The 122,470-nt window shown below is 41.5% G+C and overlaps 3 protein-coding genes across 3 annotated transcripts in view; all 3 read right to left on the reverse strand.

Annotated features, from left to right (window-relative positions):
- TBKBP1 (TBK1 binding protein 1) overlaps positions 1-19,076 on the reverse strand; it is a 53,877-nt gene extending 34,801 nt beyond the window's left edge. The window contains exons 1-3 of the mRNA XM_075177019.1: positions 18,290-19,076; positions 10,529-10,624; positions 6,595-6,699 (exon numbers count right to left, since the gene is read on the reverse strand). Coding sequence (XP_075033120.1) covers positions 6,595-6,699; positions 10,529-10,624; positions 18,290-18,523 — 435 coding nt within the window. The 5' untranslated portion in view covers positions 18,524-19,076. The remainder of the gene's footprint in view (positions 1-6,594; positions 6,700-10,528; positions 10,625-18,289) is intronic.
- Positions 19,077-48,833: 29,757 nt separating this feature from the next.
- Positions 48,834-67,675, reverse strand: KPNB1 (karyopherin subunit beta 1). Its single transcript, XM_075177021.1, has 22 exons — positions 67,532-67,675; positions 67,334-67,392; positions 63,491-63,673; positions 63,208-63,408; positions 62,957-63,109; positions 61,827-61,886; positions 61,652-61,741; positions 61,467-61,577; positions 59,996-60,097; positions 59,456-59,680; positions 58,503-58,694; positions 58,160-58,290; positions 57,696-57,843; positions 57,536-57,607; positions 56,825-56,969; positions 56,340-56,422; positions 55,813-55,920; positions 55,535-55,678; positions 55,200-55,305; positions 51,969-52,083; positions 51,267-51,428; positions 48,834-51,183 (listed from the first exon to the last, which is right to left on the reverse strand). Coding segments are annotated over exons 1-22 (2,631 nt in total). The 5' UTR covers positions 67,572-67,675; the 3' UTR covers positions 48,834-51,182.
- A 5,726-nt stretch (positions 67,676-73,401) lies between these two features.
- On the reverse strand, positions 73,402-111,769 carry NPEPPS (aminopeptidase puromycin sensitive). Its single transcript, XM_075177022.1, has 23 exons — positions 111,420-111,769; positions 102,789-102,873; positions 93,089-93,166; positions 92,437-92,558; positions 90,025-90,132; positions 88,286-88,486; positions 88,108-88,204; positions 87,986-88,019; positions 87,460-87,574; positions 85,965-86,129; positions 85,754-85,858; positions 85,197-85,257; positions 84,994-85,103; positions 84,774-84,837; positions 84,348-84,484; positions 83,904-84,038; positions 83,572-83,791; positions 83,238-83,380; positions 83,101-83,157; positions 82,799-82,906; positions 81,169-81,324; positions 81,030-81,077; positions 73,402-74,544 (listed from the first exon to the last, which is right to left on the reverse strand). Exons 1-23 carry the CDS (start codon positions 111,540-111,542, stop codon positions 74,392-74,394), a joined length of 2,625 nt encoding a protein of 874 aa, XP_075033123.1. The 5' UTR covers positions 111,543-111,769; the 3' UTR covers positions 73,402-74,391.
- Between the last annotated feature and the right edge of the window lie 10,701 nt (positions 111,770-122,470).

The following is a 122,470-nucleotide window of genomic DNA, read 5'->3' on the forward strand; positions in this document are numbered from 1 at the left end:
TCTGTTCTTCTGACTTCCTGAAATTTGGGAGCCTCTGGGAGAGTAGGCATTGGGGATGTAAATCTATATTTCAATGCAGTTATCAGGCATGTGAGATTGTTGAATTACATACTTTAATAGGTCATTAAACCGAAAATACACGTTCATCCAATACGAAATGGTAACTTGTAAGTTTCACAAACACATTCCACCAAAACTTACATTTCCTACAGGTTAAAGGAGCATAGCCTATTAAACTGAAGCATAATCAATTTAGCTTAGAGCGTGCCGGGGCATTTCATGGTCCTTGCCTGTGTAGATTGGGGGAGTGACCAGCTTGTTATACTAATTGTATGTAAAAGTTCCTATGCATTGACAGAACTTGAGGTGTTTGCTATTATATTTACATCTTCCATGCAGTTGAATGCAAGCCATTGTCCTCTGTTATCAGCAGTTACAAATACTATACATTTGATGGCTATACATTCATTTGGTCAACATTCAGAAAATCGTCAACATTAGGTCAACAATTTAAATGTCGACAGTATTATCAGGCCGACAATTCACATGGTCATAAGTATTATTTGGTCGACAATTCACATGGACGACGGTATTATTAGGTCGACAATTCACATGGTCAAAAGTATTATTAGGTTGAAAATCAGGTTAGGATTGCCGTATCCTGTGTAAACGGCAGCACTTCCCAAGCATCAGCCAAGTAATAGCACCCAAGTTCAGTGCCTTGGTACAAGAAGCCAGAGCTAGTTTTATTTATCAGCGTAAAAATAAACAAAACATAAACCCTACCCTGTCCGGCTGTAACTAATATAATAAGGAATTACGTCTAAAAAGTCCCACACACACAAAATAACAGATCTTACAGCATCAATAGCAGTGTCTTTCAGCAGACCTCTGACCTGTTCCCCAGGCAGTGAGAGACTGAGGCAACGGCCTCACAGCCTTTTAACAACACCTCATAGGTACAATTCATAATTAGCCAGCAAGTATCTGGCAAGTTAGTAAACTCGAAATGGGCCTAATGAATTGAGCCCGCCTTTCTCGCTCCATTCATAACTCCAGGGACTCTAGACCAGCTCTTCCTGCAGGCCTAAAACAATCTTTTGGAAGCTCTTTCCCAAACACAAGCAATCTCCCTGGGGTTTAAATTACTTAGGACAGAAACCTGGGACTTATATACATATATATGTCCAGGGTTGGACTGGGCCACCGGGGGACGTTCAGTGAGGAGCGCCGTAGACAGGATCCGGGAAGAAGAGAAGAAGGAAGAGAAGAAAGAAGCCGATAGAAACGGTAAGTGAAGGAACGGAAGCAAGGGGGGAGTAGAGTGAAGGGGGAGCATATCAGCAGAGTGAAGGGGGAGCATGGCATCAGAGTGAAGGGGGAGCATGGCATCAGAGTGAAGGGGGAGCATAGCATCAGAGTGAAGGGGGAGCATAGCATCAGAGTGAAGGGAAAGCATAGCATTAGAGTGTAGGGGGAGCATGGCATCAGAGTGAAGGGGGAGCATATCAGCAGAGGGAAGGGGGAGCATAGCATCAGAGTGAAGGGGGAGCATAGCATCAGAGTGAAGGGGAAGCATAGCATCAGAGTGAAGGGGGAGCATAGCATCAGAGTGAAGGGGGAGCATGGCAGCAGAGTGAAGGGGGAGCATGGCATCAGAGTGAAGGGGAAGCATAGCATTAGAGTGAAGGGGAAGCATGGCAGCAGAGTGAAGGGGGAGCATGGCACCAGAGTGAAGGGGGAGCATGGCATCAGAGTGAAGGGGGGGCATGGCAGCAGAATGGAGGGGGAGCATGGCAGCAGAGTGAAGGGGGAGCATGGCATCAGAGTGAAGGGGGAGCATGGCAGCAGAATGAAGGGGAAGCATGGCAGCAGAGTGAAGGGGGAGCATGGCAGCAGAGTGAAGGGGGAGCATGGCATCAGAGTGAAGGGGGGGCATGGCAGCAGAATGAAGAGGGAGCATGGCAGCAGAGTGAAGGGGGAGCATGGCATCAGAGTGAAGGGGGGGCATGGCAGCAGAATGAAGAGGGAGCATGGCAGCAGAGTGAAGGGGGAGCATGGCAGAGAGTGAAAAGAGCCACAGCAGTATGGCAGAGTGTGAAGGGGGCCAGAGCAGCATGGCAGAGTGTGAAGAGGGAGGCCAAAGCATCATGGCACAGGGTGATGAAGGGGGGCAAAAGCAGCATGGAGGCTGCAGTGTGATCATAAGGAGGCACAGCATGGTGATGAAGGGGCACAGCGGGCTTGTGGCAATGCAATGTGTGTGGTAGGTGGTGGCTAAATAATGGGTGCTATTTTGTTTGTAGGGTGATGGTGGGGCAATTTAATTTTATAGTGGGGACTATTCATTTAAGATGGGTGGTTTGGGGGCTATTAATTGAATGTGGGGCTCAGTTTGAGGAGCAAGAGGTCTATTTATTAAATGTGAATATGAATTATTTAATGGCAGTGACGGTTGCGGGAAATAGGTATATTTATTATGCGTAAATACGATTCATTTATTGCAGGGGCTGTCTGGAGGGAGGGAAATAGGTTTATTAAATGGGAATACTATTACTTTAATGTTGGGGCTGGAGGAAGGCCTAAATATTAATTGTGGGTCCTATTGATTTAACGCTGGGGCTGGTTGTAATTTTCTAAATGTACCCATTATTTTTTCCAATTAGAGCCCCCCAACATTCCAGGATCCAGACAAGCCGCAACTAAAGAAACCAGCAGCCACAGGTGGTAAAAGTGACAAGAACAGGTAGAACAGTCTCTCAAATGTTCTGAGTCTAGTGCAGGCTTGGCTAACCTGTGGCACTCCAGGTGTTGTGAAACTACAAGTCCCAGCATACCCTTCCAGCAATAAGCTGCTATATATTGGCAAAGCATGCTGGGGCTTGTAGTTTCACAACACCTGGAGTGCCACAGGTTAGCCAAGCCTGGTCTAGTGGGACAATCCCGATTTTTGGTGACTGTTCTGCCCAATCTAAGGGGCAGGGCAAGACTGTATACTCTTTATATACACACTGCATTCTTTATATACTACACTATGGTGCTAGCTGTGCTTCGTGGGCTGACCACTCCCCCTCAAGTGTCTGCTCCCGCCTCTATGATGGTTGGCCACACCCCCTCTGGTGGGCCCCTAGCGTTGCAGTCCCCGGAGGGCCCTTCATGCCCCAGTCCGACACTGTATATGCCATCAACAATTTACCCAGTGCTGGTGTCACAATTGTCTACATTTCAATTGTCAACCTAATAATACTGTTGATGCCATTATTGTTGACTTTCCAACCCTGCCTATTTTATGGTGTCGACCATGTAACTGTTGAACATATGTATCACACCCTTACAAACAGAAAGAGGCTAGCTGCTGTGTTTTGCAACAAATGTACCAGGGCTATTTATTAAATAAACCAATCTGTAATTTACATTGATTTTAGGACTTGCAACATATCCGCCAAAGCTATTAATGATTTGATGCTACAGATAATGTACTTTTTCTCTTTCTTAGTAAATAACATCCACTGGCTGAAAAAAACTACACTTACAGATTCATCCTAAATATCTTATAAATCTGAGGATAACGTTAGTATAAGTTTCTCAAATGTTGACATATTATTGTCAATGTTATTAATAGTTCTATTATATAACACAATGGGGCATATTCAATTCCGATCCCGATCCGCGGGCTGCGTACGAAAATCCGCGTTATTGCGGTACCGTATTACTGGCAGTACTGCGCATTTTCCGCGGTAACGCGCGTTACCGTGGATCGGATCGGAATTGAATATGCCCCAATATGTCTAGGAAAATTAGTGACCCTTATACCAACATAGAGAACATAGAAAACTTCCTCATTTTCACAGCAAATTAACATTATTTTCTTACATTTGCAGCTATTCTTCACACCACTGCTAGCTTCCCACCTTCTTTTCAAACAATCCTTATGACCTTGTTTCCTGTTGTGCGCTATCTTCCTTATGATCTGTTTGTACCTTTCTGCCCTTCTCCCACACTCCGAATTCCTTGCTTTAAAGCCGAGCTATCGCTTTGCTCATACACACCTATTTTAGTCTCACACAATCATTTTCCTCCCACACATTTCCTATCTCAGTGCTTTCTTGTTTATCCATCATCTATCCACACACCATCCCCACAATCACCTTCTCCTTCTTTTTTACAAACATACACTGTCTATCTGACATACAAATGAAATATTCACTCTTTTCTATCGCTCAGCTCTCTTTATGTTTGTTCATTCACATAAAGCCCTGCACCAGAGGAACTTACAATCTAATTTTGATACCACATGTAAGATTAGGGGCTAGATTTACTAAAGTGCGGGTTTGAAAAAGTGGAGGTGTTGCCTATAGCAACCAATCAGATTCTAGTTATCATTTATCTATTACTTTCTACAAAATGACAGCTAGAATCTGATTGTTGATATAGGCAACATCTCCACTTTTTCAAACCCGCAGTTTAGTAAATATACCCCTAGGACTTTTTAAGGACACTTTTAGGACTGTTGCTTGAACTAGGGCTTGGCTTATATTAAATCTAGTGTTAAAATTTGGGGGAGATTTAGGACATTTATTGTCAGTTTAAGAGACAATTCATGTTAACGTTGAGGTTAGTAGTCATATTTTTATTCAACCCTCAGACTTCTAACCTTAAATGCCTCTTTAATAAATGTGTTTCTCTTCTTAACCCTCCTGCATCAATCCAACTACCATCAATGCCCAATATTTTTATCTCCAATTCAAGTGCGAGATATGATCAGACATGAAATGATATAGCCTCTACCTCAACCAACAACCTGCTCAATCCCTTCCCTGCATCCTCTGGTACCTGCTCTACTCACAAATGAAGGTTAAGTATCTACTCTCTTTTTATCTTTCTACTCTACTACCTGTCCACTTGAACCTATACCCTCACAAATCATTCAATCCCAGTCTTCTGTGCTCATCCCAGCCTTTGATGAGATATGTGCGTATTTCCAGAATGAGCACGTATCTCTCAAAAGACACTGCAAAAACTTTAATTCAAGCACTCATTGTCTCCAGCATTGACGACTGCAACTCCCTTTATACTGGTCTTCCCCGAACCAGACTTTCCCTACTATAACCTATGGTGAATTCAGTAGCTAGGCTATTTTTCCATGTAAAACATTCTTCGTCTGCTGCTCTGTCGGTTCCTATATCGGTTGCCTGCTTTTTACTGAGTCCAATGTAAAACACTTCTACTAATATAGAAGGCCATAAACAATACTGCATCAACATCCATCTAGTTACTTCACCCGCTGCACCCCTTCTGTGGAATGCCCTCTGTTGCACAAGACTTTACTCCTGCCTCCAATACAACAAAACGTCACCTGAAAACTAAACGCGTCAGGCAAGTTTATGAGATTCTCAAACTATCCTCCTAACCTCCATTCTATCAGTGTGCCAACTAAAATCTAGTTAAGCCCAGGTGCACCGGTTCTGTCTGTGCGTGTGAGTATGTCTTATTTTATGATGCTAATATAACATTAATAGTTTTGGGTCCAGCAAATAAACCTTCATGTTATGTCACACAGTAGTGGCCCAGTTCAAATTATGCCACATAGTAGTACACTCAATTCATATTATGCCACAGTAGTGTCCTCAATTTGTATTATGCCATATTGTTCCCACAATTCATATCATGCCTCATAATTATACCCCCAATTCATATGCCACACAGTAATGCTCCCAATTCATTTTATGCCACACAAGTGCCCCCAATTCAAATTGTGCCACAGTAATGCCCCTAGTTCATATTATGCCCCCAGTTCATATTATTCCCCACATAAGTGGCCCCAATACACATTATGCCCAAATAACTGCCCTCAATTAACATTATGCCCAAATATGTTCCCCCAATTAATATTACATCACATTAGCCAGCTGTATGTGTAAATCACCTCTCACTCACACAATTCATCAGTTCCGCAACGGCACCAGGGAGGTACTCCTGCACATGCACAGCAGTTCAATTTCTGCGATCTTCTCTTGAAAGTGAAAGTGGCTCCAGCATGCCAGACTACACAGCGCTGCATGCCATGCCTGGCACATGTGCCCTGGGTTGCCGACCCCTGCTATAGATTGTAAACTCTTACCCCTTTGTCGGTTAAGAACCAGTCTCGTTTTATTGCTATGGTTCTTCCCAATTGTAAAGTGCTACTGAATATGTTGGCGCTACATAAATAAATGGTAATACGGCAGTGTGCAGTGAATATCTGAATATTTTAAACTGACCTATTCTAACAATACAGTGAATTTCAGCCTCCTATGTTATTTAGGCTAAAACTCACATTAAACTTCAAAATCTAAGAGCTAGCGTTCATCCCCCTTGAAAAAAATTCCATTTGCCGCCCACACAGACATAGTCCCTCTGTATTTGTCTTACACACTCACCATCCCCCTCTCCCTTCTTATACAGTTGTGATGTCCTTACTCCTCTCCTCCCATGACATCTCCTTCCTTTACGCTTCTACAGACAAAACTCACTATTGTCAAATTTCCTCTCTTGGACATTGGAACCTTCCTCTGTACCCACGTACTATCAGCTGATGCAATGTTGAGCACTTACCATTTCACTTAACTCCTCATGCAGCTCACTCCTCTCTGCACACATTTTTTCACATGCCCGCACCATCTCTCCCAATTGCTCTTCTTTTTCTTGGCTGTTTTGAAGCTATAGAGAGGAAATATAGTTAATATACTGACATATGTCTGCCATATTTCGCTCTGGTGTGTCCTGAATGGATTGCACATGAAACACAATGATAGAGATGTGATTAGTTTTTGTTCATTCTCACTGGCAAATGTGAAAACCGAGTGTGCAGTATAAATGCATGCAACATGATTCGACTTTTTGCATATTTCATACAGTGGACCCGTCACCTACACGAAGTGGAATCAACTATTTTGTAGGCTGAACCAAAACTCAACCTATCAATTCGTCATTGTGGCATTGTGAATGAGCTGATAGACTGTACTCAAAAAATATCTCCGACAACTGAATTTATGTTTTGGGACACTGCATGAAAATGAAAACCAAAGACTACTAAACCAATATTTACTAAACTGTGGGTCTGAAAAAGTGGACATGTTGCTTACATCAACCAATCAGATTCTAGATATTATTTTGTAGAATATACTAAACAAATGATAGCTAGAATTTGATTGGTTGCTATAGGCAACATCTCCACTTTTCAAACTCGCAGTTTAATAAATATACCCCCAGGTGTTTTGAAAGGTAGGGACAGGGCTCTTGCAAATAAACGTTAAACCCATCTGGCTCATGCTATCACCCAAATAATAGTTCACTATATGATTTTAAAATAGATATTCAATCCCGCCAGATGGGATACATCCAAGGATACTAAAAGAGCTAAAAGTGGTGCTGGTAACACCATTAACAGAATTATTAAACTAGTCACTAGCTACAGGAGTAATTCTAGAGGACTGGAAAAGAGCAAATGTATCCCCACTGCACAAAAGTGGAAGCAAGGAAGAGGCGAGCAACTACAGACCAGTGAGCCTTACATCAGTAGTAGGGAAACTGATGGAAACACTCTTATAAGAAAGAGTTATAGAATATCTAAAATCCATTAACTTACAGGATCCCAAACAGCATGGATTTACTAGGGGGGGGGGGGGGGGAGAGAGCATGTAAATGACTGGGTAACTAAAGTAATAGATCAATGAGGTGCCCTAGATGTAGCTTATGTAGATTTTAGTAAGGCTTATGACACTGTCCCACATCCAAGACTGTTAAATAAACACGAAGCTTGGGAGTGGATTCTAAGATGGTTGAATGAATAAGATCTTGGTTGCAGGATAGCAAACTGCAAACAGTTGTAGTAAATGGAGTGCTTTCACAGGAGGGAAAGGTTACCAGTGGAGTGCCCCAGAGATCTCTACTTGGACCAGTGCTTTTTAATATCTTTATTGGCAACATTGCAAATGATATTGAAGGGAAAGTATGCCTTTTTGCAGATGTCACAAAGATATGCAACAAGGTAGACACACCAGGAGGGGTAAAACAAATGATTGATGATCTAGGTAGACTAGAGGAATGGTCAAAAGTATGGCAACTACAGTTTAATGCCAAAAATGCAAAATCATGCACTTAGCTATCAAAAACCCAAAAGCTAAATATAGTATTAACAGCAATATTTCAGGTAACTTAAATGCAGGTAAGCAATGTAACAAAGCAACGAGATTAGCAAGTCAGATGCTTGGTTGCATAGGGAGAAGAATCAGGAGCAGAAAGAAAGAAGTAATAATGTCACTGTATAGGTCATTGGTACGCCCTCATCTAGAATACTGTGTTCGGTTCTGGAGGCCATATCTCAGAAGGATATAAATACATTAGAGACTGTACAAAGAAGGGCAACTAGAATGGTGCATGGCCTACAGCACAAAACTTACCCGGAAAGACTAAAAACCTTAATAGGTAAATTTTGGAGACGAGAAGGGAAAGTGGGGATATGATAGAGACTTTCAAATATTTAAAGGGTTTTAATAAGATACAGGAGGGAAACATTCTTCAAAGTAAGAGAAATATTAGAACATGAGGACATGCACTGAAACTGGAGGGAAGTGGGCTCAGAGGAAATTTGAGGAAAAATTACTTTACTGGAAGGATAGTAGATAAGTGGAATAACCTCCCATCAGAGGTGGTAGAGGCTAGTACTATAGAGCATTTTAAACATGCTTGGGATATACATAAGGATATCCTTAAAAGAAATAGGGATTAAATAGGGTTGGAGGTTACCATAGGTTAAAAAAATGGGCTAAGTAGTTATTTTTGTTTTAGTTGTGAGTTGTGGGCCAAGTAGTTCTTATCTGCCATCACATTCTATGTTTAAGGCTAGGGGTCTGTTGTTCTGTGCTGAAAAATAGACAGCACTTTTGTCCCAACTGTTAGAAGTGCTGAGGGATGAGGGGAGCTGGTTTATTTATAGGTGAGTTGTTGGGGGTGGCCTAATGCTTCCGACATGGTCAGCACATATTGTCCTAGTATGCCCATGGGCAAAGTCAGGAGTTATGGCCTTGATTCCTTGGATCAGCAGCCCAGGCTAATGGGGCCAAGTAAGTGGGGAGCAGTGCACTCATTTACACCTGGAGCAATCCATTCCCAATAAGTACATCCAATGAGAATCCTTTCCCGGGAAAGCCAAGCCTGATACCAGGAAACCAATGTGTGGGAATTGCATTACATATAAAAACCCTAAGGGTTTTCAGTTGAAATTTTGGAGTGGGCAGATGATCAGCAGCCAATTACCCCAGAGTGGCTCATCTGTCCATTAAATATGTTCCCAGGCACCTGCAATACCCTCTTTCCTTTCCAGCCCAATGAAGTATCAGTCCATGATTTACAATTATACCTTATGTCCTGATTTTCTGTTTTAAAAAACAAACAAACCATGACCCTTAAAGAAGAACTCCAGGCAGATAAACCCCATTCCCCTGCAATAGTAGAAGCACTCCCACAGTTACACTGGATACATCCGCTGATGCATGTAGATGTTGCTTCTCCATACATGACAGCCTTTACAGTTTTGAGTCCAGTTATATCGATGCTTGGATTGGACTTGCCACAGTGAGTATGTCCCAAACAGCAGACGTTGTTTGCACAGGACTCCATGATTATACTAGTTGGGCAGAAGGGGATTATCATTAAAAGTACAAGTGACACCAGGAAGCCTGAGTAATTTACTAACTTGTACTACATTGATGTCTGATGGGTTAGTGTACATTTCACTTGGTTAGTAAACAACCCCAACTGTCTATCTGATCCTGGATGCTTGTATGTGTGCACCAACACAAGAAAAATAAACGGCAGGTCCATTCCTATTGTAAGGGGAGATCCTCATCTTAGGCCACACAGTCCAGGAAGTATATTTATTAAACTGAGGGTTTGAAAAAGTGGAGATGTTGCCTATAGCAACCAATCAGATTCTAGCTGTCATTTTTGTAGATTTTACTATATGCATGATACCTAGAATCTGATTGGTTGCTATAGGCAACATCTCCACTTTTTCAAACCCACAGTTTAGTAAATATATCTACAGGGGTATCTTGAATAATTTCCCTAGTAACAACGGGAGATGGAACTCCCCTGATAATCAGTAACAATAAGTATATATACACTCCTTTGTACATTTCATGTGTTGATATATAAATAGTGTACAGTACTGTGAATCACAGGAATCAAGGTGCAGTCACTGAGTATCATTATTATATTGCTTGTTGCTGCCATGTTGTTATAGTTTCCTCCTGAGAATCACCCTTAGGAGAGAGTAACAGAGGTGGGTGTACGGTGCCATTTTCTGCAGGGTGTCATTATTACTATAAGTAGTTACTCTTGGCAGGAGTGTGGGGGTGGAATGTCATTTTATATATACATGAGTCACCAGGGGAGTGGTGCCAGCAGAAATATATACATATACACAGTGTGAGGATAGGTGGGTGGGAGCTGGGCCAAGCGCTGGTGAATACAGTTCCCCACTCACATCATGTTGGGAGGTCTCCGTCTGCAGTAGAGAATCTTCCTTCGAATCATATGGTGAAAAGTTCTGCTCATCCCCAAATTCCGAGATAATAGGATACTGAGGACAGGTAGCAAAACATCAGTTATCTGTAATATTGAACATCTTATCTATTTTCTAAAATAACATAATTCATCATCCCATCTATTTTGATTTTTCATTTCTATACCATAGTTTATAATACAATGCCCTGCATCAATCTGCTGCCTTAAGGTATAAAAACATCAGGTTTACAAGATGTATGAAACTTTTTTTTAACTTTGGCATAAAAAATGTATTCACATCATGCACTTTTTTTTGTGCAAATGGACCATTTAAACAAATACATGGATTACAGCACATTACTACCAATATAATGCAAACAATAAATTATTCAAATGTGACACAGGAAATAAAGAGAACCCTGATGTCTCCTTAGTCTTATGATTTAGTTAGCACAAAATACTGTACATTAAAGATTCTTTGATAAGAGAAATTAAAATGTTGCAATTACTTAAACCTTTCTCTGCTGGGCATCCAGGCAAAAGTTGCACCTTACGATCTCATTCAGTCTTGCGCTGTCGGTTTTGCCAGGAATAACTCCTTTTTATTTGAATCTACCCAAGTGAATTTTATTGTTTTTTTGGAACAGATAAGACTTTTGTTTGGTACCATAGTTGAGAAATGTATTTTTAATTTATGGACATTATATGTAAAAAAAAAATATAATAAAATAGATTCTACATTGGTAGCAGGTAAACAGTTAAAGTTATTGGCCCAAAAATGATAGTAGGTAGGACTTTGTAGTGATATTTTTACTTCCTTGCACCATGCAAATTTCCATCTGGTCTAACATTTCTGTAAAACTGGGACCAGAACAATTAGCCAGTGGCAGTTCTGAAAAGCAGGATTGTGCCTATTTATTCACAAGACTGTGAAATTTATGCAAAGTAAATGCACTGCAATGTGGTTGGTATATGACCTTCCTTATCTGTCCAGCTTGCTGATTTACATACGAGTTTGGTTACTCCTCTATCTTCCATCATGATGTTTAATGAATAAGGTTAATAATGTATTTTAATGGAATTTGTAATAATCCACTACAATAAAAAATAACTTAAAAAGCCAGAAGAAAAGAAAGTGTGAATTATATGTCATATACATAAAAAGATGTAGTGTGCTGTGCATTTGGGCAATGTTGCCTAAAACATAAAGACATTTCCTAAGACAAATATTCTTTTAGGAACATATCTTTAAAACCTGCAACTGTCCCAGCAACTGCCTATTTGTAAAGGTTGCTAAGATGTACAAGAAGGTAAATGACGTTAAATCATTTTATAGAGACAGAAAACATAACACTTGATAGAGAAGAGGTAGGCAAACTGTGCCTAACTATGAGTCCCAGTAGCATTCCCTGCCAGAGGCAAACTACAAGGCACTCTGGGACTTCTAGTTCCCCAAAGCAGGGAAGCCACATAAGTTAAGGGATAAAATAGCCACATCAAAGTACAGTCATAGACACATGAATATGATAGGAGAACGTACATTTTGTAGAACAGCTATGAAAACATAGGGGGGCATTTATGTAGAATAATTACAGAATGTGCTTCCTATGGGCCTCATTTGAAGCCTATTTACTAATAGCCAGATTTCCCTCCATGAAGTATCATTCCTTATAGCAATGATAAGGGATAATACAATGCTGACATTTATTTAAAACTCATCCCAGGATAGCGCTTGTGATAGAAGGCTGTCCTGGCGATGACTTCCCTTTATTAACTACTCAGGGTTCTGACCCAGAGTCAGGGCCGGATTAACCCGAGGTCATCCAGGGGGCTCTTGAAAGTGCTCAACAGCATTTTTGATCGGTGTGGGGGCGCCCCCGGCACGGTCAGTGCTGCTGAGCCTGTCACTGTAGTCCTTCTCCGGCGCCCAGTAATCTCCTTACCGAGGAGATCTTGTGAGAGTGAGATGAGTTTCACTCTCACAAGATCTCCTCAGTAATACCGCTTTCAAACTGCCACCCCGGCAATATCCCGGGTTTTTCAAGCCGGGTTTTTGCCGGGGCTTGGAGCGTCCCAGCTCAGAAACACCATTCATACTGCACCTCGGACCCGGGAATTTCCCGGGTTGACCCCATTCATACTGCACAAGTCTGTGCCCTGGCAATTTGTGGGAGTCATCACCAGAGCAGTTTTCATTGGCTGAAAAATGGTGATGTCATTGAAAGGTGACTGTTTTTTTTTTCTTCCACGGGCTCCCACCGATGACATCATCCTCCAGAGACAGGTAGACAGCCAATCAGCTTGTTTTCTGTGCAACCCGGGTTGAAAAACCCGGGTTGCACCATTCATAGTGCAGGCAACCCGGGTCGACCCGGGAATTACCCCTCGATAAATCCCGGGTTGAAGACCCGGGTTTTTAGACCCGGGATTTTTGACTTGTACCATTCATACTGCACCAAGACCCAGGTCGTTTGAGCTCGCCCCGGCAAAAACCCGGGATTTTGGTGCAGTATGAATGGGGTATTAGTAGATTACAGCACCGCGGATGGACTACAGTTGCAGGAGAACAGAGATGTAAGCATCTGGGGGGAGGAAGGGGCTAACAGGGGAATGGAGGCCCCCTTAGCTCAGGGGCATCCATTCCCTTAATCCGGCCCTGCCCAAAGTCATTATTGTGCTTGCACGACCTCAATATATCTCCTACATTAGGCTTTTGTTAGATAGATATATTACTTTAAAATGCCTAAACCATGCGGAAAAAAGCCATTTTGGCATGGTTTATAGCTTAATAAATAGGCCCCTTAGAGTGAGGAGTAGATCCAGCAAGAAGGTACATCTTGCACCTTGGCAAATGTTGTGAAACAGAGGGGGCAAATTTAAAATGTGTTGACACAGGTTTGCAGTTGGGACTTGATGCATCCTAGCTCAAATCTAAACTGCAATGTAAAACACTGCCCAGTGTTTGTGTGCTACATGTAAAATCAGGCATGAAACAATGACATTTGCAGCCCCTGCATTGCCACATGATTTGCACCATCCCTCTGGATTTGCTCCTAGATCTAAATGAGGTTTTAGCACCTCTGCCTGTGCATTAGGTTTCATTAATGTCCCCCATATACATGATACATTTACTTTGCTTATACTGAGCTAATGTACAGAAGTTACACACACAGTTATTACTGAATATCCCTTTTCACGTCATATTACAAAAGCACAGAGGAAGGAGCACAGGAAAAGAAGGAATGTCAGATATGTGAATGTGTGTGTGGAATATGTGAATGTCATGGGAGGGTTATAAAATTAAAAAAAGTGAATATATGCAAAGGAAATGCAGATTACTTAACTACTACCCAGATAATGGGTTACTTTTGATATTATGATTAATGTTATGTTATTTTTGGTGTAATACTCAAAATCACTATATATCATTGTGTAATAATAATATATGTATAATCAAACATAGTTGCCAACTGTCCTTAATTTAGAGGGACAAACCTAGGTTATAAAGATTTGTCTCTGAATACTTTTGTCCTTTAATTGTAACTATTTTTAAGTATTGATGAATTGTACAGGAACATTCTGAATGCAAAGTTCACTATCTATTCATGTTATTTTGGCTTTATAAGTTCATCATAGATAGCTCCCGTGTTAGGCTAAGTTTTGCACTACATGGCAGTCCCCGTAATTTTCAGTGGGGACCGCGGTTTGGGACAATTTAACGAGCTATGAAAAGCTTCGCTTTTTCGAGCTTGATCCTGAAGATGGTGCTAACTATGCAATCCTGTAGGGAGAGCATCGCAGGAGTGGCATCTTTGAATTCCTCTCTGGCAGCGTTTCTGCTCTCCCCTCCATTAACGAACGAACATGACTCTGTACATGTGTGACGTAAAGTCGTGCATGTGCATTCGATTCCGGAGTTATTGCTAAAATAACGTCATCACCAGGACAGCCTCTTATCAGATGCTCTGTGGCGGGATGATTCTTTTAATAAATTTACGCATATTATCATCCCTTAGTAATAAGATATGATAATTAACAGGAGGGAAATGCAGCCATTCATAATAGGCCCCTTAATGCGTTAGCAAGGGCAAGAGTGTTATAACTATCTGTATATGTGTGTGTGTATATATATATATATATATATATATATATATATATATATATATACTGTATATTAGCCACAGAATTAAAACCACCTGCCTAATATGGTATAGGTCCCCCTCGTGCCGCAAAAACAGCTATGACCTGTCGAGGCATGGACTCCACAAGATCTTTGAAGGTGTCCTGTGATGTCTGGCGCCAAGATGTTAGCAATAGATCTTTTAAGTTCTGTAAGTTGCTGGGTGGGGCCTCCAAGACTCGGCCTTGTTTTTCCAGCACATTCCACAGACGCTCGATCAGATTTAGATCTGGGAATTTGGGAGCTAAGTCAACACCTTGAACTCTTTGTCATGTTCCTCAAACCATTCGTAAACAATTTTTGCAGTGTGGTAGGGCACATTATCCTGTTGAAAGAGGCCACTGACACTGCCCTTGTGAAAGTCGCTCAGATCCTTACGCTTGCCCATTCGTCCTGCTTCTAACACATCAACTTCAAGAACTGACTGTTAACTTGCTGCCCAATATATCCCACCCCTTGACAGGTGCCCCATTGTAACAAGATAATAAATGTTATTCACTTCACTTGTCATAATGTTGTGACTGATCTGTGTGTATGTATATATATATATATATGTATGTGTGTATATATATATATATATATATATATATATATATACCTGCTCGATACTGTCCACCTAATGATATATCTGCCATGTCTCTATTATGACTGTGTTCCCTCATCCTATAGCTGCCTTGCAGCTCTCACTGTTCTGTTTCATCAACCCTCATTCTATAATTGTCCTGTATCTATAGCATCCTTATTAAATCGCCCTATTACATCACGCTCATTCTATAAGAATGTTGTATTTATCACTGCCCTGTTACATCACCCTCATTCTATAAGAGTCTTGTATCTATCACTGTCCTATTACATTACTCTCGTTCTATAAGTGTCCTGTATCTATCGCTGCCCTATTACATCTCCCTCATTCTATAAGAGTCCTGTATCTACCATTGCCCTATTACATCAGCCTCATTCTATAAGAATGTTGTATTCATCACTGCCCTGTTACATCACCCTCATTCTATAAGTGTCCTGTATCTACCACTGCCCTATTACATCACTCTCACACTTTAAATATCCTGTATCTATCTATAAGTGCTCTATTACATCTCAACTTACCCTGTCCTATCACTAACCTGTATGTGCTAGTGCACATCACATTACACTTTATCCTATCATTGATCTGTAACTGCTGTATGTACCTACTACTGCTCCATTACATGAACCTTTAACCAATTACTGTCCTTCCTGTATCTACCAGTGCTCTACTACATGACTTTCATCCTATCATTGACCTGTATTTACCGCTGTTTTATTAGATGACCCTTCATTATATCACTAACCTGCATTTATCACTCCTCTATTACATGACCCTTCATTATATCGCTAACCTGCATTTACCACTGCTGTATTACATGACCCTTCATCATATTCCTGACATAACTCTACCAGTGCTCTATTACATGACTTTCATCCTATTACTGACCTGTATCTACCAGTACTCCGTTACATCAGTGTTCTCCCCAGAAAAATTTGCCAGTCGAGTGGCATTAAGAAGTATCCAGTTGGGGGCAGTTGTAATACTTCGCAATAATATTAACAATTTTTGAAGGTTATTGCCCACACTTGTCAGGACTGTTCAGACTGGTGGTCAGTGGTCTAACACACACTGCTGGCTGTAGTGCTCACATAGTGCTTGTTCTAAAAGGAGAAACAATGGTTTACTCTATTATAATATGACTCTGGAAATAGGTGCTGGGGAGAACACTGTACAGAATTCTTCATCTTATCACAGACCTGTATCTCCCAGTGCTCTGTTACATGACCCTTCATCCTATCACTGACCTGCATTTACCACTGCTCAGTAACATGACCCTTCATCATATTCCTGACATAAATATGCCAGTGCTCTATAACATGACTTTCATCCTCTCAATGACCTGTATTTACCAGTGCTCTATTACATGATTTTTCATCCTATCACTGATCCATATCTACCAGTTCTCTACTATGTAACCCTAAATCCCATCACTGAACTGTGTCTACCAGTACTTTATTACAGGACCCATCATCCTATCGCTGATCTGTATTGACTAGTGCTCTATTACATGACCATTCATTCTATCACTGATCTGTATCTACTAATGCTCTATTACATGCCCATTCATCCTATCACTGAACTATATCTACCAGTGCTCTATTACATGACCCTTCATCCTATCACTGATCTGTATCGACTAGTGCTCTATTACATGACCATTCATCCTATCACTGATCTGTAGCTACCAGTGTTCTATTACATGAACATTCCCCCATTCACTGAACTGTATCTACCAGTGCTCTATTACATGACCATTCATCCTATCACTGATCTGTAGCTACCAGTGTTCTATTACATGAACATTCACCCATGCACTGAACTGTATCTACCAGTGCTCTATTACATGACCATTCATCCCATCACTGAACTGTATCTACCAGTGCTCTATTACATGACCATCCATCCTATAACTGAACTGTATCTACCAGTGCTCTATTACATGACCATTTGTCCTATAACTGATCTGTATCTACCATTGTTCTATTACATGACCATTCATCCTATAACTGACCTGTATTTATCAGTGCTGTATAATATGATCCTTCATACCATCACGACTAGTATCTACAACTGAGCTATTATACAATGATCTGTATCTACCAGTATCTACCAGTACTCTAGTGGTAGATACACTATTACATGACCCTTCAGCCTATCATTGCCTTCAGTGTACTACTACACCACAACATGACTCTTCACCCTATCACTATATTTGCCAGTGCTCTAAGACATGACCCTTCATCCTATCATTGCCAGTATTCCAGTACCTGTTCATGGCCTGTATTAATTCACTACATTATCACTAAACCTTTAACTGTAATGTGTCTTTAACTGCTGTGCTACGTAACCCATCTTACAATATTCACATCTTTATCATTGCCACTTCTGTATTACATGACCCCTCGTCCTACAACAGTCCTGTTTTTATAACCGATTTACTGAAGGGTAACCTTTTTCAGACACATTCTATAACAGTCATGAATCTTTCTGTGACCTATTACATGGCCTCTCATCCTATAACTGTACATCTATAACCAATGTATTACATGACCCTTCTATATCCATCACTGACTTGTTCAATATCACCCATCATATAACGACTACCTTTTATCTATCAGCTATTTATTATATATATGATCCTCAAGTTAGAGTTGTTCTGTATCTATATCTGATTATATAAAGCCTCACTTTATGTCTGTCCTGTGTCATATTTCTGTTATACATCTATCATAATAATCACTTAACATCATAACTGTCTTATTACATGACCCCTGATTTGTTAACCTAGTGTCTATCACTGATATATTGATTGGCCCTTCAATTCGTAACTATTCAATATCTAAATTTAACTTATGACATTACTTTTATCAGTGGTTTGGACCTATTATGTTTGTGATAGCTATTCTGTCTTCCTGTAACATCTCCTGTCTCTGTATACCTGTATTAGCGGTTTCTGGGAATCCATATGGGCTCACCTTGATCTCATAGACTTTGAGTTTTCTGCGCAACGTTGCATTCTCTCTCTCCAGGGCACTCAGGCGCTCCTTGATGTCACCATAGGCAGTTATCAAGGCAAAATGTGAAGCTGAGCACATGTCTCCTGACTGGTCAGTATTGGGACTGTCCACCCAGTCCTCCTCCTCCTCTTCCTCTTGTGCCAATGTCTCCTGTGCAATGATGCTGATGTCATCACCAAACACTGAGTCCATTGCCAGGTGCAGCGGGAGGAGCCAAGTGGCGTGGATCCCTCTGCACTCGGCGCCCTGTGAGGATGGCAGTGTTCCTCTGGGCTTATCCCAAAAACAAGGGGTGTCCACTGTAGCAGGAAGTTAAGGACAGTGATGTTTAGGGATCTTGGAAACAGCAGATGTTCACAACAACTTCTGTGCATACACTTGAAAAAGCAACATATCCTAGAAAGCTTTAATTATCTGCCAAATAGCCAGGGGGTCAATTCCTCTGTGGTGCCTTATTGCAAATGTAAAAGCCGGGGGCCTGTTGTAGACTTGAGAAGAGACGTGGAAGGATGTAGAGGAAAATATGTTATGCACATTGTATGCAATACTCTCTCTCCACTTTCACCAATATCCAGGAAGCTGAGCTGTCTAGTCGTACTGGTCCATCTGGCTTGTTATGGTAAGGTCTGGCTGGTATTGTCCTGCTGTATCACCATGCTCCCTCCTCCTCTTCCCAGAGCCCTCCTCTTTTCCTCTTCATTCAGTCTGCATGCCCCGTGACACAATGACATCAGTTCCTCTGAATCACTGGCTCAGGGATTGTGGAAGACAGTGTGCAGCCAACTCTGGGATACAAGGAGCTCACCGAGATGATGTTATGCTGCATCCCAGCTTACTAAATGCATGTGATGTTGGCTGTTAAAAATGCACAGCTCCAGCTGAATCAAAGCTAATGCATGCTATCTGTCACTCATGTATGCAAGATTTATGCAATTACCATTTTCAACTTGCATCTCTGCATGTAGAGCTGTATAGATCACACAGGGAATAATGTTGGGGAGGTGATGTCAGACTGACGCTGCCCATCATGCACCTCTACTCTCACAAAGTGTGAATTAACACATTCAACTCTCATGGTGCAAACAGCTGTTTACGAACATAGTCTGATGAGTGTTTCATATATTTATGCATATTATGTCATAGTTCTGTACAGTTAGCTTATGTTTGCAGTCTTCTATATTCTTGGAATCAATATACCAATGATTTTGTGTTTACACGTTAAAACCTCGTTGATAACTGCATAGGAAAAGTGCTGCAGAGTATGCTGGTGCTATATAAATAAATGTTAATAATAAAATTTCTAATAATAGCTGTAAATATCCAATGTACATATTTTTGCTGCAGTCTTGTTGTTTGCATTACAAACTGCAGAATCTTGCTTGTGACATCATTAGCTAATTTTGTGCAGATAAACCCATTTTATTTTACTGGGAAGTGTAATTTGCAAACTGAAATGGTGTCTTCAGTGTGGGTGTAATACTGAGTGGGGGATGTACTGGTCCATGGGAGGAGGTGGGTTTATTGGGATTGACTGTGGGTGCCAGAGCATGCAAGAACTTGTGGTTCCCTAAGTGGCAGCATGCCCTAGCAGCCATGGGTATGCTGGTGCTTGTAGTACTACAGGCACCAGCATGCCCAAACTGTTAATGACAGCCTGGACTTGCTGGGACCTGTAGTGCACCAACACAAAATGGTGTTTTTATTATACGAATATATTTTATTACCGCAAACCAACTGCGCAGTGGTGTGAGAAGAGGCCTAATGTTTTCAGCAAAGGATATGGTACTCCTAGGGGTTGTCCCTTTTTTTTTGTGGACCCCTTCTCCTGTGCTGATCAGTCTGGGGCTGGTTGTCATTATAAGAGGGGGGGAATCCACGCTGTGGGTCCCCCTGCTATTATGCCACCAGCCTAGTGCTGGTTCTAGTAAAATCGGGGGAGATCCCACACTTCTTGTCTTCTCGATTTTGCTAGTACCAGCCTAGGCTGGCAGCACAGGGGTTAATCTGTTGGTGTGTGTGTGTGTGTGTGGGGGGGGGGGGGGGGTTGGGTTCACCCTGTGCTTTTTAAATTATTTATTTACTATAAGGTTAATGTGGTTGGGCGAAGGGGCTGAGGCTTGGAGTTAATGTTTGTGTTATTTTTGAAAAAATATTAACTCATTTGTGCCAGAGCCGCCGGTAACCGCCTGTATTGCACTTTAAATGTTGATATTGTGACTGCCAACATTACTACTTTCAACAGTCACAATGTCAACATTTTAAACATGTCGGCAAATAAATCTATTGACAGTCTAACTGTTGACATTTTGGTGTTGACAGTCTGACTGATGACAGATTCACCGTCAGAAATATGACTACATTCCGTACATAAGGCATAATAGGTAAGGTATATAACAAGTGACGTAAGGAACATGCAGGAGGCAAAATACAAGGATGCACAGTACAACACAGTGGGAGCAGACAAGACAGGAAGAGGGAGGGAACAACTCATGTGGGCTGACAATCTAAAGAGGAGGGGCGAGGCTGAGATAAGAGGAGGGAGACATGGAGTGAGAATGGGAGCATAGGGATGCTGGGCCAGCAAGGATGGAGTTAGGTGGAGGACTGGTAGGCTTTCATGAACAGATGGAGTTTTAAGGATCATTAAAACATTGGAGTCTGTTAGTGAGTCCTATTGGATGTGGAGTGGCATGGGAGAAGGTGGGAGTACTGTGTGATTATCTGTGATTGAGATCAAAGATGTAGTGGCAGGGGACTGGCTGAGGGCTTTGTAGATGAGGGTTTAATATTGGATTCTGTAAGGAACGGGGAGCCAGGGAAGAGCTGGAAGGTTAAGCAGAATGACAGAAAAGGAAACTCAGTCTTGGTGAGGTTTGGAATTGAAGTGGGGAGTCATGGGCAACAGAGAGGTCAGATAGATGGAGGTTGCAGATCATGATAGAGGGGATAAGAGTTTTGATAGCACCATGGGTAAGGAAGGGAAAGGGACTGAACGTGGGGAGTGAAGGGAAAAATAAAGTTAAAGATGACACCCAGGCAGTGAAGAGCATAGTATTGTCCATGGAAAGAGACATGTGGGGAGGTAGAGACAACCCCTAGGGGTACCATATCCTTTGCTGAAAACATTAGGCCTCTTCTCACACCACTGCGCGGTTGGTTTGGGGTAATAAAACATACTTGTATAATAAAGGTCCATAGATAGAGAAGATAATGAGGAGATAGCAGGGAGACAGATGGACACAGCTCTGTCCATGGACTATAAATTCAGTCTGATGGGAATTTACAAATGCAGTGCGGATTGGTGAAACAAAAGCGGAACACAAAGTTTGTTTCACGGGCCTCTCTGTAAAACTGCCTGATCTGCAGCAGAACACAATTTGTGTGAAATTTTGCTGTGATTTTGCTCTCAAGCAGATTTTATTAGAAGGTTGCTCTGTGTGTTGCACAATCTGTATTCTGACTTACAATAAACTCAGTTTGAGCTGCAGGCTCTGCATCCATGTGGCTCGTATCTTCTAAATATCTTATTTAATTAAAACATAGCCTGTCCCATTACTGTGCTAGAGGTAGTAAGAGATCTTGGAGGATCGAAAATCCTTCCACTTTCGGTACATGTAGCCATACTGTATTATAGAAGACAGAAGTCTGATTAGGACCGAAGGAGGTTAAACGCCAAGTGCCTGAGTCATTAAGGAGAGCAAAGCATCAAAATTGAGTAACTTTACACCTGGGCAAAACCAAGTGGCATTGGAGGGGGGGGGATTTAAAATGTGGGAACAGATTTATAGTTGGAGTAGAGCATGTCCTAGATCAACTGTAAATTTCATTGTAAAAATAAAGCTATCAAGTATTTGTGCCTTACATGAAAAAACAGCCAGTATTTAACTTATGTGCAAAATAATAAACTCATTTGCACCCCTTGCATTGTAACATGGTTTGTCCCAGAGAACATTTACACCTTTTTTTGCCTTACTTTTCTTAATGACTCAGGCCTCGAGGCTGTGACTGTACTGCACTAATTAAGAGAGGGGAGGAGGATAAGGTTAGGGGAAGATAAAAGGGAACGGGTTAGGTAGATCAGGTGTGAAACAGAGGGGGGGCAGGTTACGAGGGAGCCGATGGAAGAAAGGAAGGAGTAGTAGTACGGATGGCAAGAGGAGATTAGTGGGAGTTAAATTAAGGGAATCCAGAAGTGTAGAGTGGAATTGTTTTCACAATTACCACCCACCCACGCCACAAATGGGTGTATGTTGTATTGTATGCTAAAATGTGTTTTATTAGCAGTAGAGAGACAAGGTAGAAAAGCACTGCAGTCAACGCCCATGGGGGGCGCAAGTGGTGGCCATGGGGATACCCCCTTTGAAAGTACGGCTGTAATGCTCGAAACCACCCTTATGGAGGGTCTGGTAAAAGCAAAGATAAAGGTCAGGTGGGATCCCCAGGATAGGAGGCGCCAAGGAGCATTGAGGGCTCCTATTATTGGTTGTGATAATTATGTTTATGCTTGGAGCTGATGGATGCACTGCTATTTCTCTTTCCACCGACTTACGCTACAGATGGGTTATAAGATGTATTATATGTTAACATGTGTTTTATTTGCAGACAAGGCATAGCAAGGCAGAAAAGCACTGCAGTTAGCAGCCATGGGGGGCGCAAGTGGTGGCCATGGGGATACCCCCCTTTGAAAGTGCATCTGTAATGCTCGATACCACTCTTATGGGTGGTCTTGTGAGCACCAGGGGGCATTTAGGGCCCCCTCTTATTGGTTGTGATAATTACGGTTATGGCTGGAGTTGATGGATGCACTGCTTTTTCTTTGCCACCTTTCAAAAGATTGATTGTAAAATAAAACTGTGACCTCTTTTTTCGACAAACAAATCTCATGCCTTTATTTCAAGGAAAAGGGGGTGGGTAGAAGGAAAGGGAGGGCATCAGCTACTAGGCAGTTTAATAGTTGTGTCACATATTGTGTGTAACAATATTTAAAATTAAATTTTATGATTGTGAATCAAAAGTAGAGTCTTCCTTTGCACCTGTGTGCAATTGTTTCTGGTTGTGAGGCATCCATGTGTAAAGAGGAGGAAGTGAAGTGAGAGGGATGGGTGGGAGTGGTGGAGCAAAGAGAGTCTTGTGGCATTCACCATGCAGTCACTGATCCCATCTGTGTCATAGCAGATCAACAGTAAAAACTTAAAGAACTAAAATGTAACAGTTCAGCCATAAAGAAAAAAGATAGAGCAGTGATGAGGCCCTCTAGTCATGGTGCAATACCACTGTACCCTGATAATGGCAGCCCTGCTTGCACATATAATATATTCATTAATAAATATATTGCTTACTTAACCTCCCATGGATATGTGATACAATCTGTAGCATACACTGACATCACGCCATGTACCCAATTGTGCAATCCCCATACACTAATGTCGAAGTCAGCAAATTGGATAAAGTAATTTCAATTAATATCTAGCAAACTTGGTTGTCTTTGTCCGAAAATATGGGTAGAGCACGCTACGGCCTGGAAGGGCGTATCCAGCCGCAATACGTGGCAATAATAGTTTTTACACTTTTGATATACATTCGCACAAACACATTTGTAATTAGTACACAATAATTGTAGTTGCAACACAGTTATTTATGTCGAAATATAGTAGTATTTATGTGTAATATTATAAGTTATATGCATGTTAGTAAAACATATGGTTCAGGTTAAAGGAAAGGTGTCATGTCTGGTATTATTTTAATCCCCTATTCATCAGCAGCTGTCCGGTTCATTCGGCGAAGAGATCGCACATTGCATACTCGAGTTATTGATGTTAGGGAATAAACCTTTAATGTGATACTAACTATAAATTGCTAATGGACTAGTTGAAACTGGAGTCTTGGCGGGAAGATCGGAGCACATCCCCTGGAGAGATGACCCCCTCCTTTGGATTCTTTAGTTTGAACTAGCCTATGATCTGCAACCCCCTGGACCTTCCTGAAGCCTGGACCAATAGAAGCAAGCCACACCATCTGCATTGTTTTACTGTATTTCTGTCTGCATATAAGCAGGAGCTTTTCATCTAGTGTTCAGTCATCTTGACCACAGACTTCAGACCTGAATGACTGTTCACTGGATCCAGAGCGCCTGCGATAAGTAACGGCTGTACTTATTATTATTTCGCTTGAATTATTCTGCTACTTTTTGAGAATAAATATTTGTGCGTTGGAAACACAAATCGAGATTCGACAATCATTATTGGATAGCGACAAAATGTGTATAACAATTTGGGGGTTCGCGCGGAGGTTACGTTACCGGACGATACGCTAGACCAGCGGATTTTGGTTCCCCAACAAAGGGTGGAGACATGTCATATACGGGTAAGAACGCAATGTGTTCAAAACCTGATTTTTACTCTGTGTTGTGAAACCGAATGTCCGTTTTGCATAATCTGAAGGAGCGCTAACTTGAATCTAGGGACAAAAGAGAAAACTGGTTCTTTTTATTGTCATATTGCTTTTTAATATATTGTGTTGCTTAGCGTATGTGAACTTCCGGTAGATTTGCCACGTGTTTAAACAATCGTTTTGATAGTTGTTATATACGCATAATATAATCACTTGTGAAAGCCTCTGAAACCTTATTACTATTGTTGGGAACTTTGAATTTTCTGCGCAGAAAAGATGTATGTTGTGTGATTTTGTGACTTCAATACACTAAAGTTTGATCTATTGTTGAATAGAGTGTCAGTTGCTGTCTGACGAGGCAGATATACCGAAGGTGAAAACAAAGCAGATTTTTGCCAAGCGCGCCCAATAGATCGCATGGTTTACCGATAATTAGTGTTAGTAAGCGGTGCGATCTGACCACACGGTAAGGACAACCGTGATTGTGAATTGGGAGAGCAGCTTGGAGGAATTATATTGGAAAGGCAGGTTGATTGTATCGACTTTGCGCTACCAGTGATAATAAACTCAACAGATTTGGTGGTAGAGCCAGGGTATCGAGGAGCTGATAGCCCTGTGGCCCATAGTGATATTTCTGTGTTAGGGGTCCTCGTCTGGTGCGAGAGGAAGTGAGTGGACACGACTTGAGGAAATACGTCCACGGCCATTAGAGATCTCTAGCGATAGATTGTTTGTAGCAAAGGGTTGAAAGTGTTTGCGGAAGAGACAGAGTACTGCGGTATTGTCTGTGGTCCGCATAGATATTGGTATTGTTCAACATGGGTGCTAAGCAGACGCTAGAGATGGCCGAGGTACTGCCTAAGGAAGGGCCTATTGGTTCAGCGAGGTTTCTTATGTGTAAGAAATATGGTGCATACGCAACGGCGTTTTGCGACACGTGGGTCAAGATGACCAAGGATTGTGTTAGGCCTTTCCCAACAATAGGAAGTTTTAATTCAGAGGTACTAAATAATGTAAAAGATAAAGTGTGGTTGATTTAGTCAACGAAAGTGAGAAATAAACATAATGATTGTTTGAAATTGTGGCAAATGGAAGGCAACACGTGGCAGAGCAGCGAGTGCACAGTGGAAGTAGGCGTGGCGAAAAGCGCGCGCACTATGGAAATAGCCGTTGAGAAGCGTGAACTCAGCGCAAGCGCGCCCCCGCCAACCTATGTGGCGGGAGGAGTAAGTACAGCCGTTATTAAAAATGAAAAAAAGGAATTTGCTAAGTTATATCCTGTTTTAAGTCAGTTTAAAACAAGTGTTTCTGAAGAAGAGGATGAACCCACTGTAATTTCAGCCAGGAGGGATATCATCCAAGGTACTGAAGTAGTTACTTCTGTAGTTAATCCTGAAGATAGTGAACCGGTGGGTACGTATCCAGTTCGCACAATATCAGTTCCCAATGGTAAGGCAGATAAGGATGGTGTAGTTCCTTTAAGAAATGTTACAATGCATTGTCCTTGGACTAGATCAGAATTACGTTCCATTATGACTGAATTCCCAGATCCTAGAAAAGAGTTGGCTAAGTGTCAGAAGTTTGTTAAAGACTTAGGAAATGCACACGAACCAACCAATAAGGATTGGCGTGTAGTGTTGAGGGCATATCTTCCTCCCAATACTAACATACAAAAATTTATTAAAGATTGTTTGTTGGAGGGAGACGAAACCTTGACAGATGAGGTTAATCAAGAGAATATAGAACAAATTGTCACACATTTAGCCATCTATTTTCCAGTAGTAGTAAATTGGAGTAAAATTTGCACCATTAAACAGAAAGATAGTGAAACAGCATCAGATCACTTCACTAGAGCTATAGCAGCTATAACACGGTTCACTGGGATATCAAACATAGGTGAGGATCCACATCACAGGGAGGTAGCTGTAGGGGTATTAATGGATGGTCTTAGGGAAAATTAAAAGACGAGGGTACAAACCTCATTACCCAAATGGAGAGGCATCACAGTAGATTCTCTTAGGGCAGGGGTAGGCAACCTGCGGCTCTCCAGGTGTTTGTGAAACTACAAGTCCCAGCATGCTTTGCCAGTAGATAACCAGCAGATAGGTGGCAAGGCATGCTGGGATTTGTAGTTTCACAACACCTGGAGAGCCACAGGTTCCCTACCCCTGTCTTAGGGAATCTGCTGTGGAGCATGACAAAAATATTTTTAGAAAAAAGGAAGAGAAGAGTGATAGGTTGATGACGGTAAGTATACAGGCTCTAGAGGGAATGCATACACGACCACCAGCATACAACCCACATAACAAGCAACATAAAATAATCAGGTGTTTCAAATGTAACGAAGAAGGACATTTCATGAAAGATTGTAAAAAGGAAAGACTCAATACACATAGGGGTGGGTCACGTAGATATCCTCCAAGGAGGAATTCACATAGACTAGAAGACTCACACCTACCCGCGCATGTAATAGCAGCAAATGCTGCGCGGGAAAGCGATAGTCAGCGCTAGGGGTCAGGTCATACCTGTAGTCTACAGCCAGTGAGGTTAACTGAGAGTCTGAGAGAAGAACCAACAATGATAGTTGACATAGCTGGTAGGAAACAAACTTTTCTTGTAGATACAGGGGCGGCCAGATCTGTGATAACCTCTCCTTTCAATCTACAGGTAACTAGTAAAACTATTCCAGCTATGGGGTAATAGGAAGAGTGTTACATTATCCTTTAACTAAACCCACAGAAGTTACTATCGGGCCTCTGCATACCAAGCATTTGTTTCTCTTGGCTGCAGCAGCTCCTACTAACTTGCTAGGAAGAGACTTGTTATGTAAAATGGGATGTGTCATATACTGTACCCCTGATGGTGTATTCCTAGATATACCAGAGAAGGTTGCGCATGAGGTACAGGATATATTAGACACCCCTCAAAGGTTAATGTTGCGTTCTACTGTTATAGAACAAAGTCCATCTCAAGTAAAGGGGATGTTGCTGGAAATACCGGGGTCCCTATGGACCAGAGATGGACTGGACACTGGATTGATGGCAAATGTAGCTCCTGTGATGATAAATCTAAAAAGTGGTAGGATAGCTCCAAAAATCCCACAGTATCCATTAAAACCGGAGGTGGAAATAGGGGTATATCCTGTTATTGAGAGGCTGTTGCAACAAGGGATTTTAATTCATACATCCAGCACAGCAAATAGTCCCATTTTCCCCGTGAAGAAGAGTGGGGGGAGGGGCTATAGATTAGTCCAGGACTTAAGGGGAATTAATAAAGTTGTTGAGAGCCAATTCCCCGTAGTGCCCAATCCAGCTGTCATCCTCATGCAGATTCCACCGTCTGCTAGTCATTTTACTGTCATTGATCTATGTTCTGCTTTCTTCTCAGTCCCTTTTCACCCTGACTGCCAATACCTATTTGCATTCTCCTACAGGGGGGTGCAATATACATGGACCAGACTTCCCCAGGGGTTCATTGACAGTCCCAGTATTTTCTCCCAAGCCTTACATGACTGTTTACAATCCTTCCAACCTAGCAATGGGTCTGTTCTAATTCAATATGTGGACGATTTGTTGTTGTGCTCTGATTCTTTTATGTCATGTTTACATGATACTAAATTGTTGTTGCTCCATCTCTCTTGAAAACAGGATACAAGGTGGCAAAGGACAAGTTACAGCCATGTCAGACTAGGGTCAAATACTTAGGACACTGTCTCACCCAGGGGCTAAGACACTTGACGACGGACAGAATTGAGGCCATACAACACATGGCTCTGCCGCAGAGCCAGAAGCAAATTCGTACCTTTTTGGAGATGTGTGGATACTGTAGATCCTGGATCCCAGGTTTTTCTATTCTGGCATTACCACTGCAGGAGCTAGTCTCATCCTCAAAACCAGAACGTGTTGTACACACAGAGAAGTCAGAGCAAGTGTTCTTTAATCTTAAAGATAGTCTGACTAGAGCGCCTGCATTGAGAATACCCGATTATGAAAAGCCTTTTGAGCTATACTTTACAGAAGCTGATGGTTGTGCAGCAGGTGTCCTCACACAGAAACATGGTGACGCTAGCAGACCGGTAGCATACTACAGTGCACAATTGGACACTGTGGCAAGATCACTCCCAACATGTCTCAGAAGTGTAGCAGCAACTGCTCTTCTGGTAAGTAAGAGCGAGGACATAGTATTAGGACATGATTCAACTATCTATACACCCCATGCTGTATCAGCTCTGTTAAATTCAGCTCAAACCAGACATGTCTCTTCAGCTAGATTCACAAAATGTGAACTAGCTCTGATGGCACCCTCAAACATCACCATCAAACGATGTAGCACCTTAAATCCAGCTACATACCTTCCATATGTGTCTCAAGAGACACAAAGGGTGGGTGAGGAGACCCTGGTTGATGATGAGTTTGGCAAGACTACTGATACGCATGATTGTATGGAATACCTGAACCAGACCTTTACTGCCAGGCCCGACATACGTGACACCCCCTTAGAAAATGTAGATGTTACGTTTTATACAGACGGGAGTTGTCATAGACAGACAGAGACAGGAGAGCTATGTACTGGTTATGCTGTTGTAGATGATCAGGATGTTGTAGAAGCTAGACTCCTTGGCCCACCACACTCAGCCCAGGTGGCTGAACTAGTAGCATTAAGAAGAGCGTGTGAGTTGTCAAAGGGCAAATCAGCCAATATATATACGGACTCTAGGTACGTCTTTGGGGTAGTGCACGATTTTGGGGCCCTTTGGGCGTGTTAGAAACTTTACGACAGCAGCAGGCACGCCAGTGGCACACTCACAACACATAAAAGGACTTTTGACAGCGATACAGTTACCCAGGACAGTAGCTGTCATAAAATGTAAAGCCCATACCTCTGAAGAAGACCCGGGGGTAAATGTATCATACCCCGGTTTTTTCAACTCGCGGGAGATCAGCGTCTTCGCAGCTTAAATTTAAAGCGGCGCTGCCTTGTAAAGGGAACCTTCCCTTTACAAGGCACACACACACACATATATATATATATATATATATATATATACACACACACACACACACACACACACACACTCATCCCCTCTCTACTGCAACGTAAGAGGGGATGAGGAGCTCAATGGTGAGATGGGAGGAAGTTCAATGAGTAGTAGAAAGGAGGCCCCTGGAGGAGAAAGCTGTGCCCAAGGAGACACCCAAACAGCACCCACGGCTGGAATGTAAACCTCTTTATTAAAAGAGTTTTACATTAACATTAAGTAATTATTTTGGCCAACAACTCATACAGAAATTGGATCTTTTCCAGTTCATGAAATGCTGTGATAAGGAGTACCACTGTGCTTTTATATTATGCTGTACAAGCATCCAGGCAAGGGGCTGAGGGTGCTCTTAGATATGTGATGGCTAGGGAGGTTTCATCAATTGTGACGTCCGAATTAAGGAGTTCCAGTTAGACGGGAGTTAAATGGAGTAGTGCAAGTACTGGTCTGTTGAGGTAGTGATCGATTGGGTGTTCTGTGATGGGTCTGCCATATTAATAAGCAAAGCATAGAAAACTCCTCAGCAGGATTTGGTTGAACACTAACTGATCTTGCTTATTGTTTTAAAAGAACTTACTCTAGAGGGTTTGTTAGTTTAGTAACAAAGAGCATGTCCATCTTATCTCCCACTGCAACCATTTTAGGATTTAACTGCTTTTTCAGACCAAATTACATTAGTTGCCACATAAGGGAGGCAGTTTTGCAGAATAGTTTATTATTGGGCTATTGTGTTTGGAGTGAGAGCTAAAATTGGGGTATCCAGTTGTGCCACATTTTCCCTGGTGCACTTTTTCTGGGCAGATGTGAAACTTATCAGGCTTTTTAATGCAAAGTATTTTTAAAGGTACACATGGGTGGTAAATTAGGGGTGTAGTGCAAACAGATTGTCTCAATAATTTGGACGCCAGACCATCTCTACATTATACACTCTTCTTCACTCAAGCATTCTTAATTGGTTGCAGCAATAAAGTAAATATGTACAGTTCACGTATACATCTCCTCCTGCACAGTTCTTAATGGTATCTCAAGGTGTTAATGAGACATTTTCCACATCCAGGGGATCTGCACTCATTTTGCAGTCCTGACACAATCTATATGTATGCTCAACTGCTCTCACCCCACCTCGGCAGGGCTGATACCTCACTTGTTTGGGACTCTGATACTTCCTCTCGAGTGTACTCTCAGCCCTGCTCACCCCTCCTGTGTGGGTGTAACTTTCCCTTGGGCTCTGGTACTTTCTTCACTATGTACTCTCAGCCCGTCTACCCACAATGCTTCCTCTCTGTAGAAGCCCTCCGTCGCCTAAGGGCTCTTCCATGCTCTCAGGGACTTTTTCTTAATATGGGTGCTCTCCCCCTAATGTGGTTCCCCCACTCGTATTAAAGGGACAGTAGAGTTTGTTTGCACATGGCAGCCACTGCACAGCTGCTCTCAAGTAATGCCAGGCCCCCAGCTGTCACATCACCTCTCCTGTCTCTTGCGCCACACACACTCTTTTTAATTTTCTTCTGTTGATTACTTTCAACTCCTCTCCAATTCTTCCAACAACCCGTCCTCCTTCCTCTCACTCTCTAGCAGGCTTGGTAGACTAGCTCTCATCACAGACCCCTTGGCTACACCCTTTGCACCTTGACACCTAATTCACGCACTCTGGTGACCCCTGCCTGCAGTCACTGGGGCAGTGGGGGCGTTAAACCATTTATTTTGTAAATCTATAGTTACTTGTTAAACCAGTAAGTGCACAATGTATCAGTTATGGACACCTGAAGTTCAGCAATTAAGGGTAAAGCATTATAAAATGCAGTAATTACAATCAATCATTGAACAACTGTTGAATAAACTTGGTATCCTGATCAAGGAAAGGAGATTGTATGCAGGTGTGAACGATATATAAAGGTAGGTCTTCCACTTCCATCTCAGTGGATACTGTTCTGCAGTCAAGCAAGTTTCGTCTGTTAGACGAGCCAGCATAGGGGACATCCCACAGTACAAGACGAGATAAAGGCTCTTTACCTTGTTCGTAGATGTGAGCTGCCAGTATTGTGTCATCTCTGGCAACTGAGAGTTGAAACGGAAATCCCTATCTATATTTAATGTTGTGGTTTCTGTGATTTAGTGATAGGGAGTAGCTCTCATTTTTATTGTGGTGGGAGCTAGATTGGCAAATATAGTTGTAGATTAGTTTCTTGGAAATGGATGAGCTGTGTATTTCTAGTGGTGACCATGTTTATTTTGTGTGTATTAATGAAACTGAATTATGATGTCCCTGTGGGGCTGATCCATGGGCATCTTAAGTCTGAAAGCACAGTGGGCCTGGTCCAGCTGAAGGTTTTCAATGGGGGAGTCTGGAAGTATTGTTTGAAAAAGGCTTCCAAATAACCAGAATGGACTGCTGCATCAATCGCCTCTGTGACATGTTTCTTTAAAGTTTTATTTTTGCAAAGTCACATAAACAAAACATTACGATTGACAGGGTGAATACACAACTTGAAGGTAACGGAATACCACCCCGGCTCTATAACCAGCGCAGAACCTGGAAATCACCAAGTCAACCAAATATTAAGATATAAGGAAAATGAGTGACCCAAAGTTTTCATAGAAAAAGAGAGAAGGTAAAGTAAAAAAAAAAAAAAGGGAGGAAGTAGAAGGAATAAGTGAAAAAGAGATCCAATATAGATAAAAGTCAGAGCTCTGGAGGAAAAGGAAGAAATAGCACTGATTTCTGTAAAGGGTGGGCACGCCTGAAAGAAGGATAACCATGGGTCCCAGACCCTGGTGAAGGTTCTCGAGGAATTGCCAATAATACTGGTCATATATTCCATCCTTTGGGTCTGCCAGACTCTATTTATTTTGGACTGCGTGGAAGGAGGGGATTGTAATTGCCAGTCTGCCGCTATTGGGCAAGTAGCGGTCGAGAAAATGTGCTCAATGAATTTATTCTGATAACGGGATGCCGAGGGAGCTCCCAGGGAAAGGAGGACAAATTTAGGTTGCAGGGGAATATGCACCTGAAGACTTGAGTGGATCAAGGTTTTGAGCTCAACCCAGAAACTTGACAGCTTTGGACATGTCCACCATATATGGAAGAACATGCCCTCATGGGAGAACCCTCGTCAAAACCGATCAGACAAGTCAGGAAAGATTCGACGGAGGTGCGAAGGCACAATGGTATAGTATGATATAAATATTCTCTTTAATTCTAACACAGATAGAACTAGAGGCAGCATTCTCATATATCTCAGACCATTCCTCATCCAACAAATCTTCACCAAGGTCTCGCTCCCAGGCCAATTCGTGGGGGCCTCTAAAATTCGGGGTTGAAGAAGCAAGTTCTTAGTAGAGTATAGAAATTAGACCTTTTGTTGAGGATTAGCTTAGGCAGTTAAGAGATTAAAAGGTAGAGAGGGGGCGAGATGAAAGGCGGCCTTTGACAACACTATGAAAATGACGTAGTTGTAGAAACTAGTGAAAGTGCTTTGAGTGAACATGAAGATGTGACTGGATGTCAGAGTTGGGCGGAGAGCTAGTATCTTCGGAAGTCAGGAATCCCCAGGCCTCCTCCCCACAGGGATTTCTGAAGAACCTTAAGTCGAATTTGGGGCCGTCTACGCGACCAAACAAATGTATTAACATGAAAGTAGAGGAATTTAAACACGTAGGGTGGGATACGAATAGGAAGGAATAAAGCAGTCTAGGGAGAATATTCATTTTAATGGCATTAATGCGGCCAATCCAAGAGATGTAAAGTTGAGACCAAGCTATGAGGTCTGACTTTATTTGGTCAAGGAGGCAGGGAATTTACCTTGGAAAAGATGCCGGTAATGTTTGGTAATAAAATAAGAACACCCAAATATTTAATTTTATGGAGATCCCACTGAAATGGAAAGGAGCGCTCCAGTAATATCTTGTCTGCGTCAGGAACATTAAAGTCCAATATCTCTGTCTTATCCGGGTTGACCTTATAGCCCGAAAAATAGCCATATAGATGTAACTCAGTTAGGGGAGGAGGCACCGAAGTACTGGGATAAGTAATGGACAACAAAACATCGTCCAAATAAAGCGCAATCTTATGAATAGAGGGGCCCACCTGTATACTAGATATCTCACAGTTGTCCCGAGTCCTAGCGACCAGTAGCTTAATAACGAGAGCAAATATAAGCGGGGAGAAGGGGCACCCTTGGTGAGTGCCATTCATAATTGAAAACAACGTCAAACCATTAGCAGAAACAGTGGCCAAAAGGGTAATGATAGAGTGCTAAAATACCTGCCAGAACCCCATTGCTCGAAGTACTCCCTCCATAAATGACCAGGAGATGCGGTCGAACGCCTTTTCAGCGTTGAGCGCCTTGTGGAGGGAAGGGAGATTATGATTGTATGAATTAGGTCAATCTTTCTAGTATTATCAGGGGCTTGACGCCCTGGAATAAAACCCACCTAATCAGAATGCATGAGGGCAGGGAGGAACGGGTTCAACCTAGAGGCCAATATCTTTGCAAATATTTTCAGGGCATTGTTAAGTAACAAAATAGGTCTATTACTGGCACAAAGAGAACAAACTTTTTATAGTACTGGGGGGGTTGAGGCCATCTGGACCCGGAGACAAAGAGGATTTCTATGACTTAACTGCCGCCAAAACCTCAGACAGAACAATGTCCACATTCAGCAAAGACTGCTGTGCCAGGGTAACTTTAGGAAGGGGTGTAGATGAAAGGTAATCAGTCAAGGAGGGGATCAGGGGGTCCCAACGAGGGGGAGGAGCCTCAAGGTTGTAGAGAGAAGAATAAAAGTCCCTAAATTCACTAAACTATCTTTGCTGGGTCATACATGATATCGGCTGAGGGATACCGACATATTTTATCGATATGATGCAGGGCTAATTTTTTTCTGGAGTTTTCTAGCTAAAAGAGAGTCGGCTTTATCATAATAACGCTGTTGAAGTTTCTGCATAGTGATGGCCGCTCCTTGTGGAGGGAAGGGAGATTATGATTGTATTAATTAGGTCAATCTTTCTAGTATTATCAGGGGCTTGACGCCCTGGAATAAAACCCACCTAATCAGAATGCATGAGGGCAGGGAGAAACGGGTTCAACCTAGAGGCCAATATCTTTGCAAATATTTTCAGGGCATTGTTAAGTAACAAAATAGGTCTATTACTGGCACAAAGAGAATGGTCTTTCCCCGGTTTGGGACTAACAATTATGTTAGCCCTAGTTGTAGCGGAATCAAAGGAAGCCTCCTTTGTTAAAGAATTTTGTCAGATGAGTGCCGAGGCCTGGAACAAACTTTTTATAGTACTGGGGGGTTGAGGCCATCTGGACCCGGAGACAAAGAGGATTTCTATGACTTAACTGCCGCCAAAACCTCAGACAGAACAATGTCCACATTCAGCAAAGACTGCTGTGCCAGGGTAACTTTAGGAAGGGGTGTAGATGAAAGGTAATCAGTCAAGGAGGGGATCAGGGGGTCCCGACGAGGGGGAGGAGCCTCAAGGTTGTAGAGAGAAGAATAAAAGTCCCTAAATTCACTAAACTATCTTTGCTGGGTCATACATGATATCGGCTGAGGGATACCGACATGTTTTATCGATATGATGCAGGGCTAATTTTTTTCTGGAGTTTTCTAGCTAAAAGAGAGTCGGCTTTATCATAATAACGCTGTTGAAGTTTCTGCATAGTGATGGCCGCTCTTTGGGAAAGAAAGGTATTTAGTTGACCCTTCAATGAGGCAATCTTGGGACGCAGGGTCAGGGTGTGATGGAATTGGTGTTGGGTAAGGAGTGAAGCTAGTCTAAGTTCCAAAGAGGATATTTCTGCTGCTGCTTTTTTACGGACAGCCACTGACTAATCAATTGACCTTGTAGAGTAGCTTTGAGAGCCTCCCAAACAATTCCTGGGCTTAGATCAGGGGTTCAATTATCTAAAAAGTAATCAATAATGAAGGTCTTATGAGTCCTATGAGTCTATTAAGTAACAGCTAATCATCTAAATCAGGCCTGTCCAACCTGCGGCCCTCCAGATGTTGTGAAACTACAAGTCCCAGCATTCCTTTCCAGCTATCAACAGGTTGTCTACTGGCAAAGCATGCTGGGGCTTGTAGTTTCACAACACCTGGAGGGCCGCAGGTTGGACAGGCCTGATCTAAATGACATCTACTACGTTGAGGGGGCAGTTTAAGGAGAAATACGCCAGAGTGGTCAGTCCAGGAGAGAGGGGATATGTCTGCCTGAATCACATGATGAGTAAGTGTATGCGAAACAAGTAACATTTATGTGTGTGTATAGTTGGTGAGGGATGAAAAAGTGGGTATAATTAGATTGAAGTGGTTTTGGGTCTAGGTTAGCTTCGTGTTTTGGGTTTGGTTTTATGCTAAAAATCACATAATTTTGCTGTTTTTTTTGTTCTACAATATTAACCTCAATAACACTAAATTTCATTTGCAGTCAATTTAGACCACCTCACAGATCACAATATTATTTTCATACACTTTCAAATACTGCAGCGACCTGGTTGGATGCTAAGCGACAGAGCAATGACACAAACACATGGCAGTTCCTAGCACATCTAGAACACATTGGCACACAGCATTGGCATAAAATTAAAATGGGGGTCCGCCTTACCTCCCACCCCTCGCTATGTTGGATCTTAAAAGAAATTCAAAATTCGCGACATCTGACAACGTCTTGCCTCGTTTTCAATTTCAATGGCGCGCGACGGTACCGAGCTGGCTCAGTTCGGTACTCAGATCCCATAAATTTGGGTGTGTTCGGTTCTTGAGGAACCGAGCCTGAGCAGCTCTAGGTATAATCCCTGGCATCCGCATTGCAGAGCCTCCATGAGTCATATAGACGATGGTGTGAAAGAAGTGTGGACAAGCAGGTGGAATCTGGGGAGAGAGAGGAGCCCCGCCGGGAGGAGGAAGGAGGAGACCTGTTGAGAACCGGATCGAGGGTGACATTAAAGTCACCACCAATGATATGACCCTGCGCCAATTTCTCAATATGTTTAAAGATTTTGGTAAAATAAAAAAAAGGCTTTTGTCTCTGGTTCGAGGCATAGACTGAAACCAGAGTGACAGTGGCAGAGCAGTGCGTGCTGTTCACCAACGGATAGCAGCCTTCCGAATTTGCATAGGTCTTTGAATGAAGAAAGGGGACTTTACTACAAAATAAAATAGCAACACCCCGTTTCTTGCAATCCGTCGATCCAAAGAATGTCTGGGAAAACTGCTTACCCTGAAGTTGTGTATGAACTCCCGTAAGATGAGTTTCTTGAAGAAATACGATATCTGTTTCTCTCCTACAGTCACCCAAAAGAATTGTACATTTGTGAGGGGAGTTGAGGTCATTCATATTGACGGAGAATATCTTCAAAGCCATGGCAGCAGTGAGGAGCCGATCTCCAGTGATAACACTAGACATTTATTAAAGGGACATAACCAGTTAATTCGTCGATGAAACAGAAGTTTAAAGATCAAGTAAAAAGATGGATCAAAATCACTACAGTAGGAAGGGGGAAAGAAATAAACAAAGAAGCAGCCCGATTGGACAAAAACCCTGAATGAAAGGAATCCTGTGAGGATTACGAGGCAATATCAAAATTCCAAAACACATTAAAGTTTAACAATGTCTGAGGGTGCATGGGGAGGTGGGCCTAGGTCTTGTACAGCGTTAGGAGCCGTCACAACCCGAGGAGACCCAAAGAAGAGGCTTATTACATAGAAATGTAATTCTAGCTGCAGAACAGTGTGCAGAGGATATATAACATGTATATTGACCACTGAAAACAATTGAAAGGGGGGAGGGAAGGGAAGAGGAGAGGACCAGGATAAGGTAGAGGGGGAAGAGAGAGATATAGGGTACCCTAGCCCATTAAGACAATGTAGGAAGGGAAGACTATGAGGGTTTAGATGACCGAGCATCAGCTGGACCAATACACAATAATATAGGGTGCCCTGCGGACAACAATTGTACTCCGTGACAGAGCAGTGTATTATGACAAGCAAATATTTTAGTTAGACATATAGGAACTTTTCATTAAAGGGTATAGAGGAGGAGGAGGGGTAATGGGGACAAGGGAGAGGGAAGGGGAGAAGATATTACCTCTCCAGACCAATGGTTCAACATGCAACATAGTGCAAACAGAGCAACAAGACATCAAATAGTACCATTGGTTACAAGAGGGTTAAAAGTTGTAAAGGCTTGAATGCTAAACAAATCTCACAACCAAATGAACATTTTTTCAAAGAAGAAATTTAAAAAATTTTTTTTTTTTTTTGCCAAACCGAGTAATGAATTTGAAACTTTAAGGAAACTAAAGAAACCTTAGATTAGCAAGGAGGGCAATAAGATCCAACTGGTGTTGACAATCCACCTGAAAAGCAAATAAAGAGAAAAACTTGCACTAGTATAGACATATCAGGTAGGATCTGCATCCCAAAGACGTCGTCTAGAGGACCAGGACCATTCTCACTGAGGGAGCATCAAGTGCTGGGCCTGAGGAGGCGTCGTGTGAGGAATTGATAATTCGGGAAGGATGCCCAGCTTGGCCAAAAGACTCTGACCTTGATCCAATGTTTTGGCAAAGTGTGAGAAGTTGGCAGCAGAGACTTGAAGTTGGAATGGGAAACACCAGTGCTATCATATATTGTGCAGGCGGAGAATCTTAGGTACTGGCTGAAGCTCCCTCCATTTTTGTATCATAGAAGGAGCAAAGTCCTGAAATAACTGAATGTCCATGTTGTGAAATGAGACCACGGGTTGGTCCATAGTAGCAGTGAGGATGCGGTCTCTGGTTCGAAAATAATGTAAACGAACAATGATGTCATGGAGAGGTTGCCCGCTAACAGGCTTAGCTCTCAGGGCACGATGAGCCCGGTCCATAAGACAGTCAGCTTCAGAGGTGTCCGGAAGAAGGTGGAGGAAGAGGGCCTTGAGGAAAGTTTGGAGATCCGCCATGCCGATTTCTTCAGACACATTTCTGATGCTGATATTATTACAGCGGGAACGATTTTCAGAATCCTCTTGTCTTTCTTTCAGAGTTTCAACTTTGTCACGGAGACGGGAGAGTTCCTTGTCAATAACACAGTTGGAACGGCAGATAGCATCAGTTTTTTTTATTACAGGGCATACGTCCTGTTGCCCAGCGTATTCAACTCTGTTTTGAACTCGTTGCCCACTTTTGTCAGCTCCTGATAGAAAGTCGTCTTCACCCATTCCAGGAGGCTAGCCATTACCGATTGAATCTGATGGTCTAGCTCAACTTCAGAAGACGAGGAGCCCAGTGCCCCCTGGCGGTCAGATTGGGGGGAGGAGAGTTTAGCTTTTGATCCGAAGAAATTTGCTGATGTTCCCGTAGTCACTTTCTTTGGTTTGGTCGACATGATTAGGACTGACTAGTAGTTGGAAGAAGCAAGGAGGGTAGGATAAGGTGAGGAAGGAAAAGATGGGAGATCGCACACTGATCTCAGCTTAGGTGAAAGGGGTCTTACCCAGGGAGGGTAAGCATAGTAAAATTCCCATAATAGCCCAAAGTTGTTTCAGATCACGTGAAGAGATGGTGTCAAGCAGTAGACAATCGCCAGTAGAAATGGAGAGCGTTTTGCACATATTGAATTGGACTCAAAGAATCCAGTTTCAGCACTGGTCTCCTCCAAATATTACTGTGACCACTGCACTGTCAGCTCCCAGGTGGTGAGAAGGGGGAGTGCAAGGGCTCTTTGATCCCAATAATAACTCCAGTGTGGTTGGTGAGAGTATATACATGGAGGGTGCCAATTTAACAGTCAGACCGCTCAGCTGGAAGCAATGTTTCATAGATCCACCTCTCCATTAAGGGCCCACGGTGTCCTGAGCAGAGACGCCGACCAGAAGTTGGGTGCCACGTACCGAAAGTGAGGAGAAAGAGGTGCCAACAGAACTGGAGACCGCAGCAGTGCCGGCAATGTGAGGCCCCGGACTGCGAGTGCATCTGACAGGTCGCCGAGCTTCCCCAGGTCCAGGTAAGGCTTTGTGGCCGATTCGATTTAGTCCCTCTTGAGGATGTGGAACACCCGGATCACTGTGGGGCCCGCAAGGAGCTACTGTACGAGGAGGGGGCCAGACATGGTCCGCAGAAAATCGCTGAAGTGGAGGGGGCCCGTATGAGATAGTTCTTGGCTGATTCTTCTCTCGATGGGGTCTCTGCAGATCTGTATAGGGGGCCCCAGGGTAGGTGGTCAAGATAGGCCTCACTCTTCATCGGTTAATTGGGCGGTCTGTGCCTCGTTTGACGGGAATCTGAGGGTCTCCTCATGTGCCTGGGACATTCAGTCCCACTTTCTAGCAAGTTCTGCCAAGATCAGCGGCAGTTATTTAGGGAGATAAGAGCAGTTTAAGCTCTGCTTCGTGTGTACCTCCTGATATGGTGTCCAAGCCACGCCCCCGACATGTTTAATTCTTAAGTTGTTGTAGAGTACTCTATTTTCCAAATCTTCCAACTTATCCCTCACCCAGTCCATGGCCGAGCATCACAATATCAATTCTTGGGTCTGCTACATCCTGAAACTGGTAGAACTCATCCAACTTGGCCTCTAGTTTCAGTGCCATTATCTATATTATCTGCCACCAATTCAGATTTGAAATCAGCAGTGGTTGAGGGGAGATCCAACAGAGATATGGATTTAATAACCAGAAGCAGATATAAAACAGTAGCTTCATAGTTGAAGGTAGGTTTTTATATGCTCCAGGTTCAGTGGTTGGTGGGCTACACAGTACAGGGCAGTGCCGTATCAGACCAAGGTCAATGAAGTATTTAAAAGAAACAGAGGAAGCTATGTTTGGAAATTTCAAATTTTTGATACTTCAAATACAGCCAGACTGATTAAAAACACTCTACATGTTTTTAATACACTAATTTTACCAGCTTTAAAGGCTGTTTAATAAACAGACTGTAGTCCCTGGCGGTAAGAAGCGGTCACCATAAACTGTAGTCGACAAGAGTGTGGTCTGCAGCATCTGAGAATGGGAGAAGGCTTTGTGGCCAAATTCTATGATTGCTCTGAGAGAAGGACATCTAAGGGGAGCTTGACTGAATCAGTTCTTTTGGTGTCTCTGGAGATAAGGAAGGACCAAATCCCAGTCAGTACCAGATGAGACTAAATGCTGGGGGAGCTTGTCGACATCTATTCAGTTGGAATATCTGATGTGGATCAGAGGCTGATGCTCGATGGGAATCTGATTGCCCTGACAACACCACTGCGTTCTTAATCACTGGTAACTCCTCATACTGGATAACATTTTATGTGCCAGAGGGTCACAGATTGTTCAGTGTAGTTTTGAGGCTGGATACAGCTTTCTGATATGCAGTGTCACAACAGCTTAGGTTATCTAGAGGAAATGGCCTACACCTTCTCTTCCAAGAGGATGATCTGGCTATTACCGTATATACTCGAGTATAAGTCAACCCGAATATAAGCCGAGGTACCTAATTTTACCACAAAAAACTGGTAAAACTTATTGACTCGAGTATAAGCCTAGGGTGGGAAATGCAGCAGCAGCTACTGGTAATTTTTTTAGATTTATTCATTATTATGTTTTTAATTTACATCTGTATATGCATTTTTATATCATGTGTGTTTTTCAGTTTAATGCTATTTTGTCATTTTGATGTATGCTTTCACCCCCTATGTACATTGTTGTGGAAAATAAGAATATGTATACACATAAAATACAAATAAATTATTAAGTGTGTAAGTTGTGAAATTTGCAAATCTATTACTTGCAGTTTGGTGGGGTTGTCAGTTGTCAGGACTTGAGTTCCAGGGTCACTCTCACACGTTTGCAACCACTATTAGAAAATATTTTGCACTCAACTGTTTAGCATCAGGAAAAGAAATCCCATACACTCTCTGTAGTGTTTCCTGTGTAGGATCCCCCCTCCAAAAGGCTGACGAGTTCTGTTATGAGATGTGATGTGATGAGGCTAGTGATCAGATTAGCGTGTCACAAGTAGGATCTAATTTGTCATTTCAACGTTTCTAAGCACAATCTAAGAGCAGCTTCCTTACCGCTTGTCGTCAAAGCTCTACAGCCGAGTTTAAAGAGTTCTGGCTACAGCCTTTTCCTTCCCCGCAGTGGAACGCATGTGCGTTCCACCAACAGGAAGTTCGGCATTTGGAACGCAAGTTTGCGTTCCAAATGCAAAACTTCCTGTCAGTGGAACGCACATGCGTTCCACTACGGAACTTAACAACTGAGGGACCGGACACCAGGTAAGTTCACCCGTGTATAAGCCGAGGGGGCCTTTTTCAGCATACAAAAATGTGCTGAAAAACTCGGCTTATACACGGGTATATACGGTAATATATTTTACACTTACTAATAATTCCCCAATATGAGTGTCCTCAACACCCCATTGAGGGGAGAACCACTGCTATAGAAACTAACATTGTGGATCTCCATACCATTGGAGGTGGTCTATGCAGGAGCTGGACTGCTAAAGTAAGCATCTGCATACCACATGATGTACAGCTAATGCAGGGACAGAGAAGATACCTGGTGTGAAGCGCTGGGAGATTACTACTCCACACAAATACTGGTCTCTAATGATTGTAAGAAATTTACACCGATCATCCACATAATCAAAACTACTGACAAGTGAATAACATTGATTATCTTGTTACAATGCAACCTGGCAAAGGGTGGGATATATTAGGCAGCAACTGAACTGTCAGTTCTTGGAATGGATGTTTTAGAAGCAGGAAACATGGGCAAAAGTAAGGATCTAAGTAACTTTGACAAGGGCCAAATCCCATAGAAAAAGTACTGTAGTACAAATTGCTGAAAAAGTTAATGCAAGTATGATAGAAAAATGTAAGAACACACAGGGCAATGCAGCTTGCTGCGTAGCCACAAACCAGTCAGAGTGCCCATGTTGCCACCTGTACACCGCCAAAAGTACCTACAATGGGCATGTGAGCCACAGAACTGGACCATGGAGCAATGGAAGAAGGGGGCTTGGTCTGATGAATCACATTTTGTTTTACACCATGTGGCCGCTTAGGTACGGATGCATCATTTATCTGGGGGAAGAGATGACACCAGGATGCACTATGGAAAAAAGGCAAGCTGGTGGAGCCAGTGTGATGCTCTGGGCAATGTTCAGCTGGGAAACCTTAGGCCCTGGCATTTCTGGGGATATTACTTGGATACGTACCACCTACCTTAAGCACTGTTGCAGAAGAAGTACTGCCCTTCAAGTCTAATAAATGTAACTCAAAATAACTTCAGTTTTGTATATTAAGCTCATATTGCAGGTTACAAAGCCCTGTACTATTTTTTTTTCTTCAAAGCAATAGACCAAGAATTCAACAACTTTCTCCATGGGTCTCGAATTTGGTCTTAAACTAGACCTATGGTCACAGCCTCTGCATACGCAACAAGGTAAGTTTGAAATATAAACCTTTAAAAACAAACAAACCGCAGCGCTCTCTAGTCTGGCACACCGACCGGCTGTCAATGCTTCACATCGCCGACACTGAACTGCTTCGCATACGCAGCAGTTCCCTACTGGCTCCATTGCGGAAGGGATCGCACCTGTGTCCGCAAGAGGTAAGTCGAACACAATCACAGGTGGATAGTGCGGTATCAAATTAATTGGGGGCACTTATGTGAGGCATAATTGTCGCATAAAATGAACTGGGGCACAACTATGTCATATTAACTGGGGCTCTACTAGGAGTCATATGATTTGTGGGCACAACTATGAGGCATAAGCCAAATTGGGGGCTCTGCTGTGTGGCATAAGAATTGCCTGTACTAAATTAGGGCAGAATATGAACTGGGGGCACGACTATTCTGTGGCATAACTTGAACAAATATATAAACACACTATATGGACAAAAGTATTTGGCCACACCTGTTAATTATTGAATTGAGGCATTTCAATCAGACCCATTGCCAGAGGTGTATAAAATCAAGCACCTAGCCATGCCAGTCTCCATTTGCAAACATTTGTGATACAAAATGGGTCTTTCTGAAGAGCTCAGCGACATAAAAGGATGGTACTGTGATAGAATGCCACTTTTGCAATAAGTTTGTTCATTAAATTTGATCCCTGCTGGAAATTCCATGGTCAACTGCAAAAGATATTAGAAAGTGGAGGCGTTTAGGAACAATAGCAACTCAGCCACAAAGCGAAAGACTACGTAAAATTACAGAGCAAGGTCAACGACTGCCAAGGTGCATAAAAGTTGGCAACGCTCTGCATTCCATAGCTGAAGAGTTCCAAACTTTTTGCGCTTACATTAATGCCAGTGGAACTGTGTAGCAGGAGCTTAATGGAATGGGTTTCCATGGCTGAGCCGCTGCATGCAAGCCTCACATCACCCAGACAAATGACAAGCAACAGCTGGAGTGGTGTAAAACAAATGGACACTGGACTGTGGAGTAGTGGAAACATGTTCTGTGCAGTGACGAATCACGCTTCTATTTGGCAGTCAGATGGACGACTCTGGGTTTGGTGGATACCGGGAGAATATCACCTGCCTGACAACATTATGCCAACTGTGAAGTTTGGTGGAAGGATAAATGGTATGGGGCTATTTTACAGGGTTTGAGAAAGGCCCCTTATCTCCAGTGAAGGGCAATCTTAATGCTTCAGGATACCAAGTCATTTTGCACAATGCTTCTAACTTTGTGGCAAGTTTGTGGAAGGGCTTGGACCTTTTCTATTCCAACATGACTATGGCCCAGTGCACAAAGCAATGACTATAAAGACATGGTTTGACAATTTTGGTGTGGAAGAACTTGACTGGCCCACACAGGGCCCTGATCTCAACCCCATCAAGACACCTTTGGGATGAACTTAGAGGAGATGCCGACTCACACTCTCTTTTCAACATCAGTGCTTGACCTCAATGCTTTACAGAATGAATGGGGAGAAATTCCCACAGAAACACTCCAACATCTTGTGGAAAACCTTTGAAGAGCAGAAACTGTTATTACTGCAAAAGGGGGACTGACTCCATATTAAAGTATATGTATTTGAATACACCATTAAAGTCGCTGTTGGTGCAATAGTCAAGCATCAAAATAGTGTGTACGTGTACACACACTTTACTAGATTTTAGCCGGCACACTCACAGAAATAGGTTGCCAACCACTGCTGTAGACCCTCATGACGCAAGGCTCCGACAGGATTTTGTGCACAATTGAGTTCCTCTCCAAAATGCTCATTAGAAGATAAAAAATTAAAGACTTTTTTTTTCCCTCTGGTCCCTTATTAAGCAAAAGTGAGATACAATTAATGATGATGTACCCTCTCATGAACAGAGAAAGGACAATAAACTTCACTTTCATAATATTTATTTAATGCAAAAGAAAAGGAGAAATAAAAGCTTCTAAATAAACCTTGTGCAAGTGGGTGAAGTGTTATTGCAAAAGTCTATTTGGAAGGAATTGCTTCCAATATACAAATTAAAGCTAATTCAACCAGAACTACAGCAACTTCTTGGGCAGAACTGGTATGAGTTTCACTAAATTTCAGGAATGGCAACCTAATCATCACTGTGTGTGTCATCCAAACATCATACGTTTTAGTCACTTCTCCACTGGACTACAGCAATGTAGACATATCTCTGACATATATGTAAGCTAGATCCCACATGTCTGCACTGGAGCACATTAAGGAAAATGTATACTCAAATTTTAATTTTCTTAAATTTAATGACCGCACAATATATTGCCTCACAAGAATAAAGCAAAACAAACACCAACATTTGAGCATGATTGTGGCATCTACTGAGTGTGAGCTGTATCTTTACACTAAGGGATAGCCTGATCAGGGGTGCATTGATGGGATCTTTAACCAATGGGGGAAAAAAACCACTTCCAATTTCCCTACTATGTGGTGGAGTAACAACCAACATGTCTGTGCTGCCTCCACGTGTATGGGAATAAAAAAATTCAGCTTAGTATATTCTACATTTATGTAACCTTTAATAACCTGCTTAATAGCAAAATGTTCATACTGTAATATGCAAGTTAGGGATTTGAGGGGGGCAGCACATAACAAAAATATTTTTGGCATCACCAGCGCCAAAGAAGCTACAAGGGATTGTTGATGTTCTCCAGCTGACACTGTGCCTTCCCATTTATTTTCTTGGATGTGAATACATAGTGCTGTACTTTCTCATGGGGGTAGAAATGGAGATTGCCTCAGTTTCCTCCGTCAACCCAAGAACATATATTTTTGTTTCCCCTATATGAAATGTGTATGCAAATACTGCCAGAGAACCGGTGCTCTTTAATACCTCTTTCCATTCCTTATAACAATTCTTGCCAACATTTCACTCTATTTTTTCTCTCTATTGGGTGCCTATGTGGACAGCAAAAACCTGCAAATTCTATGTGGAAGTCTAGAATCTGACACTACCACAATCCATAGGACCACATTATTTGGATTAAAAAAAAAACAAAAACAAAACCTGTGCTCAACCTCAGCACTTAAAATCCAGACTCACTGTCCAGAACATATCCACAGATACGATTTCACAAAATGCATAGATCTGCTCCTATGTAGGACATATACCCAATACAGTGACCCCACCCACTACGCAGTAGAGGCATCAGTTTTGTAGGCCAACTGTAGCCCATCAAGGCACTGGAAACCAATACTGGATAAATATTATTCCACAAGAGCTCAGGGATATCATAGATGCCCATTTTTTTTAAACAACAGAGCAGATACTATCATAAATTCCTAAAATTAGATGTTTTAAGTTGTCCCCCAACTCAGAGATCCTGATATTCTAACCACAGGGTTTTACTCTATTTCTAGGTCAAGGATGACAAATGAAAGTTGTAGGTTTTGGCATACTTAAAAAACAAAGGTGTTCTTATTTTGTATGAACTGCTTGGGGAATATGTTGTAGGACCCCAATTTTGCATTCTTCTCAATTCTGTACTTGGTTATAAAACAGTAGCTAAAATACCCTTCCCCTTAAACTTGCAACGCATGCAAACAGCAATTTTACAGGGTTGGGAAACCTACAAATACTCACTGGGCCAAGTAGTAAGTACAGAGAGCAGTGTAGGAACCCAGCTGATATGAGGCATACAAGAAGAGTATTAACATTTTGGGGGAATTCAATCCGTCCCCCAAATTTGCACAGCGTTAAAACTATTACCATTATTACAGTCGTTTTAACCCGGCTTTCTGCTCGCAGCTCAGGGAGCTGAGCAAAAAGCCAGCGTTAAAACTACTGTAATAACGGTAATAAAGTGCATTACCGTAATAATAGTAATACACAGGCCGCATTACATTTACCCGTAATGTGGCCAATTGAATTCCCTTTAACGTCAACCGAAACATTTTTTTATCTGTCCTTTAAAACACCCAAAGTTAATAGATAAAAGGAATCTTACAAGTGGCTATCAGAACATATTAGTGTGCATCCATTTAAGCATGGCTCCAGCCAATGCATTTTTAGAGTAACTACCCCCACACAGAAAGACACAGGTTGTCTCACACTTTTCTTATTCATAGATAGCAAATGTTGAAAGTTTCTGGAGCTTCCGCACTTCAAATTGCCTTTTCAGTGTAGTGACTCTTTAAAAAGGAAGTTATTTTGGAAACCAAGTTTAACAACTGACGATTTAAAAAGTGTGGAAAACATGCTATTTTTTTTTTAACATTAGTTCCACACCAAACTGAAGTGGACTATCCTGCCTCACTGAGCTAAGTGTCAGTGTGTGGAAAGGACTCACAAATACACAGCCTTTGGCTTCTTTCAGATAGCTAATGCTGTAGGATATGTATGGGTGGTTAGGTAAATGCACCAGCACATATTTAAAGATTATAATTGGGAAAAAAAAAAAAAAAAGAAGATAGGCCAGTAGGTGATGAATATTTAAACGCACATCCTCTACATTATACTTGATATTGTTTTGTAGTGAGTGGTATAGGTTTTACCATCTTTAGACACCATGTCAGTTTGTATATACCAACCTATATAAATGGATCTGGCTTTAGTGTTCTCCCCAGCACCTATTTCCCAGGTGCTCTACCCAGCTCCTGGGGCCCTATTATAATATAATAAACCATTGTTTCTCCTCTAAGAACAGGCACTGTGTGAGCACTACAGCCGTGAGTGAGTGAGTGAGTGAGTGAGTGAGTGAGTGAGTGAGTGTGTGTGTGTGTGTGTGTGTGTGTGACCCCTGACCATCAGTCTGACCTGCCCTAGCAGGTGTGGGCAACATACCTCCAACATTTTTCAATATTATTGGAAAGTAATACACTGCCCCCACCCAACTACTTCTTAATGCCACCCAGCTGGCAAGACTTCAGGGGGGGACGACGACGACACTGCTTTATCTCTAAAACACATTACTTTAGATTTTTGGCTCCCTTTTGCCAACAAGGCCTTACGAGTAAGACTCAGATGTGTATGTTACCCAGAGAGCAGTTGTCATACTGAACAGATGCATATAAAATAAAGCAACATATTAGTAAAATTGTGCAGGAAGCTTAACTGAACATACTGGAGTAAGTAATATTAGGAGTTTATCTATATGACTAGTTATGTTTTAGTGGCCCTTTAAATAACCATTTCACATAAATGCCATGTACATAAGGATGTCAGCTGTATTGGGCAGAACAATTCAGTTTTAGCCACTTAATATATAGTACTTCGGTCATAATGATCACTGGTTTAAATCAAACTAATAAAGTAAAGCTTTTATATGTATAGATGTATCTAGACCAAAAAAAAAAAACTTCAACTGGTTCGATACACCATAGCAGACTCATTGTACAAAACAGAATTGGCCAATGAGTGGGTACACCCACTGAGTCATGTGTGTTCTCGGATTGATGTCACTGGATCCCAGAGAATCAATAGGATGCATTCTCGAGAGTATTGGTTCAGACCATAAAAAGGTCTACCTCAACTGTGATTGTGGGACTTTGATGTAATGTGAAGATTAATATGCAAGGAGATCTTGCTTAGTTTACATGCAGCTAAAATACATTTGCCAGCAGTTTAACTAGGAAAGATCTAAGTCATACTAAGACGCAGTCAGAGACACACACACACAGGTTTCATTTCCACCACTGTGTCATTGTTTATTCTCCTTGCAGTCTACAAATGGCACAGCCTAGAAAGGAAGCATGAAGGAAAACTTAGCGAAGTCTTCCATACTCTCCCCATGCCCTCTGACAAAGGGGAAAGTTAACACTGCAGCCAGGGCTGCCCAGTCCCCAATAAGGTAAACGAAGTCTGATATACAATGACTGCCATCAGACCATATTATGCAAGCTTCTATTAGGGATCTTCATACCAGCACTTGAAAACCCCCAAATGAGTCTCTACCTTCTAAGACAAACATTGCATAGGACAGGTGCAGGTAGGGCCGCAAGACGGATTTCCGAAAGATCAAATGACAGATTTATACGCCTCTTCCACTTTCTCAGATAAGTACTGCTCCAGTACATCACACACAAAAGTGTTTACACATTGCCAACTTTTGTAGTAATGCACTTGGATGTCAGGGACACACACAGTCACACCTCTTTAAAACCCTGCTTTTGAACAGTTACAGGAGAGGCAGTTCACTGGAATTCCCCATTGTACCAGGTGGATTACCCCAAAAATCAATGCATAGAGAAATAAATGATACGTCTGATAAAGTTGTATGTGCACCAGAGGAGGACATATGTTATAGACTGGCCTATTATGGCTGCCATTTGAAACCTGGGCTTGGGGCATAGGGGAGAATGAATGTAAGAAGGGCTCAGCAAAAACCCTTTCCATAATCAAAACAAGAACACAAGATGGAGGGCAAGGGGATGTTTGACACCATTTTATTATAATATTTAACTGCAGTGAAAAAATAGAACCTTGTACAAGTGCCATGGTCCAACGTACATCCAGTCCGTATCTATAATAGAATTTTTTTTTTAATTTTTCTTTGAACTTTTTTTTTTTTAATCAGTTTTCATTTTATTTTTAAGTGCAGGAATATTGAATATCACATTAGACTCAGAAATAAAAGTTAGCATTTCATGCTCTGTAGCATTGCATCACTTTTAGTTCATCAAAAGAGTACCTATTGCTTAAACACTATGGAGACGGCCATTTTCTGAGCCAAGCTGAATCAGAACGCAGCCCATCAATTCACTAGAAACTTATGCCATCACTGAGGCATCACTTCCTAATGAGTCAAGATTGTATTGTCCAGAATATTGGTTTAGCCAACAAAATGGCAACATCCAGTGTAAGCAATCGGTATTTTAAATATTGACGATTAAATCATTTCACTGCTGGGGAGGGTGTGGGGAGGGACTAGATACAAACCACAGGAAGAACACAATATGTGTAGTAGCGGAGCACCATAGGCCCTACCCCCACCTGCAGGAACTGGTCAATTCACATTCTGAATGTTTAGGAATTAAATTCTTTGGCACGTTTGAGGGCTGTTTCTTTTCAAAGATAATGCGGGGCTGAGAGGCACAAACCCCCTCAATACCCAGAACTCTTATATTTTTATATGGATGGGGGGGTGCTTTCCATGTTCCTTGGGCTGTATTCCTTACCTTAAATTTATTTTCTCAATTTTAAACAGTTCCCTGCTCTCCCCGTCCAGATTAACAAAAGTTAAACGCCACAGGCTGCAGTTCCCTTACTACAGGACTAGAGAATATCCAAGCCAGTGTTTCCCTTAACAAATTCCCTGCCAGAAGTGTCTGCTAAGCTGCACTAGGCTTCTGGAAAGGAAACTGTTAAAAAAAATAATTAAATAACCTAGAGAAACAACCTTAATTTTGTAATCTAGAATCCTTGTTACGCATCTGATAAACGGTTACTCCTTCAGGTGTGTCAAGAAGCATGTATAACATTGAACACCTTCTCCTCAGAATAAACTGTAAAATGAAGTTCTGACTGTAGACACTGCTATACCGTCGCACTCACACCACACTCGCTCTGAGAATCCTTCCGCTCGGGTCCCCCTGCCCTAAAAAAAGATGGGTTGTGCAGCAACTGACACTGTGGGCTGCTTTTTCTTATTGGGGGGAATTAGGAAAAAAAAAAAAAAAGGCCAGATGTAACAAAGTTAAAAATAAAAAGGTACACCAGTCACTCCTGCTCTGCCCTGGCCACAAGGCAGTGAAAGCAGACAATTAGTGAAGGCCCACAGGTCCTTGCTTCTTTCAGCTGATGGGCGGACAATATTACAGCTCTCACCCCTTTCTCCCAGGAAGTCTGCTCCTCTCACAGCGCTGCTGTGGTCACGTTATCCATGTAGTATGTTTGAAGCCTCACTCAATCACTCGCTCACTCAAACATTCAGTACCCCGCTCATACGTCTCACTTCCGGGATATATATTTTTTATTTTCAAGAAGGTTGGAGATTTCCAGTGGGTTATCGGCATCACCCAGCCGTTGTGGTCTGAAAACAAGAATAGACTGTGGTCAAAGCAGAATTTAAAAGGCCAGGTCATCGTCAGTATTTGAGCCACACATTCTGCTTACCAGGCTTGATTTTTAAGCTTCCTCAGTTCCTTGGTGGCCCAGGTAGAAAGTGTTTTTGTCTTATTTGTCTTTGATCGTCTGCCCTCTGTCAACAATTCGTGGATCATTGGGCGAGTTTCCACCAACTTAACAACATCCTTCCCAAATGCTGTGCAGAGATCTCTGTTGAAACAAGACAAAGCAATAGCTTATGTCTATAGCTACAGTAAAGATCCTAGCTACCGAGCAAATCCTGCAAACTACTCAACTTCATACACACATCTATAGAGTAACAGACATGAAGACCTGCCTTTAGATTAGGCTAAGGCTAGTAAAGTTGGTAACAGCTTCTCATCAACCATCTCTTAATTTCAATAAAATCAGCTCAGCAGCTGAATGCTGGGCAGGAAAACGGTTTCAGGCATGTAACCTAATGACCTTAATTATAATGCAAAAGCAGTGATCGACAGGCAAGTGCCATAAGCACTTTCATTTCTGAAATTAGTGCCCCTCTTAGACACCTCAGAACAGCACTTTAAATAAAAAATAAAGTACTCAGCCCATGAGCTTAATTGGAATTATGCAGCAAAAGTTGTTTTTATTGGGTAACTGTCATACAGGTTTCTAAAGTTTTTTTTTAAAAAAGAAACAATGATCAGCAAGAACACAGGACAAAATTCTGACAGACATGAATAGGTAATTAAATTGCTCAACCTGACTCACCCGATAAGACCAGCACAACAGGCCACTACATTATCCGTATGATCCTCATCTCCAGCAATGTGATCAATGAATGACAGGATGAACTCCACACGTGGCTGCACAAGCATCACATCAGCTATGGAAGAGAATACAGTCAATACTACGGACTATTCCTTCACGTTATGTGGACAATTAACACATGCACATTACACTCAAAGTCCGAACTTTGACAGTGTTAACAAGGGATCTTTAGAAACAAATCTATTGAACTTGTAAAACATGTTTACCTGGTCAAATATATGCCTGCTAAATTAGAGGTAGTCCATCTAGCAATCTGCTTGGTCACAGGCCATTAACAGAGGACCAATAGTCAAGTTTGAGCCCTGACGTCTAAAAAGACAAGAATCTTCCACATTGGAAGATTTTAGACAAATTTAGACACTACTTTATGTTGAATGGAGGCTTTGTTCATAACACATCCCTGTCTTCCTGAAAAAATATATATGGAGATCTGCAAGAGAGCCAGAGACTTCTCGCTGTGGAAAATGCCATGAAAAAAATTGTTTTCAAGTTAGAAACTGAAATTCCACTAAATCCAAAGGTTCAAGAGGTTCTATGGCCAAGAGACTCCTGGTGCCGCACTGGTGATTGAGGTACGCCAATGCCATGTCCGACTACGTACACTGCCTTTCCCTGCAAGCATTCCGCACTGATCAGAGTGCAGAACTCCGCTCTCGCAGTTCCAATACATTGAGTCCAAAGGCCCTGAAAACACAACCCCAAAAGCTGGCATCCCAGATTGAGAATGGCCAAACATGGCAGAGATTGTCCTTCTGCAGCCACCAGAGAAGCAACTGACGCTATCAAGGGGATAGACAGAACACCTGACTGGAAAGGTTCATGTGAGATGTTCCATTTCTAGGGGAATGTCCAGTTGAAACTCCCTTGCATGAAACTGTGAAAACTCGATGGCATCAAAAGTAGATACCATCTTGCCCAGGAACCTTCATGCAAAATTGTACAGAAGTATGTTTGGCAGCCAACTGAAATCTTACCATCAAGGCCTGAATCTTGTCTGGCTGCAGACACCCACTATCTGCAGGTCTCAAAGAAAACCCAAAAAGGTCGTCCGTTGGAAGTCAAATTGGACTTCTTGAGGTTGAGGATCCAACTGTGGGACTCCCGAGTCTGTGCCGTAATCTGGACACAAGGAGTTCCGTAGGGAACTCCTGCCTTCAGAAGATCTTCTAGGTAAGGGATGATCGTAACCCCCTTCGGCCGAAACAGTGCAGCCAAGACTTTCGTGAAGACCTGTGGAGGCATGGCCAGACCAAAAAGTAAGAACCTAGAACTGGCAATGGTCCAATTGAACAGCAAATATGAGGAGGGATTGATAACCTGCCCAGATGGGAACATGCAGATAGGTATTCTTGATGCCTCAAGGCACCATGAATTCTCCCACTCCATGCTGTGGAATCACCGACCTAAAGGACGCCATTTTGAATCTGGGCACCCTCAGCTGGGTGTTCAAAGATGAGATTCAGAATCAGCCTGAACAGTCAGGTTTTGGAATGAGAAATAGGAGCACCAAGCCTTTTTGAGATACTTCCACCGGAACATCAGAAATAAAATCAGGGAGTGGATGGCTTCTCACAGAGAGTGATTTTGTCTGACATGATGGAAGCACCGCGGAAAAAGAAACGCCTGGGAGGATACCTGAGGAGATCGATCGATCATGTACCACTGTTCCATACCCAGGAATCCATGGTAGATTGAAATCACTGATCCCAGAATAGAAGATGACGAGCTCCCATTGAAATCACTGATCCCAGAATAGAAGATGACGAGCTCCCACCACAGCAGACCTTAAGAGCGCAGAATGCCCATCTTGTTGACTGCTTGTCTGCCGACCTAGCTGTTGGACACCAAGCAGGCCACAATGCAAAACCACAGACTGACTTCTGGACTACTGACCCAGGAGACCTGCCAGAGAAGTAAAAGGAATGAAACCTGGACATCTTGGGTTTAGGTGCATTAACAGGAAGGAAAGTACTTTTACCGCCTGTTGCCTAATAATGGTGTCAAGCTCTGACCCAAACAAAAAACACCCCCAGAGAAAGGGAGGGCTTCCAGAACCCTTTTAGACTCATCAGTCTATCGGGACTTAAACCAGAGACTGCAGAGCCAAGACCGCAGAGGCAGAGATCTGTGCCCCACCTCCCCACAAATAGTCCATAGTCTCAATCTGTTCCATCACAGGAGGCAGTTCAGAAACCGGTCTCCCAGCCAACAAACCTTTCAAAAGCTGTTTCGACCAGCATTCCTCAGCTATATTCACCCAAAACATGAAAACAGACTTAAGGACGGTGGTGACCGTAAGGTTGAAGGCATCTTCAAGAGTCATCGTGCTGGAAAGAGTGATTGTAGTGACCTTAGCCAACTGAACAGGAGCATGTACCCGTGAAGGTGCTTCCCATTTAGCGAGAACCTCTATAGGAAGTGGATAACAGGACTGCAGCTGACTGGAAACCTGGAACTTCCAATTCAGTAATGACTAACAGATCCTCTACCTGTGAGAAAATTGGAAAGATGAAGGAACTCTGCCTCCTGAATATCCAGCTGGTGCACAGCCCCCAAAAATGCAGTGATCTGAAGGACAAGCCCCTCAAAAAAGAAATTCCACATCCCAGTAACTTACAGAAAAGAAGGGACAGAAAAGGGGAGCTTGAGCTCCAAAATGGCTGCTATTGCTTAGGGATGCTGAGAACAGCCTACTACAAATGTGGCTGGCTCCCCAGAGGTGTCCTGCAATAGGTGCAGCACCTATCCCCCACTCCAAGCAGTGCAGACATCCGCGCTGTCAAATCATTGCTGTCAGTTGCAGCCATTGCTCTACTGAATGTGGCTCAGTTAACATAGGAGGCCAAGACGCAAATTAAAAGACTAAAACAGGGGCTGTCTAGCAGTAATTAAAACTGGGGCCTAACAAGAAGGGGGATATAGGAGAAGGAGCTAGGTCTAGGTATAAAAACTTTAAGTGCCCATACAGCTATAGCCTCTATACTATTTCCCCCCAATGTTTGTGTCCCCAATGTAATATAGGAGAAAAAAATATTTTGCAAACACTAGGGCCTGTATGTCTATGCCCCATTAAAGCTATAGGAGAAATTTAAAAACAAACAGGGTAAGGGGGGTGGAAGATTGCTACAGTTTTAGCTTTGGTCAGGTGCAGTATTGTTTAGTACTACTTACGGTGTACATTCTCTTGGTCTCCTTTGAGTCCTTGGATAATGCCTGTGTATGCCTCCAAACAACCCTCACGCAGCTCATTCAGATAATCCACCATATCATAGTCTGTCTAAAGTGGGAGGTGGACAAGATAACATTTAGAACACACCAGGGCAACATGAAGCTCAAGTATTAAAGATAGTTTTATGTTAAAATATAAGTCTATTGAAAATGTAAAGATTTACATGGCCTTGCCCATCCCAATGCAAAAGGACACTTAAATATGACACCCGATTGGCAACATGGGTAAAGGTCACCTTATGTCCTCAACCATCTGATCAAAAGATTCAGGTACTTGCCTTGTCCACCTGAGCCTGAGAAGCTTGCTGCAAAGTGTTCAGTACAACATCTAAGTATTTCTTAAACTCCCCTCCGATAGCCAAAGCAATGTCTCCAAACACAGACAAGATCTGTGGTTTGACAGAGCGGTGAACATTTTCATTCTGTGAAGGACAGAAAAAGTAGTTTAGAACATTAGAAATTAATTATCCATTAAGTTATTAACGTGAACACAATTAAACAAAATTGTTTATATTACCTCAACAAAATGCTATAAAAGCTAAAAGTGGTTTCTCACCCCCAGGTTCTCTAGTAGAAGCTGCATCATCTCATCACAGAACAACAAAATGTTTGACTGCAGAGCTCGACACAGGTCTCCCACGAGCCCTACAGCAGCCAGACATACCTATAAATGGATAACAGGATATGAAGCAACACATGGCTGGCCATGTACACAATGACTCTTGCACAGCACAAATAAGACCAACTGGACAATCTGCTCGGTACCACTGGCACTGACATTCTCCGTACACTTTCTTAATCTTGTTTTCTTTGCTATGTCTTTGAATAAGTTTCTTCCTTTCTTTAGGATGCAACTTAACCCTTATTGTTACCACCAATTTAGCCCCTATATTCATTACCCCCAAAATTTATTCTGACAGAACTGTTAACTGCTTGGTGAGGAGCGTGTGAAGTTAATGAATTAGGTTTAAGTTTAATTTAGTAGTTCTACCCTCCAGTGCTGACTGCTTAAAACACCCAGATATCTGCACTGGTAAGAGGCCTACAGAGAACATAAGGCATGAAGCAGTCGCAATATCTCACCTGATACTCTGCATAGTTTTTGAGTCCAATGGCTAGAAAAGGTTTAAACGCCTCCATGTATTTCAGAAATTCTGCTCCAAGCACTGTAAGACAATTTAAAGAACCACCATCAAAACCGTGTTTAACTGATATTTAGGTTTAAGCATACCAATTTATTGTGTGGCTAAAAGTTGCACAAGAGCAAACATTTTATTGTTGTGTTCTAGACTTAACCATTATACAATAGGAGTGTTATCACCAATCAGGGCCGGATTAAGGGAATGGAGGCCCCTGGGCTAAGGGGGCCTCCATTCCCCCATGATCCGAGCTAAAGTCTGAACAAGCTCATATGCTAGTGCCCACGTGCAAAGTGATATGCACAGTTTCAAAGTGCACCTTTCCTGTTCAAGTAGCTAGAATATGAAGTCCTCTCTAATGCCAGAAGAACACAAAAGGCATGCACACCCTCTCCACTCAAGATTCAACCTGAAAACCACCAATCTCACCTTCAACCAAAGTGCTCACTGCCATGAGGGCATCTTCCTGCACCCCTCCAGAACCAGCTGTGCTCTGGAACATGCGCAGCAAAGAGGCCATCACCACATCAGAGATCTGTAGGGCATCCTGGGGCTGCACCTTGCGGAGCACGTTCTTGGAAGAGAAGGAGAAATAAGTGCAGGAACGCGAAGCAAGCATCTATTGAAAAACTATTACCATTGTCTAGTTAAATGCAATATACTTCACATAAAAACCACTAGGGCTAAATGGCTGTCAATTAGCCCACTAAGAGTCAACAAGTACAAATATTTGTATACTCTATGGGCGTTGCACATGAACAATACTTTGAGTTTTGAGCCATTAGCATGGTTGTATTAAGCCAGACGTTTAGCCAAATCGTGATACCTATTGTCAGACATGTATTCTTACATATCTATATCCAAATAAGCAACATATACAGTGGCTCCCATAGGTAACAAGTTACAGCACTGGTTAATGAAAAAAGTCAGAAGTGTACAACGCTAAATATACAGCCATTTTAGAACATTAGGACTGCTCCTAAATTCCCAAACATGTCTTCAGAAAGTCATAATCAACACAGTAGGTTCTGTGTGGTGCATGAACTAGTCATCCTCAGACATTTTGGCATGACCCCAACCACCAATATTTCCACTAAGCTCCGTGGTGATGTCACCATGAGTGTAATCAAGGACACTTACTTGGAGAGTAGCACAGAGAAGGGACTGCAGATCATTAAATTGTATCCTATCTGATGTGCTCTGTATGTGGGACTGTGGAGAGAAATGGAGAGGTGGAATACATAACATGATGCTGGCTCCAAACAGTAACGTCTCACGCAGCAGATGCTCCAACTCCTACCTCCATCTGAAGCACTTGCTGCAGCCTCTCCATTATCACTAGAGTGGTTTTCTGCACAGCCGGGTAGCAGTCCTTGGCACTGTTCTTGACAATTTCCATTAGGGCTTCGTAGGCAGCACTCCGTAGGTTGTTCTGGTGTCCATCAGGTCTGAGTAATGGAGGGAAAACCAGGCTGCTCATTTGTTGCTTCCAAAGTCTATCTACTGTCAACATTAACCCTGGTGCAGCCAAAACATGCCAACTTCATTAACAAAGTGTTTATAATTTGCCTTCAGAGAGTCACATTCAACACAGTATGAATTCTGTGTGGTGCATGAACAGATCATCATTTTTAGACACAGAAAACACAAGATTATTAACTAGCAGCTATATGAATTGTCTTGTAACCTACCATAAAAAGACTAAAGCTTGTAATCTAATCTTTTCAAAAACTGTATAACAATACTTGTAACAGTTTTGCTCACCTATCAGTGGTCTCCAGCAACTTCTGCACAATCACCTCAAATGAGCTAGACAAGCAGTAAGACGCTGGCTCCTCCTGGTCATCGGTTACATCTGCAGCTTCATAAGCAGCCTCAGCCAAACTGGAGAGGGCCTTGAACACAAGTAGATGGAGAAATAAGCCTATTGCCTGAATATACCATAGCGACATACAAAGATACAAGGGAGTTTAGGACTACTACATTTGGCACTCAAAAGCACAATAGTAACAATATCAAGATGAAGCCAACATGGTTTCCTGTCCTACTTATGTCAAGCTTTATATACATATGCTACGATTACTTAAATCATCAATTGCTTGTTTACCCAGCACACATTCGATGCCACTCTAGGCTCTGCCCCCAAGCCCTCAATGAGGCACTGCAGTAGAGGAACGAGGTACACATCATTGATTGCCGCCTCTGGTAGAAGCTCACATATCCGGCCAACAGTCCAGGCAGTAGTGTCCCTCACAACCACGCTGGGATCCTTCATCAGCTCAATCAGAGTGGGCATTGCCTGTGGCAAAGAAAAAGTACAAAAACCATTAAATGAACAGTAAAACTGATTTAATGGATCTCTTAGGTCCCTTCCCCTCTCTTTCCTCCTTTTCCTTCCATTCGGTTTCATAATCTCTTTCTCTTCTCTCAACTCTTTTATGTAATACTAATGTTTAACATACAGGGGCATTTGCCCATGCAAATGCAAAACACTAATAGTTGCATACAATTTAACGCTACTATGAATATCATCTATCGTGGTCTTGATTTCCATGTACTTTGATAAATGTCATCACATGTGACTGCCCTTGTTCTTTACGATTGTATTTTCTGAAATTGTATTCAATAAAGATACTGTATAAAAAGAAACCCCCCCCCAAAAAAAAACCTGAATGTTGCCTACTCCCAAACCCATCATCCATGGCCACAGTCACCTAAGACCTAAGGGAGTAGAGAAGTACAGACTTAGCTGGCTTGGGCAGAGCCACCTTTTTCTTGTTCCAATCCATCATTGTTTATAGCCCAATGTAACCATAATTATACTTACTCATAGGATGCTAATTCTGTATAAACACATAATTCCCATTTTGAAACAAACCAGCTGGCAACACTTCCAGGTGGTCCAAGAGAAAAAGGATTACATTTAATCTCGGACCCTGCTGCTTTGATGTCTTCAGAAAGTCATAATCAACACAGTATTTTCTGTGTGGTGCATGAACTGGTCATCCACAGACATCGCAGTAAAAGCTAAAGAAATAAGGTACACTGCCAGCCTCTCACCTGGATAACTAGTGGCTTCAGCTGGCAGGCTTCTGGCCCCTCAAGGATACAGCCAAAAGCCATGACAGCAGCATCCCTGTAGCGCCAGTCTGGGTTCTTAATGTGTTCTTTGATGAATGGCAACACATGGGGAACTATGTCATCTTCACAGCAGGTAGCGAGCAGCATGAGGCACACTCCAGCAGCCTTGCAAGGGTTCCAGTCATCATCGTCGTCATTCTCATCCTGGCGGTAGAAATAAATTGAGTAGACCAGATACAGAGATTGGAAGATTTCATAGAGCCTGTCTGTGCTCATGTGACAGGAACTCTCTTAATTTGTCTGCATGCAGCAGTTCATACAGTGTTGTGTTAATATAACTAGACTAAAGAGGAACCAGCTTCAAAAGAGCCTTTATCGACATCCAGCAAGCTTGGCATACCACTGGTGTATAAATGCTACAGAAAAAGTAAAAACACGTGAACATGAATTTAATTTCTAGTCCCTTGCTTCTTGCTCTTTTTAGAGCACACCATCTTGACCATAATTACTTTTCCTCACCTGTTTTGTAAGGGTCTGTGTCAATATGGGAACAAGGTACTGCAAAGCTCCCTTGGCATAGAACTTGCTGGTATGTTCTGGAGGTCTTCCCTGTTCAGCTGCCTGAAAAGAGAGTGAATCAATTTGAGATTACATTTAAAATTTTCAATCTGTTACTTACCAGACACAACTGGGGTACTAAGAAGACTGGCTATTTATTCTCTCTTATCAGAGTAGGCAACAGTTATCACCCAATATACAGTGACATTCTCATTTACTCTCTTTAAAACGCAAATCTATTCTGAACAAGCTGACCTCTATTCCAAGAGGTATATAATGCAGACAGTCTGACTATTTTATCTACAGTATATTGCCAACTTGGGTCAAAACCCTTCTGCTCACCAATGTCTTCAGAAAATCATAATCAACAGACAGTTATCTGCGTGGTGCATGAACTTGTCATCCTCAGACATAGCAGAAAAGGGTATAGCCAAAGTGGAAATTTCCATATACAAAACAAAGCATTACACTGACATTTAAACATTTACATTTAGAGGAAAATTGCCAAAACGTACACAATACTGACAGTGCAATTATGCAAGCCCATAGACGTTATTAGTTATTTTAAAGACAAAGTGAGGTTTACTATAACACAAGCTGTAATACCTTCACTTACAAGAAGACATTTTACAGGTTCTCAGCCATTACCCACTGACTGTTTACAAACGGATTCTAGAATTAGTTATATTGCCTACAGGAGGGCAAGCACTCATTCATGCGACAACCTCCAGAATTTTACCCTGAATAACAACTGTGCTGTCGTTAATGGTGAAAAGGTTTTCTGAAATGAAAAGCACCACCCACAACCCAAATTGCTTTACAGGAAGTTAAAGCATATATTAACAGCACAGCATAATGTCCCATGAATGGATTTGATAAATATAAATAGCCAATCACCAGTGACATTATAAAGAAGATTTACAAGCAAAAACACATTGAAATTAGATTCATTTTACATCCTTTGGGGACACTGCACCATGGATGATAGAGCCTAGTTTAGGACAATGGCACTTTAAGCTCTCATCTAAATCCCCTCTATGTATGGAACATTTTAGAGTGAGGACAGGATGCTTTTCTTGCTGGGCTGCTGTGACAGTCTGCTCTTACCACCACTGCAGTGGTCACTGGAAGTGGACTGCCTCACTGGGCTGTGTGATCTGGAGAGGGCTGTTCCAGATGCTTCCTCTGGAGGGATACACTGTCACTAATGCCACAGACAATGACAGAGGACCCTGCACATATACTACACCACTAAATGCAGCAGTGCCAGACCACAAACTGGAGGATTAGCTCACAGCTGCTTCCACTAAATGAAGCAAGTTACAGCTTAAAAAACAATTACAATGTGACTATCAGCTGGTGTAACACTTATCCCACAGTAACAGGGTACAAATCTTGGAAAAGCTCTATCCTCAAACAGCGGTAATGTTACCTCAGATGCTTCAATTGCCAGGTCCATCTCCTCATCACAAACGTTGGACCAGAATTCAATTCCCTGTAGAGCAACCTCATCTATTTCATTCTTCATTGCTTCCACAGTGATCTGCAAAACACCGGATACATCACAAAAGGCTTTACACATGACAGCTATTCCGCCATCCAGTGCCAGATACTTACAGCAAACAGTGCAGGACCCATATATGTTTCCATATACTGATAGTACAAGGACATGATCTTCACCAGGTTCTGTAGGGCAGCCACTCGTACCTGTAGAGGAAGACATGGACCGTCATTGTGTGAGGATAATCTAGTGGGACTGCCAACTGCTGCAGGAACACTTCAAATAACTCACCCTAGTATCAGGACACTGTGTTGCTTCACAGACCACTTGCATAATGTAGTGCCTTTCAGACTAGTGGGAGAATAGAAAGAATGTTATAAGAGACATTGATCAAGAGACATTCCAATCAATAGATTAATTGGATGGTTTTATTTAGGTTTTTTTTTAACAAACCCAATATAAAATATTCAGTGCAAATGTTCTATTACGGCCCAAACAAAGATAACGAAGTTAAACATAGAATCTACAAAACTAAACATGTAAAAATTTCAGGGGTCTATCAAAACTGAATACATACAATATAGTAGGATTGTGGAGGAAGGCTTATTTTCTTACGCACAGACTTCCTTTTTTTAGTACGCCAAAGCTGGCACCAGTTTCTCACTTACATAGCAAATAAGACAGAAAGTACATTACAAAACTATCAAACCTCCTTCAGTTTCTTCTCTGTCTCTATTGTAAAATTAGGTCAACATTTGGACCTTTCACTTTTTGATATACGCTGATTGTTTTATCTCCTGAATATACATAAGTCTACTATAACTTAAGGAGTCATTGATTGATGTTCAATGTTGACCTTTCCAAAAAATCTTTAACAAAAAAAATGCTGAAAACTTGCCTTTGGACAAGGGTTAAATAAAAACGAATACACTATTTGAACAGACAGTGTTTTAAGCACTCATAAGCATTCCTCTTTTCAAGCTGAAAAAAATATAAAAAGGCATGTGTGTTTCAGAAGCTAGAAAAGCAACCACGTGAACCCACACTTAAAAATTGCTTTATATATTTCTTTATTAGCAAGTAGTATATTTTTCCAGATGTTTCCATATACAAGATTGAATATGAGTACATCCTTCAGCAGCTGGTAGCATCAGTGAAAAGTGCTGATTTAGGAGGTGAATTCAACAGCGAGGCACATAAAACAGACAGTATGACCATATTAAATCCATCAGACCAGTTCTGTTCAGAGAACAATAGCTGGTTCAAGAGCAGAGAGACTGCAAGCTGCTAGCTCAGCAATTCCACACATTCTCAGTGGCCCAATCATACCATGGAACTTCAGCCCACAGAGAGCAAAATTGCCAATAGATGAGAATGGAGCACCGATGTCACAGAGCATGTACACAAAACTGACAGCTCACCTCTTTGTCAAAGTTAGATTTGGTGAACTCCAGAGAGTTGAGCAGAGCATTTGTGGCTGCTAATCTGACATTGTTACTTGGCTCTTCTTTTCTCATACCCTGGATGATAGCAGTCAGGATTTCATTGGATTTATGTTGTAGTTGTTCAGGATCCTAAGACACAAAAAGGAAACAAAAGGCAACATCCTTTACAGCACCTGAAAATAGTCAGACCAAGTTTTTGTGATCTCTTTAGTAAAATGATTACTCACAATGTCCTGGCAGATGTACCCAATGGCTTCCAACGTAGATTCCTTCATATGCTCTGTACTGTTTGGGTCGGTCACATTGGCAACTAGCTGTGGGATTAGCTGAGGCCATTGGTTGACTGGAATTTCCGCACATGCTATGCCTGCAACGCATTGTGACGCTGAACTAGGCCTGTAGCTCTCTGTGCCTAATGTTCGCAGGACCTGAGAACAGAAAGCACAGTGTTACACTTTTCAGCTTTTAACGTACCTGGACATTTTATCCTAATTAATGCACAGAACTTACCAAGGACTTTATTTCCCTGCGGACATGAGCATCTATTCCCAGCCAGCGCTGTTGGTACTGTGCCTTCACATCTGGGTCTTTTGAGGTCAGAGAGTTTTTAATCTGCAAACCGGATGCAACTCTTGCCACCTGACTGTTCGCAGGATTTGCAAGTACTTTCGAGAGCTCCAGCAGGAATGTTGCCTAGACAAAGTGAAATGTTTACGTAAACATGTTGTATAGTCAAACAAAAAAACCCGTTAACCCAAACTCCTTCCAGTACCATTGCTGCATACCTAAAATACTAAGTATCAGGGTCCAGTCTTGTATACAGTACTAATGACTAAGCCTTTATAAATAAGCCACTTTTGGCAATACCAGCATGCAAGTCTGTGGTATGATTGGAACATGCTGTAATCACTTCATTTTCCAAAGTTTGACATCTTCAAAATAGAGCTATATTGTTAATACCAGTAAGCAAGGCTTACGATGGCTGCTGCAGCAAATCAAGTGTCACTGCTTCTAATATTGCCCTCTACAGGACAACATACATAAGGATTTCCAAAAGGATTTCCAAAAGCAGCAGACATTAAACTATACCTTCTGCCATGTGTCAATGATTTGGGGAACCCATTACTTGCCTCATAAGACATGATGGGAATTCTGAGTGCTGCAGAATGATTGTCAGACTAAATAAATATGCTCCTCCACACATACCATATTACAATTAATGCATATGCACATAGGTATAAGTTTGATGCCTCTGTATATTGCAACTGTATGGTAGTGATGAGCCTTACATTGGTCAGTAGAAACATGTAACCAATCAAGACATGCATTTACACTGAAAAAACAGTACCCGTTACATCAAGCTGTCATTTTAGGGTGAGTTGTAAGTCACAAGTTTAAAAAAATAAATAAAAAAAAATTAAATGAAAATGTTAAGTCCACCAAAACTGCAACAAATGTCAGGGCAATTCTGAAGTTATATGGACCCTGTTGCTTGATAAACCCTTTACTATTTAAAGTATAACTACTGCCTCTAAGCACACTTCTACACACACACTTAAGGATACATTACTTACTATAGTAGCACAGAGTGAGATGTTATACATGACAGGCCCTCCTTTCATGTGCCCCTCTGCTTTATTATATTTTACAATTTTCACAAAAAATTGAACATATCTAGTCGCTCTTGTAAATGTAAAGACCAAGTTTTGAACTCAACTGCCTCCAAGCTTACTTCTATGAACTCATTAAAAATGTAAAGTGATCATGTCATATCAACTTGCAACCTAGAAAATCAAAACTTAATTTTATGAAGGCAGCTCTATATATAATTACAGGCTTTGGAGATTTAGCAATGAAGATGGTCCATTATTGTTGTACAGCCAAGTACAGTGGACAAGTCAGCAGAATGTGATCAGAGATATAAAACTAGCAACACACTTGTGGGATGTTTCTTTCCAGTTACTTCCGGGTGGGTGGGAGAGATTCAATTCAGAGCAATGTAACGCAGGACATCACCTCAGCTATTACATATGGTAAGGAATCTCCACTTATTTTTATGCACACCTCTATGGGGAGCAAGGAAAAGATGGTGGCTATTTCAGGGTGAACTTCACATCCATGTGTCTCTGCAGATTGTTCCAGATACATTGCGCCAAATTGAATCTGTCTTAAGTTTTAGAGCCATATAGGAATAATAGGCTTATGGAAAGATGTATGCTGCTCATAGCTTTTGCTACCAAACTTACAGGTGATACTGTAAAGTTATTAATAAATGCAATAATTTGATAACCAAAATGCTTTCTTACTTTTCAAAAAGAAGCCAGACAGGAGAAAGCCTTCTGTATGGTGTTGCTAATATGGTCAATTGATCCAAGTGAGTGATTAGGAGTGTAGACTAACATAAGGCAATGCCAAGTGAGCAACTATGAAAGAATGTTCTGATGAAATTGTTACGTTTAGAGCATGTTCACATTTCAGACAGAAGTGTACAGCATGTACATTCTGCCTTGAAATGTGTGTGTGTGTGTGTGTGTGTGTGTGGTGTACACACATTCTGCATGTGTGTGTGTGCACCACATAGAGTACTGAAAATAGTTTGAGTATCAGGATCACTGATTCTATAGTGTTCTCCCCAGCACCTGTTTCCCAGGTGCTCAACCCAGCTGTTTTTTATTTGCCGTTCAGTTCTTGGAACCCAACAGTCATATTAGAATAGCAATCATTGTTTTTCCTATTATAACAGCCACTATGTGAGCACCACAGCCAACCGTGTGTTAGACCACTGACCACCAGTTTGCCCAGTCACAGCAGGTGTAGGCAATAACCTACAACATTTTTGCAAAGTATTAAAACTGCCCCCAACCAGCTACTTAATGCCATCCGGCCTGCAAAATTTTCTGGGGTGAACACTGTTCTACTATACAAGTGCCTCTTCCATTCACACCATAATACACATTAATTTGAAGTTTACATCCCCTGTATGTTGCGGCTGAACGTGCAATAACGTATTAGCTGACTGTGAGACACTTACACTGGTATGAGAGAGGGATACAGCTACGTTCTTTATCTATAGTGTGCCCAATGCCTTTCATCACAGGAACAAAACTACAACAAAGGGCAACATGCTTCTACACAGCCTTTAGTCTGATTGTTTTGCTCACTCCAACATTCAAAACATATTACATGGAATGCACCATCCCCATGAATGTTGTGACACTAACAATTAACCATCCCTCCATGGGCTATAGAGCAGCCTTTTACAACGCCATAACCACATTGGACAAGGGCCTTCAAAACACAATAACCGATATACGTTATTGTGTCAACATTCTCAGTTGTTAGTCACAGACACCTTAACTGCTCATTTATCCAGATATCCTCATGTTGAAAAACCCTGAGACAGACAAGTCATGTGGCATGCCCACACTGATTAACAATTCAATAACAGCTGATGCTTTCACACCATCATCTAAAGTTCAGCAGTCCCTATACAAATCAGTAAACTAGCCCTGCAAACATGCCCACTAAGAAGAAAACAAAAAACCCTGTTTGTTTCACAAAGGATTAACACTATGCTGAATAGGTTATGACAAGGGTAATCCATAGAGCAGTAACTAAATAAACCTCGCCACAGATCACACTGAAACAATGTAGTCATCCTCTAGATAGAGAAAATTGGTTTGGTATATCTTATACATTGACAGTCTACTTTAGACAGTATTTTAATGACTGGTCATGCCAAGGATCAAACCCATGTCTACACTGAATACCTTCACTATATATCACATATGCATCTATAGAATACGTATAAATTAGCACACGGAATAGCTGATTTATAGCATATTTGATGGATAAGTTATACGGAGTAGCCCCTTAATACCCCACTCCACATGGTATCCGACACATAATATGGACAGCTAAAGAATACATAGAGAAGACACGCACATACTGAGTAGTTCTTCTATGGACACTATACACACACTGATCCTACATGAGGTCTAGTGCCCTGCACTGAGTACTAGGCCGCTAGTCAACCTAACTTGTTGGGCCGCCGCCCCCTGCACCGCTCCCTGAGCCTCGCCTTCCTATTGGCCTTCAGCCACCCGGCTCGAAGTCTCCTCGCCACCACATTGGCTGACAGCTCATGGCGGGCAGGTTAGGCTGAGCGTGTATTGGCGGTTACAGGAGGCCCAAGCAGGGTCCTTTCCTAGCACACCACAGCCGGCAACCCGGCACGCTGCCCGAGCGCTCTTAACTACCCCACCTTGCTGCGTGTATTACTGCCCCGGAACCCAACCTCCACCAGCCCGTACAAGGAAGTCCCAGCCTCACACAAGGTCTCCGGTCTCTCACCTGGTTCTCGACGGCCGCCTGCTCCAAGAACTTCTGTGCCGCCTCCAACTCATTGCGGTCTATGGGAGAAGAAGAACGTGTCAGGTCAAATACCCTGCCCTAAACCCAGGCCCTGCCTGCTGTCACAACCGTTATCAGACCCTCTGCGCTTCCCATCCACCCGCTGCCACCCAGCCTTCCAACTCCCCTCTTCCCTACCCGGAGAGATGGTCTTCTCGAGGATGGTGATGAGCTCCATGCGGGCGGTGCCGGGTCACTGCTCGGGCGGTGCCGGGCGGGCTGCCGGAGGGAGGGAGCGTGGCGCGGAGGGATCCAGGCGCGCAGTTACAAGAGAGGCGGAGCTTCGGCGCGCACTAATATTTGCCGGATCTTACTCGAAGCAGAGAGCGCTGATTGGCAGCAGAGACGGTGAGGCGCCAGTCATTGTCGCTATGGATGATGGGAAGGGAGGGCGTGGCCCAGGCGGATGAGACTGAAGGCGGGGCCTACGTGGGGTCATACAACATGTGCGATTTATATGGGAGCAGTCAGCGAGCAGCGCCCCTGTCGCTGCGTGGACGTGAGTGCTGCCCGGCATTGTATACCAGCGTTTGCACCAATATGAGCCTCACTGAGGAGTGCAGGGACCATGGAGGAAGAGGCAGGCAGAGTGATACTACTGAGAGCAGGGATTCTAAATTCACTGCAGCACTACAAATCTCAGCGTGCCCTCCCAGCCTCAGTATATGCTGAGACCTGTAGTTCTACAACAGCTTGTGGTCTGCATCGCCTTTTTTATTCAATAACCCTCACTCGAGTGCTGTTAATTAGTATATTGTCCAAATCCACCGTTCAGTGAGTGGAATGAAATCTGAAGATAGATGTTCGTATAATACACTGGTGTTCCTAATGGAAGTGATGTAATGAGAACTGTTCATGAGTACAAATAAGGCCACTTTCAGGAGTATTACAGGGGCTTACTTTGCCTTTCACCACAAGTTCTATAAGCTTTGTATATGGATGATATGAAAATGTCACTTATCTAGAAAATAAACATATATATCTAGATTTTTCTCCAAAACACCGTGCCATGCAGACAATCTATTGCAATAAATATGGCAGAGCTGATTGTGCAACAGATTTGTCATTTGTTCATAAACCCATTCAGAATTTCATTGGGTGCAGAGGGGACAGGGAAGGTTTTGTGTAAAAGTGCATACACACTGCAGAATTGGAACGAAATTGAAATTGTTCCATCGTTGGAACGAGATTTTCAGTTGTTTGAAAATCTCGATCAACGGTTTCATGTTCTTTGTAATGATAATCGTTCATCGTCCTAGGGTACACACTACTGTGATATCGGGCCAGTTGGTCGTTTAGCATCTGATTGGCCCGATAATCTACTGAAAACACTAGTGCGTACCCAGCCTAAGGGGTAGATTAAATTGCCAGCATTCTGTACTACATTAACATGCACATTATTACTGTTGGTACAGTAATTTCAACATTGATTTTTGCTCACTGCTGTGAGCCGCATGCAAAAATCTGCGTTAAAATTACTGTACTAACGTTAATGATGTGCGCCCTGCGTTGTTCTAACCAACAATGCAGGGAATTGAATCTGCCCCTAAATCTCTTCTGACCTATAGATATTACATATTCAGGTTGAACATTTCTCTGTATGATGTACTAATAAACCAGAACAGTCCAGGTGGTGGCTCCCTAGTGCTTTTCTGTTACCCAGTTTGTTCACATTCTATTTTGTACATCCCTGATTGTAGCAAATATAAACAGGGCTGACTATATTAAAGTTGTCAGTGCAGGATAATACAAGAGTTGTGCTGCTACAATTACAGATCATCTTGACCTTTAGATGCGAACGTAAATCTATTCTTAGTAGAATTAAAGCAGATGGGTTTTATTACCACCTTTTCACAAGAGAGCGAGTGTAAGCTCAAACGATCTAGGCCGTGCTGGTCATTCACTTGCACTACCACTTTATATAATATTTGTATCATAAGGAATTACTGCTAATAGAATTATCTCTGAAATTAACGTTAGTCTCAATACCTGCAGCATAAATTATTTGGTTTAGTGATTTCTTTAAAACAGTTAGTTTGTATAGTGTGATATTTTTTTTTACTTCAATTACATTTCTTCTTGCATGTGTTTATTATATGCATTTACAATACCTTATTAAATATCTTGCATAAAAACATGCATCAGCCTAGCCATTTGTTCCAGTAATGCAGGAATACCTTTTTTTTAATGTCACATTCATCTTCTTTGGTGACCACCCCTATCAATGCTGGGGAAGTGCTATGAAACTGAATCAAGCATTTTGGTAGTGTAAAAAGAAAGGACCACTGACGTGGTTTCTTAAAACTAATAAAAAAAAAAAAAAAATAAACAAAACCTTTTCTTTCTGCTTTTTGGAAATGGTCAACTAGACATCTTTTTTTACAAAAAGTTAAATCTACCCTTGTTAATTGTACTTCATCTAAAATAATGTTTTTAATGTGCTGTTATTAAAACATACTTAAAATTATCTGGTTACCAGCACTCCAACAGACAGCCTACAGTAGTTCAAAGATGAATATTGCAAATCCAGCTGATGTAATGTGTTTCTGAAGTTGTCAGTGATTTCACTTACTTCCTTTTATGTCAATCTCCAATCCCAGGTTTCCTATCAAGCTCCAAAAGTTGTTGGAGTGCATGAGTGACTATTGCTTTGTAAATGCTGTTGTATGTATGCACTAGTGGTATTGTGTTATTGGTCTTACACTCCTAAAAGGAATGCAAATTAAACTTTGCATATATTCTAAAAAGCCAACCTTATGGATTATAGATTACACACTCATTGCTAAAATGCATTGTTATGTATTACATGTGGAATGACATATAATAAGAGCTGTTTGCTACATAGTGAAAGCTTTTATAGGGTATGGAAAATCCCAATAAAAACCTGCATGTCTTTCATAAAATGGACAGTTTCTACCAAAAACCATAAAGTAAAATCCTTTGCATAAACGCTCCGCCCCCTACCTGCACTGCACTCAAGTGATGTTCAATTAAAGCAGTTTGCTATTGAACGATAGTTGTTTAATAGGATACATCAATGCAAAAATCTCAATAAAAAAAGTGCTTGTGGTTCATTTAAAGACTCCTTTCTCCCAGATCTCCTAAACCCCATTTATTATCAATCCTACCACCTACCTAAGTGACATGATGTGGAATGACAGCTGTTTACTATGGAACAGCAAGCCAAAAGTCTAAATAGGAATATGCATGTGTTCCAAAAGGACTTCTCCCTCACCTCCTTGTTCCTCAATCTACCCCACTCTTACACACTGAAAAGCCATCTGGCGAAGACCCCCCTTAACCCTGGCAGTGTTTGAACAATGAAAAGAACCCTTGCAAAAGCAATAAAAGGTGTGAAGACATCCAGGCTGGTTGACATACAAGAGATGTGAATCAATTTGAATTGGTTAAATTAATAGTACCTCCTGGATTCAAATCAGAGATTGCTGTCCCAGGATCAGGCCCCTAGGAGCCGATTGCAACTTAGAAGGGGTGCTAGACCCTGGAGCAGGTCTCCAGTTAATTTTTTTGGGACAGATTTAAAGGTCAACTCTTCTAGCCTGGACTTTGGGGTTAGCCTCCTTGCCACCCTAATGTAACTGTCTAGTACACAATACTTGGTTAAGAGGAGGGCCCTGCCAGTTTGAGCAAGAATAAAAAGTGTTAGAACACCCAGACAAATTCACCCTCACTTTCCTAACAGAGTGTGTGTGTATGTTTTGAATGTATGTAATAAATATATACACATATACATACATACATATATGCCAGCAGAGCCCCATATCTGGTATGAACAATCTGTATTCCTGGGTTTATCATCACTATCTTACAGCAGGAACTCTTAAAAGTTATATGTGGCCAATAAACTCCACCCTTCCTATAAGAATCTGCACAACACCCATTACCTGCTGTAAGTCTGTGACCTCTAATTTGTTTTCTGGCTGTCCTGTGTTAATACAAGCATCCCAAGTCAATATCTTGCCTTCTACCCTGGCATTCTGATCCTAAGTGAGCAGGCAAGAGAAACCAACCAGTTGCCAGCAAAGAGGTGCTGTAGCAACTATACACAACACCCAGAAGTGGTTTCAGGTGCCAGTGCAGCAACCTCTCCTACAATTAGCACGCAGTTGGCATATAGTTGTGAGAGTGTGGTAGCCAAGTAACACTGGTAGCAGTGCTCAGTAATGACAAGATACCAACTGTAAAAAAAAAAAAAAAAATTAAAGTAGGAATTTTGCTAACATTTGCATGACCATTTTATATGGTTTTTACCCAGAAAAGCATGCACATTTAACATTTGCAGTGCTTTGGAGACATGCACTGCTAGGACCTTGAGTATGAGAACCAACACAGGCAGTACCAGCTGAGGTTGTGCAAGATCACTTTTGTAGTGGGTTACAGTAACGGTAGAGCACATAGGAAAAGGATTTCATGTGTGTAATGTGGGAGAAACAGGACTTTATAACACACATGCAACTTTACATTGAGATTTATGCTTGACCATAACCTATAAAACAGTTGTCATTCCACAGGAAGCCACTTTTGTAGCAAGTTAAACATATAAGGACGCATGTATGCATAGACTTTAAGGGCAGTCCATACCAAACTGTCTTCAGGGAGCCCTAACAGTGCAGGTTTTCCAGTTCTCGAGTGATTATAATTATACAACCAGTGGCTCTGCTACACACCATTCAGTAATAAATCGACCTGTGCCCAAGCAAGATCTTGAAAACATGCAGTTAGGGCTCCCTAATGATACAATTTGGGAAACCCTGCTTGCAGTGTGGGGTTAGGATGTGGTCATCTGATGAAAGACATGCATCTTCTTACTGTGATTTTTTTTTCCTTCTTTGGCCACAGTCATCCAAGCACACAGCCGTTGGGTAGTAGTGTACAGATTTGAGGGTAGCACATATGCAAAGGATTTAGTGAATGGGTTGAGATGATCTGGGAGTGTTTTGTTGTTTTTTTTTTTCATGACACACATATAGCTACTTATTGATATTTTTTTTGCATTGCCATACTGTGAGACAGCAGTCATTCATACAAGGTTATTGCATTGCTATATTATAAAAGAGAGCAATCATTCAATACCGCTCATGTAATTGTGTACTGGTATGAAGGAGCATGTACATAACGAATATAGAAGTCCTGGGAGAAATAGGTATTTTTTCACAAAATATAGACAGACAAAATCATCAACATTTATTTATATAGCATTAGCAAATGTCATAGCACTTTACAATGGCATTTCACTTTTGTATCTCTTAAGGGAAATGTCAGACATTTCACCTAAGGTGTACATAATTTTATTTTAGTGTAAAACTTCTGTAACTTATAGTTTTCTGTACACCTACCAGCAATCTAGCCAGTCTATTTTCTCTACTATATGTTTACTACACAATTCTACTAAAGTAGCACAACCTTTTTTGGGTCTTAGGGCCACATTGTGAAAGTCCTCATGTGCATAGAAGTGTGTGCCATGCTGTTGCCTGAGTTGGTACAGCCATGCTATGTAAGGGGCATTGCTGAATTTTATAGGGGGATATTTATACGCAAATACTTGGCTAAGAAACCAGTCAGCTTTCTACAGGAAAATTAAATTACTTTAAAGACCTACATGTCTAAACTACACCAATGTACATAAAGGGATTAAAAAAAAAAAAAAAAAATTTTTTTTTTTTTTTTTATATTATACCCAGATTTTTCATTCATATTCTTCATGATGTACTGCTAGCACATACCCTCATTCTTAAAATCTGTTTATATGCGGTTTTTGTGGACAACTGCACAGTATAACTTATCTTGTTCTTATCTATTATCCTTTATGTTTGGACAAATACATAGTATAAACTTTATTTTTCAGTTTGCTTTTAGTAATTTCTTTAAAAACATTTAATTACTGTACTGTTCTTTGAAAGATGCACTTTACACTTTGTTTGGGTAAATTGACACCCCAAAAAAAAAAAAAAAAAAAGTTTATATTCTCACAGAAAACGACAGCACAATTAACACACTCACATTTTGTCTTTATTAACGCCAACTGTTTTTTTTGCTTTTATTGTTTTTTTTATTTATTTATTTTATGTTTTAAAACAATAGCACAAAAGAGGACTCGGATAAGCAAGTCTCAGAACCAAAGCCCATGGCCCTGCCACTATGCCATTAGACAGCACAAACCCAGAATCTGGGTAACCTAGAAATTAATCAGGATATGGGATGGATAGATAGGGGAGAAAAACACCAACAGGAGTACAGTCCCTGCACCTTGCACAGGTAAGAAAATAAGTCTACATGAAGTATAAGGCCCATCAATACCAAGCCTTTTCAGTGCAAGCCTTTTTAGTACTGATAGGGTTAAGGGTCCAGGCCACTGAAAGAGCAGGGAATTAGTGATTACACACACCTCCCTTATTAAATACTACTTCTACATGGGGTTAAATGCCAGAAAAGACAACAGGCAACCAACAGTTAGTTTTTTGATGCAGGAAAATACAAGAGGTATTCAGGACCAGACATGAGGTGAAAACTCCTCACCAAAAGTAAACGAAAAAGGGCCGTCTAAACCCAGTCACCTTTCATAAATGGCCTTGGCTAATGCACACTGTGATAACTTGTCAGGTTGCGGCCCCCTTACCTACGGATAACCCTCTAGACTGATGGCTGGTACGTCTACCTCACAGAAGCCAATAGAAATGTCCCTCCCCTGGTTTACTCTCAGGCAGAAAACCCTTCACAAGGGGAATCTGAGAGATTCACAGTTAGCAGCTTGATGCTACTTCTATCATATGTACAGATTGATTGAGAAATTGAATAAAATCCCTAAGGAGTTCATTGGGGACTGAGCAGGGGCTTTTGTTTTTGTACAAGCTCCCCACTGGTGGAAGGGGTGTTGAGGGATAAGGGAGGACGGGTACAGAGCCTCCCATGGTGGGGGGCCTAGGGTCTAGCCTGTCGGGGCGGTGAGACAGCAGGAGGATGGGTATGACTGCACGTAATCACACGGCAGATGAGGGGGACTTGCGCAGTAGTAGATACTGATGCATAGCATCAGCATCTCTCTTCAGCCAGGTAGCATTCAGCAAGATGTTTTCACAGCACTGCTGTACTGTACGCTCTGCAGATGGTGCAGGATGAGCATCGAAGAATGCCTGGTGTAGAAGAGATAAAGAGAAAATATTAAACAAAAGCATAAAAAATACAATGTTATCTAATAAGGGTGTAGTACCAATTAACGGTACTGACTACCCCGACAGAGAAGTCCATAACAGGAGGACACTGAATGCATAGTAGAGCGACCTGAAAAAAAACCCAAAAAACCTACTTATCTGGATGCAGATGTCTTCATGGGACGACTCGCTGTGTTGCAGACTGTGCAACATGACGTCATCACAAACAGGCGATGGACGGACCCAGCTGTCATTGATGTAATGTTTACATCAATGACAGCTGGGTCCGTCCATCGTCGCTTTAAGACAAGTCGCGGTTTGTGATGAAGTAGGGTTTTTTCAGGTCGATCTACTATGCATTCGGCGTCCTGTCGTCGACTTCTCTTTCGGGGTAGTCAGTACCATTAAACGGACTACCACCGTCTAATAAAACAAAATGTCTTAAAATGAATGTACACCTATAACATCAGCAGACATCAATACTTTAGTTGGGTTGAAGAATGGAGGCTCCAGACATTCTCATTTGCTATAAAAAGTTGCCGTGACGTTTCAGCAAACTATATGTTACCCATTTATCCTTGCAATTGATAGAATGTACTATTTCATCTTCTGTGTAACACTCACCATTTCTACCATGAGGCAATGTGCCCCAAAATATTTTCCTCTGGTCCAAAAGGAAAAGCAGGATAACCATTGTTGGGTAAAGACTGGGACAGTTTGTTCAGGGCAAACTACATTTAATGAATGACACAGGATGGGCTTCCATTGAGGACCTCAAGTAACACCTGCAAAATCTCAATCTGAATGCTTGGCACTATCACCAGGCATTTCTTGCATTTCCTACCATTTAGATATATACATCAAGACACACCTCACTTCTATTTGTTCCCTTAGTTCAAGCACAAGGAATCTACATTTGACAAAGCCTTCATGAGGTTCAATGGCTCTAAAATAGTATACAGTGAAGACGGCCTACTCTTTTAATACTTGTGTCTCAGTCTTATTTTTCTTTTTTTGTGTAAAATAGAGCATCTAGCAATAGCAAACCGATGTATGGGGTACTCAAATAACAGATTATAAATAACAGTAATTAAGGTAACATAGGTCTAAAACATTATCAGCCCTATCTCTGAAACTTCTTAAGTCAACTGGGTTGAAAAGTAAATATGGGTGGGGGATTAAGCCTAATATACCCACAGTTTAAGGGTACACAAAGAGAAAATGAAACATGAGCCAGTCAGGTATTATTCTGTTAGTCACCGAGAAAAGAGCAAAAATAAGGGGTGTGCACAGGAAATTGTCAAAAGTCTAACAACGTAAACCATTAAAGGGGTACAAGTAACAACTGGTGGGAGGCGAGAGGTTATTTCTATAAAATACAGAGTCTTTGAAATCTAACCAAGGAAACCAAGTATCACAAAAAGATTCATAATTGGCACCCGCTGCAAAAGTGATGTCATCCATACTTAAGAAATCAATGTGTGGGTATCACCACTTTAGCAGCATTGCTAAGGTGCTTTAGAAAGGGATTTTATATATTAGACAGGTATATTTGCCCAATTCAGGAGCCAAAACAGCAGGCCATCAGGAACATTTTCTCCATGGATCATGCTAGAAATACACAACACATTGAGTAGAAGGGTTTTAACAACAGTCTCACCAAATGTGAAGCAGGTTGCCAGATTCTTTAAGGCATCTTCAGCATAAATTCGATACTCCTATGTTCATCTTGCTCTTGTACCATCTAGAGAGCAATTTAAACTAAACAAATGCTTGGGAAACTACTGTACGACATCTGAAAGATCTTTGTCCTCTTGCAGTCGCCGATCTAATGTCCAATGTCTCTTTCTAAGGCTTTAGTATACTGCAGTAAAGGATTATACAAGTCCTCAAGTATAAAATTTGTATTATTTTGAAATCGAATGAGAGGGATTGTTAGGGCTAGAGCAGAATTGTTGAAATGGCGTAATTTCTCTTAATTTCGGCAAGAAAGTGACAGAGTTGTAAGTGTGTCCATTCCTCTGTGTGGGAGAAATTCCATTTCTCTCAGAGTTTGCTAAAAGGGTTAACTACAGTAGAGCTCACAAGCTGGCCGTTCAGGAAGATCCCCGCCTCCAGCCAGTGTCTGAAGGCAATGAGGTCTAGTCCCAGTGGAAACCCAATATTTGTTATGAATGACATCAGGGAGGAGACCACGGATTAAGTAAGTTTCCTGCATCTGAGAATTTTCCAGCAAGAGTAGGAGATGGAAGGATGTGCAATTGTCAGTAACGTGATCCATGAAATGGTGCCACTTGGGACCTGTAAGGATTGTTCTTCAATCTCTATTCGTTGCTTTTCAGCCACATCCATTAGTCCATTTAGTATCCTATTTAATAGAGTGGCTTGGTAATAGCCAAAGATATAAGGGAGTTGAAGATCTACTCTGTGTTCGGACTATAAAGTACCTCCAGTTGAGGCAAGGTGTCTAACACCTGCTTGAAGAGGCACCATTGTGCACCCCGCCCAGGAAGTCCAACCAATAAAGTAGCGCGAGTGGTAATATCGTTAGGAACCGGAGAGCACTTCAAGAGATAAGCCTGACATATGGTAGCCCTGATCCACCTGGCAGCTGTCTGTTTCATCTACCAGAACACAAATCTTGGCCCAACGCTGGTATAACAATATTCTCGTTGATATGAAATTTGGCACCACCTTGGGCTTAAAGGAAGCCCTGGTGGGTAGAACAGCTCATCGTGAAAAACGTGAAAGGGCAACCTACAAAAACAGGATAGCCAGTTCAGACTCTCGTCTCGCAGAAGATATAGCGAGTAAAAAAAAAAGACTTCCCTGGTCAGAAATCTTAAATAGACAGATTCCAGAGGAATGAAAGGAGACCACTATAGTGCAGAAAGGACCAAATTCAGGTCCTGTGTCACTACCAGCAGAACAAAGGGTGGTTGCACATGAAGAACCCCCTGAAGAAAGGTCTGGATCTCAGGCAACACAGCCAGTCATCTTTGCAAAAAGATGAAGACAGACTTGAACCTTAAGGGAAGCCAATCTCAGTCCCCTGTCCAGGACGTCCTATAGGAATGAAAGGAAGCAAGCCAGTTGGAAAGGACATGTGGGAGCACCCCGCCTTTCACACCATCCTACGTAGGTCTTCCAGACTCTGATAATTCTTAGAAAATGCCAGTTTTCTGTCCCTAATCAGGGTGAGGATGACCTGCTCAGAGCACTAATCATAGGTTCAACCACCAGGTCATCAAAGCTCGCCGTGCTAAGTTCTGGTGAAAAAACAGATCCTGGCTCTGAATATCTTCTCTGAGTGGAAGTCTCAAGGGCGGTTCTATTGCCATGCTATGAAGATCGGCAAACCAGGATCTTCTTGGCTAGTCTCATGCCAGCAGAATTACCGGTACCCCTTAAGATGCCATCATATAGACATCCGGCTGTACCCACCTTTCCACAATTTAGTTGAACACCTCTGGATGGAGGGACCATTCCTCATTATGAATGGCATGGCGACTCAGGTGGTTGGGCACCTTATAACGATGATGTAAATCCCAACATCGGATACTCAGACATGAATACACCTAAGGTGTAATCCCCGACAGTGCTAATAGTGACAGCCTGAAACACACACCTCAAACAGTTCCGACAAATGAAGGTCACGGACTGCTGGTAATTTAAGGAGGCACCGCCTGCACAACGTACTAGGCTTTGTAAAGAACATTGTACAGACGGTGCCTCCTTAAGTTAGGAGGTCAACAGCAGGAATCATGCGACGTCAGCGCAGCCTGCCGATACACACACACACACCACAGCCGTGGCATTGTTGGACTGGATTCGACCACCTGGCGAGTATCTGGTTTTGGAAGGGCCAGGAGTGGAATTGAGCAACTTGTACCGCTTCAAAACAAGACACCATCCTCCCTATTAGGTTCATGCATGACCAGATTCTTGACCTGGGGTAAAACTACCATCTGACACCTGGGGGTAAATGTATCAATCTGCGATTCTAGCAAATCAACGATAAATCGACAACTTTAAAAAACGGTCCCTTTCTCTCCTGTGGCCCAAGAAATGATCTTGTCCAGTTCTGGACCAAAGGGGACTGACCCCACAAAGGGTAACGCCTCCAAAGTTTTCTGTCCCAAGATTTCACATAACTGTGGAGGGTGGGGAGGAAAAGAATCCAATTGTTTTTTTTCCCTTTTGAACAGAGAATCTTCCAGAACTACTAGTTCCACCTTCTGAATGTTCAGAGTCTATTGGAGAGTTAAAATAAGATCATCAACCCCCCTGCCTACTAGAGAGATCATCCTCCCAGTTAGTTAGGTCCTCATAATCAGAGTCCCCTTATCACCTTCTTCAATTCGTAATCACCAAACACCTGGACCTGTGAAGGAGCCTGGCGTTTGCTAGAAGAAAGTCTCCAATTGCTTTTCTATGGAAGAAGACACCCAAACCAGTCCTTGAACAGACCTTTCAAGGTTTCACATCCAGGGAGATTCCTGTGCTGCCACCATAAGGTCCGGGACTCGCCGAGATGCCTCTCCCCGAGGAAGAGAATTAATAGACGGAGCCACTAGGGAAGGAATAGGAAAAACATTTTCACCTACTGCTCCAGGACGTGCCACATCCCTTTTAAATTCCACAATGGACCTTGCCTGTTCTTTCGCATAGGTCGGCTCTGTCAGACAAATGCCAGACTCATAAGTCATGCATCCAAGTCGCCTGACACTTTGAATGGGTGAAGTACACTACAGAGCTGCTCTCAGCAGCCTTGGATCTTGAACTAGTCCCCTTTTCTGACATAATGCTGAAGAAAGGAGGGGATAGGGAACATATATATTATTGAGTAGTGATTTATTTTGCATATATATATATATATATATATATATATATATATATATATATATATATATATATATATATATATATATATATATATATATCTATATCTATATATCTATCTAAGTCAGAAAGAGTCCAATGACACAAAAGTGGTAATGGATCAGTACTCGATGCAAAAAACAGACAGTACAGTGATAGTAGAAACAGCAGGATATCAGCCACAATACCATACAACCAACCTTCAGAAAAAAAAACTTCTCCCACATGCAGAAAAGGGACCAGGCACCGCAGAAGACTAGTGAGGGAAGGGCAGGCTTTTCTGATAGAAAACTTGGCAAAGGAGGTGGTGTTAGTTTCCTGGGAAGAAGCACTTCCACTCCTATTCTGAGCAACAATGGCAGCTCCCCAATCTGCAATAGAGCCTGGTGGGAGCTGTAACTACTACAGCCACCTTCCAGGCTATTATCCCTCAGCTACCTGGTTATCCAATTAAAAAAAAAATGAAGGACCAATGTCTAGGGGGCATAGGGGGGCAGGCAAGACAAGTGGTTAGTGGTTTTAGTGCATTAGCTACAGTACATCACCCTCTATACTCCATGGTAAGCCATGGCCTCCAAATGGATATGAGAGAGAAATGGGATTTATGCCAAAGAAAAGAGAAGGCATGTTTCAGACCCTCTGCCACTTGGAGTGGCATAGTAAGGTTTAGAGGCACAGATTTGGAGTAATTCACTTCAAAATTAGACAGTGTGCCAATTTCTATGAATTTCTTTAACAATTTGTTGCCAATTGTCACAAACAGATCATCTGCGTAAAGGGCAAGGGTATATTCTTTATCCTTTATTTTGAACCCCATAATATCAGGATCTAGTCTAATCGACAACGAAAGAGATTCCAAGCAGAGGACAAATATCAGCAAAGAAAGAGCAGCCCTGCCTAGTACAGTTGTTGATGTTAATCTTAATTCTTTCAGATGGAGATTTATATAAAGATCAGATTAGCAAACGGCCGAGGAGCCCGGACAAAAAAACCCAATCGACCCTACTGAAAGCTTTTTCTGTATAAGTCAACAGGAGGATCGCCAAGATATCAGAACCAGAGACAAAGTTGACAAGGTCCAACACTTTTGTTGTGTTATCTTGAGCCTCCCAGCCAGGCGCAAATTCTACCAAATTGCTGTGCACAAGTTTTGGCAGCAGAAGTTTAAACTTATTTGTCAACAGTTTAGCAAATAATTCATTTGATATATTTGATATTTGGGCAAGTGTCAGTAATGTGCCCAAGTCCCTCCTTATTGCTGATAACCAACAGTGGTGCTGAAGTCTAGTACCACACTAGAGCATGGATTTAGTGTTCTCACAAGTGCCTACTTTAGCTCCATATTAGTCTCCCCATCCCTCCACATACCATTCAGGAAAAAAAATAAATCTGTTTTAGAAGAGTCTCATGGCTACATTTTAAATTCATCTGCAAAAACCATAAAACCACATGATCAGATTCCTTACACATTCATGCATTGGTTTGGCTTTAATGTTATCAATAGAGGATTTAAAAAACAAACAGAACACAAAAGCTGCCTTATCAGAAATTAATTCCTGGCTCTATGCCAAATAGCTATTCCATACCTTGATTTCAGCAGCCATTTTGTCACTTGCAAAACCATCCACTGCCAGCTACAGGAAAAAAATATGAATGAGTCAGCCAAATAAAAAAAGATACCAGCATATAAGTACAAGTACAATCCCAAACTAGAAGTCTCCATACTTTTATGAGCCGAGAGATGAGGAAGCCACCTTGGTATCTGTTATACAATTCTTCCCAATTTTCCTTCACAAAATTCCATGCAGATTTTCTACCTTGTTTGCTAGCACCAGCAACCCCACCGATAACAGATACCGTATCCTGAGGACGTACCTCTTCCTAGACAGCACAAATGAACAATTTAAGCAATTTTCATGTCACATTACGAAAACAAACGGCCTCAAATAGAGTTTTAAACAGAATACATTTTGCTAAAACCTGCACGCATTACTTATGTGAGAAAAGGAAAATGAAAAGGCAACTGTCTCACAATTTGTAATAGAGACTACCTAAATAACCAGAACACAGTATTTCTTACGAATATAGCCAGATATACCCGACCGCCTTGGTTTGCTAACAGTATATACACAGAAATTACCAAAAATACATAAAAAAAAAAAAAAGAGGTATGATGTAAATGAGCTACAACACATGGGGGACTTCCTATGTTCTTTGAATATAACAGACTATGAATGAGGCTACAAAGCATGTACTGTACATTAATGGGTGTAGTGCGCTTTAACAACACAGATTAACCCAACAATGAATAGAACAACGTGGGAAATCCGAACACTCATACCCCTACATGGAACAAACATGGACTTAGAATTACACATTTGCACCGATTTCATGACCGGATATAGTCCTGACTGTTGTAAATTACGTCAATTAAAAAGGTGACTGATAATAAAGTGGCAATACACGGACCTGACATGTAATGGTAAGGTTAACCGTAACCCCTACAAAATAAAACTTACATTAGATGAATGACAGCCGAGTCCGTGCATTGGCGCTTTAAGAGAAGTCACATTTTGAATTGACGTCATTTACAACAGTAAGGAAGATATCTGTGTAATGGTAAGTCGATTTTTGTTTAATGTCAGGGTATGGGTGTTCGGATTTCCCACGTTGTTGTAGTCAGTATCGTGGAACGGACTACCACCGACATTCATAAATATCCACCAGCTCTTAATGAATTTCTGAGTGGGAAACATGTTTTCTTCGAGACGACTAGAAAACAATACTTGGCAACACAAAAATGCATCACAAATGTACTCTGGTATTTATCTGTGCCAATAACTGACAGAACCCTACCCTTAATTTATCAGGGAGAGATACATCAAGAAATGACTCAATTGGAGTCCTTTCCCCATATTCAGAGCCTGGGAACATCCCCACCGACAATGAGAAAGATTTGCAGTTATACCACACCAGAAAGAAAAAAAAAAGACGACGACGACCAAAATAGTGTCTAAAGGATTTTAAATATACAGGATGATTCAAAAGTCGCAGTACACCCTTTTATTTCAAAAACTCTACAGGAAATTGGGAAACCTGAATACTCCAGTAAGGTATGGGTGACGTGGTCTATCTTTTACGGTATGTACCAAACATGGGCGCCATCTTAAAATCGGCCAATCGGCCCAATTCCTTTAGAGTTTTTGAAATAAAAGGGTGTACTGCGACTTTTGAATCACCCTGTATATTAATCATCTGTTTTAAAATAAATATACAAACATTTCTTGAAAAATCAGATGCAATAAAGATATAGTTGCAATGGAGAACAGGTCACTAGGCATCACTGTATACTTACAGAAAGTGAAAAGCTCAGCACCTTCTGGATCAAATCCTGGGAAGAGATGGCTCCAAGAACCCTCTCAATACGGTTCTTTTCCTCCTGCATGTCAGCTAGTTTGTGGAGCTAAAATTTGAAACATTTATTTGTAACGTGGAAGATGGATGGAAATGTCAGGAAAGAACTATGTAGTATCATTTATTAAGGTTATTTTGAGGCCCATGTGGGGGCAGCAATCATGCTAAGTAGAAGCAAGGGGGTGTAGAAATTCATCCACACCAAAGGTAAACTAAAAGAAATGTTATCTTATGATAACTGACCTTTAGCATGGTGTCCAAAGTTGTGCTGTCCCCATGCTTCAGAACGGTCACATAAACCTAACATAAAGATAGATAGTGTTAAGAGTGTTACAACACAGGAAGAGCAGTGCAGCACCATCTAAAGATTTAGAACTAACTGGGCTCCGAAGGTCAGCACTCAATGTGTTCTTTCCTTCTACGTGGTCCTTAAATCTACGACGAGCTTCTTCCAGGGTGGGTTTATGGCCAGCCTTTCCCAGCTTTCCTAAAACTAGTCCCCTCAGCAGAGCATCCAAGTGTCCTATGGAAGAAAGTAATCAGAGCCTATACACAAATACCAATGTGACATACCTCTGTTTGCTGATGTGTATCACTTTATATACATAACTACCTTGCTGCTAGTTACTAGACAAAATAAACTGTGAAATGATCTGTGCTTCACAAGAACAAGACTGATGAATGATTGCCAAACATGGACTTTTTACAACCTACCCTCCCCAGGCTTGGGATCCCAGCCCAAACGTTGTCCAATGGGGGAAAATACATCCCTGATGAAGCCTTGAATCTCCTCATGGAACTCTGTGTGAGATAAGAGTGTGGACAGTATCCCTAGATTACAGCTCAAGTCGCTCCATACAGTATAATTAGGTTCATTCACAAAGGCCTCCATGACTTTAAGGACTTCAACCGTGCTGATGATGCCTGCTCGGGCCTAAAGAAGGAATACACATGGATGAAACCAGAAATACTGGATGGTATCAGCCTTCAGCAGAAAGAATACTGCTAACACAGTTCACTTTTTCTAAGTTCATCTCCATACTCACCAGGGAAAACAGATCGTTCTGGAGGCCAAGCCTGTCCACTGGCTGAAGGGAGCGATCTCGAATACCAGGTAACAAGCTGTCCAGCATAGCAGGGCTGTATTGGGTACGGTAAAAACCAACGGTTCCCGGATTTAACTAAGTTGGAAGAAAGTAAAGGAGCAGTAAAGCAAAGCAGAAAAAGAGGACTTCAAAAAAGTATATGTACTAAGTGAAAAAGTATCACCTATTATCCAAGAAACTCTTAACGTTGCTTATTTTAAAAATTGGTCTTCTCAGTTTTTAAAGTTGAGGATAAATTATAAAGTACTCAAAGTTGGGTGCACCTCCATACAAATCATATCATCAGAGCACAGGACTGTGGGGACATCACTGGTAATAGTAATTTAATTTGTACAGCTTAGCGATCATGGCACCGTAACAGCTATTCTATACATTTATTCTCACCTTAACCCACTGGTCTGGGGTCACTCCTTCTAGTACAACTGTCTCAGGCTTGTCCATAAGTAATCTTAACTTAGCGGAGGCCGGGGATTCACTGGTGCAGATGCTGATCGGTACCATCCACTGAGGACTCTCCTCACCTGAGCGAGGGCAATAGGAGGATGTTATATGGAGAGAGGGGCTGGAGGCTTACCCGCCAACCTATCATCGGGAGAATAAAGGAGATAAGAGAAATAGGAAGAAAGAAAGGTAGGATAGCTTTGAGCAGCTCCAGAAAAGCAAAGTGAGACTAGAATGACAATACTGTTTAAAGATGAGCAGTATTGTCTGCAGTCTGATCAGGTCACACTGCTACTGCAGCGCATAGTTAGGACCCCTCATGGCCCAGAGGGAGCAACATAACAAATCACAGAGAGTAGCAAATCTTACCATGTTGTGGACCACTGGCACAGAACTTCTTTTGAGATAGCTTTAAAATCCGTGAGTCGTCTTTCTGAAAAGGAAAAAGACCTATGGGTAATATAAATCTGCTAACTGCCCTATTATAATTTACCAAATGATCACCCAAGGATGACCTCTCTCTATATACATGCATTATGGAGCATCATGTGATAAACTTATTAATGAATCACTTTGTTAGGCTTGTTACCTGCTCTGACTCCACATAGATAAGGGGAAAACCCATTTGTTTGGTCCATGTACTCATTACATCAGCAATTGGCTTCCCACTAGCCTGCTCCAGACACTCCCATAGGTCCTCTGCAGAAAAAAAACTCATTTTACAGCTGTGTAAGGGAAGAGGGGTGAAGGCAGCACAGAAATCTCTTACAGGGTTAGCAGACGTGACAGTACCTGTGGCAGCGTTCCTCTCCTGGAATTTAGTGAGGTATTGGTTCATGCCCTTACGGAAATCCTGCAGGAAAAAATAAACTGTTTTAACTGTTTTAAGATAATGAGAACCTAAAGTTCTAGCAAAATTATATTTTCTTTGCCTGTATCAAGTTAATAGGTAAAGCTGGTCATCTAATTCCTATTGTAAGGCTGCACAAACCTCATATTTGTAATAGATATGTACAATAACCACTTTCTATTTTATGGGAGGCAGCCTCAAACTTACATTACCTGAAGCTCGCCGTTCCCTTTAATATGTTTGCAGGACTCTAATGTGATACAATACAGAGAATGTAAAATAATATTTCAGCTAGACTACATAAAAACTGAGTTACAGTAATTTAACAGATTTATTGCATTAAAATTTATACAAATAAATGGATTTACACAGGAATGTTATTAAAGGAAGACAAGTGCATTATGTGAAAGAATCACATTTAATTGCCCATTTGAATATATTAAGAGCTATATGTACATTTCAATGTTATTAAATCCCAGATAAATTTCCACCTATTCACCTCATCCCCAATGTAATCGTGTAGCATACGGATTACAGATGCTCCTTTGCTGTAGGATATTGCATCAAATATTTCATCCACTTCAGATGGATGTCCTACATCGACCTGCAGGCAAAGAGCTGAAGCATTAGAGAGTGGCAAGGACTTTTAGAATACATAAAACGGACAACTTACTAACTCAAGGTGGGCAAGGAAATGTAATATAAAATACCTCAATTGGATGGCTATTTTCCAGTGCATCTAGTTCTTGAGCTCGAGTGTAATCTGCAGAGACAAACTGTGTCCATATGTCATACTCTGGAAAGCAGTGATCCACACAGAGGTATTCAATCCAGGAAGCAAAGCCTTCATTCAGCCACAAGTGGGTCCACCACTCCTGCCAAAATGAGAGAAAATATGAGAAGGAGCTCTAGGATTTTCAGGCAGAGAGAACTTTAGTTTATAGTTATTCACTGTAGTTCCATTTTACATCAATACAACCATTGTTGCCAGTTAAGCCTCCAGTTCAAAAAAAGGAATCTTAAACATGGGCATGCAAATCCCATTAGACTGGACCATGCTGTACCAGCAGGTGGTGCTGTAATGAAAGGTCTGCTTATTGATGCATTGTACTGCTAAGCGCAAATATGCATCTTATCTGTTTTTGCTGTGTTCTGTCTTCTGACAGGTTGAATAGCAGGAAGATGAATAATCACAAAGCAATCATTGATCCCTCTGGAGAAATGTATGAACGGCGCACACATTTTAGCAAAATGAAGTACATTTCCCTTAACTTTTTGTTCATACAAGAAATTCTTCTATGCACACCTATAAAAAATATAATATATGCCATCACTGGAGTACCCAGCCACTATATCACATGACACTGCTGTGGTTTATTTAGTCATTTTTATTAATTGCACACACAAATAAAAAAGGACAAAATATAATGAGTGTACAAATACACTGAGCAATTTAGAATCATATGCCAAAGACAGAACCACTAAGATGGTGTGAGGCTGGGCGATTTCCAAGGGCAGAAGCAGGGATGTAAAGGGTTTTAAGGCAAATGTTTGTCTTTACTGTGCTGTTACTCTATACTGTAACTCATGCAGCTATTAAAATGTGTTTATACTCATTCCAACAGTTACTACTTATTTTACTCCAATGGTTTTGAAATTATTAAATGCAACTTGTCAACACAAAATGAAGGCAGCCATTCTGTGTTAACCAAAACTCATGACCATGCAGCCGATCAATTTGATAGAAAACAGCAATATCTGAGGCACTTCACAAATATACATTTCCTAGGAACCAGTGCCTAAATAGACGTTTCAATTAGTATTGGATCAGCCCATAAAATGGCTGCCTCCACTGTGGGTAGACGACAACATAACTACTTACAATTCCCGCTAATAGTCTCAAATGTATTAGCGCTGTTTTGCTACACGTGTTCCCTCTTGCAGACTATGCAATTTTCTGTTCTCTACCAATAGAAACTGTACTCATTTTACATATTTGTCCTTTTACTTATTCCATTATAGTTCAAAAGCTATTGAGTAATCCCATGATGTATCAAGTTTGTGTCCATCTTGCTATTTCATTCACATTTCAAAACACTATTTAATTTGAAAAAAAGTCTTAATAGAACAAGTGCTTGATTTTTGTATAGCCTATAACCTTTAGAAAGTGAACGACACATGGCTTAACACATACACAGCACTTACCATGGTAACAAGGTTTCCAAACCACTGGTGCGCTAGTTCGTGCCCAACAACTAGTGCCACCCACTGCCGAGAGGAAGAGCATGAATTCTTGGGATCAATAAGCAGAGCAGTCTCCCTACCATTAGAGGAAATATCTGTTATCCAAGGTCATTGGCAATAAATAAGATACAGTTTTAAATGCCCCAAATTGAATTGATGTTTTACACAAACAACTGTCACTGTTTCTGTGAATTCACATTACAGAAGAAAAGGGTCTCCTTTCACTTACTGCTATTGACATATTTGCATCTGGTAGGGTGGAGGAGAGAGTGAGGACACCAGCAGCTGTATTTTATCCTTGGTCAAACTGTGCCCCGGAGATGAAAAATCTTCCCAAGCATCAATGTCATTGGATATCACAAGGAATATAATGGAAGTATAATTTGGTAAGTCCTAGATGGCTTCCTAACTCTCTCTCCACCCTGTGCAGAGTGGACCAACTAACCTTTAACCTCAGAAGCAGGAAATAGGAGAGTAACAAACGCACCTGTAAGTGACCAATCCCCAGTTTTCCATGGCTCCTGTGAAAAACAAATACAAAGTGAGGGATGGAAGCACACCACAAACAGGGTGACACCTGTACAACAGGCCAGTCAGGGGAAACTTTACCAGCTGCAAAGTCTGCAATGGCGATGAGATCAATCTTGGGAAGAGGGTAGGGCACATTGAAGTAATCCTTATAGAAAGGCAGAGTTTTAGCAGCAACCTAAAATAAGTGACACATAAGTGGTTGGTGAAGGACTATTTCATAAGTAATTAATATACACACACACAAACTGGAATTTACCTCCAAGGCAAACTTTCCCTGCTCTGCTTTGCCAACTGGAGTATAAACACGAACCAGCACACCGTCAGCAGAGCGGGTTTCCACAAAGTCATACTCTCCAACCACAAAGGCCACAAGGTAAGTTGACATAACAGGAGTGCGTGCAAACTTCACCTCCACCAAGCTGTCATCATCAGGGTATGGTTTGCGCTCAATAAGATTCTGTACAAAGTGGTAAAAAAAATGCAGACGTGAGTGGCTAAATCTGACAGATCTGTAGTCAGACCAAGCAACTGGATCACATAGGGGCCTTTGAATGCGACTGGTAGATGGCTGCACACAATGGCAGGTAGCATTATTTTCAGACAACACATGGCAATATCTAGCCAATCTCACGTGCACTCCAGGTCTATGGGAACCCATGAGAGGAGCAAATAGAAGAACCCAGGGGTTGTACACTGAGCCTGACAAGAAGCAGCCAAAGAGGATGATACTGGCTCTATCCACTTCTGTGCCATCAGACCCTAGCCAGAAGGACTAACCGCTGTCAGAAGTCTTCATTTTCTTCCAATTGGAAGTCCAGAAAAGCTTCTTTTTGAAGTATGCTACTCAGGGAAAGTCAGGCTGATGCTTTGACAATTGGTCCCATACTGGCCTGGAAACTGAGGAGAAAAATTAGCTCTTGGGACTGAACTTGTTATTTTGAAGAAGGAAAACTCCTCCTGCCGGTATCTTCTATCCTTGATTACCTTCTCACAAAAGGGCTTTCATTGAAAAAAAGCAGTGCAGACAGGGATATTTTGAAAGTATTGTAAGTTGATCAAGATGAGCCCACTACTAAATTTGTCGGTGATTTGGATGCAAAACAGGTGGAAGTAAAGGCAGCGCCGTCCAATTGGAATGATTTATGATATTAAAGGCAAGCTGCAGTAGCTCCGTCCTGTAAGTGCCATTTTACAACTCCTCCAGGAATTTCTCACCCCCAAGAGTTACTTTGGCCATTCCAACAGCTGCAAAGACTGGGCTAACCATTGAAAGAGGTGAAAAACAGACTCTTCAAAAGATTAACCTGTCCTCCAATCAATACTCGAAGGATACCGTGCCTAATGTGAACTGTTGCCCTCCTAGATAGCTACAAAATTGGAGGAAGAGTGACAACTACTAATCTCCTGGAAAACAGAATAACGAGCTTCAAAGTGCTGTAAGACACGAAACCTTGTCTGAAATTCCCAATTCCCCAGACACCAAATCATTAAAGAGCTGGTCCCGGAGAAAAACAATTGGAACACTTTCTGAAAAGGGGAACAAGGATCTCACAAATCAATTTTCAAAAGGTTAGTGATGGTCTGAATTAGGGACATAGCCAAGACAAGTATTCAAGCCCTCCCCTGCCAGCACAGGTAAGCAGGAAAGTCAGACCCACAGACTGCGCAAGTGACCAGACTCACTCAGGCATTGCCTGAAGGGCTACAGTGTCTGGAAGGGTGAGGAGCTCACCGCCCCCATTGTTCAGCTTCCTTGGGGTTAAACATTAACAGAGAAAAAAACAAAAGAAAACTTCTGACTATGGCTAGCTGAACTGAACACACGGACATAAAAGCATCCTCCACCAAAGATATACAAAATGAGGTTGTTTCATGGCTCTTCATAGGTTTCCACTAGCTGTAAATGCATAAAAACCTGGGTGTAAATGGAGCATAAAAATGTAAAATTACATACATAAGAGTGCTCCGGGAGGACTCAAGCAGTGAAACTCTTACCATGTTTGATAAAGCTACTCTGTCCTTGGGGACAATCAGAATAACATCAAAGGTTGCTTTGATTGCAGGCTCATCCCAGCAGGGGAAAGTTCTCCGTGCATCTGTGGCCTGTAGAGAGAACAGATGTGTTCTACATCACTATATAACAGTACTAATCATTTCCAGACACAGCAAGACTGGAAGCTGCTAAAAACCAGTACTCTGTGTTGGGCAACTGCTGGTCCTCATGCAGGCCCCTCATGAAATTTTCCTCTTTGGTCCCCTTTCTAGTGACTATATAACAGACTAAATACAGTTTCCATATGACTGAATATTAACTTATAGCTGTATAGTTAAATAGATAGAGAGTGAGTTTAGACTTCTACTTATAGAAACATAGAATTTGATGGCAGATAAGAACCACTTGGCCCATCTAGTTTGCCTATTTGTTATTAACCTATGGTACCCTCAAACCCTACTTGGTCCTTTTAACATTTGTAAGGATATCCTTATGTATATCCCAAGCATGCTTAAATTGCTCTACTGCATTCACCTCTACCACCTGTGATGGGAGGCTATTCCACTTATCCACTATCCTTTCTGTGAAGTAGTTTTTCCTCAAATTTCCTCTGAACCTACTTCCCTCCAGTTTCAGTGCATGTCCTTTACTTCTACCATAATTTCCTTTAATCTTAAGCCATAATCTTACTTTGAAGAATGTTTCCCTCCTGTACCTTGTTAAAACCCTTGATATATTTGAAAGTTTCTATCATGTCCCCCCTTTCCCTTCTCTGCTCGATACATATTAAGATCTTTTACGCTTTCTGGTAGTTCTGTGCTGTAGGCCATGCACCATTTTAGTTGACCTTCTTTGTACAGACTCTAATGTATTTATATCCTTCTGGAGATATGACCTCCAGTTTTGAACACAGTATTCTAGATGAGGCTGTGCCAATAATCTATACAGTGACATTACTTCTTTCTGCTACGTATTCCTCTTTCTATACAACCAAGCATCTGACATTTCTTCATAGCTTTGTTACATTGCTTACCTGCCGTTAAGTCATCTGAAATAGTGACTCCTAGATCCTTTTCCTCCACAGTAGTTTTCATTATAGTGCCACTAATACTATATTTAGCATTTAGATTTTTGAAACCCAAGTACATGATTTTTCATTTTCGGGCATTAAACTGTAGTTGCCACTCTTGACCATTCATAGTCTACCTAGATCATCAATCACTTGTTTTATCCCTCCTGATGTGTCTACTCTGTTGTATATCTGTGTCATCTGCAAATGGTATTGAAGGGAAATTATGCCTTTTGGCAATGTCACCAATAAAGATATTACAAAGCACTGGTCCAAGTACAGATCCTTGGGGTACACCACTGGTAACTTATTCCTCCTTTGAATGCACTCCATTTACTATAACCCTGTTTTCCATCCTGCAACCAAGATCTTATCCAATCAACCATCTTAGAATCAAACCCAAAGCGCTCTAGTTTATTTAATAGTCTGTAATGTGGGACAGTGTCAAAAGCCTTAATAAAATCCAGATAAACTACATCTATGCCCTCCCCCCCTTGATCTATTTAGATGACTTTAGTCACCTAGTCAAAAAAGTCAAGAAGAAGATTTGTTTAACGTAATCTGCCCCCAGTAAATCCATACTGTTTGGGATCCTGTAAGCTACTGGTTTTGAGATATTCTACAACTCTTTCTTTTAAGAGCGTTTCCATCAGTTTCCCTACTACTGATGTAAGGCTCACTGGTCAGTAGTTGCTGGCCTCTGTAATTTCTCCTGTAGCTAGTGACTCGTTTATTAATTCTGTTAATGGTGTTACCAGCATCCCTTGAAGCTTTTAGTATCTTTGGATGGATCCCACCTGGTCCCTTGATTTATCCACTTTCAGTTTTGAGAGCTCTGGTTAGGACCTTCTCCTCTGTAAATGTACTACTATCTACCTCATTTTATGAATATACTTGCAAATTAACTGTTGCCACTTTCCCGCTCTTTCTGTAGTGAATACGGAGCAAAAATAATTATTAAGATGATATGCTATTACCACGTCTTCTCAACAAGACTGTCTTTAGTCTTATTATTCCTCCTTTCACGGTTATACCTAGTAAAAACGTTCTCCCTTTTATCTACTGATTGGGTCATTGTCTCTTCAGACTGTGCCTTTGCACAACCGATTACCTTCTTAGCCTCCTATCTAAGATACCCCTCTTTGTCTTCATTATTCTGCTTGTATTTCCTATACGCCATATTTATTTATTTTTACACTGAATGAAACATGTTTATACACTTATATGAACCAAAGGTAATGCAAGCCCCTATATTGTGGCAACAAGGGCTAGCTGTGAGACCGGTGAAAATAATCATATTGCCCATCACTGCTCTAGTAAAACACAGGAGTCTATATTTTCTTACCTCAAACTGAGTGACTGCAGCATAGCGCACCTCCCCAGAAGCTGTGGTGTATTTACTTCTGTAGAAACCTTTCATTTTATCATTCAGCTCCCCAACAAAATCAATCTTCAACATCCCAAAACCTACACACAAAGAAAGTAAAAGTGAATGGATCCAGAGCTTGGCACACAGAACAGAGTTCTTCTGCCTTGTGTTATGCATAGATAGTTAATAGTAAGGCACACTGTTGGAATGTACATGACTATAGCTGGCTACTTGGATGTGTCATCTGGGTATAGCAAAGATCAGTGCAACTGTATAACACCAACTGGCATACAAGATGCAACTTGGCCAATTGAGTATAGTACCCAAAACAGTGTACTAATAAGGCAGCTTGGCACACGGTATATCACTGAATAATTAGATAAAACACAAGACTATCTAGATATGGGGTATGTGGACTGACATAGCTGTTTTCTAAAACTTCTGTGATAAACAGTTTGCTCAAATATCTCAGGGTCTATCCTGTTAACCTAAGTTGCTAGGGTGACATAGTAATCAGCATTTAGTGGACAGCAACAGAAACAAACTTTCTAATAGTTCAGTTTTTGAATGTGGCAGTCTAAGTCCCAACAGATTTATTTGTATTTATTTTTTCACTTTTTAAACTTACCCGTTTGCAAAGTACTGGGGAACGACAGAGTCACTTTCTCATCCTCATTCTGGTAGTTAAAACCAGTGGCATGAATTTCTGCAATGTGAGCAGGAACAACAATTTATACAGACATAAAAGGGACAATATATGGAAGTGCAAATAAAGATAAACACTGTTCCCTGTATATAATGGTGATTGTCCGTTTAATGGTTTACAGAAAAATACATTGAAATAAAAGCCAAGAACAGTATTTTACTTTATCCTGTCAGATGAATACATGTAATTTTTCCCTCACACACACTGTTCTCTCCAACTCCCAAGGGAACGATTATAAAGACAGATTTTGAACATAAATTCAGAAAGAAAAACCAAGAAATTAAAGATCTATTTAATACGGCTGATCTGTAAAATAAAAAATGTAATATGTTTTGATTGAGGTCTCTACCAGCAATATTATTATGGTGCTGAGTGTTTATTTATAAGGGAACACTTGAGATTGCCACAGAGCATGACAATAAGTCTCTAGACAATTGCATCAGAAATAAACTCTACAAGCAACACTAAAATGTTGCACATTTGCTCCCAAATGTACTGCAGACTGAATGGATTCAGTATGTGTTGATTTAAAACATGAACCTCTGCAGTAAGGACATTTGCTGGCAAAATAGCCTGCTGTGTAGACAGGCACCAAGCATGCTGCTGACTGCAGACTAAGTTGGCATCAAAACCAGTGTTGAGATCATACCTGGCACAACTGGGCATACCCCAGACTCATGTCAGCACAAAACAACAGACATCCTGATAAAGGGACAATTCATTCTACAGACACTTGGAGATTTTACATCAATGATCAAAGAATAGAAATGGAGTACGGTATTATGTTAAAATGTTTCTAAAAAGTAAACTTTATCAAAAATTCAAGTATGTTTAGCTATGACTTTTTTTGCATTACTTAAATGCAAATTTGCTAAATACCTTCCACTGTCGTCAGAGAGCTTGTCAGCAACATCCTACCTACCAAAACAAGGTACTTGCATGTGTTGTCCCTCATATCTAGGTGTGATTTGCCTTCACTGATTGTTAGGAATTCTATCACAGAACACTTACACAATAAGTCATGCAACAGAACAGTGAGCAGGGCTATTTACAACAAAGCACAAGGCCTGGATTTTGTATGCATCTAGACTCCCTTTCTAAAATAAAAGACATTTATGGCTAAAATGCAATAAAATCGGCAAAACAATGCATTGAGAAATTATCAAATAGTTAAAATGCACTTTTTGCTTAAAACATGTTAAGGATGATTGTAAGATTGCAAGCAGGCCTTCTTACCTCTGTCTGTATTACCCAGTTTTGTATTACTGTGTTTGTCCTCAAATTTAAAGCGTTATGAAATTTGTTGGCGCTATCTAAGTGTTGATGATGAAGGGTGGCTCAAATTTGTAGCTGTATATTAGAAATAGTCGCTCACAGATCTAGCTCAGGGCTGGGAATGTAGATGATTACATAACATTCTGATCTGTACACAGCGGGAGATGGTGTATATGATGTGATCTACACATTGCACCTTTCTGTGGAAGCTTCCCCGCTAACCTTCATGTGGTGCCACAGGCTGCAGTGGAAATCTTGAATCCCTTTGTGCTACTGAACAATCCCATGGCAGAGGGTGGGGGGTAGTTACATCTAACAAGGCGTAAACTGTGCACAGAAACACAACGGCGTGGCAATGAACGCTAGCTATACACATGCAAAACTGGTAGCAGGATGTAAAAGGTAACTAATCTATAGGGACTCCAAATACAGGTACATAGGAACCCAATTATTAGAATTACCCTCCAATATATTAATATGTGTATTTCATGCCACTGTTGAGTACTATTCAACTTTTAAATACACAACACATACATTTACATTTTTAATATTTCGCAGTTTTTTGGTTATTTTAATATGATGTAATAAAAGTGAAGTTTTAAATACAGGATTATATATTATATGCATAATTGACAGTTGAGGACTGGAGTGCATCTTTTGCTTCTCTTTTTGTTCTAATCACGGATATTAGAATATAAGAGTGCACCCTATCTATCTTAGAAAATTACATTTTGTCATCAAGGATCGATATAGAGTCCCCTACCTGTGTGCAACCGTTTCTTTTGATTTTTGTGATAAAAGGTAACTAACAAAGGTGCCTTCCAGTAAAATAATGCAGAATTTTACATGTTTCTGGCATCTAAGCGGTAGCAGTGAGCTATACAGCAGACAACCACCGTCTGGAGGTGTAGTATTAATAGTAAGCTGTGCCGAAGTACAGTTCTTGGGCAAATTAATACCAACAATTAACTACCACATACAGATGTTTAACACTTGAGGTATGTAAATGAGAGCACTGCAGACTTCTGGCAGCACTGCATGACCAGAGATGTGTGCTAGACTACATAGTTCTAACTGTAGGTGTCCAGTGTAATGTGCTTTATGGTCCTGTAAGTATTCGCACATCTCTCAGGTTAGTTTAATTTACCAAGAAATATGTTTGGCAAGTCCAGACTTGTGATGTGCTGGTACCAGGAGAGTTTAAGAGAACTGCGGGTGAAACAATGATGTAACCATTCACAGAAAAGACATTGGTAGGGAGCCATTTGAACGGATTCTTATTAACCTCTAATGATTGATTATTTAAGGGCTTTATAGGTAAATATACATTGTAGGATATACCTGTGTACCAGGTTATAGCCATCCATGTGCTAGTGGACAAGTTACAGCTAGAAGTGAGCAGCCTTGCTCTACAGAGAGTGCAGGCCTGAAATCTACAGCACGCACAGAGACAACATTCAACTCTCCTCCCCCAGCACTAATGATATAAACCCAGCTTAGCCTTGCTCTCTGGCATGGATAGAAAGCTCCATTAGTGCATTTGTCTCCTTAATAAACTGATGCACTAATGGCTTGTAAATGATGGACTGTACCAGATCAAAATAGTTAAAAATGTCTGAGTGGGCAACCTCCTGATCATAGATTTTAGGTTGAGACACAACTGATTTATAAAGATCTGATCAGGACAATATCCGTTCAATATTCTCTCAGTAATGGCTCTCTAGTGCTTTACAAATTGAATTGGTAGTAGTCATCGAAAACATCACCTCTTTCCTCCTTTTCATTCCCAACAAACTGTAAGGCCCCGCACCAATAAGCCAACTTCAATTAATAACCTGTTCATCATAAAGTCATGAAACTCACTCCTAGTACATGGCTCATTGTCAAGCAAAGGAATGCTTAGCTGACTCTTGCTTCACCTGTTCATTCCCAACCTGATCAAGAATCTGGGGGTGCAATCCTTATTGTGGGGGTGGAGTGAGTGGATGCTACTGTTATTTCACATAGGAGAGGACTAACAAGGAACCTTGCCTAAACTAACTTGCTATATATATGCGAGTGTCATAATCAAAGCCATACAAATACAACTGACAAATTCCTCTCTGGAATCCCAGAGCTCACATTGATACTAGTGGGTTTATATGCGATCCAGCAACACAATCAGTAAACATTGTCCAAAAGCCAACATCCTATATAACATGACAATGTTGGGTTAAAAAAAAAAGCTTTCAGCTACAAAACACTTAGGGCAAAGAACAGGTATCAGTAAATTCTATGCAACCTAGAAGGGGCAAAGTGCACCAGGAGCAAACTGCAAAATTATATCAAGGCTCATGTACAGATCGCTCACTGAAATTACTCTGACAATTCACATTCTAAATGTGATAGATTGCATGGAAAAGTTTTTGAGGAAACAGGGGAGGGGAATAAAGAAAGCAATGGTACAGAAAGTACCCATAAGAATATCTTCAGACAACATTAAAGAGGCCCACTATCTAGTCTCATATCAAGTGCTTAAACAAATGACAAGGGGGCCAGGGATTACTCTACAGCACAGTAAAGGAAGACTGCTGAGAGAGAATAAGAAACCACCGTCCATGCACTAGGTTTTCCAGAAGAAACACCTTAAAAGAACATTTGAGAAATGAGCAGCAATATAACGAAGGAAGAGAGTGGCCATTGTGAAGGAGTTGGATTAGTTGAATTATTTAAAACTCATGGGCTGAGTGGCCCATTTTATATGTCTCACCTTCTTTGTAATACTCAAAAGGTAGATTACATTAAAGTTTAAACAGAATTTAGCCCATAACATTTACATGGCCTCAATAGTAAATGTCGGCAAGAACTTCTTTAAATCTGTTGCCTTTTTAGACCCATTGCAATTGTTCTCAATACATTCACGTCAGCTGACTTGCTGTAATCCTTGTAGTCAAAATATTCCCTGCCTTTAATACTCAAAAGGGACAGTATCTGAAATTAACTAAAATGAAAGCAGCACATACCAAAAGGGCAGACAAACGATTGACACATGTGGTAAGCTAATGTAAAGGGATCTGAAGACAAGAAGAGAGCGAGATGGAGGATGAAAGAGGGTGATGAATACTACATGGTAAAATAGTCAAGTAGAAGATTGGTAAGCTTTTCAAAACCGGTGGGTTGTAAACGACCGTTTGTGAACTGCTGCACAAACCTGTATAACTTTAAACTGTGCACTGCAGTGATCAGGGGCACAGAGGGGGGGGGGTGTACAAATTACCTAGGGCGGGTCTGCCTGGGGGGCCAGGGGCCCCTCTGGAGCACTATGGTTTTTTTTAAAAAAAAAATCTAACAAAGTATTTTTGGTGCACGCACATCACCCACGTGCGGGGGCGGGGGGGGGATTGGACAGTGTTCAAACACCCCACACTGTAGAGGTTAGATCCCCTTTTTGTGACTGCTGTGGTCATATGGTACACAGGAGAGGCAGCTGCAGCAGCAGTAATGTACCTGTTCCTGGGCAGTTGCTGATATCAATTGTGTATTAGGTAAGAGAAGCGCTAGTAAGCTGAGGGGAACTCTGGTGTGGAGGGAGGGGGGCATGTGGGGGTGCTGCGCAGGCTGGCAATGAAACTCATGTCAAGTTGCCCACCCCTGAAAAACTAGTAAATATTGCATGCAATAACAACACATGCCACACTGTCCAGCAGCCTGCAGAGCAAGCTAGGAGCTCCAAATCTTGCGAGATTTGGAGCTTCTGACTCTCTGTACAGCTTTCCCTGCTTACTCTGCAGGAAGTTTTCTGTCGCAGCAATAGGCAAGTACCTAATGTGTCTTGAGGGAGCATAATGTGTCGGAGGGGGGGGGGGGGTGTAGGTCTAAGGTCCCTCTGACTGCTAGGACCAGATCCTCAATGCCTTGATTTCTGTGGGAATCAATATCAGTCATCTGGGGACCGTCTGTCTCGTAAGGGATTTCTCCATCCTCTTCCGAAGATATCTCTGAATCGGATACAGAAAAAAGTGAATGATTGGTCCTTTTACGTTTGGTTCTAGACTGAGAAGATCTCGGGGAGTCTAAAAACTTGTTCAGTCTATCAATTCCCCTAACCAAAGAAGTAGACCAAGCGGGCTCCACTACGGGTTCCTTTGGGAAGCAGTAGAAAAGAAAGGGCCAGTGGTTCCCAAGTGTGCCTTGTCATTGGAGTACCGCTGAAACTGTAGCCCCCCCTGTCGAGGTAGAAGAAGAACTCTCAGATAGCGCTGCAGTCTCCGCCTGATGGGTGAGAATCTGCACCAGAGTGCCCATCGACTGTGCCAGCGATACAGCCCACACCGGTTCTTACGTTAACAGCTAAATACTACCCTGGGCCTGCGTCTCCTGGGACCCTGTCTCAATCTACGCAGAGCGCCCCCGGGTCCTGCTGTACATTTGGCAATTTTACCTTGCATTTTGAGCAAGCAAAGTATTTTGCTTTTGGTGCTTTCCCTTTATCAGACATTATAAAATAAAAGAAACAATCACAGATATAAAATATACAGAGACAGTTAGCAATTATACAACACAAGAAAAGAAGGTTATAAAAGATATCATCAGTCAAAAGATGTATCTTGCTATATGTTGTATGCTATTGTGCCCCAGCAAGCAGTGAAGCAGAAACTGGGGAGTGTACTATGTACTTTTCCCGAGCAGATCTTGGCACCTTAGGCGATGCCATTGCACCCTCTTCTGTGTGTATGTGGGGGGGGGAGCATTGTGCTTCAACGGTCTCTCTCTTAGACCACCAATGTGCGCCACTTCTATAAGATAAGTGCACAGTCGGGTCTTGCTTAAATACTTGATGTAAATAATTTACCTAAATCCCCTCCTCCTCTCCGAGGGGGGAATTTGGTAGTGGCCATAAGAAGGCGGCCACCATAGCTCCGAATCGCAGCACTCTATACCCGAAGGTAGCGCCGGTCATCAGGTACCACCAAGTGTGACCACAACTAATGAAGCCGCCTGTCCCACTTTCCATAGCCATGCTGGGAGTGAACCTGTCGGCTCTCACCCTCTTACACAGCCTGCTGCCTCTTATTTTTATTTTTTATTTTTTTTTATTTTTAACAGTGTGCCAAAGAAAAAAAATTAAGAAGAAAAACCCTGCTATCCAGTGCACGAAGAGCTCTTTATTTAAGTTATTTATTTTATTCTGTATGATATAACATGTATATGATTCACACTGTGTATCCTATCTGACTGTCAATAACCATTTAAAAAAAAAAAGAAAACCTTACTAATCTAAACCAGCATTTTAGAAGTATGCCTCCTCCACCTGTATCTCCTCTACAATGAGGAGATACAGGTGGAGGAGGGGGGTTGCAGAGGGTAGGGGTCTGTCAGCAGGTCACAAGTAACAAGTGCCAACTCCCTCACTCCCCAACTACAACCCAAGTCCCCATGGTAGCAGTGTCTCCCCCAAAAGGATGAAAGAGAAATACAGTATCAATGGCACTATAATGAAAACTACTGAGGAGGAAAGGGATCTAGGAGTCACTATTTCAGGCTTGGGGGTTGCATAGGGAAAGGAATCAGTACCAGAAAGAAAGTAGTAATAATGCCACTGTATAGGTCATTGGCACGGCCTCATCTAGAATACTGTGCTCAAATCTGAATGGGTATATCTGCAGAAGGATATGAATAAATTAGAAAATGTACAAAGAATGGCAACTAAAATAGTGCACGGCCTACAGCACAAAACTTACCCAGAAAGAGTAAAGGATCTTAATATGTATAGTTTGTAGCAGAGAAGGAAAAGTGGGGACATGATAGAAGCTTTCAAACATATCAAGGGTTTTAGTAAGGTAGAGGAGGGAAACATTCTTCAAAAGAAAAGAACACAAAGTCGTGCACTGAAACTGGAAGGAAGTGGATTCAAAAGGAAATTTGAGGAAAAACGACTTCACAGAAACGGTAGTGGATAAGTGAAATAGCCTCCTATCAGAGGTAGTAGCAACTACTAATACAGTAGAGCAATTTAAACATGTTTGGGATAGACAGAAGGATATTTTTAGAAACAATAAAGGATCAAATAAAGTTTAAGGTTACCATAGGTTAAAAAATGGGAAGATTAGATGGGCCAAACAGTTCTTATGTGCCATCAAATTCTATGTTTCTATGTAGGTTTTTGTGATCGCAAGGTTAAGAGAGTTGGAGATGAAGAGATAAATGATTGAGGGCAGTTTGTTGCGGATGGATCTGTAATTCCAGAGAGCACAGGAGAAAGGGAGAAGGGAAGTGGGGAGATATGAATGACATTGGTGTGGTTGCTTGTGTGTGGGGTGGGCATTGGACCTAAGTAAGTTGACATGGTTAAAGACTAAAAGTGTAGGGAGAGGAAGGATAGAATGGGAGAGGATAGACTATAAAATGAGTGGGCGAAGGATGCAAGGGTACTAGAAGGGAATCAGGGAGAGAATAATACTCATAATACCACTAATTTCAGATCAACATAAGAGTGTACTACCACAGCTTTTACATGTATTATTGTTCAATGTTATTAACAGTTCACTTGTATGAAAATCTTTGTACTATAGGTGTAGTGAGTGGAGTTTGTATGTTCTCCCATGTTTGCATGGGTTTCCTATGGATGCTCCGGTTTCCACCCACACTCCAAAAACATACTGGTAGCTTAATCGGCTGCTATTAAATTGATCTTAGTCTCTATTGGTCTGTGTGTGTGTATATGTTAGGGATTTAGACTGTAAGCTCCAATGGGGTAGTTCTCTGTACAGCGCTGTAGAATTAGTAGCCCTATATAAATAGCTGCTGTTGATGATGGTGGTACTTCAAGATTTAATGTTTTAGTACTACACACAATTACCCATAAATATTTATCAGACTAACATATGTGTGGATTATGCATTATACCCCCAGCAAAGAAAATATGGCAGTCCTCAAAAAAAGCAATCAGCTTCTAATCGAAACAATAAAGTGTTTCCCTAGGTTTACAGAACAATTACAGAAATGAGATCTTAGTTATAAATAGAACATGATATCCATGTAAAGTACAGAGAAACAGAGCTACAGGCCTCTGTCCTCCCCAAGCACAATCTACATGTAATAACTGGAAGTAAATCTTGCTCAGTGTTTCTTTCACTATAACTTCCTCCTTTCACTTGCTACATGCTTACAATTCTTTCATTACATTTCTGCACACACCATGATTTATCATTGCACGCAAAAAGAGTTACACCAACTCTTTCAATGTTTTATTCTGTTCAATCCATATTTTCATTCTAAATACACCACAACTAGTACACTTCTATTATAATCTTAGAACATTACATTTTGCAACTAGTGTTCTCACATCGTACTTTTACCATCTATGGGCTAAGTTTCAGGGCATGTTCTTCTATTACATCTACGTTCTCATCCGTCAAATCCATCAGCATCAAAAGTCACACCCATACTTAAAAAGCACTTTCCTCTTGTACGCCTTAAAACTTCTTGAGTAGATTAACATCTTGGTTTGTTTGGTCCTTGCTTGACCCTCCACAAACTCATTTTTCATTTACTATATTAAACCAAAGTCATATATGTCACAACTATCTCTGCAGTTCCTTCTGAAGGTCTGAATTTTGATAGAATGAGTCAACCTCTCCCACCCTCCTTAATCACTTGTAGCCAATGTCTAGAATTAAAAAGCTTCACTCTGTTTATGCTATGCTTTCTTTAAGGTCCAAGATAAAATAACAATTCAAGTGTTAGTCATGCAATGGCTACAAGACAAGATGGCTTATCTGTACACATAAATGCCAACGTTCATTAGTACCAGGACAGGAACATTGACTATGGATGTCATACAAAAAAATGGAGTACCACCATCACTACAAAAGTATGTGAAGGTTCTTAAAATGGCCACACACTAACAATCCAATTGCTAAAGCCATCCTTTTTAATGGAGTTATTAAAGAATCTGCATGTATGGGTAACTAATACGATCGAATTTACATGAACAAATCAATAATCCGATCAGACTAGGCTAAATATTTTTATCCAAGGATTGGATTGAAGTAGATGTACTGTGACTGTATGAGTAAGGGCAAACTGTCCTACATGGTGCATTTTCTGAAAATATTCTGCATTGTGAGATCAAAATAATAACGCCTGTGTAATCTGGATGATTAGAAATAATCAGATTTAAAACAATCTGTCTTGATATATTACTTGTGAGGCCATTTTAAAATGAGACTGGTAGGCTAGATAATTTTACTCAGTAACAATGATCACACTATAGACCAATGCAATTAGGTATATACAAATTCAATAATGCATTGTTTTGTTTTTATAGACTACTTTCCCTGACTAGAACATCTTCATAGCTACTTACCTTCATCTCCTTCCACAGCATACGAGGCGGTGATGATATCAATGTCTGCACAATTCATCACAATTTGATTGGTGGCATTTTTAACCTGGATGGAAGGAGGGAAAATCAGAAATCATTAATCTCCCACATTACACTCACTTTTGGGGAAAAATTGCGAGTCCCAACGCTTTGTTACCAGCTTATTTCCCAATACAATAAATATTAATAAGCTGCATGCCAAGAACTTTAAATTTCTTATATATTAAGTTAAGTAAACTTTGGTGTGGTAAACTGTAGTGTCAATGCATTAATAAGCAATATGAAACACCAAATGTAAGTAATATAAAATTGTTTTATAGAAGTGTTACATCAGTACTCTGAAAGTTTGAAAGAACAGGATCCCCCAACGGCACAATCTGGCTATTTTCCTCCATTCCCCTTATCACATCATGACACTACAGTCATCACATCATGACACTACCGTCATCTCCTGCTGCTTTGCAAAGATCCTATTGGCTACAGGTTGTAATATTCCATGCCCCCACTTCAAAACTGAAGAAGCTAAAAACGACCAGGAATTTAACTCCCGAATACATAAACGTACAACTTACAATATAAAGACCAAGCAAGCTGTGAAGTATAGAGGAAGACAGACTATAAGAGAGCATCTCCCAAAAGGTTAACTTGAAAACTTAATCAAGCCATCAGCAGGGAGCGCTCTATATTACATAAATATAGTGCATAAAGGCCATACCTATGAAACATATGAAGAAAAACAATGTAGAATGTACTTTACTAAATACATTATCATTCTATAAACCTATGTGGGATAGCTGCTTTTAAAAAAAAGTCACGATCAGCATGCCGATTCACACTATACACGTTTTCCCTTCAGATCTGTGCTCTTCACCCATCAGAAACATCGGCTGAAAAGATCCTGAGTCTGCACACTGAATAGAGATCTATGGATACTGCTGGGCGTGAGTGCACACACACTGCAGAATAGGAACGACATTGTTCCATCGTTGAACGAGATTTTTAGTTTTGTTTAAAATCAAATTAAAATATACGATGTGCTTTGGAACGATAATCGTTCATTGTTGCAGTGTACACACTAATGCGATATAAGGCCAAAACGGTCGTTTAACGTTTGATTGGACCGACAATCGTCTTAAAACACTGTAGAGTGTACCCAGCCTAAGACGGAGCAGATTAAGCATCATTTTACAGACAGTGGAGACCAATATAAAAATATGGCATCCTACTGCACAAAAAGGAACTGCTGAGTCAGCCAAAAGGGCAAGGACTAATGCACTCAATAGGTATACATATCTATGGGTTACTACAAAGAGAAGGCTCAAGAAACAGCCAATGCAATAAGATTGCACATCAGACTGGTAGCATGTTCTAACAAAGCAACTGTAAATGTAACCTTTGATGTCCACATCAGACAGCCACTTTGTGTCCACTTAAAATAATCACTTTAAACAATCTCACATATGCAATAAAAAACATAATTAGACAACACATTACTGACCTGACAATTTTTGCTGCGTATGATTCACTTGCTGAGTTAACCCTTTCAGTGCCAGAAGTTTGAGTTAATGTGCTCACACAGTAGGCCAGGCTGAGTTTCACTATTTTTCCATGATTTTCATAACCCAAGTAAAATGCCACTGGCTACTAGGCCTAATGATGCCTATAAATGTCACTTGAAGACCTCTGGAGGGGCACAGACGTAAATTTTATCTATAGCTAAGAGAGTTAAAATCATACCACATTAAATTGCACCCCCACCCCCCCCCCCCCCCCCCAAAGTCCCCCCAATTAGGCATTTGAGGCAGTCCCTTAGGAACCTCTGCTGTTACCCTTTTGCAGACAGACACAAGGGTAGCTCCAGCGCTTTTAGCATCATAGGCATTCATAGCAATTTATGTTATGTATGGGGGATTTGTAACTAGTGTAGCATCGGATTGCATTTGACTGTAGGAACTGTTCATTCACCTGCCCCATTAATTACAGAATTACATTCACAGCCTTTGTGGCAGTGAAGAGTAATTTTCTCCTCATCCTAGAAACAATGGCTGCAAACAGGCAACAGTGTGGGAGCTTGGGGCAGACTGCTGCTAAACTACCAACTGGGGTGTCTGGATACCAGACAAACTTTCTATTTTGAAAACGCCTTTGAAATGCATCTCTGAGCTTTGTCTGCACTTTAAAATCCTCCCCTCTTTCTCCCCACTCTCCTATCACATGACATGCTGAGAGCTGTTTGTATGTGACTGGCAGCCATACATGATAGTATCAGAAATAAGATGACAAATACACTGCAGTTTGATTTCAGAAATCTGACAACAATATAATCTTCTAGCAGGAGTGCGTTTTATTCCTAAAATATAATTTAAATCTGTTAAAAGCATTAAAACTCTTTTGAAGGGTACACGTGGAAGAAGAATACTGTTTTAACTGGCAGGGAAAAATAAAGATAACTTAAGGGCACAAATATAATTTGTGACCAAATCAAAATAGGCGATTTCTCTACACCAGATAAGACAAAATTACCATGAGAAGCATCTGTGGGTGAACTTAAAATGTCCCATAAGGCTGAGCCAACTTTGTTCCTGTAGGTAATGTAATTTCCTCTAGAATTTTATTTAGCCTCCATAAATGTAGATCCACTTCCTTGCCAAGCACCCCTCTAAAGGAACAGATACTGAATTCATACATGATGAGCTTAACCTGCTCCAAACACTTTCACTTATATTGAAGCTAATGTTTCCTGCCAAATGCTCTGTATACACTCTGCCTATCCTTTCTTACACCTGTATAACACTCCAATGCCCACAGATATGCTCCCTGTTATAAATTGACAGGTGCAGTGATTACAACAAAGGGGAGAGAGAATTCTCATAGCAGCTGGTACATACCAATTTTAGAGAGGTAACTACACGTCAGAGACCATACTTTCTAGTACCCATATATTAAAGCTGCAATGCCAATGTTTCTTATTTTACATAAGTGAATCTTGCTTACTGTAAGGAGATACATGGGGTTGTTTTTTTTTCTTCAAGCAGCTAAAAATAATTTACAAGTGTCAAGTCACTAACAAGGTAACCACAGTGACATGACATATAATATAAAGAGCAGAGAGCCTTTAGAACACTTCTTATCAGCATGCTCACTCACTGCACAACCCCCCAACCATCCTGCTCATGCCAACATGCACCAAGGGCTCTTAATTACCCCAGTAAAATTAGATTCATGTAAAACAGGTACAACACTTCGTGGAAATACTATTGCAGCTATCAGACAAAAGATTTGTCCAAGCATACTCCCTGGGATTGCATGGCTGCGTCTGATGGTAGATTAATACACTTTTTGTATACTGGAAGTACAGTATAACCATGCAAAACAGGTTACAGACATAAGCTGAGCACATAATATTTATGCCAGTGCTTCTGCAATCAAAACTCACCCAAAACTATTTTAACTTTAGAAGTACATCATTTATCAGTAACAATCAAGATAAAGCACCACACTGAATGTGTGTGCAGACATGTGGTAGACAATTCTGTAAAAGTAGTGGAATGTTCCTCAAATTGTAAATACACTAACAAAATTTGTTTCAAGTGAATAAGATATATCTGCAAAAAAAAATAAAAAAAAATATATATATATATATATTAGAATATATTACTCTCTCTCGCAAGAAATCCAAACATGATAAAGTTAAAACTATGCTTGACCGTTCAGTCACTGTAAAATAGTTCTAGGCTTGAAACTGGCCATCTAGAGTGACAAATGTATTTGGATTAAAGCATTTCATGTATGCTCTCCTGCAAGTGACTACTTCAGTTTATCAGGAAAAGCTGCACCTGCGGTGGTTACATGAGTAAACACAAGTGCACGGTTATAATTTTATAGACATACACACATATATACAACCAAGTGAAAAGGTGGATCCTATTTCGAATCTGTATTTACAAACAGGACATTTATTCCTCAACAAGTACTAAAAACTGATAGACATGACAAATAATCCAGAACATATTTTACTAACCATAAAAAGCGCCACTATAAAGCAGTAATGTGTGCAGAAGTGTGTAGAACATGATTCAGAAGCTTGTAGAAACACATTTAGCCCTCATATTTTGCCAGACTTCCCCTTACAACACAGCTTCAGTTCACTGATGTTTGAGGGCATCACAATGGGATTGAGATGTGGACTTTGACTTGGTCATCATAAAACTTTGATATATCTATTTTTCAGATGTCTGGATATAGATTTGCAGGCGTGCTTAGGATCAATGTCCCATTTTTTTGATCCACTTTAGGCCAAGCTTCAGTTATCAGACATATGGTCTCAAATTATTCTCTAGAATATAGCCTGGTATAAATAGAGAACTTCATGGTGAATTGAATTAGAACAACTCCAAATTAGCTTGACTGTCTGCTGGAAGTAATTTGGGTGGTAGATATTAAGGTTAAATCTCTCAGCCCAGACTTGGTAGCAACTGGGTGGAGAGGTGGGTAAGACCCATCCCCCTCAACCTGCATGGACATGAGGGGGGAAACCCACATCCCTGCCACTGAGATTAATGTGGAAACATGTGAAAATTTCAACCTGATACACATGCCTCAACCTGGAATGGGTATAGAGGCTGGTGGGCTGTATTACCCCCTGCCAAGAACAGTGTGGACATAGGTCTGTAGATTCCTCAATGCAGCTTTTGGATATTTTGCGATTTCTCAGAGCATCATATGGTCTAATCTATGGGTATATTTGCTACCATACCCACTATAGGGAAGACTGACAAATTTTTTCATTAATGTTCTCCAGTTGTAAATAATAATCTTTCTCCCTGTAAAGTGATAGAAATTGAAATAAATGGCCTTATAACCCTTTCCAGACTGATGAGCAGCAACAATCGTTTATATTTTTATATAGAGGCTGTAATAAACAAATAATTATTCATTTTGCTGTATAAATCACAACAGTCAGGGACATGTATAAAAATGCTGGACTGTTGTCTAGGATTATGGACATACATAGCGACTTTCAAAGAGGGGTGTGTTTGGCAAGAGCTTTAGTGACCAAAACAACTCAACTTGCTTTTATTTCATGAGCAAATGTGTCCAAGATGATGTGAACATAGAACTGTAAGGGAAAAATCAGCAAAGAGCAACAGTGAGCGGAAGTGAATACTTCAGGATTGTGATAGTCATGCATTCAAAGTGCAAACCCCAAAAGAGCTTAAGTTGTAAGTAATGAGTAACTGTGTAATGAAAACTTTACACAAATAAAATGTTGAAAACAAAAAAGGTCAGACTTTTCTTGACTACAATTAGCAGCAATTTTTATGAAGGACTGGTCTCCTCTCTTGCATCATGTAAGACAACACATTAGACAAAGAACTGAGAACACATACTATGATTAACTGAATTATCTGTTTAACCACAAAAATTTGCCAATTAGCGGAGTGGTGGGCAGTGTAAAATTGGCACAAATATCTGTGATTCCTGCACTAAAAACTACTTATTAAATGACTAGCTATACACAAAGAATATATTTTACTTTTCACAAAGATTTAATAGGAAAAAAAATTGCAGGTTGGTGTTCTTTGCATGGCTACAGTATTTACATAAATATTAATTGTAGCCACCAAGTCACTAGTTTTCAATGACTGCTGAATTTTATATTAGAAAGCAACACCAATTTACAGAAGGAGAAGCCAGCACATGAGTATATACCTCAAAACATGCAAAGATTAGGTCCTAAAACACTCAGGAGCCTGCGGTCACTGAAATACCAACTGGACAAATGCAAAGGAAATAGTGTGTGTTTCCAGGATCCACCGAGATGATTGTCTCAAATACTAATTTGTGCATTAAAAAGTGTTGTTCATTTAAAGCAGCAATCCCACATAGACGTTAAATACCTTTTAAGCATGCACCTGATTTTTCTTTTTTCTTAACCATCCTGCTACAAACCATTATTTCCTTTTCAAATTCTCTCTGGAGGTTGAAAAGAATGTCTGCCAGTTACACAAAGACTAGCTTCCAGCTCTCAGGAGGTAACATGAAGACAGAGGGATGAAGAGGAAGGGGAGAATTTCACAAAACACAGAGCGGCATTCCAAAGCCCCTCTGCTCACTACATGTGCCATGTTAGTGTGGTTGCCATGGTAATCCATGACACTATGCAGAATCACAAATCAATAATAGTAGCCTGAAGAAACAAAATAGGAAAATAGTAAATTCCAACATTCTTCTTCCAGGCTGTCTGCCAAACTGATTTGTGTTGAATAAATAAAAGGCAAAATTACATTACCTACATATCTGCACTGGAATTCAATTTTTAATGGAAGCTGAGGCACTCCGCTCTACTGAGTGGAGTTCTCACAGGAAGCATATGTTATATACAACTTTAAAACATCAATACAAGACTACAAATAATCAGTGATTACAAATTTTTCCTTCCCACACATGTCACAGCAACCTTTTGCCCATGACTGATTAAAAACCAGCAATAGCAACTAGTGTCACTGCACAACCCTCTGGCAGACCAAAATGATTGTGAGAATTAAGAATGAGCTTACTATGATCTGAAATATTTTGATGCCACTATGAGAAATACATTTAATTACAGACTGAATGCACACTAAACTAACACCTGATGTAAAGGGTCACAAGCAAACATCACATCCAAGGTCAGCAAGTATTTCCAAAGCTCTTGTTAGCACATGGGACAATAACCTGGACATGCATATCAAATGAGTTTTTAATATGACATTAGTTTACTTTACATCTTGAAAAAATATCAATAAGCTCACAAGTCAAAGTTTACTTGTGACTACAGGAACATATTGTGGGTCAGGTGAATTTTAACTGGAACTGTGCTTAGAAACCATGACACGTTTGATGAGCTACCAACCATATGAGTTTTAAAGATATCCCCCTAAAATTAGAAATATTTCCAATGTATCACAAATGCCCAGTTGACAGAACACTTATCCTATGGCCATCAAACTGCCTGAAAATGACACTGCATTTACAGTATAACCTCTTAAAAAAAAAAACTTATGTAGATTTGCTTCGCGTGAATTAAGCCTACATTTGTTTGTGTTAATACCGATAGGTTAATTGGCTTCTGATAAAACGGACCCTAGTCTCAGTGTGTAATTTACATTGTAAGCTGTAATGGGGCAGGGACTGATGTGAATGACTACATACATATCCATGATACAGCATTGTGTAATATGATTGGCACTATATAAACTATAACAGCTTAAGCAATAATAACTTTATCTAAATCCACATTTGAGCCCTCAGTTTCAAAATATTTTACAAGGTTGAATATCTGCTCCATGGTGAACACCGATGCTTTGAGTCTAGTCTCAACATATGTTGATTTGGTCTGTATAAAAAGGCCAAAATACGGGCATAGCATAGCACTAATGGGTTGGGTAGGTATTTTTTTACTTTCACATGATATTGAAGATGACAAAGAGTTCACTAATCAAAGTTACATTAGCATCTATTCAGAACTGTGAACACTCAGACACACCTGAAATATTTTAAAGTACTAATTATATTCTCTGCTAGTAGAAACCTTTCATCACCCTGCCCTTCCCCAAAATGTTGGGTTATTCCATCAATGTGAAACTTAAACTTCTACTCAATAACATTTTTCCTCACAAGAACACACTATGACAAAAGGGTGGGCAAATTAATTCACTGTAACCTTATTCTTTTGCACCAAATTTCCTGAGACAAGAAAATGATGGTAAGCCAAAACAATGTTCATTCAACATTCCCTTCCATATAACACCTCTACAAAAGTACGTGAGAAAACTTGATTTGTTACATGAAAATAAACTGTGCATAATTATGTACTCAAAATGCCATCCTCATCATATAAATGTACTCAGATAAAGAATTGAGCACAAGATTAGAGCACCTTCATAAATGCAATTAGAAAATTTCCTCATTCTAAGAGAAAGCAATAGATAAAACATCAAGTCCATGTGGAAATCTGCTGATATAAGGTGATTCCTCATCCTATGACTGCATAGTTATGCTTGTGTTAAAGTCCATAGTAAGCCCATCATTAATTCTTTATGGCAAATCTGTAGCAGGCTGTACAATCTGACAAGGCAGACTTCTGCAAATGTCTGTTTAGTATTGCACACCTGCATTAGACATAATATATCCTCTGGATAATTAAACATCATCTTCCTACAAGGCTATGTGGAGTTACAACACGCAGCACTGCACACCTGAAAGGAACTGTAATAAATGTTGGAGGACCCACTAATCACTGGTGATACTAGTTATTTGTAGTAAACTAAAAAGGTGGCGATGGACACTGTCTGTAGGCAGTGTGTGTATAAGGTAACGAGACACACTGAGCACTCAATCTGTGTGTAACCACAGGGGTCACCACTCCCTGCAACTACAGCAATGCACATGTGATTAGGGATGTCAGTCATCTGTAAACACAATAATGATAAAACACCGCATGACTAGTCGGGAAATTCATTGAAGAAAGAATGAATAATATTGTGTGTGTGCCCGCACTAATGATAATGATACAATATGTATGTACCCAGGACAGGTCGTCCCAGGATCCCCCAGCTCCGGCTGTTATACCTCCACAGCGGCCTCCAGTTTCCCCTCGAAGGTGAAGTCTATGAGATCGGGCTTCAGACACAGCCCATAGTTGACGGGCCTCACGTCAGCGGGGAGCCGCTCGAAAGGTCTACGGTCCGGCATGATGGGAGCAGGAAGCCTGTGGCCTGTCACGGGAACCGATACACTGCTGAGCAGACCACGGCCTGGACCGAACAGACTGAGCCAAACCTCCCAGCGAACACCGACTGACTGACTGATTGGGGGCGTGGCCGCGCAAAAATGCAACGTCACCGCGTCAACCGCCTCTCTGCCAACAGAGAGGCAACCCACCCACCACGCGAGGCACACCCCGTGAGGCCGGACACGCCCATCGAAGGGCACGAGCGGCTTGCGCACGTAACTCCGCCCAATGCGCTAGTAGCACCACGCCCGCTGGTCTACACCACGCCCCCCCACTCGGGCACTTTATAACCCCGCCCACTCTAAAATAGTTGGGTTGGTTGGTCACGCCTCTCTACTACGTCATTATCACATGTCTCAGACACATGCTAAATTCCCGCGTTTTTTCTGTCCCCTTTCTCTGGCAGGTGTAGTGTTTATTTCACACTGAGGGTCCATCCAGAGAGTGAGAACTGTACAATCTGGTGTCAGCTTATTGCATGACTGGACTTGAGGTTCCACAACAAATGAAGAGTCTCGAGCCTAGTTTAGTGCCAGATATAACCTTGTTGACCAAACAATATGTCAACATCACACATCTAAACTGTCCCCTCTACTATCCCTAATATCTGCACAGCCGTTTCTGTTAGTTACCAGGCAGCACACCTAGCTTGACACCTAGCTATAACCCCCATTCAACTTTCAGTCACCCTACCCTCACACCTCCCAATTGACTCCTAAACCATTAATCCCATTATTATATCCCCCCCCCCCCCACACACACACAATTCTTCACATAACCAGCATCCCTTATTAATCTTTTATCAGAGCTGATCACCACCTGGCTATAGCCCATATTCAATTTTAAGTTACCTTAATCTGACATCTCCCAACTGCCTCATTCACTACCAATCCCCCTATTACATGCACAGCCACAACTGCACCCCCACTACCAATCCCCAATTACATGCACAGAAACAACTGCACCCCCACTATCAATCCCCCTATCACATGCTCGATTCCCAACTGCACCCCCACTACCAATCCCCCTATTACATGCACAGTCCCAACTGCACCCCCACTACCAATCCCCCTATTATATGCACAGTCACAACTGCACCCCCACTATCAATCCCCCTATTACATGCACAGCCACAACTGCACCCCCACTATCAATCCCCCTATCACATGCACAATCCCAACTGCACCCCCCCTACCAATCCCCCTATTACATGCACAGTCCCAACTGCACCCCCACTACCAATACCCCTATTACATGCACAGTCCCAACTGCACCCCCACTACCAATCCCCCTATCACATGCACAGTCCCAACTGCACCCCCACTACCAATCCCCCTATCACATGCACAATCCCAACTGCACCCCCACTACCAATACCCCTATTACATGAACAGTCCCAACTGCACCCACACTGCCAATCCTCCTATTACACACTCAGCTCCAATTGCACCCTCACTACCACTCATTTTATTACATACCCCCCCCCCCTCCCCCGCTACCATTCCAAATCACCCCTTAAGGGGAGCAGGGGCGGATCTAGAGAATACTTCTACCCGGGGCGATTTAGGCCCCGTCCCCTTTTTGACATCTGAGGCTGTCGACAGCTGCACACTATATGCAGGTATGTTCGGCAGTGACAGGCAGGGACAGTGTGCTGCCCGGATGCTCTGATTGTGTTTAAAACACAATCAGAGCGGCCGGGCAGCACACTGTCCCTGCCTGTCACTGCCGAATGGACCTGCACATAGTGTACAGCCGTCGGCAGCAAGCCCATGCCCCGATCGACCCCCCCCCCCTGGATCCGCCACTGAAGGGGAGGGGGTTGCCCCCCAAAAATCGTAGAGGCCTGGGAATATGGTTTACGGTAAATACAGTATACTTCTGGGTGGCTGGTCCCTCCCCCCAGGACCAGTCACCTTATAGCCGCCGGTCAATGATTATTCTGTCCTCAGCATCTTCACATGCGTGTGCGTCCACCCATCTCTCCCCATTGACCTCATCCAAGTAGCGCAAGCTATAGCAGGGCAGAGCAAAATTTAAATGTGGTGTGATGGTGGTAAATTGCTTTTAATGTAGTGTGGGTGCCGGATAAGATATTAGTTTAATGGTGGATTGAGGGTGGAAGATAGTCATTTAATGGTGGTGAGAGCTATTAATTTAATACTGGGGTCATAGTGGGGCCTAGTAATATAAAGTGAGGTGATGGGACTATTAATTTAATGCTGGGGTGTTTTGGGGGCTATTAATTGGACATGGGTCTGAGGTTGGGGAGGTGAAGGGCCAATTATTCTATGTGAATAATAATTATATAGATGCTGGGCTGTGTGAGAGAAAATAGATGTGGTTATTAAATGTGAACACTAATAATTTAATATTGGGGGCTGGTTGGTAGGAGATAGATGTATTTATTAAATGTGAATGCTATTAATTTTCTGTTGCAGCTGATTGTAGGGAAGGATGTCTAATTATTAAACATGGGCTTTTTTTATCTGCTACCATGGCTGGCTAGGGGGAGATAGGCTTAGAGTGTTCACTCATTGCCAGGCTTTCCATATTTCCTGCAAACATTATGCAAAGTTAGGTGGATGTTTCTATTAACATTAACATTATATTTGCTCATTTTCAAAGTGTCTCTTAATGTTAGGATAAGAAGGATAGTCACGCCTAATTAGTTGTTACACAGAAAAGTGGTAGTAATAGTGGTAGTACCTAGAGAATGGTCAAATGATTTCCGCAACAAGGCATAGGCTTTTTTTATTCCATAAGAAAATGAAATTGTAAAAGAGGAGTACACCTTGCTTCTTTCATTGATAATCTCTTGGCGGATCTGATGAATTCCCAAGTTCCAGTAATCTGTAAGAATGGTTACTGGATAAAGCATTCCTTTGAGAAGATGCTTTCATTCAGAAAAGGCATATTTTGCTTTATAATTCTTTCTCCCTCCTTCAGACTCCACGACAGTCATACCTATGGGTAGCTTCCTTTGCCAGGTTACATAGAGACAGGTAACAAAATACACACCCTGGATGGTATATAAGGTTGCTCCTCCTATTCCCCTGTGTCTTTTCCTATCTCTAGCATAGGTAGTGCAGGCTGTGTTTGTTATATCTCTGTGAGTAGGGGATTACCTTCCTTAGAGATCCTGGAGACGCAACAGTAGCGTTGCAAACCGTAGAGAGCTGGCTTTCCTGGGCACATCAGACCTCTACCTTCAAAGTGGTGCCATGCAGTAAGTTTGAATTTGGTGCTGGAATGTGTTTGTCAGTGGTCAGCACATGCGCAGAGATCGTGACAGAGCTCATAGGCCGTAAGCATGGAGGCACAGGCTGTGTAGTTGTACGGAGCTACTTGGAGCTCTCCCAGCAATAGGAAAAGATTGTTTAAGATCAATCTGTTACTGTTCACGGATGGAGTCTGATCCCAAACAGTTGAAAAGCACCCACAGTTGGTAAGCCCCTAGGCATAGGGGTGCTTTATATGATATTTTTTTTTATAGCTAATAATTTACAAAGCAAGATACAAATAATGTGGAGCCTGTGGCAGTGACGGATCCAGGGGGGGGCGATCAGGGCGATCGCTCCCCCTACCAGGGGCTTGCTGCCGACAGCTGCACACTGTGCAGGTCCGTTCAGCAGTGACAGTATGCTGCCCGGCTGCTCTGATTGTGTTTTAATAACAATCAGAGCAGCGGGACAGCACACTTTCACTGCTGAACGGACCTGCACATACTGTGCAGCCGCCGGCGCCTTAGAACACAGAAAGGGGTGGGGCCTAAATCTTCCCCCCTAAAATCGCCCCGGTTAGGGCAAATGTCTGGGTCCGCCCCATGCCTGTGTTAACCGTTAATTAAAGGACTGGAAGGAACGTATTATGCAGTTTGCAACTAAGGCTGTGATTCCCCAGCAGACAGGCATTATTCCTCTTTTAATGAGGCTGGGGGGTATATTTACTAATCTGCGGGTTTGAAAAATTGGAGATGTTGCCTACAGCAACCAATCAGATTGTAGCTCTCATTTTCTAGCATGTACTTAACAAATGATAACTAAATTCTGATTGGTTTTTATAGGCAACATCTCCAATTTTTCAAACCCGCAGTTTAGTAAATATACCCCTGCGGAGTCTCCCAGAATGATTAATTTGAAAAAAGTGGAAAGTTTGTTAAAATACATTTATAAATCTATGAGTACAGCTTTAAAGGAGTTTTCCACAAGAGATCCCTCTTGGAACAATGTAATAAAAGGTAGAGTTTTTTCATTGCATCAAATGGTAATAGACAGGGGCTCATGCAGGGGGGGTTTCTGGGTCTCCAGAAACCCCCCCCCCCTCCGCTAAAAAAGTGCCCTACATAGCGGCACTGCACTATACAGCAGCCGCGTCGCTGTCAAAGAAGCGTCCGTGGCGGTGCTGTATAGTACAGTGCTGCCGAAACGCGGCAGCTCTCTCGCTTTTTTTTGGGGGGTGGAGGGGAAACCCCCTCCTCCGTGCGCCCCTGATAGATATGGTATTGAAGGAATGGACACAGGTGGATAAGCATGAGTCTAACTTAGGCAGGTTTGATCTATGTACCATTTTGATGATAAGATCCAGAAATGGAGTGTAGCATATGAAAATAATACTTCAGTGGCAAGTTTGTCTTCTAGAACTACGGTTCCTATTGAGGTCCTCTTAGAGACCCCATGTATAGGAAGATGGAGAGTTGTTTTAAGAAGTGTCATTTCTTCTGGGATTGCATTGAAGTCTAGAGTGGCTATGGCCTCAGTTGCGAGAGCACTTAGATTGCAGGCTGAGGCACTTTATACACACATCCAAGGGAAAGTGGGTAAACAGCATATTTTGAAAAGCACTGAGATTATGCTAAAGAGGCGTAGAATATTTATGTGAAGCATTTTTGGATACAATTTTTTTCTCAGCCAGAAGAATGGCCTGGCCAGTGGTGGCTAGAAGAGCCATTTGGCTGCACCCTTGGGCAGCAGATGCTCAATCAAAAAATAGCCTGACTAGATTTCCATTTAAAGGAGCTCTGGTCATTGGAGGTAAATTGGATGCTGTTATACAAAAGTCCTTTGGGCTTGGTCTAACCAGTTGCAACATTATAGAAGGTCTAAATAGCTTTTTTTGGATAATCAGTACTTTAGAGGTGTGAGGAGTTGTAAGAGAGGAAGGCATGTGAAACAGAATATGTGGTACTATGCTAGGCAATCCTTTTGTGTCTTTAAGAACAAAAGATCACTGAACTCTGTCTGTTAAGCCAAGCTGATCTATTATACACGTCCTATGCACCATGCAATATGTGATTTTTGTAATGCCATGTCTGTTTGTTTGCTGATAAACTTCAAAATTCGTATAAATAAAGAGATTTAAAAAAATGACTATTGACAAAATTAGTCCCCAGTGATACCAGTAGGGGGCAGAATAGCACATTATGCAGGCATATGGTCCTACTCCATCACAGCTGATCAGTGGGTGCTGAATATTGTATGAAATGGGTACGAAATAGAATATCATTGCTACCCCAAATTGGACCTGTTTGTTCACTTTGCCAGGGCGGAATTAGTAATCCTACAAAACAATCTGCAAACACTGGTAGAGTCTCATGTATTTTCTCTTGTTCCAGCACATCAGGAATTCAATGTTTTTACTCCATACTCTACCTAGTCAGAAATAATCTCAGATTCCTTTTGCACATTCCTGTATTTGAAAAGGTTCAACAAATTTGTCCATAAGAGGCATTTCATTATGGGATCTGTGAATTCCATCCTTATATCCATAGGTGAAGGGTACTGTCCCACATCCATAGATCTTCAGGATGACTATTTTCATATCCATGTGGCTGTTCTTCGCAGGAAGTTTTTCATATTTTATGTACTGGGCCAACACTTCTAGTTCACTTGCCAACCCTTCAAGCTGGTAACATCTCCGAGGACATTTACCAAGGTACTGGTTACCTTTATATACTGCTCAAGTAATACAGTTTCTGAATCAGCATGGTTGGATTATGAACAAGCTGAAAAGTATTCTTATCCCAGTCTGAGATTGTTGAGGATGTTCTCATCCACCATAGGAATAATTCTCGGGGCAAGATGGTATACCTGAAATCTTCATTTGGAGCTCATAAGGCAATGGAACTACAAGAAGGTCTCTCTGAACCAGCTCCTTGCCCTGTCAAGAACTGCCAGACAGTCGTTGAGGTGGGCTAAGCCCAAAAGAACAAAATGGAAGTCACTGCTGGAACCAGAATGGATGATTCTAGCAAAAGATACCAGTCTTACTGGTTACAGAACTCACCTTCACAGACAAGTAGCACAGGACAAGTGATCCTAAAACATGACAAATGTTCATGTAAATATCTTGGAAATGAGAGCAGTATGAAAAGCGGTTCAACACTTTTATTCCCATCTAAATGGAAAATATCTCAGAATTTTGTCACACAACAGAAGAGTGTTAGCCTTCATAAATTGGCAAGGGGGCACCAAAAATCAAGCCTTGAAAATATAAGTGACAAAGATCATCTCCTAGGCAGAAAAGACTCTGATGACAATCTCAGCATTGTATATTGCAGGAGATCACAATAGTAGTAGTAGATTACCTCAGCCAAAAGCAGATCCACCCTGGACAGTGGTCTATCCACCAACAGATGTTACAGCTACTAGTGGAAAGGTATGGCATTTCTCAGTTGGATGTCATTTTAACAAAAAGAAATCAAAAGATTCCCAGTTTTTCACTTAAAACGGGGATCCAAAAGCAGAAGGGACAGATGCTCTGGTAATTTCATGGACTTTCCAGATGGGTTTTGTCTTCCTTCCATTTCCACTGATCACTCGCATGCTAAGAAAGTTCTGAAAGGAAAAGGCAGAAGTGATAGAGATTCTTCCAGTTTGTCCTCGCTGTCTGTAGATTCCAGTCATCTGGGAACGGCTGTGGCCTCTACCTCTTTGGCCAGAGATATTGTGCCAGATCTATTGCTACCCATAGTTATGGCTGCCATTGAGTCTCTCAAAAGAATTAATGGTATATAATCCATTTTTTCCTTATGTCATAATTTATGCTGATGTACCATTTTAGTACAGTAGGCCTAGCCCTCTGGGAATGGGAATGGACAGCTTCCACAGTATAATTAGATAAATCAGCTTCAACCTCAAGTGACAATACTGTATTAGGATTGATGAACAAAGGTAAAGAGAGTTTTTAGATGCACTAATGCAGTTTCCACATTAGTAGACAAGTTAAACAGAACACCTCTCTCAGTAAGTTAGGTGAGTTAGGTAAGGTATCTAAAATTACTGCTAAGTCTTTAAGAAATCCTCTGTAGAAGTTTGTATACTATACAAATAGCTTTTTCTTTCCTATTTTTGGAGATAGGCCATTCCAGTAAAGATTTCATTTTGTTAGGATCCATACTTAGACCTTCCAGGGAGAAAATAAAGCATTACTGATGTAGTTCAACAAGTTCTGAACTATATTACTAATGCTGACAGATGTTCTAAAACAAGTTTTACTGGCCTATGGTGTTCTTGAAGTTTGTCAGGAAATATCAGACTGTCATCATGATAGGCCACTTATTGCTAATAAATGCTGGACTGTTGCAGGGGCAGTACATAGCTTAAAGGCCATTGCTAGATATTCACAATGCCAATAGAGGGTCTCAAAATCATTTCTCCCCACACCTAATGTGGCTTAATTTGTAGATACAGTTTCTTAATGATCTTTGCAAATCACAATCTTTCCAGTAACTGAGGGATCAATAGGAGAGGATATTGGTTTTAAGATTACTCTATTAAGTTTCTTATAATCACTACAGCGAAATAATGTTCCTTCTTTTTTCTTCACAAAAATAAAGTTGCTCCAGTCAGAGATGTTGAAGGACTGTTAAACCTTTTAACTGTACTCGCCTAAATATTCCTTGAGAAATTTTAACTTTGGTTGAGAGAGGAAAATCATACAACAATCATGAGGTTGATCATCATTCTTTATATCTGCCACAGAATCAGATGGATATAGGACTCTAGTACTAACCCCAAAATGACGCTGACAAACCCAGAGGTGCGGAGTCTAATGAATTTCCTGGTAGTCACCAAGAACTGCTCAAGGCAGGATGCACTTTGCTGCCAGGAACTCGCAGGTTGCAGTCCACTGGGCTGCCTCAGGGTGTAGTACTGCGGAGAGAAGAGAGCAGCATAACCACAAGTGCACACAGGAGCACAGTGGAGAGGTCAGAAGAGCCGGGATCGATCCATGTGGGAGCCAGAGCCGCAACTTAGAATTCTAGCACCCGGGGCAAGAAAGACAAATGCCGCCCCCTTAGCCCTCAATTTTAACCAAATGAATCTAAAACAATCCTAAATTGCGCCCCCCTTCAGCACTGCTTCATGGGCGGTCGCCCCTATCGCACAGCCTTAGTTACGGCCCTGGTGGGAGCAGAGGAGTAGCCCAAGCGGAAAACAGGAAGGTAGGTCACAATAAGCCAATAACAGTACATGTGTGGGCAAAAGCAGGACACAAGCAGTAGGCAAAGGCGGAGTCAAAGGGAAAGCCCAGTCCCACAGTATTTGTACCATTCAAATGTCCTGGCTTGAAAAATCTCTTCTTTGCTTCGCCCAGGGGCAAGTAGTCTGTTGATAGTAGTCTTCTTTTCTTCCGCCAGGGGGGCCCCATATTTGTACATCCCGACACTGTGTGCTTATTTGAAGAAAAACAAAAAAAACTGAAGCCGCCGCAAACACCTCCTACCTAGTAGGTTCATTGCGCAAGGTCTATGTACTGTATTAGGTAATTTTCCCACGCTAGTGGGGAAATCACCTAATACTGTAAATAGAGCTTACGCAATTAGCGTAGCACATGCGCAATGAACTACGCTAAGCTCTATTTACAGTATTAGGTGAGTGTTTACATCGCAGCAAATCGCCAGAGATGACCAGCGATTTTGATACATTTCAGGTTTTTTTTTTACTAAAAAGATTTGCCGCAATTTTATCACGCTGTCAAAATCAGACCTTGATACATTTACCCCCTAGTATCAGAAAAGGAACTAGTTGTCAGCATGGAATTAATCGGGAAAAGATCAGTGCAAGGAATGGAACGTACAAAGGTAACAAATGTAGTAGCAACAAAGCAGTATCATTGGTACAAATTACAATATTTAGGCAAGGGAAACAGGAAGATGCTGGGTGTGTTGAGCCAAACACTTCCTATGATTAGGAACAGGTGGAGCTCATTGCAGGGGCGCACGGAGGATTTTCGAAAAAAAAAAAAAACCCGAGAGAGAGCTGCTGCACATGCGCAGCAGCTCAGTTTCGTCAGCTCTGTCCTATAGAGCAGGCGCGGCGCTGTCTAAGAAGCGTCCGCGGCGGTGCTGTATACACTACAGCACCGCCACGGACGCTTCTTTGACAGTGCCGCGGCTGCTGTATAGGACAGTGGCCACTTAGTTAGCGCAGGGGGGGGTTTCTAGAGACTCAGAAACCCCCCCTGCGTGCGCCACTGCATTGAGTAATTACAAATTCTGTGAATAGTCTATCAAGAACTGTAGTTCAAAGAATAAGTGTTTCAATGGTAGACAGCAATGCAATGGACCAGCAACACAAAATCTAGAGTTCGAGTCACCAGCAGGTTTGGCCCTTCTGGATGAACTCTATTTGCTCCTAAAAGTGAATGCAAAACTCCTAAATCCAGTATAATAACATATAGTCTGTGCATTTTTGGGAGCTAACCTGTGTTTGTGGTACCCATAGTCAGGCCCTACCAGAGGTAGGGACTAGGGTGAAATTTCGCCGGGCCTCTAACTGGCAGGGGGCCTCAAAATTTTCTTACAGAAATCCTAGAACTATTACTTTCTGGGGTGCTTTCCAACATCACAATTGCTTTGCGCATTTTCCTCAGTTTGCCAGAATTTGGTGCTTCTGGTGAAAGAAGATTCAGTGTGCTGAAGAATGTAAAAAGCTATTATAGTTCAACTATGGGGCAAGAGCGATTGAATGGGCTGGCCATGCTCAATATTAACTGTGACGTAGCACGAAAGATGAATTTTTCCAAACTGCTTGCTGCATTTGCTGAAAAAAGCTAGAAAACCACTTCTAATTTGAATTATCCAATAATCCTGTACTTTAGTATATGGATACAGAATTTTATTTGTAAAGTGCAATAAAGTTAAGCATTAAAATCAATTTAAAATACATTGTAAATACAATTTTAATGTTTTTTGGTTTTGCTTTGTTAAAGAAGGGGTGGGGCTCTTAATTTGGATTCCCCAGGCCTCTATGGACCTCTGAAGGGCCTGCTCATAGTAAGTTGGTGGGTATGAAATTTGTATTCAAAAGTCAGCCTGAAAACCTTAAAGTTGCTGTTCACTTTTAAGTACATTTTCATTACTGCGTTCCATCCCAAAGGCTAGCATTTACACAATGAGGAAAAGCAGACCTGCCAACTTGATCGCCATTAACAAATAAGCAACTACATGAACAGGATCAAATAAACTTTCATATATCACTGCTGATTGTAAGCATAGTTAGGGGGAGACAGGATACCTCACACAAGCACTTGTCTCAGGTATAACAATTTGGTAGCCAGAGAAAGGTAAAGGAAAGAGCCTCATACCTCCCTGACATCACTAGCCCTTGGTAAATTGTTAGGCTGCATTCCTTTGAATATTAGTTTAGCCCACAAAATTCTTGCCTCCACTATGTGTAGTCAGCAGGTACATGTGAAGACGTTTTCATAAGTATCCCCTCCCCCCTGAGGGTGTATATATTTTAGTCAGAGGTGGCATCTCACTGTGTAAATTATATGTTATTCTAAGAGCAAGTGAGAAGAGGCAGACAGCAGAGAGATCTGATTAAATTCAGCAACAAGCATAGAGACATACTGTAATTCTGTCAGGAAGGAGCTTGTCATT

This window comes from Mixophyes fleayi, chromosome 6 (genome assembly GCF_038048845.1).
Source record: "Mixophyes fleayi isolate aMixFle1 chromosome 6, aMixFle1.hap1, whole genome shotgun sequence".
NCBI classification, from domain to species: Eukaryota; Metazoa; Chordata; class Amphibia; order Anura; family Limnodynastidae; genus Mixophyes; species Mixophyes fleayi.

What these genes read in the sequence shown, in the direction of transcription:
- NPEPPS (XM_075177022.1), bottom strand. Translation starts at nt 111,542, where the DNA reads ATGCCGGACCGTAGACCTTTCGAGCGGCTCCCCGCTGACGTGAGGCCC. An exon ending in TCTATGTGGAGTCAGAGCAG is followed by an intron (nt 84,838 to 84,993) that starts GTAACAAGCCTA and finishes TTTCCTTTTCAG; the next exon opens with AAAGACGACTCACGGATTTT. An exon ending in TCATCTCTCGGCTCATAAAA is followed by an intron (nt 81,078 to 81,168) that starts GTATGGAGACTT and finishes TTTTTCCTGTAG; the next exon opens with CTGGCAGTGGATGGTTTTGC.
- KPNB1 (XM_075177021.1), bottom strand. Translation starts at nt 67,571, where the DNA reads ATGGAGCTCATCACCATCCTCGAGAAGACCATCTCTCCGG. An exon ending in AAAACTATGCAGAGTATCAG is followed by an intron (nt 55,921 to 56,339) that starts GTGAGATATTGC and finishes ATCCATTTATAG; the next exon opens with GTATGTCTGGCTGCTGTAGG. An exon ending in TGTTGTGCTGGTCTTATCGG is followed by an intron (nt 51,429 to 51,968) that starts GTGAGTCAGGTT and finishes TTGTTTCAACAG; the next exon opens with AGATCTCTGCACAGCATTTG.